General features: G+C 35.5%; 33 protein-coding genes and 1 pseudogene across 51 annotated transcripts in view; 15 read left to right on the top strand and 19 right to left on the bottom strand.

Annotated features, from left to right (window-relative positions):
- The window catches only part of LOC17895917 (alpha-dioxygenase 2), a 3,389-nt gene extending 3,084 nt beyond the window's left edge, over positions 1–305 (top strand). The window contains exon 9 of the mRNA XM_006300803.2: positions 1–305. This exon is cut by the window's left edge and continues 106 nt beyond it. Within this exon, the coding sequence (XP_006300865.1) occupies positions 1–120 (120 nt within the window). The 3' untranslated portion in view covers positions 121–305.
- Positions 306–420: 115 nt separating this feature from the next.
- On the bottom strand, positions 421–3,984 carry LOC17894695 (mitogen-activated protein kinase 15). Its single transcript, XM_006301176.2, has 11 exons — positions 3,543–3,984; positions 3,020–3,428; positions 2,810–2,937; positions 2,630–2,689; positions 2,278–2,427; positions 1,990–2,145; positions 1,688–1,825; positions 1,535–1,608; positions 1,144–1,245; positions 812–1,034; positions 421–714 (listed from the first exon to the last, which is right to left on the bottom strand). The coding sequence occupies exons 1-11, from the start codon at positions 3,795–3,797 to the stop codon at positions 640–642; spliced, it is 1,770 nt and encodes a 589-aa protein (XP_006301238.1). The 5' UTR covers positions 3,798–3,984; the 3' UTR covers positions 421–639.
- A 4,998-nt stretch (positions 3,985–8,982) lies between these two features.
- Positions 8,983–14,693, top strand: LOC17894776 (probable serine/threonine-protein kinase SIS8). 3 transcript variants are annotated; one of them, XM_023787904.1, is made up of 14 exons: positions 8,983–9,213; positions 9,554–10,133; positions 10,319–10,759; positions 10,862–10,965; positions 11,176–12,329; positions 12,421–12,461; positions 12,606–12,674; positions 12,775–12,875; positions 13,076–13,154; positions 13,244–13,342; positions 13,432–13,500; positions 13,607–13,656; positions 13,753–13,929; positions 14,161–14,693. In XM_023787904.1, exons 2-14 carry the CDS (start codon positions 9,654–9,656, stop codon positions 14,300–14,302), a joined length of 3,006 nt encoding a protein of 1,001 aa, XP_023643672.1. In that variant the 5' UTR covers positions 8,983–9,213; positions 9,554–9,653; the 3' UTR covers positions 14,303–14,693. The 3 variants fall into 3 exon arrangements, with proteins under 3 accessions (XP_023643672.1, XP_023643673.1, XP_006301309.1); XM_023787905.1 differs by lacking the exon at positions 8,983–9,213 and adding an exon at positions 9,241–9,399; XM_006301247.2 differs by lacking the exon at positions 8,983–9,213 and having other exon boundaries at positions 9,241–10,133.
- Positions 14,694–14,758: 65 nt separating this feature from the next.
- Positions 14,759–16,089, top strand: LOC17895748 (peptidyl-prolyl cis-trans isomerase FKBP17-3, chloroplastic). Its single transcript, XM_006301074.2, has 3 exons — positions 14,759–15,093; positions 15,234–15,278; positions 15,673–16,089. Exons 1-3 carry the CDS (start codon positions 14,795–14,797, stop codon positions 16,037–16,039), a joined length of 711 nt encoding a protein of 236 aa, XP_006301136.1. The 5' UTR covers positions 14,759–14,794; the 3' UTR covers positions 16,040–16,089.
- A 141-nt stretch (positions 16,090–16,230) lies between these two features.
- LOC17896117 lies at positions 16,231–18,310 on the top strand. 4 transcript variants are annotated; one of them, XM_023787908.1, is made up of 10 exons: positions 16,231–16,392; positions 16,567–16,636; positions 16,743–16,810; positions 16,914–16,975; positions 17,057–17,138; positions 17,233–17,466; positions 17,561–17,689; positions 17,765–17,826; positions 17,911–18,016; positions 18,117–18,310. In XM_023787908.1, exons 1-10 carry the CDS (start codon positions 16,342–16,344, stop codon positions 18,153–18,155), a joined length of 903 nt encoding a protein of 300 aa, XP_023643676.1. In that variant the 5' UTR covers positions 16,231–16,341; the 3' UTR covers positions 18,156–18,310. The 4 variants fall into 4 exon arrangements, with proteins under 4 accessions (XP_023643676.1, XP_023643675.1, XP_023643678.1 ...); XM_023787907.1 differs by having other exon boundaries at positions 18,113–18,310; XM_023787910.1 differs by having other exon boundaries at positions 16,232–16,392; positions 17,911–18,027; positions 18,113–18,310.
- A 63-nt stretch (positions 18,311–18,373) lies between these two features.
- Positions 18,374–19,825, bottom strand: LOC17896567 (ras-related protein RABA6a). Its single transcript, XM_006301861.2, has 3 exons — positions 19,766–19,825; positions 19,287–19,553; positions 18,374–18,964 (listed from the first exon to the last, which is right to left on the bottom strand). Exons 2-3 carry the CDS (start codon positions 19,505–19,507, stop codon positions 18,490–18,492), a joined length of 696 nt encoding a protein of 231 aa, XP_006301923.1. The 5' UTR covers positions 19,508–19,553; positions 19,766–19,825; the 3' UTR covers positions 18,374–18,489.
- A 1,587-nt stretch (positions 19,826–21,412) lies between these two features.
- Positions 21,413–22,163, bottom strand: LOC17896411 (probable calcium-binding protein CML26). Its single transcript, XM_006302866.2, has one exon. It carries the CDS (start codon positions 22,131–22,133, stop codon positions 21,645–21,647), a length of 489 nt encoding a protein of 162 aa, XP_006302928.1. The 5' UTR covers positions 22,134–22,163; the 3' UTR covers positions 21,413–21,644.
- A 1,607-nt stretch (positions 22,164–23,770) lies between these two features.
- LOC17895547 (thaumatin-like protein) lies at positions 23,771–25,291 on the bottom strand. Its single transcript, XM_006302624.2, has 3 exons — positions 25,154–25,291; positions 24,699–25,023; positions 23,771–24,283 (listed from the first exon to the last, which is right to left on the bottom strand). The coding sequence occupies exons 1-3, from the start codon at positions 25,287–25,289 to the stop codon at positions 23,935–23,937; spliced, it is 810 nt and encodes a 269-aa protein (XP_006302686.1). The 5' UTR covers positions 25,290–25,291; the 3' UTR covers positions 23,771–23,934.
- A 1,359-nt stretch (positions 25,292–26,650) lies between these two features.
- Positions 26,651–28,187, bottom strand: LOC17895369 (GDSL esterase/lipase At1g73610). The gene is made up of 5 exons (XM_006301524.1): positions 27,929–28,187; positions 27,615–27,745; positions 27,282–27,518; positions 26,910–27,165; positions 26,651–26,814 (listed from the first exon to the last, which is right to left on the bottom strand). The coding sequence occupies exons 1-5, from the start codon at positions 28,185–28,187 to the stop codon at positions 26,651–26,653; spliced, it is 1,047 nt and encodes a 348-aa protein (XP_006301586.1).
- Positions 28,188–29,416: 1,229 nt separating this feature from the next.
- On the bottom strand, positions 29,417–33,850 carry LOC17894561 (phosphoethanolamine N-methyltransferase 3). Of its 3 annotated transcripts, none has more exons than XM_006302102.2 (11): positions 33,732–33,850; positions 32,027–32,142; positions 31,779–31,916; positions 31,535–31,672; positions 31,077–31,220; positions 30,891–31,001; positions 30,666–30,807; positions 30,283–30,563; positions 30,022–30,183; positions 29,887–29,940; positions 29,417–29,785 (listed from the first exon to the last, which is right to left on the bottom strand). In XM_006302102.2, the coding sequence occupies exons 1-11, from the start codon at positions 33,781–33,783 to the stop codon at positions 29,612–29,614; spliced, it is 1,512 nt and encodes a 503-aa protein (XP_006302164.1). In that variant the 5' UTR covers positions 33,784–33,850; the 3' UTR covers positions 29,417–29,611. The 3 variants fall into 3 exon arrangements, with proteins under 3 accessions (XP_006302164.1, XP_023643907.1, XP_023643908.1); XM_023788139.1 differs by lacking the exon at positions 33,732–33,850 and adding an exon at positions 32,341–32,625; XM_023788140.1 differs by lacking the exon at positions 33,732–33,850 and adding an exon at positions 32,226–32,309.
- A 6,606-nt stretch (positions 33,851–40,456) lies between these two features.
- Positions 40,457–44,068, bottom strand: LOC17896321 (auxin efflux carrier component 1). Its single transcript, XM_006300818.2, has 6 exons — positions 42,737–44,068; positions 42,286–42,520; positions 42,022–42,107; positions 41,162–41,319; positions 40,984–41,060; positions 40,457–40,882 (listed from the first exon to the last, which is right to left on the bottom strand). The coding sequence occupies exons 1-6, from the start codon at positions 43,989–43,991 to the stop codon at positions 40,816–40,818; spliced, it is 1,878 nt and encodes a 625-aa protein (XP_006300880.1). The 5' UTR covers positions 43,992–44,068; the 3' UTR covers positions 40,457–40,815.
- A 5,058-nt stretch (positions 44,069–49,126) lies between these two features.
- On the bottom strand, positions 49,127–49,937 carry LOC17894828 (protein C2-DOMAIN ABA-RELATED 3). 2 transcript variants are annotated; one of them, XM_006301205.2, is made up of 3 exons: positions 49,798–49,937; positions 49,621–49,716; positions 49,127–49,536 (listed from the first exon to the last, which is right to left on the bottom strand). In XM_006301205.2, exons 1-3 carry the CDS (start codon positions 49,915–49,917, stop codon positions 49,246–49,248), a joined length of 507 nt encoding a protein of 168 aa, XP_006301267.1. In that variant the 5' UTR covers positions 49,918–49,937; the 3' UTR covers positions 49,127–49,245. The 2 variants fall into 2 exon arrangements, with proteins under 2 accessions (XP_006301267.1, XP_023643960.1); XM_023788192.1 differs by having other exon boundaries at positions 49,621–49,937.
- A 444-nt stretch (positions 49,938–50,381) lies between these two features.
- Positions 50,382–52,974, bottom strand: LOC17895802 (annotated as a pseudogene).
- A 599-nt stretch (positions 52,975–53,573) lies between these two features.
- LOC17894971 (protein YLS3) lies at positions 53,574–54,457 on the top strand. The gene is made up of 3 exons (XM_006300915.2): positions 53,574–53,980; positions 54,079–54,114; positions 54,262–54,457. Exons 1-3 carry the CDS (start codon positions 53,584–53,586, stop codon positions 54,336–54,338), a joined length of 510 nt encoding a protein of 169 aa, XP_006300977.2. The 5' UTR covers positions 53,574–53,583; the 3' UTR covers positions 54,339–54,457.
- A 1,218-nt stretch (positions 54,458–55,675) lies between these two features.
- LOC17895396 (lipid transfer-like protein VAS) lies at positions 55,676–56,931 on the top strand. Its single transcript, XM_006301345.2, has 3 exons — positions 55,676–56,139; positions 56,276–56,314; positions 56,582–56,931. Exons 1-3 carry the CDS (start codon positions 55,806–55,808, stop codon positions 56,668–56,670), a joined length of 462 nt encoding a protein of 153 aa, XP_006301407.2. The 5' UTR covers positions 55,676–55,805; the 3' UTR covers positions 56,671–56,931.
- Positions 56,932–57,678: 747 nt separating this feature from the next.
- LOC17896366 (nudix hydrolase 21, chloroplastic) lies at positions 57,679–58,688 on the top strand. The gene is made up of 2 exons (XM_006302644.2): positions 57,679–58,007; positions 58,119–58,688. The coding sequence occupies exons 1-2, from the start codon at positions 57,817–57,819 to the stop codon at positions 58,525–58,527; spliced, it is 600 nt and encodes a 199-aa protein (XP_006302706.2). The 5' UTR covers positions 57,679–57,816; the 3' UTR covers positions 58,528–58,688.
- Positions 58,689–59,951: 1,263 nt separating this feature from the next.
- LOC17894988 (organelle RRM domain-containing protein 6, chloroplastic) lies at positions 59,952–63,412 on the top strand. 3 transcript variants are annotated; one of them, XM_023787781.1, is made up of 8 exons: positions 59,952–60,234; positions 60,367–60,504; positions 60,849–60,886; positions 61,083–61,142; positions 61,631–61,938; positions 62,753–62,821; positions 62,912–63,018; positions 63,126–63,412. In XM_023787781.1, exons 5-8 carry the CDS (start codon positions 61,692–61,694, stop codon positions 63,246–63,248), a joined length of 546 nt encoding a protein of 181 aa, XP_023643549.1. In that variant the 5' UTR covers positions 59,952–60,234; positions 60,367–60,504; positions 60,849–60,886; positions 61,083–61,142; positions 61,631–61,691; the 3' UTR covers positions 63,249–63,412. The 3 variants fall into 3 exon arrangements, with proteins under 3 accessions (XP_023643549.1, XP_023643550.1, XP_006302888.1); XM_023787782.1 differs by having other exon boundaries at positions 60,806–60,886; positions 61,655–61,938; XM_006302826.2 differs by having other exon boundaries at positions 60,806–60,886.
- Positions 63,413–63,849: 437 nt separating this feature from the next.
- LOC17896197 lies at positions 63,850–64,676 on the top strand. The gene has a single exon (XM_006301044.2). The coding sequence runs from the start codon at positions 63,935–63,937 to the stop codon at positions 64,520–64,522; it is 588 nt and encodes a 195-aa protein (XP_006301106.1). The 5' UTR covers positions 63,850–63,934; the 3' UTR covers positions 64,523–64,676.
- Positions 64,677–65,995: 1,319 nt separating this feature from the next.
- On the bottom strand, positions 65,996–67,180 carry LOC17895555 (F-box protein At2g05970). The gene has a single exon (XM_006300278.1). The coding sequence runs from the start codon at positions 67,178–67,180 to the stop codon at positions 65,996–65,998; it is 1,185 nt and encodes a 394-aa protein (XP_006300340.1).
- Positions 67,181–67,923: 743 nt separating this feature from the next.
- On the top strand, positions 67,924–68,803 carry LOC17895661. The gene has a single exon (XM_023788258.1). The coding sequence runs from the start codon at positions 68,084–68,086 to the stop codon at positions 68,669–68,671; it is 588 nt and encodes a 195-aa protein (XP_023644026.1). The 5' UTR covers positions 67,924–68,083; the 3' UTR covers positions 68,672–68,803.
- A 1,942-nt stretch (positions 68,804–70,745) lies between these two features.
- LOC17894150 (mitogen-activated protein kinase kinase 9) lies at positions 70,746–72,169 on the top strand. Its single transcript, XM_006302517.2, has one exon. The coding sequence runs from the start codon at positions 70,995–70,997 to the stop codon at positions 71,931–71,933; it is 939 nt and encodes a 312-aa protein (XP_006302579.1). The 5' UTR covers positions 70,746–70,994; the 3' UTR covers positions 71,934–72,169.
- Positions 72,170–75,269: 3,100 nt separating this feature from the next.
- On the top strand, positions 75,270–76,956 carry LOC17894334. Its single transcript, XM_023788127.1, has 7 exons — positions 75,270–75,347; positions 75,443–75,469; positions 75,590–75,694; positions 75,800–75,969; positions 76,052–76,252; positions 76,561–76,648; positions 76,768–76,956. Exons 1-6 carry the CDS (start codon positions 75,291–75,293, stop codon positions 76,634–76,636), a joined length of 636 nt encoding a protein of 211 aa, XP_023643895.1. The 5' UTR covers positions 75,270–75,290; the 3' UTR covers positions 76,637–76,648; positions 76,768–76,956.
- A 520-nt stretch (positions 76,957–77,476) lies between these two features.
- Positions 77,477–81,153, bottom strand: LOC17894492 (monoacylglycerol lipase). The gene is made up of 7 exons (XM_006302156.2): positions 80,254–81,153; positions 79,562–79,600; positions 79,398–79,468; positions 78,734–78,798; positions 78,553–78,642; positions 78,363–78,455; positions 77,477–78,264 (listed from the first exon to the last, which is right to left on the bottom strand). Exons 1-7 carry the CDS (start codon positions 80,898–80,900, stop codon positions 77,863–77,865), a joined length of 1,407 nt encoding a protein of 468 aa, XP_006302218.1. The 5' UTR covers positions 80,901–81,153; the 3' UTR covers positions 77,477–77,862.
- Positions 81,154–82,065: 912 nt separating this feature from the next.
- LOC17896064 lies at positions 82,066–84,974 on the bottom strand. Its single transcript, XM_006302402.2, has 12 exons — positions 84,807–84,974; positions 84,638–84,716; positions 84,456–84,543; positions 84,190–84,339; positions 83,799–83,930; positions 83,552–83,702; positions 83,439–83,477; positions 83,274–83,348; positions 83,083–83,142; positions 82,897–82,961; positions 82,682–82,772; positions 82,066–82,565 (listed from the first exon to the last, which is right to left on the bottom strand). Exons 1-12 carry the CDS (start codon positions 84,894–84,896, stop codon positions 82,527–82,529), a joined length of 1,059 nt encoding a protein of 352 aa, XP_006302464.1. The 5' UTR covers positions 84,897–84,974; the 3' UTR covers positions 82,066–82,526.
- An 89-nt stretch (positions 84,975–85,063) lies between these two features.
- On the bottom strand, positions 85,064–91,442 carry LOC17894721. The gene is made up of 8 exons (XM_023787077.1): positions 91,078–91,442; positions 89,722–90,923; positions 87,911–89,270; positions 87,261–87,540; positions 86,514–86,621; positions 86,155–86,433; positions 85,676–85,819; positions 85,064–85,584 (listed from the first exon to the last, which is right to left on the bottom strand). The coding sequence occupies exons 2-8, from the start codon at positions 90,866–90,868 to the stop codon at positions 85,396–85,398; spliced, it is 3,507 nt and encodes a 1,168-aa protein (XP_023642845.1). The 5' UTR covers positions 90,869–90,923; positions 91,078–91,442; the 3' UTR covers positions 85,064–85,395.
- Positions 91,443–92,162: 720 nt separating this feature from the next.
- On the bottom strand, positions 92,163–98,121 carry LOC17895287. The gene is made up of 9 exons (XM_006300236.2): positions 98,009–98,121; positions 97,764–97,860; positions 96,425–97,627; positions 94,609–95,959; positions 94,262–94,541; positions 93,668–93,775; positions 93,309–93,587; positions 92,823–92,966; positions 92,163–92,695 (listed from the first exon to the last, which is right to left on the bottom strand). The coding sequence occupies exons 3-9, from the start codon at positions 97,569–97,571 to the stop codon at positions 92,507–92,509; spliced, it is 3,498 nt and encodes a 1,165-aa protein (XP_006300298.1). The 5' UTR covers positions 97,572–97,627; positions 97,764–97,860; positions 98,009–98,121; the 3' UTR covers positions 92,163–92,506.
- A 794-nt stretch (positions 98,122–98,915) lies between these two features.
- On the bottom strand, positions 98,916–106,209 carry LOC17895566 (conserved oligomeric Golgi complex subunit 3). Of its 2 annotated transcripts, none has more exons than XM_023788359.1 (25): positions 106,043–106,209; positions 105,798–105,881; positions 105,595–105,702; positions 105,359–105,403; positions 105,148–105,276; positions 104,999–105,058; positions 104,765–104,842; positions 104,452–104,537; positions 104,251–104,317; positions 104,033–104,095; positions 103,745–103,846; positions 103,452–103,556; positions 103,271–103,363; positions 102,875–102,963; positions 101,911–102,130; positions 101,558–101,647; positions 101,369–101,485; positions 101,233–101,265; positions 100,990–101,076; positions 100,847–100,909; positions 100,557–100,673; positions 100,145–100,237; positions 99,807–99,932; positions 99,396–99,496; positions 98,916–99,240 (listed from the first exon to the last, which is right to left on the bottom strand). In XM_023788359.1, the coding sequence occupies exons 1-25, from the start codon at positions 106,130–106,132 to the stop codon at positions 99,111–99,113; spliced, it is 2,376 nt and encodes a 791-aa protein (XP_023644127.1). In that variant the 5' UTR covers positions 106,133–106,209; the 3' UTR covers positions 98,916–99,110. The 2 variants fall into 2 exon arrangements, with proteins under 2 accessions (XP_023644127.1, XP_023644128.1); XM_023788360.1 differs by having other exon boundaries at positions 104,999–105,094; positions 105,202–105,276.
- Positions 106,210–107,522: 1,313 nt separating this feature from the next.
- On the bottom strand, positions 107,523–109,380 carry LOC17895486 (transcription factor MYB52). Its single transcript, XM_023787978.1, has 4 exons — positions 109,299–109,380; positions 108,802–109,183; positions 108,255–108,683; positions 107,523–107,932 (listed from the first exon to the last, which is right to left on the bottom strand). The coding sequence occupies exons 2-4, from the start codon at positions 108,914–108,916 to the stop codon at positions 107,742–107,744; spliced, it is 735 nt and encodes a 244-aa protein (XP_023643746.1). The 5' UTR covers positions 108,917–109,183; positions 109,299–109,380; the 3' UTR covers positions 107,523–107,741.
- Positions 109,381–110,525: 1,145 nt separating this feature from the next.
- On the bottom strand, positions 110,526–113,115 carry LOC17895991 (pentatricopeptide repeat-containing protein At1g73400, mitochondrial). Of its 2 annotated transcripts, none has more exons than XM_023787637.1 (2): positions 111,133–113,115; positions 110,526–110,888 (listed from the first exon to the last, which is right to left on the bottom strand). In XM_023787637.1, exon 1 carries the CDS (start codon positions 113,033–113,035, stop codon positions 111,326–111,328), a length of 1,710 nt encoding a protein of 569 aa, XP_023643405.1. In that variant the 5' UTR covers positions 113,036–113,115; the 3' UTR covers positions 110,526–110,888; positions 111,133–111,325. The 2 variants fall into 2 exon arrangements, with proteins under 2 accessions (XP_023643405.1, XP_023643404.1); XM_023787636.1 differs by having other exon boundaries at positions 110,526–110,883.
- Positions 113,116–113,805: 690 nt separating this feature from the next.
- LOC17896180 lies at positions 113,806–115,420 on the bottom strand. Its single transcript, XM_023788103.1, has 6 exons — positions 115,323–115,420; positions 115,116–115,232; positions 114,841–115,010; positions 114,558–114,758; positions 114,162–114,249; positions 113,806–114,051 (listed from the first exon to the last, which is right to left on the bottom strand). Exons 1-5 carry the CDS (start codon positions 115,362–115,364, stop codon positions 114,174–114,176), a joined length of 606 nt encoding a protein of 201 aa, XP_023643871.1. The 5' UTR covers positions 115,365–115,420; the 3' UTR covers positions 113,806–114,051; positions 114,162–114,173.
- Positions 115,421–117,565: 2,145 nt separating this feature from the next.
- Positions 117,566–121,750, top strand: LOC17896071. Of its 6 annotated transcripts, none has more exons than XM_023787927.1 (13): positions 117,566–117,637; positions 118,322–118,376; positions 118,789–119,053; positions 119,131–119,205; positions 119,285–119,343; positions 119,460–119,595; positions 119,713–119,809; positions 119,918–119,984; positions 120,189–120,287; positions 120,682–120,771; positions 120,906–121,060; positions 121,146–121,247; positions 121,343–121,750. In XM_023787927.1, exons 3-13 carry the CDS (start codon positions 118,807–118,809, stop codon positions 121,488–121,490), a joined length of 1,275 nt encoding a protein of 424 aa, XP_023643695.1. In that variant the 5' UTR covers positions 117,566–117,637; positions 118,322–118,376; positions 118,789–118,806; the 3' UTR covers positions 121,491–121,750. The 6 variants fall into 6 exon arrangements, with proteins under 6 accessions (XP_023643695.1, XP_023643694.1, XP_023643693.1 ...); XM_023787926.1 differs by having other exon boundaries at positions 118,322–118,380; XM_023787925.1 differs by lacking the exon at positions 117,566–117,637 and adding an exon at positions 117,674–117,837.
- Positions 121,737–123,476, bottom strand: LOC17896468 (UPF0415 protein C7orf25 homolog). The gene is made up of 4 exons (XM_006302217.2): positions 123,276–123,476; positions 122,457–123,195; positions 122,205–122,371; positions 121,737–122,097 (listed from the first exon to the last, which is right to left on the bottom strand). The coding sequence occupies exons 1-4, from the start codon at positions 123,455–123,457 to the stop codon at positions 121,890–121,892; spliced, it is 1,296 nt and encodes a 431-aa protein (XP_006302279.1). The 5' UTR covers positions 123,458–123,476; the 3' UTR covers positions 121,737–121,889.
- Positions 123,477–123,576: 100 nt separating this feature from the next.
- LOC17895033 (sucrose synthase 6) lies at positions 123,577–128,247 on the top strand. Of its 2 annotated transcripts, XM_023787923.1 has the most exons (14): positions 123,577–123,666; positions 123,927–124,032; positions 124,322–124,409; positions 124,505–124,637; positions 124,736–124,890; positions 124,966–125,158; positions 125,244–125,362; positions 125,464–125,680; positions 125,791–126,060; positions 126,153–126,436; positions 126,517–126,741; positions 126,835–127,401; positions 127,485–127,623; positions 127,702–128,247. In XM_023787923.1, the coding sequence occupies exons 3-14, from the start codon at positions 124,324–124,326 to the stop codon at positions 128,113–128,115; spliced, it is 2,802 nt and encodes a 933-aa protein (XP_023643691.1). In that variant the 5' UTR covers positions 123,577–123,666; positions 123,927–124,032; positions 124,322–124,323; the 3' UTR covers positions 128,116–128,247. The 2 variants fall into 2 exon arrangements, with proteins under 2 accessions (XP_023643691.1, XP_006300692.1); XM_006300630.2 differs by having other exon boundaries at positions 123,927–124,409.
- A 1,935-nt stretch (positions 128,248–130,182) lies between these two features.
- LOC17895460 (homeobox-leucine zipper protein HDG11) overlaps positions 130,183–130,359 on the top strand; it is a 4,179-nt gene continuing 4,002 nt past the window's right edge. The window contains exon 1 of the mRNA XM_006301035.2: positions 130,183–130,359. This exon is cut by the window's right edge and continues 950 nt beyond it. The gene's annotated coding sequence lies outside the window, so the exon portion shown is untranslated.

The raw sequence follows: 130,359 nt of genomic DNA, 5'->3' as shown, positions 1-130,359 counted from the left end.
GACCGACACTTCCCGAGCTTAACCAAGCAATGGATGCGATGTTCGAGCGCCTTCTCTGTCTGGGGCTCGGATCCTAACCCAGCTACTTGGGTTCCTTTGTACCTCCGAACCGCTCCATAGGCCAATGGCCATAGCCGTCGGATATCACGTTGCACATGTATATTAGTGTCACGTGGTTCCTTGGTATATTTTTGGGGTGCACTGGAATTGTGTACAATGGTACATATGGCATAATCATATTAGTGGAAGAGGTTTAGACGTTAGTGTCTTTGGTTCAATAAAACGATTACCCCAATTTCTCCTAATTTCTGAACTTTCTTTATTTTCATTTCCACACTCAGAAATTACGAATGTTCAATCTGAAAGCTTATGTGAATAGGATTAAGAAGTAACATAACGTTTTAGCCGGCGATTTATACATGATTGGGAGATTAGTTCGAATTTTGATCATAATCTATCCCTGTTCCAAAATAAATTACATCAGTAACCAAGTGTTATATCATCTTTTCATGTTCCCTCAAAGTATTAAATACAACAATCAAGCCTAAACCCCGAGTGAGAGTGAGAAACCACACGTGTGCTTCTACCACTCTGTAAAAAGGGGCAAAACATAAATTAAACAAGGGAAAAAAAAATATATTAAGAATTGTGTAGAGATGCAACTTTCACAGCCATCTCAGCAACAGAATCATCTTGTTCCTCTGCTATGGGATCCTGCAAGATAACACAACAGCACTTAAGTATCTCGCACAAAAACGTTAGGTTACAAACATTCATGCATCTAAAGAAATGGGGTTTTGTTTTTATTTACCTCAATGTTGGCTTTAGATTGAACACCTATGCATTTAGATCCACTGATGCTAGAGCTTTTCATCAGGTTACGCGCACTATAGCCTCCTCCATCGTCTGTACCTTCTGGCTGTTGTGAAGCTTTGGGACTATCTAAGGTTGAAGCTACAGCAGCTGATGTTCTTCTCTCGATATCATTGCTGCTTTCTTCAACTGTTTCATTTTTGGTTGTAGGAACTCGCTCTCTGAAATGCAATATAAGAACATCAATAAATACTGGCTGGAATTCTGAAAAGACCACCACTTGATGCAGAGACGATAAATTTGATATATATATTTTTTATATGTTTGTACCTTGGTAAGGAAGCATGCTGTCTCTGAAGTGCGTTACTTCTTCCTCCCTGACCTTGATTTTCTTCGAGATGAGCAAACTGCCTCCTAAATCGATCTACCCCACTGCATCAGAAAAGATACTTCTCTCAGCCAAGTTTCTTGAAACTAGAACAAGTAGTAACTTGTACACTAGCCTATTTCATTCCTCCAAAATCAACATTTTAATCTAAAAACCTAAGATGCAAGCATTTCACAGCAATCAACAAACGATGCTCTAAGATGAGTGATCACTAAGACTCCTGATTAAGCACCGATCACCTAAAATCCTAGAAAGTCATTGCAGAAAAATCAACATACTGGGTGGTTCCCTTTCATATTAGCTTGAGAATGTATATTAGATCAATTAGCCAACCTGGGGTACATGAAGCTGAGCTGATTGTCACCACGAAGGTATTCCTCCAGCATCTGAGGATGATATTCTAATATCTATGTTTTTTAAGTATCCATTAGAATCACGAAGAGAAAGAGAAGCAAAACCAAAGAAGAGGTGTAGAAGGCTCATCACCTCTCGGTAAATTAACTCTCTGATATCATCTGTTGTCAATTTCTTTCTCTCAAACTCAAATTCAAGCTTTGAAATCGGCTTTGTTGATGGTTCCCGCTCTGAACTTGACAGACCACTGAAGTATGGATCAGCTAATGCCTGTAGATACAAACATAAGATATTAAAACAGTAAACATAGAAATTTTGCATCATCCTCCAGGTTTTGCCTTGACCTTCCTATAGTACTGCCTCATGTACGAATGCACATACAGATTCTGGTTCCGCAAATATAGAGCAATAGAGAAAAAAGTACTTGAGCTTACTTCTTCAGCAGATGGACGATCTTTTGGATCAAAGGCAATCAGGCGTTCCAAAAGGCGGAGGGCCGAAGGATCTGCTTTAGGGAATTTTTTAGAGAATGGCACTGGCTGTTTTTTCCTCATGTTGCCAAGATATCTCCTCGCCTTATCATTCCTGATCTGTCAATTTGAGATAGCATATTCATTTATAATGCAACTCAAGATTACTTGCACAGAAGAAAGGAGAGCTATTTTTCAAACTTCTAATCAAATCAGAAGCACAAAACAAGCATCTCAAATAGTATAACTAACCTTTGATATTGCTTCTGGAGATGGAGTGCCAAGGAAATCAGTCATTATATCCAATTGGTGAACCACGTTTTTTCCAGGAAACAACGGCTTCCCTAAAAGCATTTCGGCAAATATGCAACCAACACTCCAAATATCAATCGCAGGGGTATACTGGATTTAGCAAAAGTAGAGTTAGCATGAGTTCTGTAATTAAGCCTGAAGCAGGCCATTACACAAAATTAAACTCAACATGCATACATCAGATCAAGAAAAAAAATATAGCCAACAAAAAAAAATAAAAAACAGTAACACATCATCCTGCATCAGCAACATGGAATCAACAGAGTTCTTTTGTTGAGAATTATCAGCTTACTTTGGAGAAAAAGGATCCACAGAGTTCAGGGGCACGATACCACCGAGTAGCAACATAATCCTATAGTTAAAAAAATTAGTAAGAGTGAGTACACAAGCACTAAAAGAGAATGGTTCCCTCTAATGCAACTTAAGCATAAGGAAAAGACTGCTCTCACAGTGTAGGTGATAAATGACTCACAGTCCAAAAGATAGCAGTAGGGGCATCATTAAAGGACACACGAGCTAGCCCAAAATCACAAATCTTCAATTTGCAATCAGCATTAGCAAGAATGTTCTTCGGTTTCAAATCCCGATGAAACACATTCGCTGCAAAACAGAGACATAGCTGTTTTCACTAACCTTATCCTAACACAAGTGAAAAAGAGAGAGTAAAAATGAGGAAACTAACCAGCATGAACATACTTCAAACCACGGAGAAGCTGATACAAGAAAAACTGATGATGCTCAGGAGTTAAATCATCATTAGCTTTAATAACCTGATGAAGATCAGATTCCATCAACTCAAAGACAACATAAACATCTCGAAACTCTCTTCGAGAAGGAGGAAGCATGATATGTTTGATCTCCACAACATCTGGATGAAGAAGCAGCCGCAACAACTTAATCTCCCTGAGAATCCTAGTCGCATCAGAGATATGATCAAAGACATCGTTGATCTTCTTGATGGCAACTCTTTCTCCAGTGTGAGTATCTATAGCAGAACCAACAACTCCATAGCTTCCTTTTCCAACAACTTCTTGAATCTGATACCTATTTGCTTCTCCATACTCGGTGAAGAATTCAGCACTAGGTATCATCTGAAACATAACCAGATTTTTATTTATCAATTCAATCGAATCAGATTCAAACAGCAGTCTCAACATTGCTTAAAGGAAATCAAAAAATCACAAAGCAAGCACGAATCAATCTACCTTCTTCTCCATAGGTAAGTGATTTCGTTTTGGAACCTTGATCTGCCTTAGCTTAGAGGGATCGAAATCTTCAATAACAGTAAGTTTCTTCAAATCTCCGTCGTTGTTGTTGTCCTCGTCCGGATTAGAAGAAACGGTGGGAGGATTTTGAATCTGATCGTGATGAGTACTGGAAGAAGAAGAAGAAGAAGAAGGACGACGTTGAAAAAAAAGCCAACGACGAACACCGTCGACGAGATTGCCACCACCACCCATCGAATTAGAGAGGCTAATAATAATAATAAACCACAGATCTTTGTTTGGGTGGGGATTTCAGATTTTACTCTCAACCAAGCGTTCTTCGTCAATGATTCCACATTATTCGCTGATTTTATATATATTTTTTTATTTTTTCCGACCGAGGAGGAGTTGAAAACATGTTCTTCTTCTTCTCTGCTGTTTTGTTTTTTTTGGTCAGTTTTATTTTCATTTTTAATTTTTTATGTATTTTACTATTTGTTCGAGAGTTGAAATCTGCGAGAGAGAGAGAGAGAGAAACGCGCGCAGGAGAAGTCAAATTAGTGACCAAATTTTGGTTTTGATTTATGGCTTAAATACTCGGTTATCTTAACCGGCCTACTGATTGTGACACCAACTTTTTTGGCGTTCGCATGTGCTAACTTAATGGGCCTTTTACTTTTAGCCTTTTCGATACGGACGCCAGCGAAAGATTCAAAACGTTGATATCTCTCTTTATCTTTTCTATACAGTTTGAGTACACTATTACATTTTAGTCGACACTGATTATACTCAAAACAATAATCGCATTAATTATCATTCTATCATCTATGCATGAATGTATATGATATCGATCTCATGCAAGACCCAAACTAGCTAGTGGATTAGTGGGAAGGCTTTAAGAGTACATAGACCCACGATTTACGATAGGTGTGAGACGACTGAGGTCAACGGGTCGAGGTCGGCGACTTGTTTGTGGTTCCGACCAAGACGTAAACTAGATTCTCACTACAAAAAAATGACTATATTGTATCACTTAAATTGTATCACAAATTTAAGTGATCTTATTTTAAATTACTTTTAAATAAATGAAGCAAATATAAATAATTTAACATCAATTACATTACTGATGCTAATATTAACTAATTTTCATCAATTATTTAAAACTGATTCAATTTCCAGTAGATTGTATCACTTTAAAAAAAATTGATGTAAAATACATATTTACATCATTTAGATAATTGATGTATGTATTTTTTTTGATAAAATCGATTTTTTAAATGATACAAAATTAACATCATAAAAATGTGATGCTAAAATAAATTATATTAATAGCATCAATAAATTATATATATTTTTAGAAAAACGAGGTAATTAGAAAAAAAAATTCATAAATTAAGATAATATAATTTTATTTAAAATATTACTTTTCGAAATATTTTTTTGTTTTCATAATATTTTAATTTACTATTGTGTTCTATATTTTAAATGTCAAAAATGATTTTTACTTTTTCTCTAAAGTCCTCATCTTTTATTTATTATTTTCTTCAATTATGTTTGATAAACTCTTTTATTAAAAATAAAATAAAAAATCAAAATATCACCAACTAACCCACGATCTCTAAATATCAGAGAACTCTTTTTATGTATAAATATTTTCTAAAACGTTTCTCTCCATTTCACAAAACACAAACAAAAAATATGAAAATCATCACACGACAAAAACTCTTCTCTGAGAATTTTCAAAGAAGTTTTTCTTTCCAACCATACAACTCCAGGTGAATCAAGTTATATACAGATTTACATTTCTAGAAAATCATATCGATAAGTTCATCTTCTAAACTCTTTCTTCTTCTTCTTTTTCTCATTGTGTGTTTATTGGTTTTCACACTTAAGAAATTCTTGCGGTGAAGAAGGACAAAGATACTCTAAAGCAAGAGTTTTTTTAGAGGAAGAAGATTTGAAGTTTTTTTTAGAGGAAGAACTGAAATTTCTTAGAAGAAAGAATAATTAACAAAGGAAGAAGCATGGAGCAAAGGAAGATTGATTATTCATGTGTTTAGACGTGAGAAACCAAAACCCAATTGTAATACTTTTTTTTAATAAAGATTTGATTATTCATGTGATATATTTGATTAGATTTTTAGTAGATATATTGTAACAAGATTTTGAGAGAAAATATCCACCATAATTTTGCTATATATTAGGAAAAATAACAAACGAAAAAATAATTAGTAAATGTATTAAAATAATTAATATTTTAATTTAATAATTATTATTTCGTAATTAAGTATATTATTTCGTAATTAATAATTATATTTTTAAATTAATTATATTAGTTTGTTTGAAATTGATATATAATATATATATATATATAATTAACATCGATTATGATAACCGACACAAATAATAACATCACTTTTACAAATTGATAGGAAATATAGTATCATTTTTGAAAATTGACTCATTATTAATATCAGTTATAAGAACTGATACAATTTTTCTTTTTTGCATCAGTTGATTAAAAACCGATGTGAATTATTTGCATCGGCAATATAAGTATCACTTTTATAAGTGATTTAAAATTTCATTGTATCACTTATAAGTAATGTAAAGTTACAAAATAAATGATTCAATCCACTCATTTTTTTGTAGTGTCTTAATACACGTGTCTCTGTTTCTTTCCTTGCATCGTCGTCTTTCTGACATAATTTTATCCAAAAATTGAATATTCAAAGGATAAGTTACATGTATGTATGCTATTGTTTGGTCACCATGTATTCTTTTATTTTATTTTATTAACTTATGTCACACGAAGCAATAGTCAAACCTTATAGAGTGTATCACACCCCCATAAAAGTTTCGATGCTCAAAACATAGTTAAAACTTAAGTCTTAAAACCATGCGACTGAAGAGGCAAATCAAATAATTAGATGAACATGTTAATAGAATAATATGTATAGGTGGTGGTTAATATTGTTTATGAGCTGGGAGACTCTATAATATATGAAGATCGGCGTATGAAAGATATGTATATGCACCTTGGCCTTAGTAATATGATAAGCTTCTCACAAATATAAAAGATATATGAAGAAATCAGACCATTAAATTTGTTTCCACGTATCAATCTCTGATAAAATTGATTTTGAAAGGAAAAATAAAAAAAAACTATCTTTGAGTTATATGTGTACTGAACTAGTGACGTCCTAATTAAACTCTTAAAGTACCATGCATAAATATATACATTATTAACTAATTATAACACATTAGCTAGATTGTTAATTAATGGTTTAACGTTTTCTTAACAAAGGGAAAAAAAGAAGAAGAAAAAAGTGATAGGTGGAGAAGTGGTCCCCAGCACCAAAAAATGTGTGGCTGTCACCCAATTAGAATGCACCAAATTCTTTAATTAAACTCAATAAAGAGACTATAAAATAATTGTATTTTTTCTGATTGGATAACAATGACGTAGCATGCGTCATCTAACTAGACTTTGCGCGTTTTTTTAAAAAATTAATTCCACGCAAACGAATGTTCTATTACGGGTTTGTGTTTTTTCTTTTTACCTTTTAATATTTTGGGTTATTGGCCTATTAAACTCTTCTTCCTACACACGCAACTACGCAAGCGTTTTAAAAACTTGTAACTTGTAAGGACAAATCTAAAGCCGCTGATCAAAAATTGAATTGTTGGCCAACTACCATTCAGCATTTACATTCTCCCAATCGCTTTCCTTTGTTTTCTACTATCAAATACATATATCCTTTCTTAAAATAATTGAAACTGTCATTGTCATTATTGCAAAAAGTAGATAACTTATTTAAGTATGTTCATACATTTGAAGCTGGGGGGATGTATATATATCATATACATCATGGTATTAATTACTAATCAGTGTTACATTTTTTATGGTATCTATCGTTCCAGTATATATATATATATATATATCGTTCCAGCAACAAAATTGAAAGTTATAAAATGAAAATTACAGCAAAATCAATTTCTCAGAACATAACCATCTATGTTGGAAAAAATTTGCACACGACTTAATAAGTTACTTATTATAGAGTGACGTCAAAAAAGTTACTATAAATGTATGGTTTCTGAACCTCACAACCGTGTGGACACTATAGAGTTCAATGGGAAAAATAGTAATAATATAATAAAAGTGGACGTTAGGTCGACTGACTATTGGAGGATTACAGGCTCACAGCTCACTCCGTCCAAACGGGGGATACAATGATTACCTATTTACATAAATCATACATGCATACGTGTGGCTGTCCATATTTTGGCATTTACGTTTCTATTTTATTTCAATTTTTTTTTTGTCGTGAGTTGCAACCACTTTAGATACTATTAATTAATCTTATATTTATATAGATCGATCATCGATAGGTTGAATGATCGAAGAGATAACGAACTGAGATCACCTGTATTTTGTTATTATGTAAAGTTCACCGGATCATTCAGTTAATCACGTACGTGCCTAGTAGCTAGAGTTATCTTTTCATGGGGAAATATTCAGTTTAATTCTTATTTGTCTTCCTTTTAGAATTGACAGCTTTAATTCATAAACAATCAGCTAAATCCTTGTCTTTCTCAAAATAGAAAGTTATTGGTCTTAATTGCTCTGACATTAAAACTTATTCTTTTATTCCCAAAAGAGATACTAAGATCCAAACGATAATACTATTTTTGTCTTTCAATGGAAAAATACAGTGACAAAATATGACCAAAGCACACTAAACAAAAAGAGATAAATAAATTTACACACAATATATGTCTCTAGTTTTCTAATTGATTCATACAATTGATAAACTTTGGTCACTAAAAAAACAAGAGTTTCGAAGATCTCGTATTCATGATAGAAACGAAACTTTATATGAATCTATACTATTAGTCTCGGATATCAGAAAATTTAGGTTTCGATATGAGTTCTACTTTCTAGTTTCGGACATCATAAAACTTTGGACTTCGATAAACATTCTATTTTAAGTTTCGGATATCGGGAAGTTTGGACTTCAATGTAAATTATATATTATAGTCTCGGATTTCAGAAAGGTTGGGCTTCGATATGAATTCTATTTCACAATCTCAAACATCGGAAAGTTTGGGCTTCGATATGACTTATACAGTATTTTATAGTTTTGAGCATCGGAAAATTTGGGCTTCGATTAGTTTCGGACATCGGAAAATTGAGATTTCGGCCCAAATTTTCCGTAGAAACAATTAAGTACTTGCAATATTCTCTCAAAGAATTATATATACAAAAATTAAAAGCACTTTTAATGAAAAATAAAGAGGTGTGGATTCTATGCAATATCAAGAAACAAAAGAAAAGGTAACCGTTTAAAACGCCTCAATTGACGTCAAGTCTGTCTTGATGCAAATGAATTATGTTGTGATAAAAATCTTTTTCGTCTCCATCTCTCCTTCTTAGTTCACGCACTAAGCTTAGTGAAAAAGATACGCCTTTATCCATTTTTTGCATGTCACAGTAACTCTCTCTCCTCTTTCAATTCTCTCGCAAACCCCAGAAAAACACACACAAAAAAACAAAACTTTGTTTTCTTCTAGAGAAGAGGAGCCACTCTCTCCACTTCTTTCTTTGTCCAACTTTACAGACAGAGAGAAAGTGGCGTAAGAGAGAGAGAAATACAAGTTGGTGAAGGTGAGAATTTGCGGTTCATATCAGTACGGAGAAATTTGTCAGTTATATTATGCTTTTTTTTTCCTTCTTTTATCTGCTTTAAGTTTTCTCATGTGAGTGGGTTTGTGCTTTTAACTATTTTCATGATTTATCAAAATCAGAAAGAGTGGATGCAAAAAATTCCCCCAAGTGTTTTTAGCATCTGAGGTTCACTACCTCTAGCTCTCTCCAAATTTTGCTGTTTGAATTCTTCAGTTTTGAAATCCAGACAAAGGGTTTTTGGTTGAATCCTTTGTTCTGGTGAAAGTTTCAAACTTTGCTCATAAAAAATATCTGATGAGTCGTTGATATCAAATTCCAGGGAGGATTTAGGGTTTATGAGAGTAAAGGAAGACACTTTTGGAATTGGGAGGTGGAGATGTTTTAAGAATCGTTGATCATTGCTGTATAACATTAGGAGTATGAAGATGAACATGAAGAGCTTTCTTAAGAAACTTCATATCATGCCGAATCAATCAGATGAAGCTGAAGGGTCAATTTCGTCAACAGCTAAGAGCAATCATAACAAGTCTAGCGATGTGTCATCGTCACCGAGGTCTCACCACAGCAATAGCCCTGAAGTCAAACCCTTTTCTAGTTTATCGAATTGGTTAAGCTCTGTTGGTCATAGAAAAAGCCCCAGTCCACCAAATTCTTTCAATGCCAAGAACAGAGCCGCCGTGGCTAATAACAAAGGTGATGCTCATGTTGTTGTTACTGGGTCGGAACGTGTAGACCTGCAGGATCCAGCGGTTGAAGAAGAGAATCAGATACAGCTGGCTTTAGAGCTAAGTGCCAGAGAGGATCCTGAAGCTGCTCAGATTGAAGCTATTAAGCAATTCAGTTTAGGCTCTTGTGCTCCTGAGAACTCTCCAGCCGAACTCATTGCTTATCGATACTGGGTAAGCATTCTATTCATTTGTAACTAATTACCTCTGCATTACATAAGCTCTTTAACTACTCCCAGGAACTCTCTAATTACTCCATCAGTCCTCTATAGATTAGAATTATAAATTAGAATCCACCTCATTTGCTCATTTTCTTTTTACAAGCTTATATTATAATTTGTTTTTGTTTGCATATACAGAATTACAACTGTCTTGGCTATGACGACACGATCTTGGATGGTTTTTATGATTTGTATGGGGTGTTGAATGCATCCTCATCAGAAAGAATACCTCCTTTACTCGATCTTCAAGGGACGCCTGTTTCAGATGGTGTGACATGGGAAGCTGTTCTTGTGAACAGAAGTGGGGATTCTAATCTGTTGAGACTTGAACATATGGCTCTTGACATTGCCGCAAAATCAAAATCAGTTTCTTCCTCTGGTTTTGTCAACAGTGAACTGGTAAGGAAACTAGCTGTTTTAGTTGGAGATTACATGGGTGGACCAGTCGTGCACCCTGATAGCATGTTGAGAGCTTGGAAGGGTCTTAGCTACAGTTTGAAAGCAACTCTTGGAAGCATGGTTTTGCCACTTGGTTCTCTAACTATTGGATTGGCTCGTCACCGTGCCTTGCTATTCAAAGTATGCACTTCGTAAGCTTATTGTTTTCCACTGAAATGCCCTTTTTTAACTTTTAGGTTTATTTCATTTCTTATGTCTCATTCTTTATATGAAATTTTGTAGGTTTTGTGTGATACTGTTGGCGTTCCTTGTCGGATAGTCAAGGGACAGCAATATACCGGTTCTGAAGATGTGGCAATGAACTTTATTAAGGCTGATGATGGCAGGTAATAATCACACTAATGTGTATTAACATTCTACTATCATTCATGTATAGGTTTATGTACTCAAATAAAATGTCAAGTAGATGTGCTATGTCTAAGTTGGAATATGTACCTATGTCTATATGGACTTGGTACGTTAGCTGCATTTCCTAAAGCTAAACTGAGGCTTGATGAAAGACTTTAAGTTATATGCAATACAATTGTGAATTTCAGGGAGTACATTGTTGATCTCATGGGAGATCCTGGCACGCTTATTCCAGCAGATGCAGCTGGACTACAAATAGACTACGATGAATCAACATATTCTGCTAGTCTTGGAGACAGTGATTCATTTCAAGTAGCTTCTTCCAGCAATGGGATTGAGAGCTCAACTGAAGAGAATGCAGAGCTTCCAGCTGGGGAACATCGTGCTAGTACCAAGAGTTACAGGGAGAGATATCAATCCGGAGGTAAAGGCGATCTCATTGTTCAACTAAATATATCTAGGGAAGATGTTAAAAATCAGAGGAATGTTGAAAAAGATCCAATTCAAAACCTCTCAAGCAGGCCTAATCATTCTTTTACCCATATGAGATCACCTTCATGGACTGAAGGTGTTAGCTCCCCAGCTGCACAGAGGATGAAAGTCAAAGATGTTTCACAATATATGATTGATGCTGCCAAAGAGAATCCACGGTTAGCTCAGAAGCTTCATGATGTATTACTTGAAAGCGGAGTTGTAGCTCCCCCCAATTTATTTTCCGAAGTCTATCCCCAGCAATTGGAGGCAACTGTTGAAAGAGAAACCTCAACTGAAGCCAAAAAAGAGAAAGGAAAAGATTTAGAGACAGCTCAGCAAGGAAGACAGCAAAATGATTATGGTCTGGTGCGGTTTTTGCCTCCATTACCAAGAGTGCAATCTAAAGCAAATACACACGATCAGCGTGATAATGGCAAAGTTGTAAGTCAGTCTGATTCTTCACATTCTGAAGCATCTTCGACAGAATATGTGAGGACCGTTCCTGCTGCTGTAGCTGCAGCGGCTGTTGTTGCATCTTCAATGGTTGCTGCTGCTGCTGCCAAGTCTGCAAACTCCACCGTAGAACTCCCTGCTGCAGCTGCTGCCACAGCAACTGCTGCTGCAGTTGTGGCAACAGCTGCAGCCGTGTCCAGGCAATTTGAATTAGGCTCGAATAGCGATGGGGATGCTGGTTCTGGTGGAAATGAGCCTCAGGGTAGTGGGGAATCTAATCATGGGACGAATTCAGGGGAGGAAAGAATATCTGACAGATCTATTGGCAATGAAAGTTCCAAGTCAGACTGTGATGATGTATCTGACTGTGAGATTTTGTGGGAAGATATTACTTTGGGAGAACGTATTGGACTTGGTACCTGACTTATCATCATCTGTTATTTGCTTTGGTGTAACTACATCTACAATGAGTGAATGAATTAAATAGTTTACCGCTTTTGATACAGGATCATATGGAGAAGTGTATCGGGGAGATTGGCACGGGACTGTGAGTATTATATTTGCTTTTCCAATTTGTACTGTTAATTATACTTCATGGAATTTTATAGCCATTAAGCTTAACTGGAAAAAGAAAGAGTTTAGCAATTACTTAGTTTGAGTTCCATGTTGTTGAAATTTTTGAACCTGCTAGGAAGTTGCTGTGAAGAAGTTCCTTGATCAAGATTTAACAGGAGAAGCATTGGAGGAATTCAGAAGTGAGGTACGAGCCTTTCTTCTAACCTTTCCCTTTTCCTGATTTTTCCATGTTGATAATTTTATATCAAAACCCATCTTATGTATTCTTGACATTGTGATGCAAGGTCCGAATCATGAAAAAGCTTAGACATCCTAACATTGTTCTCTTCATGGGAGCTGTAACTCGTCCACCGAATCTCTCAATTGTTACAGAGTTTCTTCCTAGGTAATACTATTCTCATGCCTCTGTAACTATCATTTTGAAATAAACTATTTTATGACCTCTAAATGCCAAAATCTCATCAATGAGTGTTGTTCAATTATTTGCTTGAAAGTTCTTAAATATGGATGGTTTGAACAGGTTCAATTCGGTTGTGCTTTGTTTTCGGATCTTTACAGTACAGTTTTATTTCCAAACTTGTGCAGAGGTAGCTTGTATAGGTTAATCCACCGGCCAAATAACCAATTAGACGAGAGGAGACGTCTGAGAATGGCCCTTGATGCTGTATACTCTTTTCTTCTTCTATCTCTATCACCTGTTTGTAACTTTTATTCTTTTAGTAGAGTTTTGAGTAATACTTGTTAAAAATTCAGGCTCGTGGAATGAACTATTTGCACAGCTGTAGTCCGATGGTTGTCCATCGCGATCTAAAGTCTCCAAACCTTCTAGTTGACAAAAACTGGGTCGTGAAGGTCAGCATTCTCTACATAGAATTTATGGTGTCTTACCAATTGGATAATGTTTGTTTGCATAACAAATCATGTATTTTCATATCTATCAGGTGTGTGATTTCGGGTTGTCCAGGATGAAACACAGTACATACCTCTCTTCAAAGTCAACAGCAGGCACGGTAAGCTGCTCGAAGGAAGTTACCATCTCCCCTATCTTAATCATCTCTCTTTACAGTTATCGTAATTGTGAGTTTGTAAATCTAATTATGTGTTGGTCTTACACAGGCTGAATGGATGGCTCCAGAAGTGCTTAGAAACGAACCTGCTGATGAGAAGTATGCTCTTTGCTCTTTTGTTAATGAATATTCTTTATGTTCCCTTTTTTAAGGAACATGCCTAATGTCAGGAACAAAAAACAATACGTGAAACAGGTGCGATGTGTACAGCTACGGTGTGATTTTATGGGAACTATTTACGTTACAGCAACCATGGGGAAAGATGAACGCGATGCAAGTCGTTGGGGCAGTTGGTTTTCAGCATCGACGTCTTGACATCCCGGACTTTGTGGATCCAGCAATTGCAGATATCATCAGTAAATGCTGGCAAACGTGAGTACCAATATACATATACATTAATTTTCACCGTTTCAGACTTTCAGCCAAATGTGAAATAGTAGTAGTAGACTAGTAGTGCTAGTAGTTGTGTTACACCACAGCAAAACAGAATCTTGAATATTTGATGGCGTATAGTTCATCAACCTTAAACAATGGGATTCACTAAGCTGTCTTGTTTTTATGATTTGACTGATACATCTAGTTATTTTTGTGTTTGAATATCAGGGATTCAAAGTTGAGGCCAAGTTTTGCAGAGATAATGGCTTCTCTAAAGCGGCTACAGAAACCTGTAACAGGTTCCAACATCCCAAGACCAGTCCCCACTTCTTCTTCTTCATTAGCTACTGAACAAGAAAAAAAAGATTGATGAAAGAAGAAAGAAGAAGACGACCATTTATAGAGGGAAACATTTTTCTGCTGTTTGAAAGAAGCCTGAAGGAAGAAAAAAGCTACAGATTTTGGCTCAGCTTCAGTGTGTGTCTCCACACATCTTGTGATTAGAGAAATCAAAAGCAAATTCATGGAAGATGAAGATTGAAGAAGGTGAGAAGGGTTATACTCGTGTGTTGTGTTGCCTTTCTTGCCATTGATGTTCATGTCCTCTGTTTTGTTTTTACAAAATTGTAACTGTACAGAGAGAGTGAGAGAGAAGGGGAAGAAAAAAAAATAATTATTTTTGCAATTATTAAAAACTCGTTGACTAAAATTATATTTTTATTTAAATATAAAGTTAGAACTCTGTCTTTATTCAAGTGCCATTCATCACACGAATAAGATAAGGTTGCTATCTTGTAATTGCTTCGATATATATGAAATCAAAATATACAGTATTTACATTTCTAAGAAAAATCTTGGAAACATGGCGACTCTCTTCACTGCGACGGTTCCTTCTCACCACCGTTTTGTCTCACCTTCTCAACACCCGAAACAGAGCCTTCCATCGCAGTCGCTAAGCGTTACTTTAATGCGGAATCCGGAACCCGCGGCGGCGTTCACATTGCAGGAACAGCAGTTGACGGATTGGATGGCTTCTCCGGTGACGCGACGGTTCGGAATCGGTGCCGGATTAACCTGGTCTGGGTTTCTAGCTTTTGGTGTTGTCTCTGAGCAGATGAAGAAGTCACCACTCGATGTGTTCCAGGAAGAAGATAGCACAAGGTTACTCATCTATAAGTCGAAATTATAGCGAAAGAATCAGGATTTGAGCTCATAGTTTGTTTTGTTATTGAATGCCATTAATTTCGTTATCATCTTCACAAACCTGAAATACTTTTTAATGTAAGTTTTGGATTTGGCAGAGGTTTAGAAAAGCAAGAAGAGATCATCTTACCAAACGGCATAAGGTACATTCCCCACTACACATGTTGATTTATGTTTCATCAAATAGAAAAGTTTTGTGAGCTTCCAGTGTAGTATTTTGTAGCATTATAGCATTTTGTATGGCTTTGACTTGACTTATCTTGATAACATTTTTGGGTGGTTCTGCTATATCTGCTCTGGAAAGTTCTCTGTATATCTTAACATTCAACACAAACTCTATCTCTTGAAACGTTCAATTTGGTTCTCATTTGATAATGGGACTTTTTCTTGTTATTGGGAAACCCCTTGTAACATTTTGAGGTGGAATGTAATGGTTCTGAATCTATAAATCTATTATACCTGCTCTTACTGAGCCTGAGACTTGATGTGTCTATTCATCATACACTCAAGCCCATGTCTTTGCAATGAACCGTGCAGGTACTATGATCTACAAGCCGGAAGTGGAGCTACTCCAAGCTCAGGATACTTGGTAGTGTTTGATGTAAAGGGACAAGTATATGGAACCGAACAAGTGTTTGTGGACACATTTGGAAGCAAAGACAAGAAGAAGTCACTAGCGATGGTAATGGACTCAAGACCATATAGCAAAGGAGTATGCGAAGGCATAGAGTACGTTCTGAGGTCAATGAAGGCTGGTGGAAAACGTAGAGTGATCATCCCACCATCCTTAGGATTTGGAAACAAGAATGTTGATTTTGGACCGGGTTTGCAGATTCCTCCATCTGCAACACTTGACTATATCATCGAGGTTGATACAGTTTATTGTTTCCAAACTATTGTATGAGATATTTTGAAGGCATATAAATGTATAAAGTTTCACACTTTTTCGTAGTTTATCCGTGTATATTCTTTGAATTAGACTTTTCTCGTGTACCAAATAAACGGCACGGTGTTTGGTTCACAGCCACAAAAATTCATCGTAGTCTCAGGCTCTCAGCCATATACACCAATGACAAGTTGTTAAAACAGACGACTTTTCCTTCTTTTTTTTATCCTCAATTTGTTTTAGTAGGAAACAATAAAAAGGATAAGGAATCGTTTCTCTTCGATCGAAAGGATTAATCTTTGGAAGTTTGCTCCGATAGAATGGGAACAGTTCTGGATTCGCATTTCCTGGCCCTCACTGCCATTGTCACTGTAAGTTCCCTGTTCGTTTTAATCTTCATTCGTCTGTTCATATTCTTGTTTCTGTGGTAGTTTGTCGGAAAATTACGAGTTGGGTTTGGTTCGTTTATGTCTGATTTGGTGTTTTTACAGATTGATGCTACACTCTGTTTTCGTAATTTTCTGTTTGCCATCATCATTTTATAGGTGGTTTACCAGTTCATATTCTTCGTAATCACAGCTCTTTTCAAATTTGATCAAGTCACTGACTTTGCTGGTACGACCATTTTCAGTCCTTTATTCCCATTTGCTCAAATATGTTGTTCCCCTTCATTCTCTGTTACGTAGGACTTCATTATACTAATTAAGCCTTGTATGTTCAGGAAGCACAAACTTCGTTATACTTGCTATCTTGACTCTTGTTCTTAAAGCCACTTGGCATTTTCGTCAGGCAAGTCTCAGGCTCTTCTTCTTTGCTCTCTCTTTTCTCATATCTTTTGTTTTGTTGTTTTGAGTTTCTTCTGTTTGCTGCTGAGCTTGTTTTCTCCTCACAGATAGTCTTGACTTTGCTAGTTGTGGTATGGGGTCTTCGCTTGGGGATATTCCTTCTCATGAGGTCTCTACCAATGATTGCATTATTCTTACTTTATTACTTTCCTGATCATAATACAGTAACATGTCTCTCTTGTTGTTTTAGGATCTTGCAATGGGGTGAAGATCGACGCTTTGATGAACAGCGTGGAAATTTAGTGAGACTAATAATTTTCTGGACTCTTCAGGTAAACTTCTTATTCTATGCATTCTCTTGTAGAGCCCCTTTGGAAGTCATGCTTGTGATCTCAAACTAGAGTTCTTGTTTCCCTTTCATGGTAGGCCGTGTGGGTTTGGTCGGTTAGCTTACCTCTAACAATTGTAAATGCAAGTGATGGTGGAGGATCTCTTAAACCCGCAGATGTTATCGGTTGGACAATGTGGGTTTTTGGTTTCTTGATTGAAGCTGCAGCTGATCAACAGAAGCTCTCTTTTAAAAACTCTCCAGAAAACAGAGGAAAATGGTGTGATGTTGGAGTGTGGAAGTACTCAAGACATCCAAACTACTTCGGAGAGGTTAGTACTTTGATATGTTTTAAGTTCTTCATCTTTGGCATACATGGTGATGATCGTTCATTATTGTGGCTTTGTGGCTTTATATGTTCATCAGATGTTATTGTGGTGGGGAATCTTTGTGGCTGCATCACCTGTCCTTGAAGGTGCAGAGTATCTTGTTATATTAGGACCAATATTTCTCACTTTGCTACTTCTATTCGTCAGCGGCATACCATTACTCGAGGTTCTCGCTCGTTCTCTCCCTCTCTATTTAGACAGTTTCTGAATTATATATGGCTGATATGTAAAAATTAAACAGGCCTCGGCTGACAAAAAACATGGAAACTCGGGAGCTTACAGATTCTACAAGAAGACAACAAGGTTTAACGATATGAACTTTCTAAAGATATCGTTTGATAAACCTTGAAATAAGCTAATTTGTTTCTATCTTCGATCAATCTTTAGCCCTCTGATACTGTTGCCGAGAGGAGTTTATGGGAACTTACCTGGATGGTGCAAGACGATCTTTCTCTTCGAGTTTCCGTTTTACAACCGAAATCTCCCTCAAGAGGTGGCTGTTTAGTAAGTGCTTACCCAATTTGAGTTTCCATCTCTTTTGCATCTTTCTCTAGTGTGTGATGAGTTCTCTTTATTGTATACGTGCAAGAAAGTTAGAGGAGACTCCAAGAACGGCAAAGAAAAAGAACTAAAAGATGGCTAACTTGTGGAAGCACTCTCTGGTGAATTTGTGTAAAATGTTAATTTTAAGAAACTGAATTTGTTTGAAGTATTGGACAAAACTTCAATTATGCAGTTATGTGTAATTGAAGCACCGAACAAAAGTAAATGAAACATATTGACAATACCGGATCTCAGTTGTGATTGGTTCATCTTATTCATGTGATTTTCATATTTAATTGATATGATTTAAAAAATTCATGTCTGTGACCAAGTCAAAATTTCAAGGACTACATGCAGCAAAGAAAAAACATCATCAAAACATTCCAAAAGCTCAATAGCGAAAAAAATACAGAAATTAATTATTTACTTGTAACAACAATTATAGGATGAAGAGCGTAACGGTTGAGTAGCAGTGACTTCGTGGATATTCACAATTTCTTTACCAACGGGAAGGACCGTACCATTACCGTTAACTTGAGCAGTCGCAACGCCGTTGGATTTATTTTCCGAAGCGATCCTCTGAGTCACAACCTCATGTATCCGTCCAATCATCACGAGAAACGCTTCTTCGACGTTAACGTTCTCTAAAGCCGAAGTCTCGAGGAAGTAAAGACCTTCTGATTCAGCTAGACTCTTACCATCATCTTCTTCAACTTCTCTAGAATGTCGGAGGTCGGATTTGTTGCCGACCAGGACAACAACGGTGTCGGGATTGGAAAAGTCTCTCAGCTCAAAAAGCCATTTCTTGATGTTTTCGAACGTTGTTCGTCTTGTGATGTCGTAAATCAGTAATGCCCCTAATGCTCCTCGGTAGTACGAACTTGTAATTGCTCTAAATCTTTACAAAGATGAGAGATTAGAATTCCATTAATTAATTCATCACTCAAACAAAAGGAAAAAATAGAAAAAAAACTCATTATCATTTATTTTAACTTCTTTTTACTAGTTTTTCTTTCCTTTATTTTGTAAACGAATATTTAAAAATTAGGTCAAAAATTAAAAGTTGAAACGAAAAGATACAAAATAAGGAACAGAGCAGAGTTACTAGAGTAGTCACGAGGTTGCAAAATAAGGTCCGTGAGTGAGTTTCCGATGATTGCTCATAAAGATTATAATTTACGTACGCAAAAAATGTATGGTATATAGCAAATTAAGAATACCTTTCTTGGCCGGCGGTGTCCCAAATCTGAGCCTTGATGATTTTGTCTCCAACGTGGACATTCCGGTAAGCGAACTCAACTCCGATGGTTGGTTTGGAGTCAAGCCGGAACTCGTCCTTGGAAAATCTTGACAAGAGGTTTGATTTCCCGACGGCTGAGTCTCCGATTAGCACCGCCTTGAACAAGTAGTCGCACTCTTCCTCGTACGAGTCTTCCGCCATATTTGTCTCAAGGATTAAATTCTCTCAAGTTCCTCAAGGCCAAACGCTATATGTTACGACAAAATAGGAGAAAGGTGAAGAAGTAAGAAGAAAGGAAAAAAGACAGTTTTCTTAAGCAAAAAAAAAAAAAAAAAAAAAGGAAAAAGACAGTTCCTCCACTGAATTTGGCTTTTGGTTGGAAATCCGGATTTAATAGTGTTTTATATAGTCAAATCATTTTATATATCTATTTTTTTTTAGAATAGTATATTTACTTACGTATTGCTCGTATTTACTTAGAAAGAAAAAGAATGAAAAGGAAACTTGAGTGAGATAAAGATGATGGCATCAAAGAAGATGTAATAATTCAATTGATCACTAAGATCGAGGATATTTAAAACGAGGATTTGGGGATTCAATATAGTATATGTTGATTAGGTTTTAAGATAAATAAGAGAGGAGGAGGATTCATAATCACAATCATAAGTGCAGCTGGTTGGCATGTGAAATCATGGATTACAACATAATGATAAACGTTAGTCTTCCTTTTATCATTGTTTTTTTTTTTGTTTGGGATTACAAAAAAGAGAGAAATAAAAGGTTAAAACAATATTTTACAAGGCCATGATATCGTCGTTCACAATTTCACATATATCTCGAAATATTATTACTGCATCTGTTTCATTTTTTGTTTCCCCTTAAATGTGTAATTTTGTTGTGAATTGATAAGAAAATAATCAAATACTGTCATGATGTTTCAATAATCAAATCATACCTACCTATTTCCTTTCATCTTTGACAAAATTTCACCTAAGTTCACACGCTTTTAAAGTTGTTCATTTTTACACCAATTGTTATTTGACACGACTTGTTGTTTTACTACTGAAATTTTTACATGATAACTACACTTATCAAGATGAAAATGAATCTCTAAGTTTTCATTTTATTTAACTTTCATACTAAATGAATATTTTGCGATTAATGGTAATTTTTAGTTCTAATTAAAAGAAATAAAAATGTAAAAATGTAGCATTGGTAGTAACTTGGGATATGAATCCCTGGCGGATACGTTGTGAACTAAATGACGTGAAGTAAAATAAAATGAAATATGAAGGAGCAAGGGTAATCTTAATATATAAGCAATTCAAATGGGTGAGGTATCAGGGTTGTACCATTAAAAGAAGTAAGAAAGAAGTGAGAAATGTGACAATTCACATGTTCCATTGTAGAAACATTATGTAACCATGTGTGTCTGTTATAGTGTACATATATATGCACGATGCTTCCACTGATTAACATTAGTACAATACTATCTCTCAGGTAATAGCTAAATAATACTACTACTATTATTTGCGATATAAATAATTGAGTCAGTTTTCCTTTTAAGTCATTGTGACTTTTCAAACATGTATGAAAAAAAGTGTTGTGGCTTGTAGAGATTGCTGCAATAATGAAAATTACTACAGTAGCTCTGAGGCCGTTTTTAGTGACTTTCCTTTAATCGACTGAAACAAAACAAAACAAAACAAAACAAAAACGTGAATATCGAATTCTCATTGGGCTGGCCCTTTAAAAAGCCTCTATATTAGTTAAAGGGAACCAGCTTGTGAAATTGTGGCTGCATATATATTTTCCAAACCAATTCGGTTTGGTTATTGTTTAAACTAATCAAATTATTGTGAAAATTACCTGATAAACCAAACCATATTGAAGCTCTCGAATGCAATTCCTTAAAATGCCGCCGATCGGTTTAGTTGAGGGAACCAAAAAAAACTAACCCCAAAATCATAAATCTTGGTTCGATTGGGTTGAGTTATTTATCCCAACTCTACTATGGTCTATGAACACATAAACGAATCTGATTCGTTCCAATGGAAAAAAAATTCATATACCGGAGTAATAAAAAAATAACCCAAATCAAATAACTTGATTAAAATCCATAATTGCAATACCGAGAAAACGCATAATCCATATATGTATGTATAGACGTATATATATAGTAACCATAAGTGTAGAACAAACTCATCATCATCATCCTTATTAGGAAGAGAATCGAATCAATTTTTTTTGTTAAACCTAAAAACAAATATAAAAAGTACATGATCGTATATCTTCTTCACCAAGAATACGAAAAAAGGTGGGAAAAACAATCGGAAACCTAATTGGCGGAGGATCCCTTAACGAGCTCAGGCGAAGACATCATTTTCTGGAACTCCTCAAAATTAACATTGCCATCGCCATCAGCATCAACATGCCCGATCATTCTCACACAGTCTTCAACAGAGCAAGACATACCAAGACGGTTGAGAACCTTATGGATCTCAGACGACGAGATCAAACCGTTCTTGTCCTGGTCGTATAGATCAAAAGCCTCGCGGATCTCTGCGGCGGAGGAGGATGATCGGCAGATGGTGGCGAACTCTTCCTGGTTGATGTAACCGTCGCGATCGATGTCGATATCGTCTAGAACGCGGTTAAGCTCTTCTTCCGTGTATGACGTTCCCATGGATTTGAAAACGTTGCCGAGCTCCGAAACGGAGATCTTCCCGTCGCCGTTGGCATCGAATTGGTCGAAGACCTTCTTGAGCTCCAAGTCCGTCGACGGTGTTGTGGATTTGTTGGTGGTTTCGGGAGTTGTGTTCGCCATTTTTGTGTGTTTGTTGATTTGTGGAGTTTGTGAGTTTGATGTTTTTTTATAGAGTTTTGTGAATTGTGATGATTGGCTTTTAGGTTGATGCTTTCTTTTTTGAACGATGCTTGATGCCTTTTGTATGGCTACCCTTCATGGCGTTCTTTATTTATTTTAAGTTTTCTAAATATATACATTTATTTATTTCTATTTTTATTTTTATTAGCTAAATAAAATGATGATGTTGATATATATCATCGTTTTGTCTAGCTAATGTACATGTGTCTTAGTTTTTCTCTCCTTGACTAAACTACTCTTGTCGCCAATTATTACGTAAGTGGTCGATTGATAAGATCAATGGTAGAGTTGGAAAACAATGAATCAACCACAAAAATTGGCAGAACGAAAACAATATAATGCTCATCAATATTCTATGTTGTTTCTTTTCTTTTTAGAACAATTCTGTAATTCTAAAATTACTTTGTATACTTGTATTAATGCAGCATGATAGTATTTGGTTGTAACATAGTGCGTATCAGAATAAGGAATATGTTCTCATATAGTTTATAGGTCAATCGCTGCCTATATGCGGGAATCTGAAACTACTAGTGCCTAGTGGGAGAGAATGACATTCTCCGTTTAAGATATTAGAAGAGATCAATATATATGAGTGTGACATCTTGAATAATATGTATACTGTAAACGAACGATTCCGAATATTAATAATCAGGTATTCACTGAACCATGATCACTATTAATTCATATGATATTCGTATGCACATTTCTTTAAATAATTTATATATGTTTGTTCAAACTGTTATATACAAAAAAAAACTAAATAAGAAATCATAAATATACGCTTCCTTCTTCCATGCAAACCTCTTTGTTTCTTGTAAAATATAGATAGTTAATGTAAAATAATTATAAGTGCCTAAATTAATAGTAATATCAATTAGTATATAAGGGTTACTAGCTAGAAACAGTAGTTTTTTAAAATAAAAAGTATATTAGGGGATAGAAGAAGGGTCGTGGGAGTGAGTAGAAAGACGTCGGAGACCCAAAAATGCTTGTTTGAAGCCATTGCAGGCAGAGATGAGGAGAAAAACGGCGGCACAAAAACAAAACAAGACAATAACAACATCCCCCATAAATCCAATTTTCGTATCCTTGATAATACCATATTGTAACAATCGCACGCACCCGTAAGCAGCAACGCCTATTAGGGACAGAAATGTTAATGACATAATTATATAACCAGCCGGTTTTACCAATTTTATTACATCTCCCCAAAATTTCGAGGCCATTTTCTTCTACCTTCCTTTTTTTCTTTTCTTTTTTTTTTTATTTTGGTGTGGTCGATGAAGAATAGGTTTTGTTTACATGTACTTATTTATATTAGTGGGTTTTTTTTTGTATTATTGTTTTGCTTCACGATGGTAATTAAGGCAAACTTGCATGGTGAAAATTAAATTTGATAATCGACCATGATGATTTTTGCTAGAGCGTGTCCAAATCTCGATTCATTTGGAGGATTTTAATAGGTTTGAGATTTTAGTCTAAATGGCTTAGAAGCATGCATGAAATGAAAAGATCTGATTAGTTTTTAATACAAATTAACCAAATAATATTCTTACTTTTAAGCGCGGTCGAACTAGTTGGATTGTTGAAACATCCACTGATTTATCAAACGCGTACGTAAACGCATGTTCTTAATATGTATTAAGCGGCAGAACAAAAGTCTTGATATAATGAACTCAAAAGAAGAGCCTCGATCGTACTAAATATATAATTTCATATATTAAAAACTGAGATTTTTCAATCAACGGCCGTGGTGAGGGCAAAACGTGACGACGTAGTTAGCTTTAGAACAGGTAGCAATACTAGTTGGGTCATCGTAGGCGTAGGAGTAGGCCTTTGGGCAAGCCACCTTGAAGATCTTAGAGTAAGCCGTGGGCTTGCATGACTGTGGGTTACCGAACAAGCCGGTACAACAGTAGCGTGGTGAGTTGAAGGCGGAGCACGCGCTTTTACAGGCTACTACCTGTTTCCCGTCACGTGAACGGACCTGTAGACCAACAGGACACATCCGGTTCAGGTCGCTCACGCAACCGGCGTAGGTACACTTTCCCGTACCCTTCACTGGCATTATAGACATCGCCAAGTTATATCTGTCATTATATCATTGATTAACATGAAAATTAGTCTACGAAAGAGTAAACACATACGCTTAGCTTTCTATTTAAATGAAATGTCTCTATATGGTTCGGTTTAGTGGGAGTACAACTAAAACTATATAATAAGTCATTGAATTGTTATTATATTCACAAATTAAACATGGTAGATTATATCTATTTTAAATCCACCCTAATGTTACAAATGAAAATTTATTCATTAACATTTCATATTATAGTTATTCAAATGTACATTATAAACATAGTTAGCAATTAAGTATATATTTTTTTTTTGTTACATCAAAAAAGATAATAGTAATGAACGTAATTATTTAGTTATGATTTTATAACTGAACCGACCAAAAAAAGTTATCGAACCGAATTAAAATTTGGTTTAAATGAGACGACGTACCCATCAACGAGGCTGACGTCATAAAAGTCCATGTCATGACCAAGGGTGATCTCGGCGAGTGTAGCCGGAGGTACACCGCCGGCTCCGTTACAGAGGAGAGAACCACCGCAGTCGCCAGTGGCGCAGTGACCACGACCAGATCTGTCGAAGGAACAACCGTGGCGTCCCCAGAAGCGACCGGACCAGAGCGGTGGAAGTTGGAGAGTGTAAGCTCTTTTGGGAGACAGTTTAAAGCCGCCGCCGGCGAGGAGAGGTTGACCGGAGCTAGCTTGAATCCCAGGCCAGACAGGGTAGGTGCACTTGTTGTAGAATATTACCGTTGATGCTTTTATATTCATCACAAATGTATAAGTAAAATTAATTAATCAACCACAAAGTAATGTCATTATACTGTAATTATGTTTCCTTTAAGAAGATGTGAGATTAAAATGAGAGTAAGAGAGGAAGAGTAGTACCTGAAGCGTGGGAGAGAAGAAGAAGGAGAGGGAGGAGGAAGAGAGACGACGTTGAAGAAGCCATTGTGATGGTTCTTCTTCTGATTTCAACTTGAGTGGGAAGACCAAGACTCTGAAGCAGCTTCACATTTCTCATTGTTTCTGGAGATTTTTCTCTTTGTAGATAGAAAAAAAGCCCATGTCCTTTATTTATTTTTATTTTAAACTTTGGGTTTATTAAAAAGTCCCTTATAAAAATGAAAACAAAAAGAAGATAGAGTCAAGTTGAAAGTAAATAATCAATAATGTACTATTTATCTTTCTATTTTATTGATTTTACATCAAGTAAATGTTTATCGACCATTAAACATTGCTAGCTGAACTAGGCTTACTGTATTGATAGTTTTAAAGAAAATTGGTATTTTACAATATTGTTACGGACAACCATGTTAAAATAAAGAATAATGTATGTGTGATTAATTTGGGGAATGTAGAAATGACAAAACTTATCACATCACTCGAGGCTGTCAGAAGACTAAGTCGAACCTTTTGTTCTGTGACTCGTAAAGTGAATGGTTTGCATAATTTTTACATTTTCCTTCTTCTTATTCCTTTTTTTTTTTTTTTTTTTTTTCTATAATCACAATTTTCTAGTAACACACTACACAGTTCAATAATTCCAAGTTTCCAACTATATTGATAAGCTCTGTTTTTGTTACTTAAGAGTTCATTCTCTCTTTTTTTTTTTTAAACGTTATAAAAGAAACAGCTGATGTATAAAGTTATATTTTCTTTGAATATTAGTTTAACATTTTATTCAAAATAATAATAATAATTTAATAAATCGAAGGGTGTGTCTTTTATAATTAACAAGATCGTTTAAACAATTTTGCCATTCGACTACACTAAAATAGTAAAATTTTCGTAATGGGGACTAAAGAAATTCACGTGAGGTTTTGGATTCACGTGACAGGCAAAGGAATCTAACTATATATGAAGCAGTGAGATTTAAATCTTGAGTTTTGGGTTCCACAAAAGAACAAAAACTGTAAGACAAAATTAATTTCTATAAAACAATACTTTTTATTTATTATATCAGTATTATCGCAAGCGACATAAAAAGATGCTCCACGAAAACGGTGTTTGAAGGCTCTCTGAATAAAGTAGGAATATCCAAAGATGGATTGAAATGAAGAGATCTATGAAGTTTTCAATTTGTTGATAGTGATGTTCTCTGGATAATTCCAACGTTTGATATTAAGCTAGTAAGCTCAAATATTATGACTAACTAATTGGATCACAAAAGAGGAGAGGGTTCTTCAAGCCAACACTTTAGTACCACAATGTAAATTTGATAAGAATAACAAATATTTGGGTTTGAAGTACAAAAGAGCAACGTTGTGGTTAGGTAACAAACAACCGATAACTTCTTATTTCTTTAAACATGATATATCAAAAACTAATGATCCGTAGCGTACATAATTTTAACAATTCAAAAAAGCTTGATAGAAAATTTGATCATGCGAGCTTTGCTTTAATATCTTCAATAATCTGTGGTGTGATAGTTTTATATGACTTCTCAGTCGGATGGGCAATATCCCAAAACACGAATTGAGACGCGTCCAAGCACGGCATTATGGTCGTCGGCGTACAACAACATCCGTCAGCTACATCAATGAACCCTGCATTGTTGTTTTCCCAACGAATGTTATTACATGTTTTGATAAAAATACACATAGTATATGAGTTAGTCTTGTTGAATCATGTGACTGTTAACCTGAAGCTTGAGGGTTGTTGATTAGACCAAGAAGAGAACTGTACATATCGATGTACATGAATTTGGCACCAGGAAATGTCCCACCAAGATTTTCAAGTTCGGCTGATAATTTTTTGTTGAACATATCAGCTGCTTGGTTTGAAAACACTTCACATATTTTGAATACATTTCCAGCCATGTTTCTTGCTCCTGGTAAGCAGCCTAGTGGTAATGTTCCCATAACCGCAAATTTTCTTGCACCCATATCATATAAACTCTTCAAATAACCAAAAAAAAAGAAAAAAAAAAGAGAATAATTTAAATACAATATTTGATGAAAGAAATTAATCGTACTTGACTATGTTTTATATTTTGAAATATTGATTTTTGTACCTTTATGAGATCATGAGTCCAAGTGACCAAGAGATCAGTGTAGCCTGAAACAGTGTATTGTAACCTTCTAGTCATGGTAGTAAAATAGGTGATGGCAATATCATTATTTCCAGCTGAGATTAGATAAACAGCATTTGATATAATCGTGTTTGCTTGTTCTTGATTTCCTACTACACCATTTAGTCTGGTGATGTAGTTTTGGAAGTCTCTAACCTGGTCTGACACCCATATAACTCCCTAATCACATCAAAATATACAATCTATCAAAATTCTGATATATAACTAAGAAAAACTTGTTTTAATTATTTTGGATCAGGATAACAAAAATGTTACCTGTATTCTAGCAGTGATTGCATCAAGTCCCGAACCACCGGATGCGAAACAAACACCAGTTGATAGATCATTGTTCGAGAGTAATGGATCACGGTATGCTGGTAATATATTCTTCAATCCCAAACCTTCGGCTGCACACAAAAGACATTTTTGTTTGGTTATGTCACGCTCACACACAAAACAAAGACATCACCAAAACTAATGCTAGCTATCGGGTAATATTTGTGTCATAACTAGTATTAAAAACTGATGTAACGGTTACAAACATATCAATAGTAAATCGTTCTAGAGGTCAAGATATCAATGACACGTACCAATCATATCCGAAAACACTCTCCCATTGCCAAATCTTCCGGTAGGTCTTCCACCTATAAAATCTCTACCGTATGGGAAGAAATTGACTTTAGTAAGAGTAAGAAGAAGATTGTTGTTGCCCGTATCAAGTATTGAGTCTCCAAAAGCGAAAAGTGCCGAAACCGTTGAGTTCCCATATGATTTTTGAGCTGCAACAACACAAAATAGGCTAATGGAAGAGACTGCTAATAGCATTTTCGAGAGCATAACGAAATTCATATTTTTCGAACTTGCCTTTGGATTAGAAGTTTTGGTGAATATCAGAATATGAAGAGTATAATAAACAAGATAATATCTGATCTTAGAGATAAAAGAAAATATTTATACACAATGACGGTTAATGAAATCAAATAATCGTATAAATGTATATAAACAATTGACTTTTAAAGAAATCAAATAATCAAATTCAACAAATGTGTCAATAAATATTATCGTTGTATACATATTTTTGGGAAAAAAACGGAAAATTCAACGAAATTTATATAGTAGTTAGCACAAAACATAGAAGTATGAATGTAGTAAATGAGAAAGTTTAATATCTCTAGTCAAGCAATGCATGGAATCTGTATTTGGTCTTTTTTTGCTAATATTTTCCAACTTCAGTACATTGTCCCTTTGACTCAGATACAAATCTTCCCTTTTAACGTAACTTATCATCCCCATTAATTGGAGGAGAGTCTCTACATTAACATAATATTTATATTTGAAATTTAATCTAATTAGATAATTAAATATTAAGTTATTGAATCTTATAAGGAATGTAAAAATGACATTTGGCACTAAAATTAAGTGTCTTAAGTGTCTCTAAAAAGACACTCTTTATCTCTTGCTCTTATCATTTTATATTTTTACTACTATTTTAACAAAAAAAATAAAAAAAATGTTTAAAGGCCCCTCCCAATTGTGCGCAATTTGGGGATGTTTTAGAACCAAAATAAAATACATGTTCAATTATTTAGTTGAATGAATACTGAGTCGGCGGCGATCTAATTCTCCTCAATGAACCATCCCTGTTTTATTCATTTTCCTATCTAATAGAATTACATTAAATATTTTAATATGTTTTGACCAAAAAAAATATATATTTTAATATGAATAATTGTGTGAAAGAATAACTTTTGAACTTAAATATTTATATTACTACATGATCTGGAATCATTATTTGTTATGTACTGAAAAAAAAAAAATCTTGTAATGATAAGGTTGGACAATTGCAACAATCTTATTGGTTATATACCTCTAGTAGATATCAAAGACACATCCAAAGGTTTCATCGTCAACGACACACTCAGAGTTGAAGTCGAGATCTTGTCCTTCTGACTCCTTCTCTAACTAGGGTTCAAGATGATCCTAAAGCTATCACTCTCTTCCCTGTTTTTTTTTTTTTCTTTCTCTGGATTAATATAGGGAAAGTTCGAGGTTTTCAATGTCAAACTTGATCAATCCGATTTCAAAATATCACATTATATTAAAATACCAAACTGGATAGGCTTTAAAATAGAGACATATAAAGGAAGCTCACAGCTACATACAGTATAGCTTGAAGAGATAACAGCAGGGAACTCGGTCTTTGATGATCTACATACATACCCGAATTTATTTTCAACTTAAAAGTATTTTTAATTATAACACTGCCGCCAGAATCAGTTTCTCTTGGCGATGAAAAGACCCCACTTCTGCTCACCACTTGAGCTCCTGAGCAGCTTTGAGCTCCACCCGCCTACAATATCCTCGTAATCCTCTTTCGAGAAGTCGCTGATGAATTCATCCTTCTCCTTCTCCACTGCGTCCAGTTCCCGTTTCAGCACTTTCATGAACTGATGAAAAAGGCAGACCGCATATTGGTTTTCTTTTAAAGCATATATGGATCATTTTGAAAGATCATATATAGAGTTTGTTGTAGAGAAACGTTTCTTACCTGATCGGTTCTATCCTCTGCGATTACCTCCTCGAATCCTGCATCTTTCAGCATCTACCAAAACCAAGCAAGTTTAGGCGGCTAAATTCCGTGATTTTTCAAGTAGAAGAGGAGACAAGATTTGTATTTGTATACCTGACCGTATGCTTGTACATCATGAAGATCATAACCTCGTTGCTTGATGTAGTTTGCAAAGTCTGAAGATGGGGTTTTGGGGCTTCTGCAGTAATCAGTAATAAGGATTTTTCCTCCTGGCTTCAACCATTTGTAGAATGTTCTGAACAATGCTGGTTTGTCCTAAAAGTAAGACCAGCGATTACAAATTGAATACCAAATGAGAAAGAGATCTTCGTGAATGAAGTCATAAAGGAAGAAGAAAAAAGCGAAAATTTATACTTGGATATGCAGAATGGTGTCTCTGCTGTAAATAACATCAAATGTATTATCAGGATACTCCTTCTTGGTGCAATCAGCTACTTCGAATTCTACAGAGCATTTGAGTCCTATTGCGTGTTCGAGCGCAAAAGAGATCATGTTTACAGATAGATCAATGCCCACAACATCCACGTCAAAGTTCTCAGCCATGTAGAAGTCCCCTCCTCCGATTCCGCATCCGACATCAAGAACTTTCTGACCGGGTTTAAGATCCAGCATATCCACAAATTCCATTGTTGTCTCTATACAGTTGAAACGGAAAACTAGATGAGTAACATTGAACTTCATATACAAAACCATAAATACAGCAAAATTGATACAAACTCGGTGACTAAAGTGCATACCAAGTCCCCCTGTGCTCACAAAACCTTGTCCAAAGACACGCTCATAGCGTAAGATACCACTAGACTTGTACTGGACATTGTCCAAGAAGCGTTGGAAGCCCCTATCATTATCCGAACTGATTTTCTGCCAAAGCCAGCATATCTGAAATTTTGTGAAAGTATAATATGAATCCGATCATATGAGAGATACCCTCAAACTGTGGCTAAAACATGAAGGCCTATTACCTGGTTCTGGTTCTTTTTGCTTCTCACATAAGCTCCAACACATTTACAACTAACCAAAGAAAGCTCGTATGAATTCCCAGCATCGTCATTCATATGGCATTCTTTGAAAAGCTGAAAGGAATCATGCACCACGATTCAGAATAATTGTCAAGACCAGAAGAATGGAGGAAAATATAGGTAGCACACCTTTGTGTAAAATTTGGGTTCACGGTAGTGTGTTGGGTTGTACTTGCGCTTGTTATCACCAGACTGATGGAAGCAAGACTCCCGAAAGAAAATATACCCACCAACCTTTGTCCATTGTAACATCTTTTTCGCTAAATCTTCAACCTGCAATTTGATGGAAAGACAATAGCTTTGTCAAGGGATATGAATGACCTACTATTTGAAGATTAAAACCACTCTTAGAAGTTAAATATGGACAGGTGACTAATATCTCTAGTACATGGCGCGCTACTAAGTGAAACGTAAGATACTTTATGGTTCAGTTTTGTCATTCGCAATGAGTACTGGACTCCGGACTTTGTTTGACATAAAACTATTATAGAAGTCCCAACATGCATTTCTATTCACTACTACAGGCGGTTACTCTAAAGTGTGTCCTGTTCTAAACTGGTTTATTCACTAACAAGGTAAATGGTTACCTCTTTATCAGAAAGATACATCAGTAGCCAGTTGGAGAATATCAGATCCACAGAGTCATTAGGAAATTTCATATCCGGGGATGTGACATCAGCGCACATAAATTTGACGTTCTTGTAGTGGCCGTTAATTTTTTTATTCTGCAGATAAGACTCTCATGAGCCAAAAAATCGAACAGAACTCGAAAATGAAAAGAAAATAGAAAAAAAAAAAGAGCCTAAAGAAGAGGTACCGGCGTGATCTAACCTTTTTAATAACACTTTCAATGAAGTCAACCGCAATGAGCTGGCCAGCCTTCTGAGCTAATTCAGTAGTGAAACGGCCAATGCCAGCACCAAACTCTAGCACTGTCTTCCCTTCAATGGGTGGAAGAAGCGCAAGTATCTGACACAAGCACACACAGTTTAAGCCTTAGAAGCTTTCGTTCATAAGTCCATCCCAAGGTAATCTGTATAGCAAAGATAATAAGTTTAGGTAAGTGAGACGAAATAGACCTCAGGTCGTTCTTCTTTGTCAAGGTCAGCAGCTTTGGAATCAAGCATCATGGCCTCAACACTCAATCCTACAGAGTGCTCTTTCCAGTAATTCTTTTGGATTTCACGCTCCTCACCTGCAAACACGTAAAGGAAACGAACCTAATCAATCCAGACACTTTATACAAAAATAAAAGTCCCAATTTTTACTCTGCATTACATCTCGATGAAAAAATCCTCCAAAATAGAGATGGGTTCGGTTCAAAAATTCGGAAAAACTCAATAGAGCTTCAAATCCAGCACAGTTTCATCGTGATTTACGCCAGATAACTCACCATACGCAGACATTTTCTGAGAGAAAACACAAGGGAACAAGAAAGAGACGATTTTTCCCCAAGGATGGCGCAATCTATAAACTGAGAAAAAAAAATCGAGAGCTAGGAAACTATGGCTATGATCCTTCGATGGCGAGTCTGGATCTTGAAAAGCTCCTCGATCTGCGGTTGTGAAGCCTACCCTTCGACTGCATCAGCACTCTCAGGTTCCAAATTCGCTGTCTCGCTTCCTCCGGAGTCTGGACTGAGCTCTCTCCTCTCTTTGCCGATCAGAGTTGAGAAGACGAGGAAGTTAAATTTCGGTTTACATATGTTTTCAATTTTCCGGTTATTAAATCGGTTTATTTTCAAAACGATATACCCGATTCTATCTTATCGTATTGGATCCGAAATTCAAACATTAATCAAAGGAGAATCTAAGTTTGTCGTTACGTCCAGACACGTGTTAACTTCTATACCGCCAGATTGCTTCTACACCGTCAGATTGGGTCTGACTCACGTGTTAATGGAGTGTGTCCCACGGTAACGAAGACAGGTTTCGTATTTTCTTTCCTTAATTTGAATTAGAAAATTGCTTCTTCTAGTATGTATATAGTTTTTCGACGTTACAAGAATTATTATTACCTATTCTCGTGAAAGGGTTTTTTTTAAAAAATGAATTTGTATATAAGAAGAAGAATTTGAGACGTTAGTTAAACTAGAATATATATGTATTTCCACGGAATCTAGTGATCAAAATGTCTCTATCTCAGTAATTTCACATCCTCTAAGTTAAGTTCCATTTCGGTTTTTTTTTCTTTTGGATCCTTCCCTAAAAATGTGTATATGTTGTTGGGTGGAATAAGTTGTGTAAAAATTATAGAATCTTCACATATAAACCAAAGAAAACAAAAAGCTACATATCACGTTGTGAATTTCAAAGAGAAACGAAAACTGATGAGAAAATATAGTGAAGATGGAGAGAAAGATGATATAGGTAAAACTTCCCTTTCAGATGAAATAATAAGAAAACCCTTTTAAAATAAAAAGAACTAACTTATTATTTAAGTTTACATTTGGGATAATAGTACAGTAGTTACAAATATAATTCAATTCTCTGTACTTTTCCAGAAATTATGTTATATCTTTGGAAGCTCATATATAAGTAGAATTGATCAAGACAATTGAAAAATAAGAGATCTCTATATATAGAACATGAGTTGAGGATTCTATTCTTGTCCTTGTTGAGAGGTAGAAAACAATATTATCATGTGAATGTTAAACTTGTAACTAAAATGAGCATTAATCAGTTGTGTTGGATTAGAGAACACTAATTTTGAGAACATTGCGGGATCTCTTATGCAAATTATAAAGGAGAGAAAAGAAGAGCAGAACTGAAGAGAAAGGCTTACATAAATCTTTTGAAAAAGGAGAGATGGCTCCATTTTTGTGACTGTGAGCCATTGTCTATTGACAACAAGAACTAACAAAAATCAGAGGTCTAGGGCTTTTTTTGTGTGTGTGTTGTGATTCTCTGTGTTGTTCCTTCTCATCTTCTTGATCTCCTTATATAGAGAAAAATATGAGAATTTTTCATTTTCTTTTAATTTCATTTTCTTTGGTTGGAAAAAAAAAAAAACTTCACTTGCTATATTTCTCACAGCAATAATTACAATGATATAATATGTTTCCTGTTTATTATTTTTTTGGCACCATTAAAGTTATATAATTAATGTGAAGGGTAATACAGTAAAATCTCTATAAATTAATAATATTAGGACCATAATATTTTATTATTTTATAATGAAATTAATTTATAAATTAATACGTATTATATTGTAGTGGTACTCTTAATTGTTGAAAGTTTTTGAAAATATGTTAGATATTATAAATTTTATAGTTTGGAAATGAATCTTATGTTGAGAAAGAAGATAAAAATAGATGATAAATTACAAATATTATATATAAATTCACTTATGATATACATAGATTCAAATTTGTGATTAATAATCTCAATTGTTATATTTTAACATCCTATAAAACTAAAACAAATGAATATGATGCATATTTAGAAATTGAACAATTAAAGAAAAAATTGGTTATTTTATGACATGAGAACAACTTATATCATTAAGATATAGCTTCTTTCTTAATACATAAAAAAAATAAAAGTAAAAGTAAAATCTTAGTTACTTGCTCTGCATGCTGTCACTTCTTTTTGATTAAGAATAGTTTTGTTTAAACTACCGTACAACCAAAGGTTCATACATTGTAATTAGTTAAAGTTGGATTTTTAAGCAAAATAAAATGAAATAGTATTTTACCTAATGGTCAAAAACGTTGATCCAAGATTCAGCTAGGGTTTTTGGTTTTGAAGAAGAATTATAATATATCCCAATGTTTTAAGTTTTTGTATACACATATATGTGTACAATTTACTTTGCTTTAGATTAACCTTCCTAAAAAAATCCCAGCATTCACTATTAACTATAATTGTGGGGATTAAGCTGCGAAACATATCATTTTGATTGGTAGAAAGAGATCCTACTAGCTAGTTTGATAGATTCTAAACTGTTTGGATTCACAGATTCTTTTTATTTTCTTCAAGTTGGGATTCAATGATTAAGATGGGGCATGGCCAACTTTAAACATTTCTAGTGAGTGATAGATAGATGTGAGGGGGACATAAATGTAAATAAGTATGAAACAAAGCACTGTTAGCGTAAGTAAGTAAACAGTTAAGAGTCTTTGAGAAGTAGCGAACAGACAGTGATCCCAAGATGCTCCGAATGGCCAACTTTATGAATCTTTTAAATCCAATGGCTCACAGCCACATCCCTTTGTTTTAATTTTCTCTCCCTGTGTCCTCTTGTTTTCTCAAAAACGTTTTTCTAATTTCTATGATTATGATTCGTAATACCACCAAACGTTATAATCAATTCAACATTCTTTTCCACTAAACTAAAATTACGAAATTGTAATACATATATATATATATATAACAGAATAGTTAAATAGGTTAATTAGAAACCACACTCACACAAAGTATATGTAGGCAAAACTTAGAAACGTTGGATTTATCATATATGTATACCTACTTATCGAGTCGTTCTACTAGTTTTGCCATAAATATCTCGGCAAATTTTGTTGAATAGTTATATCAAAATTTCAAGATCAGCTACTAACTCATTTTAAACAAAGAGAGTAACTAGTTGATTAAGTTGAAGATGTTTACACATATGACATCTAATTTTAATTGTATGTAGTAGTTTTATAATTGGCTATATATATGTATATGTAAGAGCCCTAGAATGAAAAAAAAAACATATTTCAAAGCAAATGTTTATTTTTCGTGGCCAACATTTTTATCAAACATAATTTCAATAATAAAATATCACCCTTCCACCATAAATGAATATTCATGATTCCGACCTACATGTCTTTTATTTGCATCGCTTTCGAAGATTCTTGATTAATATTGTCCATTAGGTTTAGAGAGGTCAGAGATCCGTCGATTTTGATGGAGGAAAAAATAAAATACAAAATGTCAAGGTGCGTGTTGTTGATTCGAAAGAAAAATGTGGGAGAAGAAAAGGAAATTAGGCAAACCACTTGACACTACTGAAGATCCACATAATGGGAATTAGTGGGTCTACTCCTATCTTTCCTTGGACCACAACTTTGTTGATATTTTTTTTCCTTGCCAAAATTTAAATAATCGGACTGACCTCATAATGAAACGAACAAATATGATTGCCGCTACATTTTTGTTTTTCTCGAATAGAAGGTGATCATCTGCAATTGTTGTCACTCTTGTGAGTGTACATGGTAGAAGTGATCCTCTGCAATTGTTGTCACTCTTATGAATGTACATGTACCTCTCCAACCACATTAATTGATCGATCGTTCATCATTCATATTTTTATATTAGTAGTTGTTTCTTGAGTTTTATGAAAGAATGTTTTTTCTTTGGATCTTTTTCTAGCCTAGTCTTTCTTTATTTTGTTTATAGTAGTAAAAAAGACTTGATTCCATATTACTTGTAAGTCTTCGGTGATAATAAAACGAATATAACTGAACAACCGGAAAAAAAAAAATCTTCGGTGACAGCGACCATAAAAGAAAACCACTATACACAAATATTAGACTAGATAGTAGCTCTAATGAATAATGATAATAATGAGCCTACACTCTCAGATTATAAATCAAACTTGTTCTTTCAATTTGCCTACTTGCCCTAGTAATATTTATATGATATACATAAGGTCGTATGCAATTATGTTATAATTAGTATAGGCAAAGGACTCTAAATACTAATTAAGAATTCTGAATATGGGGTATGCATATAATTATGTAAAGTTAATAATTGAACCTTGTTATTTTATCACCCGATGATTTAGGGTTAACAAATTATTATTATTCCCAATTGGGAGCCTATCTTGGTCCCCCACCTATCATTCCTATTTTTCTTCTTATTATTACTGAATATTATTCATTTGTATATTTCCTTATTTCGTGGCCATATATGAAGAAGATTCTCATTTTACAAGGTCCATATAAGTAGATTAACACTTATATAAACAAAAGATGCGAAAGCAAATATAACATTATAATGTATATAGTGGGTTTTTTACTCAGACAGAACAAAGTCTTACGTCTTCAAGTCGTCAATACCTTAACAACCTTTGTCATTTCTTCACAAATTTTGCAGTCCAACCTTTTTTTTTTTTTTGATAAACCCTATCGGCTGATTCGGTCAGCCCCGGTAGAACAAACCGAAGTGTTTCAGAGTGGCAGTCCAACTTTTAATGTTTCTATATCTAATGACCTTTTATATTTCAATGTTTCTTAAGTTTTTGAGATCTTTTCGTTATGGGATATTATCTTACGTAGTTTTTGGCAATAAAACCGATGAACAAACTTTTTGGTTGAGGAAATACTGTATATGGGACTAGAAGAGTTCGTTCACGCAGCATGACCGGATGAACCAAAAAAGGAGAAAACGTCGAACATTTCTTGAAATCGTAACATATTTGTGTGATGTTGGTCTTAAGGAGTCCCCCAAGTAGTGTGTCTCCCATCAAGGTCTATTAGCATATGAAACAAAACTCCTGCTAGGCCTACATTTAAGGAGGAGGAAGCAGCCCAAGTGAAGGCTTCAGTTTCTGTCGTGATGGATCTTTGCTCCCCAATATCTCTCACCTTTCCATCTTAATATCTAAGGATCCATCCCATCGGCCCATTAGTTTAGGCAACTTCTTTTCTTTTAGAATTTCTCAGAAAGTAAAAACTCAGCAACAGCAACAGCCTCCTGATGGATTAATGTAAATGGGCTCTCTAGACCTTCAATAATTACAAAGCAGGCTCATATCTTTTCCTTCAAAAACTAACTATAGCAACAGCAACAGCATAAACTCATCGATTAGAGTATATTTTCTAATCTATATAGTTAACAGTTTTTAAAACAAGGAGCAATATAGGAATATGTGTAGTGTATGTGAGTAGGCGTGCACCTGGGAACAGGTGAATGTTCCTCGAATTCAAAGCCGCATTTGTCTTTATTTGTAGGTTTTGTAGAAAGATAAATTTTAATTACTTTAGTTTTTTACTTTTTTGAGGCAAAACTATAGGATAACTCTATTTAAGTAAATCCTTTTAGGAGGGGGGTTTTTAGTAAGTCGAAGTAATATAAGTTTTCACGTGCAACAAACAAAGGTTTTATAAACGCGACAAATGGAATGAGAGTCATTCAAACATATGATATAAAACTCAAATTATTTAAAGATTTTGGTGATATGTTTACGTGAGCATTTTGGCATATCGCATAGTACATATCAACTTTGTAACGGGGTCCCTAAAAACTCGATGGGTCATAAAGCCCATTAATTTATAAGTATAAAATAAAGTTAGATCCTTTATTTTTTTAAATTTTTTATGGATGAAACCATTAATAAATAACGTACCTTTTATTTTTATTGTATGTAAAAACCTAAAATCGATCTATCAAATTTTATTCAAAATAGAGGAAAGTATCGGCCATACTTGTAGAACTTTGATCAAATTCGAAAGAGTGTTGTAAGGACAAATCAAGTGTTGACATTTCCCAATACCTTACTTATTACATATATGGACGTATAGTGGAAGATAAAGCCCTAAATAAATGTTAAATTTTCAATAATATTTTTTTTGCTTAAAAAGCTAAAGAAGTCATGTCTTTTATCTTTACTAGGTCGTCATATCGTATCTAATCTTTCATGTACGATAGAAATAAAGTATCTTCTTCTTATTTTTTTTTAAATATAGTATCTTCCTTTTTCTTTCTCAAGCACTCGACTGATTTTTCCTATATATTTTTCTTCTTTTCAACCCGAAAAAAATAATAATTAAAAACTAAATGTGAGAAAGTAGCAAATGAGAAGAAAAGACCAATTTTTTGTCCAAAAGAAACAAAATCAATACTACAAGTAAAATAAAATAAATTTAAAAAATCCGAAAAAAATAAAATAAAAAAAGAAAATGAAAAAGACAAATGACAAAAAGCTCTCAAAGCTCTGTCTGGGGGACGGCCGACCCAACACCGTCTAGTGGCAGGCAGAGACACTAACATCTGCAACTATGTCATGTCGAAATGACGATTCTACCCTTCTACGTCATCATTTTCTTGTAATAATTAAAACGACTGAAAAATATCAAATAAATACGAAATCTTTTCCGTGACGATATTAACTTGTTTATGACCCGAAAAAAAAAACCTCGGTCCTTTCAAATCTCTCATGTAATATCAATATATCTCATCTGTCGAAAAGTAATAGACGATTTAATGGCTTTAGACGTCTCAAAATAGCCATTCATGGTTAGTAATTTCCAATCTATCTATCTATTTATCTATCATACTTCTGTAGTTTTTGATTTTCGCCTGGATTTGATATATATAAAACAAAATAAAACATTGAGAGAGAGAGAGAGAGCAGAGAATGAATACAGAATTGGAAGCTTCTGAAAAATGTTCGTGGGTTGTTGAGTGGCAATAAGAAAGCGAAGTGACACAGCCTCGTCTTCTTCTCTTTTGTCTCATTCCTCTTCTTCTTTACTTTTTGTTGTTTGTTCTTAGACATTTCTCTTTTGCTCTTATGGATTTTTTAAAATAGTGTGAAAATGTAGTTAAAATTCACAAAGTTAATTAGTATTAAGAAGTAAGAATACACTAAATATTGGAAAACATTTAGAAATTAGAAGATTTGAAGAATGCAACGGCGGCTGTAGCCGTCTTCATGCAGAGTAAAATGATGAGATTTTTATTGTTTACGTAAGGCGTGCCCATAAATCTAGCGTCGCTTTCTTTCTTTTAACTAGTATTTTCTTCCTTCTAATTATTACACCTTCCCATTTTTTATATTACTACTTTCATTTGGTTTTCATAATCCTTTTACACCCAACTTATATTGCATATATATAGTATAGAAAAGTCGTTAGTAATTTCAAATATTTTTCAAATTTAGCAAATATCCAGTTTTTTTTTTATAGTTTAAAATCAAAATTAATCAAGCTCTTTTGTATAAAATAAAAATAACTATGACTGATTTACTAGTATTCACTCTTCACATATAAACCCCTGGAAAGCATCAGCATCAGCATGTAAGTGGTATGTAATGATTCTGAGAATTAAACGATTGACAACACTAAACGAATCTTTTAAGATTCCACAAACGCAGTGAGGAGGAATCTTGACCAAGTCGAATAACGTACGCATGCACCAAAGTCCCCTCTTTCTATATCTTTCTAGTGCTTCTTCATCCATCTTTCTACATTTAATCGAGTGTTCTGTTGAATCTAACTCGAAGACGAACTGTATGTTGTTTTAGTCATCACATGCTATTATTTTTTACTAGCTCTCGCACCTAAACGACATGTAACATTCTAAAACTAAAGATTCATTGTTATATTTGGAAGCAAATTCTAATCAACCGGACAAGTAACTCCCTTTCGCCAAACATTTGTCTGAAGAGTACTTGTACCAATCTCTATACTATATCTTAGATATGCTACGTAAAGTTAAATTTGTTTTGATTCATTTTTGTAATGGCCAGTTATTTTTGTGAGAAATAGATACATTTACATACCTATAATTACTTTCGCATGCACACAGAAAAATTACTTGAAATTTGAGTTTTTTTCCTTGACGTTTTAATTCACTAAAAGTAGCAACGCTTTTACAAATTCCTAATACCTACCAAAAAGAAACACGAATGTTCATTAAAAAATAAAATAAAAAAGGTAAACTTGCCAAGCTCCTCCTAGTTAAGACTTCTTCTTCTTCTTCTTCCCTTCTTCAAGAGCTTCTTTCTCCAAATTATCTTTGAAGATTCTCTAAAAGCTTCTTTTGATAAAATTTGTGGGTATTCAAAAAAAGGGCGTTGTTCTTTTCACATTTCATAATTATCCCTCAAAAGATTAAAAAAGAAGAAGGTCACTGTGTTATTAGGTAGTAATATCTCATCATAGCCCTAAGAGAATGTAGTAGAGAAGAGTTATGGGCAACGCGATCAGCATGCCAAAGATCACACTGCAACAAAAATCACAATTCACGTTAACCATATTATTATTCCTAATCAAATTTTAAAGATTACTCCGAAATGTATAACGCAAAAAAAAAACTAAACTTACGCAGTGCTAAGAATGTCAGGATGCACATTATACTCTTTGGCGAACACAAACGGTACTATTCCTTGAGGCAATGCTGCCTGTTTTTGTTTTCATTTAAAAAAACAATTATTATATAAAGGACAATTGATATTACGACAGTGGACACAACATATCATAAAAAATAATTATAAAGATATACCTGAATAATGGCGACATGGAGGAGGACGCCACGGAGGCCAACGGCATAAGAAGCTACGAGCATGACGGCAGGTCCGACGACAAATCTCATAGCCGCCGCAAAAGCTGCTCTTCTGTTTCCACAAGCTATTATTCTTGGGTTTAACGCCATGAACAACCCTTTTTAACACACATTCAAAACAAAAGAGCCACAAAGTTAATTAAAATTAAACAATTGTTTTGCCTTTTTGGTTTAATTTAAATTTACTACTCTTTTTAAGCAGATAAGCTGCAAAAGAGTGATTTAAAAAAAATAATCATCACAGCCACTGATCCCACCACCATTAACATCATCACTATCATCATATCCTACATCGATTTAACATAAAGTTATTGATTAAACAAATTTTATATTCAGTTGATGGAATTCTACTGAAACATTAACAAGGTAAAAACTTTTATCGATACGAGAGACATTAAATATATATACATTTTTAATAAAATTGTTACTTTAAGTTTGAAAACAAAAAAAAAAATGGTTCCGATAAAAAAGAGAGAGACATGTTATGATGAAATGCAGAGAACTGTGGAGCATGCTTTCTGCTATGAAGCCAGTTTTGTTTGCTTTTTTGATACAAACATGTTTTCTAGTTTCCAAAATAAACTAAACTTCAAAAGCAAAGAAAAAAAAAAGGCCAGAGAGAGAAGAATCATGCATCCACATGATTTGGTTTTTTTGTTTGTTAATCTTAAAAACATTTTTTCATAATTTTAAAACACTGTAAAGAATGAAGGTCAGAATAAAGAGAATAATTGACTGTTTTATGGTATTAATTATGTAATAAATGAAAAGAGGAAAAAAAAAAAGAAAAAGGAACTGACCAAGACTGAACATAGCCATGCCTAGACCTGCATCTGAGAGTATGGAGATAGACTTTGCTATAAGAGCTGGCATTTCAATGTTCCACCTGCACAGACCACATCAATTTAATTCCGTAAAATCTTTCTCAAATCTTTTTCTTGTTACTACAATCTAACTACAAGGCTTTCAAAACATATAGACGCATTCAAGACTGAACCCTTTTCTTATCAAGAAAGTAGTGGAAATAAAATAAAAAGTAAAATCAGAGTGGTTAGAAACTATACTTGAATGAGACGAGGGACCAGGCGATGCCGAATAAACTGGAGTAAGAGTTGGGATTACGGATTAGTTTCCTCCAAACCATAATGAGGATAAGTCTTGTCATCACACTTGTTGGTGGCATCACTTTAGGCTGCGGCGTTTTGTTGCTTATGTTGTTTCCTCCGTCCGTTGCCAAAACTTTGCTATCATCATCTTTATTACCGAAACTGAACTCTTCCCTCTCCACAAACTGGTTGTCTGGAACACGAAGACAGCAACAACACATTTCATCAACTACAGAAACTATTTGTCTTGATTGAGTCAACAGTAAACAAGTACGTTCAATAAAAGTCGTACGACTGAAAAAATTAATCATAACATAAAAGATATAAGAGAACTTAATAGGGATGTTTTCGTAAAGAAAATAAGTTAAGGGTGCAAAGACAAAACAATAGAGTAATTGAAGGATCATACCGTTACCATTCCCCTGAGGTACAGAGATCTTAACGTCCTTTTGATGATCGTTCGTAGCGGTGGCGTAATCAGCGTGGTGGTTTCCTCCGCCGAACACATCTGATACCGGCGATGCACTTGAGCTCCATACGAACATGTGAAGATCTCTTCCATTTCCGTCTTGCCTCTTTCCACCACTAACCGGAGCGTTACCTTTCGCCGCCGTAACTCCACCGCTACCAGGCTGAGGCGAGAACATCCCTGGATTCGGCGCCGGATAATGAGCTCCACCACCAGCACCGCCGCTCCCTCCAGATTGATAATGGAACCTCCCAGCTCCCGTCGCAGTCCCAGCAGCCGTCGGTTTAGCAGCACCACCGTCGTCTTCGTAGTTAGAAGGTCTCGGAGTAGGGCCTTTGGAACCAAACACAGCTTCTCCAGGACCAAAGTTAGAGTTCCGAACACCCGGACCACCACCACCAGAAGCCATCATGGAGTAAAAATCAGTATGATTAAAGCTAGAGCCACGAGGCGTTGGGTTTCTTGAACTCTGGAGCGAGTAAATCTCAGCGTTGGTTAGATTCGAAGGCCTAGGAGTCGCGGACAAGCCTTGAGACCTTCTGGAGTATATATCAGACCTGGAAGCATTAGAACGACGAACAGTGACATGAAGCTTCCCATCTTCTTTAATCTCAGCTTCAGTCTCCAAAGGTTGTCTTCCATCTAACGACATAATGTCTGAATCAACATGAATCGAGACAATAGATCCAGCTGTGTCCGGAAACTGTTCGGAGATCAAAAGCTTCGCTCCACGGTACTCAAAGAGAAAGAGCATAAGCGTGTACCAAATGATACACTGGAGGACAACGATTTGAACCATGAGGTCGCCGGAGAAGTTACCGTACATGCCTTTGAGTAAAGGTATTCCCATGACTAGAGTGTTTGGGAGAGTCGAGAGTGAGAAGAGCGTAATGGTCCAGTCTAAGGAGCCGTTGCGGCTGAGTTTGCACCAGAGGAAGAGGAGAGAGAGGACTATCACCTTTTGGAGTGAATCCGCGGCGAGGAAACGGAGGTTCATGGCGTAAGGGTTGTTAGCGGCGATAAAGTGGAAAGAGAGGAGAGGAACGGCGAAGAGAGCGACGAAACGGTTTATGCCGGAGCATTGGTCTGGTGTGAAGATTTTCCACCATTTGACGGAGCCGTAAGCGAGGATCATAGCTACGTATAACGGAACCATCGCCGTCATGACATGGTAGAAGTCAGCCGCCGTAATCATCTTTGTTTCGCCGGAGAAGAGAGAGAATAGTGTTTCCTCTTTAGTTTGGGAGAGAAGTGGTGAGAAGAGGGAAAGAAGAGTAAAGTGAGTGTTGAGAAGAGATCACATTTTTATATTCTTTTGTTTTTTTTTTCCGTTGATGTCACATTTTTCTTTATTCTTTTAAAATGCTATATTTGTTTTTATTTGTTAACGAAACTAAAATAGTTTTTTTTGGTGTTTTTTCGTAGCCATATTTTCAGAACTAGTTTCGTGTAGGAGTAGAAAACATTAAATGTAAATAAAGGTTATATACAGTATTTTTTTTTGTTTTTTTTTCGTTAGGAAATAAAACGGTTCCAACATAATAATGTGTGTGACTGTGAAGTTTGTAAGTAATTTTGATTTGTAGTAATACGACAAAAAGGGCATTTTGAAAGTAGTAAAAAGATGAAACGAAATAAAAATGGTGCGTGGTGGAGGAGCTTTGGGGATGGTGAAAGAGGCGGCCTTGTGCGCTTTGCGTAGTCCAAAGCAGAGTTTCTACCTGTTTTTTGTTCTTACTTCTGATGTATTTTTTTTTTTGTCTTTTTAAGTATAAATTAATCAATTTATATTTCTTTATTAATATATAAAAATAAAAAATACACTAATTATTAATAAAATATTGATTGCAAATAGTTTCATCAAACAAATATTATTTATACCGTTTATTTTACAGCAACCGTAATTGTTCCAAAAATACATTTTTCTAAATATGTATCGCAGTTCAACAATATCATACTAACAAATTATTTATTACCGTTCGGATCCTCACTATGTTAAGAATTATAGTGGTTAGATTTTAGATAGTAAGATGAGATTATTTTTCCTTATTTTAATGATAAACCATAAATTACAATAGAAAATATACTCAATTGGGTGTTTATATGAACTTAGAAAATTAGTTTTAAAGATGAAAAGCAGTTTCTTAAGAAGGGTTGAATGTATTTGGAAAATAGTTGTGAGTAGACGAAGTAGATCCTAATTGGATACTTAGTTGGTAGGGATGAAAGAAAAAGATGTGATATCATAAACATAAAATCAAAATCACTTTTAAAAATACTAGATGTGTGTTGAGTTATCATTGCATGGGCCATGGATTTATCACTTGAAGGCTTGAAGCTGTAATTGTGCATAAGATTTAGGACTTATGGATGATTCGATCTTTAGTTTGTTTATCTTCTCTACCTTTGGACTTATTTACATCTATTTGGTTAAAATTTGCCAAAAAAACGTATTTATAGGAATTGATTGGGTTTAGGGAGCAATGAAAATGTCTGAATTGTAAAATCTTAGATGACATATTGCAAAGAAATATTATGCAAATCGTAAATGTCCGAGTATAATCAATGCTTATCTAGCTATTGTGTATAACATTATGCAAATTGTAAAAACTTCTGTGAAATCAAGTGCGAAGGGAAGCAAACCAATAACACAATTTTTATACTCTTTTTCTTTATGTGGATTGTTAGAGTGTGAAACTTATGTTAATAATATAAAACCGAGTAATTCATCGGTGGGTAATTTCGCCGGTTGACGATTTTAGTAAACAAATATTATTCTTAGATTTCAATATTTTTAGTTTTAAAAAGTTTTTGTAAAAAACCATTAAAAAGAAGATATTGAAAAGAGGGATGGTTCGGGTTAGTGTACATAGGCATGTCAATCGGGCTAGCCCGGCCCGGCCCGGCCCGAAACCCGTAAAGCCCTCATATATGTGAGTCCGGTCCGGCCCGACCCGAAAAATTTCCGAGCCTATATTTCAAAGCCCGGCCCGGCCCTAACAGGGCTATAGGGCTTTTCGGGCTTTTTTGGGCTTTATTTACCGATAAAAAATCAATTTCTAAGTTCATAATAGTTTTCTAAAAACTATATTTAAAAGTCTACTATAAAAATAATGCATAAATAACTTATCAATATTCAATAAAACTAACTTAATTTAAGAGAAAAAATAAAAGCCAAATAAATTATTTACACTTTAACCCAATAAAACATGGAACTAAAATACTTTAAAGTATAAGATAGAGTCAAAATTTAATAGATATTTTGATGATTTCAAAATCATGATACTTATATATATTTAGTTTTAGCTTTGTATAAAGATTTTAAAAGTAATAAGTAAGACTAGTAAGTAAATATGAAAACTATAACATTAATCAAATCTTTTAATCAAACTAAAATATTCAAAAAATTCAAAATATATTTGTATAACGGCTTTTCGGGCCGGTCCGAGCCCGACCGGGCTAAGCCCAAAAAACCCTTTATTCCGAATGGGCTTAGCCCAAAAAACCCGATTTTTTCTGGACATATATATTTAAGCCCGAGCCCGATGTTTTTCAGGACCGGGCCAAACTAACCCGCGGGCTTTAACCCTAATTGACATACCTAAGTGTACATATTAGAGATGATCAGTCTAATGTGCGTCTTTGATCTATAAAAAAAATGAAGTCCGTACGAAAGCAATCGGGTTGGTCGATGATAGATATGATGAGGAGAGTGCTGCAAGCTGCTCATATTTGAGGAAACACAATATTCCATCAACCCCAGTCGTCACTGCTTCTGCTCTTTCATTTTATTTTCTTTTAGCTCATCATCTTCTTTCTCTTTTCTTTCTTTCCAGCTTTTTATTTTTCCAATGTTTTTTCAACTTTTTTTTTCTTTCTACAAGCACACAATATAAATATTGTTTAGGTGTTGTTCTACATATTAAAATAGAACAAATTAAGAGTTTCCTTTGCCATGTTTTGTTTTTGTTTTTTACCTTTAAGCAAAAACACTTGAAACATGAAATTTATAAATTGACCTTTTACCAAACACTATAAACGGGAAAATGGAAAAGAGGGTAAAAGAATTTTTAGGTTTTCGTAAAGCAAATTTTGACTAATTAAAACCTTTTTTTAACATTTGTTTTACAAATTAACACTCTCTAGGATCTATAGATTGACTTGCTTTAATATTCAATATATAATTAAAGTGTGTCTTATTATGTGCTAACTATTTATAAGTACGTGATACATGTTTCTATGCTTTCCTTTTCATTTCTCAAAAACTCATTCATAACAAAAGGTTTCTGGAGACTGGAAACAGAGTCTTCGCAATTATTTGACGTTGTCGTCAATGGTTTAAATGTGAATCTGAAACCAGCTACATAGATGACCATTGGATTTGAAGCTTCCCGTTGTTTCTTTTTAACTTTCTTGATTCATCTCATCGGTTCGGTTTATAAGATGCATGTGAAAACCCAAAAAAAGAGCATGCATGATAGATAGAACACTACTTGATTATTTTTCCACAACCTAAAAACAATTCTCATGAAAATAAAGTACTCAGTTCTTTTCTTTCAAAACCAATTAAAAAAAACTTCTAAGATGTGGAGCTAGCCGTTGTATTTGAAAAGTAGATCATTCACTTTTTATACATCGTTCTCATGCGGTTTAAAGATTACAAAAGCGCTGTTTCCATGGGTTTTTGCCATAACTAAACATGAGTCTCATTGGTGACTATAGAAACAAATAGAAATAGATCGAATGGATGATAATGAATCACAAAAGGGAAAACAATAGAACTCACAATTTGATTACTAATCAGAACAGAACTCATTATCGTCTACATGACTACATGTAATGAAGTATATATATATGATTTAAAAATTTCATTAAAAGTTACTATTATGTATGCATATGCATCTCACGCAACCCGAAAAAATAATGTGTTTTCGATTTCAAGGTCCATGCGTTTGTGCTTTAACACGCTTCGCTAAAAGCATGCCTTCTAATTTGTGGCCTAATCAAATACTTCTCCACTAATGAACGGATGATGACTACACTTAAGATTCCTATTTGATTTGAAATATTTTTTTCTTTTAGCTTTTTATGAAGAAAATATCAAAGACACACATACAAAATTTGACCACATACAATTTTGATTTTGAAAATATCCGCAAAAGTGAGCTATTCTCATACAATTATCATCATACCGAGTTATTTAAAACATATTACATACGAGTTATTTAAAACATATCACATAAGTGATAAAATTTGTTTCGGTAAATAGTTTTGACTGATCTAAGATATTATTGTGCAAATAAATGACTTGTCATATATCTAAATTTACAAAAGAATTTGATTGGATTTATGAGATTGATTTGGCTTATTCCGTATACTCAACCTTAGTGAGTATATATATTCATCTTTATTTATTCCTTGATTATTAGTATTTATACTTTATATAGTTGTATTTTGTTACTATGTTAAAGTGAAAGTAATTAACAAATAGGTATAAACGTGAATTGAACAACAAAAATATATAAAAGTAAAAAAGAGTAGAGAGTGAGGATCAGGATTCAGGAGGGCATGCGTAGGAGAGGTTAATGATGATGAGCCTGAGGGTAACAAAATAAACATTCCAAGTAGAGGCGTGGCACTCTAGTCAGCCTTCACTGGATTATTTTTTCCTCATTAGTCTTCTTGGGCAAATCAAGATCGTACAACAAAACTATCGGGGTTTTTATGATATAAATCAAGAATAAAGGGGTCTGCTTTACAATATATAAAGTTTTACCCGACCAAAAGAAAAACATCAGACCAAATACCGATCTACGGCTATGAATCACTGAATAAAAAAAGCACAAATAGAGATGCTTTCACAAAACCTTTTTATTTTTTCTTATATGAATTAATCTTCTTTCTTTTGCACGGTTTTGGGTTCTCTAAAAGGCTGAACCTATAAAAGAATATATAAGAAAATAGAACAGAGAATATCATAAAGTATCCTGAAAAATTACCAACTTTTTTCTTACTCAGTTTCAAAAAAAAAAAAAATGTGTTCCTCAAAAGCTGGCTATTGCTGCAAAAAAAGTTATCTTTATTAAACTTCTTTTCTCTTCACTTCGCTAAAAGGAAAAAAACAAAAGAAAATTCAAAAGAGAGAATATACGAACGTAAAAATATCAAAATCTTGTCCTTTCGATAACTTGATGATTCCTTTGAACTAAACATCAATCACTAAAATTCGTGCCGTCTTGTGCAGAGACGCAAGCCCCAATGGTTTCACAGTTCACACACATATGTTTGTTTATTTTGTGAATAAAATAAAATCATCAGACTTCAGACCGAACCAAACCGGACTCTCGTGTTGATCGGCTTTATAATATATATAATGGGCTTAGCCCCATTTAGGAGTAATAAGCCCAATAAGGTAACATCAAATACAGTTGTATATAATTTTTTTTGGTTTACAAGCCTTTAGAACCGGGGAGATCAATCCATTGGAGTTCGATCTCGACTTCACCACGCTCGACGTTACGTAGTCGGAGACAAATGTTCTGAACGATTCTATTGTTGATCCAACGGATGTAGCTTTCTTCAGCTAAGCAGTTTCCGCGGTTCGGACCGATCGTTGTTATGATGGTTCCTTCTGGTAAACCGGACAGCTCCATTCGTAAGGCTTCTATGTACGGTTTCAAATCGATCGCTGCGTCTCCCATTTTGTCGTCTTTGCTGAATAGGTCGTGGTCGTACACAATCTGTTTTCAAACCAAAGACGATATTATAATTCTAGGACCGGACCGGTTTCGAAACTGAAGAGTTATATACTTAAATTTCTATACCAGAGTGAGCGGGTGATTAGGGTCGGTGACTGTGAATGTTAAATCTTCTTCCCATTGTGGGTTTATGTTTTTCTTTACCACTCTAGTTTTGAGTTTCTGCACACAAAAAGGTTTTTTTTTTTTGCATTCTGAGTTCGTGAAAAATCGAGAGAGACAGAGAGATAGAGAGATCAGAACCTGGCGACCTAGCTTGAGGACGACGTAAGGATCGCTACTAGAGACATCACGTACAGCGAGGTTGACACCGCGTTTTACTCGAACGCGGAGGATACCTAATAGATTATCCATCAACGACATCTTTCTCCGACGAGACGACGATTAATTGATTCTAACAAAATGAAATTGAAATGTAGCTACTAACTTCGAATAATGCTATTGATTATTATAAGGAGCGAAATTTTCATTGGAGTTTAAAATATGCATATTTATTTTGTTGTTATTAACTTATTATCACATTATTAGTTTTTTTTTTTTTGGTGGGGATCACATTATTAGTTTTTGGCTGAACGTGAGTACCGCTTAAAAGGAAGTTGGTGGAATTCGTATTATTATTCTTTGATTCAGTTTAATAAAGAAGAAATTAAAATACATGCAAGTCATAAACATAGGGACCATTTCCTGCAAACCACGTTTTTTTGTTTGACATCAAAGTCTACTAGTAACGGCTTGGACCATTGTTGTCTATAGAAATATATGTACACCGCACGTAACTACTTCGATTCTCATATGGGAAATTTCATTTTGAGTAAAGATAATATATATATCAAAATCAAACGTGAGTTAGAGAGAAAGTACAAACCAATTTATACATATAAAACAAGTAGAAACCAACCTGTGTCACAAATAAAGAACTTAAGTATTAATCGACCTGTACATATAAACAAATCTAGATCAGTTGGGGAAAGCATCAGAGATAATGAGAGGCTGTGCAACGTCAGGATCCACGAAGAGCTCGCCCACAAGCTGAGCAGCATAGTCGTTTCCTTGTTTAGAGGCACGCAACCACAAAGCATGAGCCCGCTCCTGCCTCTCCTTATCCGTACAAAATCCAGAAACTCCCATGCACATGCTCTTTTCACCGTATCTATCGAGGATCCATGCAGCGTTGCTCTGTGCTACTTCGTAACCGAGCTCTGACATTCTTGAGTACAATATAAAAGCCTTTCCCACATCACCTTTAACGTAAGCTCCAAGAGCCCATCTAGACATAGAACTCCATGGTCCACTTTCCGCTACTGTCTTGTAAAGAGCCGCAGCCTGCAATCAAAATGCTAGTAAAGTGAATAAACGATCAAAGTAAATAATTCCTCAAAAAAATGCTTATTTACATATTTAAGCAAGACAAGAGTGAAAATCAAATAGCAGAGACACTGCTATCTATTAGTACAGACAAGTGTATTACGTACACCCCTAAACCCTTTTAACTACTACCTCAAATTAAGAAAATGGGAGAACTTGCAACAGTGAGCCAGAGATTGAAGTATTGCTATTTTTTTAAGAATTTCATAAACACTTAAAGCATATGGATATAACGTTTATTGCATTTAGCATTCATGTCACGAATATTAATTACCAATTTCAGCATCTTCAGGTTCTTGTTGATCCTGGCGGCAACATGTAACATCTTGGCCATTTGATAAATAGCCTTTGGTAGTCCACCATTTGCAGCCACGAGGAAGTATCTGGTCGCCTGCTTTACATCTCTTTTGACTCCAATGCCTCTAAGATACATCATTCCAAGGTAATAAATCCCACTTAGGTCTTCAGTATCAGCAACCTTCTCAAAAAATTCTCTTGCCTACAATTGAAGATATATTATTGTTGAAGGAACGAAAATGAAAGAAACACCTCTGCTTTATTATATTACTGACCTTAGTATAGTTTTTGTCTACTCCATAGCCTTTGAGATACAAGTAGCCGAGGCCATTAAATGCTGAATAGAGAGACCTTGTTCTGCAGCAAGTGTGAGACATTGAAACGCCTTGGCATAATTTCTCTCAACACCAGCTCCTCGGGAGTATATATCACCCATGATTACCATTGAATTCAGCTCTCCGTTCTCTAATGCCTTCGAAAACCAGAGTATACCCTTGGCATGATCACGTCTTAATCCTCTCAGACCAAAGTAGTAGAATAAACCAGTTTTGTTCATTGCTGAAGGGTAACCAATCTGTGCATAGGATTCTATTATCTTGAAATCTTCACTATCTTCCCCGTGGAATTTCCTTAGCATACCGGTATCTTGAACTGGTCCTCTATGAATTCTAATTGGTACAAACGTGGTGTAATCCTTACAGAACAGAAAGCTATTGAATGCTGTCTCTGCTAGTTCACTATATAACTGTGCAGCTTTATCATGCATCTGTCAAAAGAATCCAAAAAAACACACACTTATTAGCCAGAAAGAACATTTTATCAACAAACAAATTTTGACGAGTCCCAGTGACCCAGTTAAGCTTGCTTTACATCTAGCCTTATATATCTGTATGCAAGTGCCATCTTCGATTGCATATTCCCTCCCTCTGCCGCTAACTGATGTTGCAGAAACGACTTGGCTTCACTCTTCTCCCGTATCATCCCAATCCCATACACAAACCCCATCACAGATTTTGCGTGCAGATCTCCCGCTGATGCAAACACTTCTAGCTCGGTAACTCCCTCCTCCATAAACCTAGTGTTTCCTTCGCTAGCCGCCGAGATAATCTTTTGGAGGCCAGAGTAGTATCGCGTCAACGTGAGGTCAACGGTAGAAGAGTCGTCCAGCTCAAAGATTGGGCGCCAAGAGCCAGGATCATGTTCATGGTCGGATGTTGATTCCGATTGCCCGAACCCGTCACCGTCAGAGTCAGAGTATGCGTTGGTGCTGTTATTATCGAAGCCACTCAGAAAGATGTCATCGGAGAAATTGAGGACCAAGTATTGCGCCAACGAGAAATTGAGCAGAGACAACAAGACTACGATCCTGTAACATGATACTCTCATTCTACCTAGTACCTTCCTCTAGTTTCTTTGTTGCTCTGCTTTTCCAGTTTCATTGATTTGATCGATTTGACAAGAATGAAAGAAACAATCAATTAGTCAAACCGATGGATAGGAAACAGGGTGAATATGTTTCGACAGATTTCGTGAGACTCAATATTATACATATAACGACTTAATATTATACATATAACGACTTTGAGCTCGGCACTTACCAAGTTAATAACGCCACATTTGACCAAAGTCGAGATAATCCTTAAACTATCATTTTGTATTTTCTACTCCATATATGCAACCATTATAGTGTTATCTAAATTTCATATGGGGTAAATACTGAATGGAGCTGCTCTTATTATGCCACGCCAGATTATTATCGTTTATCCAATATTCATCCTCCACGTAATCATGACCATTAGTATCAGTGACATGGTTGCAGGTTTTTAAATAGTTTTTGGTTTTTAGTTTTTTTTTTTTTTATATAGATTATAGTTTTCAGAAATTTTATATTGAATGTTGATTTTAACTTTTGTTTGTCTTTTTAATTACAAAACAGAGAAATAGATGACAAGTGTTAATGTGTTACCTTTAATTTAAATAAGAAAAAACTAAAAAATATTTTCCTAATTTTTAGATAATCTATTTATTCTGAAAACTTATATTGGAGAAATTGAAAAAAACAATATCTAAAATTAATATAAAATCTACTTTTTTTTTGGTTCAAACATATTATAAAATCTACTATCATTCAATTGGTCTTATACAATTTGTTATTTCATCGGCATCAGCATGGATTGTTTTGTTTAAATAGTATATAGTCTATGCACTTTGTTTTATATAAAATCAAATCAGACAAATCAGGTAATAATATCCATTAAATTCATAAACAAATCTCACCTTCATAATTAACTACGAAACACAAAACATTTAAAGACAAATCACAAACCGAACAATGTAATTCTCTACTTATAAGAACAAGACGCATATATGTACTCATCGAAGGCGAAAGAAAAAGAAAAAAAGAACACTCAAAGACAAATCACAAAACGAACAATGGAGATTAGCAAAATTCTAGCTGTGGTCGTAGCCGCCGTCGTCCTTTACTCCGTCCAGGCAAAGGCACAAGGAGGAAACCCTCAGGCGATGGCTTGCGTGCAGAAACTGTTGCCGTGTCAGCCTTACATACACACGGTGAATCCGAATCCTCCACTGTCGTGTTGTGGGCCGATGAAAGAGATGGTAGAAACAGACGCACCATGTTTATGCACTGTTTTTAACAACCCGGAGATGCTCAAAGCCCTAAACCTCACCAAAGAGAACGCTCTCGATCTGCCCAAGGCCTGTGGAACCAATCCTGACGTTTCACTCTGCGCCAAAATCGCTTGTGAGTAGTGTGATTGTTTGATCAATATAACTTATTGTGTTAATTATATTTTAACATCTTTGGAACGTAAATGATATGTTTCTTTCTTGTTTATGAAGCTTCTCCGCCTAATGCGTCGCCGGGATCAACCAACGGTATGTACTATGTACTAATTCATATTTTTAATTTTTAATTTGATTTTACATTTTATTTTGAAGAAATTTTTTTAAAAAATTTCATAAAAATACACGAACTCTAATGATTTTGTATCAAGCTAATTGATGTGGCCTTATCATTGACAGGAACCTCCGCCGCTTCTTCTATCAGCTTCAATAGATTTAGCTTTCTCTCTGCTTTTGTGGCGATGATCTTCTTTTAATTATGCCATGTATTTTATTTGTAATTTACAATGTATGTTTATTTATATTTCTGTCATCACTATTTGTTTAAGCACTCTTGGTTTGATCTTTTATATACTTTTCATATTTTATATTGTCAGTCTTGATATGATTTTTCGTTTAGAAAGAACATAAGTTTCAGCCAATCCTAAATGAAATCACCAACATTGATATTTCAAAGACGATATCGCGCTAAAGTGGTCAAGAGTCCACCACATGACCATCATCAACCACTGGTGTTTGAGACATTCGATTGCAAAAAGTGAAGTAACAAATAATCAACTAGTGTAATTTTTCTTTTAGATAGTAATTTCATTTTATGTATTTCAAACATTTTGTAAAGTTTTATATCATAAAAACATTAAAAAGGTTAAATTAATTCTGATAAAGCTAATCATACGAAATAATAGTAAAAATATAAGCAAACAATTTACTTCTCATTTTTGATCAGTAAGTAAATTGATATTCTCTCAGTTTTCAGTCAAGTGCCTTTTAAGGTTTTACCACACATATTTTTTTAAACAAATCAATTTTAAATCTGCATTAAAATGTAAATAAACACTTATTCTAAAAGAATAAATATATTATAAAACGACACTTTTTATTTAAAATGAAGGAAATAAATGTGTTAATCATGGTTTCTCAAAATGATGGCTTATCGTTACAACTAGAATTAAGGGGGTGTATTCAAAGTGGAATTTCAAGTGATCTGTAAAAAGTTTACAAATCCTTTGTTATTCAATCATGAATTTTAAAAAGTTTCATGAAATCCAGTGTTATTGAACTAATCAATTTAAAATCCACTGTTATTGAAAACAGTTCGTGGATTTGATTTTAAATGATTTGAGAAAACAGTTTGTGGATTTGATTTTAAATGATTTGAGAGGATTTCAGATAACTTTCTTAGTTAAAAATACAAGAATCAAAATCTCATAGTTTTAGGTGGGATTTAAAAAGATTTTACAATAAATCATATAAATTTCCCTAAAATCATCAAAATCTCAATAAAACTCAAATATCTTAAAATGCTACTTTTGAATACATATATTTACCACAAATTGTATATACTACTAAATGCTGGTATATTTAAAAACCTGATATTTTGTTTCTTCTCCATTGGATACTAAATAACAAGAATATAAGGAATGAAATACTTGTTTTCATGCACAAGACGATATTATGTCAATTTGCAGATATCCATATTCATAAATTTTTATTTAGTAGTCTACGCCAGTTATTATTACCATAACAAATCAGGTAATTTTAAAATTATACTAACTTGGGATACAAAACTCACCGTCATGTTTGACCCCCTTGGAAAAAAATATCACCATTTCTCTCTGTATATAAGATAGTAGTATTACTCAGCAAATTAAAACAATTTTTTTTATTGTTATCTGAAAAGAAGTTCTCAAAACAGAACTTCATATATATAACAAAAAAAGAAAATGGGTATTACAAGAATCTTCGGCGTAGTAGTCACCATCGTCATCACACTCTTCTCCGTTCAAGTAACAGCGCAAATCATCGAAGAAGCTCAAGAGGCAATGCGATGCGTGACAAAACTGTTGCCGTGTGGACCGTACATCCACTTGTCGATTCCTCCGCCGCCGTGGTGTTGCACTCCGATGAAAGAGATAGCCGAGAACAACTCGACGTGTCTATGCGCCGCTTTCAACCATCCGGAAATGCTCAGATTCATTGCTCTCACCAAAGAGTCCGCTCTTAATCTCCTTAGTTCATGTGGTGTTCCTTATGATTTGTCACTCTGCACCACCAATCGTGAGTTATTATTATTATTATTTTTTTTTAATATAAAAAACCCCTAGCTAGCTTTGTGTATTATGAATATGTGATTGTTGTATTAACTGCGCTCGCTCTTCTGATATTTTATGTTTTGTTTTCTTAACGTACGTAGCTTCTTCGCCATCTGCGTTGCCGGAAGCTGCGAGCAACGGTATGCATGCATTTACTTTCTCTTTTTTTTTTTTTGGTTTAATGTTGCTTTCTAATCAAAAATTATATTTTGGATTATGTGCTATTTTTTAACATTTCATAATTAAATTTTGGATACATATAATGACGAAAATAATGTAAATTATACAATTTGGAGTTGGTACTACTTCAGTTTGAAATTAAAAGATATGAATTGAGTGGATTATGTATATATATTTGTTTGAGTTTGATAAAGTGATGAAGTGATGTGAACCTCTTGTTGAAACAGGAAGCACCAAGAGAAATGCAGCAGCACTTGGCATCAGTGTTTTGGGAAATAGCTTTGTATCTGCTGTTCTTGGGATGATCTTCTTTTGATTTATTTTTTTCTCTTTTGTAATTCTCAGAAATGTGTTTTTAGTTATGTTTCTTTTGAATGACCTGGTGGCCTAAGGAAATGAGAAGCACACGGCAGTTTCTCAGTGATGGAAATGCTTTTAATCTGGTTTTCTAGGGTTTAGAAAATGAAATTTCCGGTTAGACTTTGATAAATAGTTTGGAATATGTTTTAGGATATCCGGTTATAAAAGATATGAATAACACATACTATAAATCTTAAATCGGATACCCATTGAAAACTATAACTTTCTTAAACCTTTTGTTTCATTAAAAAAATTGTTGATTGTTGAGAAATTTTTCAAAATGTTTTGATAAGCACTGAAAAGAAAATTCTTAAGTTTTCAGATCTATGTATAGATTCAAATAAAGTCAAAAAATTGTTTATTCGAGAATATATATATTGGTACTAAATAAAATATTATTTACACCTAAATAATTTTGATAGACCAGTTTATGATATTATAAGCTCAAGTTCCTTTTAAAAGTCATAGCTAAAAAAATATAAACTCCGTAAATACCGTGTTGGAACCACCACGTGTCCATGTTGTGTGGGAAAATGGGAATATAGAAGAATCAGACAAACGAGTCACTTCCCACTTGCTTTGCTTCTCCACGCGCGTCTGCTCCCAACTCTCTTCTTCTTATCCCGCGTTCTTTGGAATTTGGACTTTCGTTTCTTTTTTATATTTAATTTTATTTGCTCAAAATAATGAATCAGTTTAGTGTACAATTGGAGATTAGTATGATGAGGTTATAACCCTCTTCGTTCTAATCTGAATTTTGTTAGTAAAGAGTTTTGAAGAGTTGTCACGTGAACTCATCATCTCAAAAACGATATTAACCGAAAACAAGAGTTAATAACCGAATCAAATGAAAAAAATCCGAATCTCAAATTCATTTAACCCGAACTAATTAAAGCGCGTTAAAATATCTGAAGCGCGTGGAACATTTACTATATATATAAAGAAGCTTTCCCAGAAACCCAATCCTCTTCATAAACATCTCTTATCATCTTCCTCCTCCTTTTTTATCCATACACTCCAATCAAATCGATCTTTGCTTCGAATCGGAAAAATTGCGGCGGAGCAAGAAGAAAACAACATCATCAACAAATTTTTTTTAAAAATGACAGGATTCTATGTGTCTTTATTCATATCAAACTTTTCAAACGTTACATCGCACTTATCTCCGACGTTTGATAACATCCCTTCCAAGAAGATCGTACCGACACCGATTGAGAAAGTTGTATCTCTAGTCTCTCGGACCGGACGAGATCTGCAACGTTACAATAGCTCTGGTCATCGTCAAGTCGTCGGGTATGTTCAATTTCTCAAACCCTAATTTTTTTTTCCTAATTTGGGGGAAAATGATTTTTTTTTTTAATTGGAATCTTAAATAATTTATTCGAAAATTTATCTTTTGAGCAGATGTGTACCTTACAGATACAAGAATCATGGGTGTGGTGGTGGAGAGATTGAAGTGCTTTTGATAAGCGCACAGAAGAAAGGGAAAGGGATGTTATTACCTAAAGGAGGTTGGGAGGTTGATGAATCAATCGAAGAAGCTGCTTTGAGAGAGACCATTGAAGAAGCTGGTGTTACGGGTCAGCTTGAAGAATCACTTGGGAAATGGCAATACAAAAGCAAAAGACATAGCATGGTTCACGACGGTTACATGTTCCCACTGCTCGTTAGCCAGCAGTTTGAGCAATGGCCTGAAGCTGAAATCAGACAGCGCAGATGGGTTTCTTTGTCTGAAGCGGTCGAGTTGTGTGAGAACTCGTGGATGAGGGAAGCTTTGGAAGCATTCATTGACCGGAAATGTCAGACTCACTAAGGATAATGTAGAACAAAGATAATGTAGAAACATTCAACTGATGCATATATAATTGAAGTAGAGCAAACTCAAGTTTAGTCTTCTGATTTGATTCATTCATTTGTTGTTGATATACATATTAGGTATAGACTAATTCAATAAAATCACTAATTGTTCGAATCTTTGGCTTTAATTTGTACATATATAATTATATATATAATGGATCAGTCTTCTAGTTGTTAAATCGACTCTGACTCAGTTTTAAGTTTTTGTTTCTTTTGTTGTTTTAAGACTTGAGAAAAAAGGATATCAAACTTATATGTGAAGTACCAAAATTACCCTCAATTAGAGTCGGACTCGCGCTACAGCGCGGAGGAAAAATGTGAACCTTATTTTGTGTAAAACGCAAACATTTTTATGATGGCGGGTATTGCCGGTTGTATTGATAATTTTCATGATAAATAAGCATTATTGGTTCAAGAGTTTCAGTTGGGAATGGAGCTTAATATTTTGTTTTCGTTGATAAATATAGTTTAAATTTTGACCTTTACTCCTAGAGGTCTCTATTCCTATTTCCTAGAGATCTGCCTTTTGTAATTTTCATGATAGAGAAGCATTACTAGTTTAATAGTCTCAATTGGGAGTGGGGCTTAAATATTTTATGGTCATTAGTAATATAATTTAAATTTTGATTGGTTTTTTTACTATATTTTATAATAATTATTAAATATTAGTATACATGAAACCAAATTGTAATATTACATTGAGAAATTCTCTTGGATAGCATTTTTAAGTTTTTGTTCCCAAAATACCACAATTTTTTTCTTCCAAACATACCACAAAAATTTAATTTTCTAAAAGTACCATAAACATAAAAATTGAATTTTGTAGATGTAGAATTTTTTTTTTTTAATGTTTGGGTTGACTACATTTAGGGTATAGTTTTTAGGGGTAGATTTTAGTGTTTAGGATTTAGAATTAATTTTGAAAAATTTAAGTTTAACTTAAAAATTTAAGTTTTAATTTTGTGGTATGTTTGGAAAAATTGTAATTTAGTGGTATTTTTGGAAAATAAACTTCATAATGGTATATTTGAAAAAATTCCCATTTTAATGGTATTTAATAGAATTCCCACATTACATTTTTATGTTTGGCTATCTTTCCTTCTTTTTTTTTGTGTGGAGAAATGTTAAAATTGATAATGTTTTTCTTTGATTGTGTAGTAGTAACTGTGGTTATTAATTTTTGTAGGTTAGTAAATAAATGTTTTTACTATTTTTATGAATTTATACATAGTTAATGGGCCTCGTGGTATTGTTTACTTGAAGTCCACCATTTTACAAAAACTAATATAAACGGGCCTCCAACTAAAGAGCCCATTTTTTATTTCATTATTTACAACACATGTGCAAAATTAAAATCTAATCAAAGAGACATACAAATGGACATTTACAGAAAACGTATGGTTCATCACTTTCGTTTCCTTTATCTTTATGCAGAACCGATTTTCTTCAAAACACTTACTTTTGTGATTTCGTTATCTCCAAATTCGTTTACATGATTATTCGAATCAATCGTTTTGTATACAAAAATCTATTCGGAGGGTTAAATAAGTTGAGTTCGTGAGGTGGTCTCCGTAGATTCATTTTCGTGGTGTTGATTTAAATTCAGAAAATGAGAATTGGGCTGTAGCTCATTCTTCATCCAATTTAAGAGCCAATTGAAAGGGTAAGTTTTTCTAATATCCAATTTATGATATGCTATTCCACTTTAACATTTGTCGTTATAGGGCTTAAATATTTTTACCAAGTATTTAGATTCCTACTTGATTCCATCGTCTGTATTTTCGTAATTGTGTAGATTTTTTTTTGGGACCAACTATCAATTTATAGACCGAAGAAAGAAAAACAGAGGGTTGGTACCAGAGAGGACAGCAGCCTTTGCTAAGGCATCTGCTAGAACATTCTCAGAACGGGGAATAAAAGTTAAAGGAAACATGTAATTTTGTAGATTCAAAAAAAGTATTGTTTTGTATATAGTAATTGTTTGTTATCTTTGTTAACGACAATAGATTTAAGGAAAACCGGTTTGATTTTATACAACGGCTAACCTCAAAGGTTTATTGAATTTGGTTTTATTCCAGGATCTTGATGCCCAGAATAGAGTAACCAATGTCTATATGATTTATATTGAAATTTAGTTCTAATTTCGTTAGTTTTTAAAGATTCATTATACAATATGAAATTTGATTTTTGGATGAGTTTAATTATTAATTATGTGAAGTTGACTTCCAACCTAGGTGATTTCATGGATATGTTAACTAACATCAAAACAAATTACAGCTTCACAACTTGACTTTGCACCCGGAAACATGAAAGAGGTCAGTTTCCTATGCTTCTAGATGATCGGGTCTTTAGACGAAGAATATTACACTGTTTTTACAGTTGGGTCAGCTAAAATCATTTCTAAAGTCTCTCCAGCATATTGATTGTATTGTTTCCAAGAATGAATGATCTTCACTTGGGGTCTCCAGCTGGTTTTGAATGGTTTGCTAGATGATAAATCTATGAATGCAGGAATGATTGCAATTTGGAATTAAAAGCAATCGCTATCGGAGTAAGAAGAACTGTTTGAAGGTATGTTTATACTACGATTCGTTTGTCTCTTATATACACATCATTTAGCTTAAAAACCTAGAGAATAATAAGGCATATTCGATAAGATCTTTGTCTACCAAGTTTTCTCTTGGAAGTTATTTAATTTGTTGCTATATGTGGAAGTAGATAATATGGCAAACGAACTAATCACGATATTCGTGGGTTATTTGGTATTGTATAACTTCCAAAATAGTAAAAATTTGAATGGAGTAATCGTTAGTTTCCTTGCAATATCGAAATGGATATCCAATTGGATCGGCATTTATTAGCCGGAAAAATAGCATGACATTGGAAATATCCAATTGGCAATTTTGGGTTACAATTGCAAAATTGACCCGATCCGAATTGATTTATTTACATGTTTATCCTTAATGACAATGAAGGTTGAAGGTTAGGAGTTTGGTTGTTTTGTAATTTTACTCTACTTTTTTTTTGAAAGAAAAGTGTACTACTCTTTTACTATATAGGGGATAAATCAAAGTTTTGTGTAGTAAGTTGAGGGGATAGGGTCCGGCGAATAAGGAGAAGATGACAATGGCAGTGAGCTTAGGGATAGTTGTCGTTCCGTCGTGTTCCGGAGATCGCCTCTTCAGATCTAACTTTCCGGCCGTCTGTAGCGCCTCTTGCGGACGAATCAATGTCGAATCCGGCGTAATTTCGGCTCGCCGACGCCGTGATATGGGCGGGTTAATGATTTCTAGCTGTATCTCTTCGGATTCTTCTTCTTCTTCGCCATCGTCTTCCTCTGTGCCAAAGACGAAACTCTTTGTTAGTGGTAAGTAAGTTTATGTTTTCAGTTTCTTCATCTGCTCATCACCCCAATTCGTGAAAGATGTTTATGTTATGGAATTTTTCTTGTTATATACTCTGTGATTCTTTTAGTGTTTCTTTTAAGTAGTATGCAATTAAATCCTGCAGCTGTTCACTGAGGATACAGACATTGAGAGCAACCCTGTCATTTTCTTTGATAAACTTAGAAGTTAGAATATCTCCAAAACCTTAAGAGCGATGACATTTGTGGCGCTTGCTTGTCACCAATTATATAGTTAACAATGTTACATGTTAAAATCCTTTGTTGGGTGTTTAAAAATGAAGAGTGAAAGGAATGACAAACTTTTGCAGGGTGTAGAACCTTTCAGTTTGTTGTGATATAGCCTGACTCCTTGAGGAAATGTCTCTGTTTGGTTCCTTCTGAAATTGGAGACTATTAGAGTTACTTGTTATATGTTTACAGTGTTTCAACCTAAGACATTGTCAGATTTGTTGTAAAGACAGGGAATGATTTTGGTTGGTGTGGAAGTAGAATAAATGGGTGTGAAGTTTTGAACTTCTGATCATCTGGGGAGATTGATATCTTTACTGTGTTAATTGTGTTTGTTTTCATTCGTTTGTGGACCCTTGTGGTATCACTCAGTATTATAGCTGAATCGTGGTTAATTAGAGCTTTAGACAGTGTTAATGCTTTTTTATGGTTTCATCCACTTTTCACCTCTCTTTTATGGTTTTATCCACTTTCCACCTCTCTGCTTTCACCACATGAGACTTGAACTCGAAACAATACGAACTTGATTTTGATGTTTTTTGCACAGGGCTTTCATTCCGCACAACTGAAGATACCTTACGGGATACATTTGAACAGTTTGGCAAGCTTGTACACAGTAAGCGGCATAAAAGCTCACTTTTGTTCTACTTCTGTCCAAATTCTACAAGTGTGTAACTCATGTTCTTGCTTGTGTCCCCTCGTGTAGTGAACTTGGTGATGGATAAGGTAGCTAATAGACCAAAAGGTTTTGCCTTCCTACGGTATGACACAGAGGAGGAGGCTATGAAAGCTATTGAAGGGATGCACGGAAAGGTATGCAGCTCAACATCACAGCCTTGTCTTCATACTTCAAATCGTTTTACTGGTGATTGATAACAAGATATTGGTTAGTAGCAAATTCTGATTTGGTGTTTATACAGTTTTTGGATGGAAAGGTTATATTCGTAGAAGAAGCTAAAAGCAGATCAGATATCTCCAGAGGTAAACCAAGACCAGACTACCCCAAAGCTCAACCAAAACCTCGCACCTTTCGTACGTGGTAGCTGTTTTGATTCTGTCTTCATACTGTGTACTGAATTGTAAAATTTTGATCTACTTTTTTAGATTATACAATGGAGTCACTTGTCAACTCCTACCAAGTTTTTACTAGTCTAAACTAAAATTAACATTTTAAAAAATAACATATGCCATGTCAAAAAATGCATAATATAGCCTTTAAAATACATTTTCCTTACGATTAATAATTTTACTTATGAATCACAGTTTGTGTTTGATCAAAAAAAAAAAAAAAAAAAAATCACAGTTTGTGATACAAAATAATTTCAAATCAAAAATTAGGCTTTACGTATTGATGACGAATCAATGATAATGTAGGAGATGACAAAGAAAAAAAAAAAAAATTACTTATTCTTTTCAGAATCTACCTACATTATTTGTGTTAATTATATTGGTCCAAACAGATGTGGTTATGAAAGATTTAGGGTTTAGGCTATAGTTTTGTCTCAAGATTATTGAAGAACTTTCCTTTTTTTTTTTTCCTTATCTGAGAAAACAATGCCCACTTTTTTTTTAGGTTTTCCTTTTCCTTTTGCGAGAGACGTGTCGCTTTGGTCTCTCTCTATATAAACTAAATTAAGAGAGATAAACTTCACAATCTCTCGACTCTCAATCAGATATTGTCTCTCCTAAATTCATATTTGGTTCTTTGATAATCGATACGAAACGACACATGGCGATAGAGAGACAAGAGACTAACGAGTTCCCTAACGGAGTCGCCTTGTTCTCGAAGCAACGTCGTAATAACACCAGCAACGATAAACTCGGCTTCTTCGATTCTCTGACATACAACTCCTCGGGATCACAACCTTCTACTGATGCAATCATCATCATCGATGAAGATGAGATGGTAACCCTAGAGCCGATGAAGAAAAAGCCGAGATTCGGGTCTCGGAGGGACAACGTCGACCCATTCGACGAACTAAGTTGCGTTGTCAAGGGGTTACCGCAGGCCAAGGGCGACGATGGTGTTGCATCAATAGCGGATTACTTTTCTTTTGATCTCCACGAGGCGAACAATAAGAACGAGGATGAGAGATCATTACCGATGAAGGAGAACAAGCACGAGAGTACTGTCGGTGAGAGTAGTAGTACAAGGAATAAGGGTTATGAACACGTGACCCTCGAGGATCTAGGGGTTTCGATGGAAGAACTCAAGAATATCCAATGGGAATCGTATGATCCAACATGGGAGATTAGGTCGGATCCATGGCTTGGTGGCTACATGGAAGACGTCGACATTGATTTCTCTTTACTTTGATTGTCCAAACTTAATTGCTTCTTCTTAGCCTGCATGTGTTTTTTGAACAGTTCGTGTGTTTATTTCCTTGTTCGGATATGGTACTTTCTTCATTCGGCGCTTTTTTTAATCTTTCTCGACAATTATTTTATGTAAAGCAAATATCTACTATAGATTGATATCATTAAGTTTCAACTTGCGATCAATTCTAAATTGCCACTACATGCGTCATGGATTTGCAGAAGAGAATATGCTCAGTTCTAGTATTTGGATTCGTTCATCAAACTTTTTTCTTCTAAGATTGTATACAACTCAATCGTAATTGGAAAGATATCTATATGTTCATCATTAATTAAAGCAATGTAACAATAGTAAAATGAAGATTATTGTTAAAGCCCAGTCTACTAAATTACTAATATGGTTGAACAAAAAAAAAAAACGAAATTGAAAGAGGAAAAGCCCATCAGGCTCAAGCAGCAACGACGTGATGATATCTTTACATACATATCCCGGTTGGTACAAACTACAGAGTATTGCTATCGATTTGGTTTATTATCTTATGAAAGTTGTACACATAAGTAAAAGTTGAACAAACAAAAATGAAAAAAAAAAAAAAAAAAAAAAAAAAAAAAAAAAACTAAGATTGGACGTACCCTGATGCTATAATCTTGTCGACACTGCATGGAGTATATGTCTGATTAATAATATTATAAAGGAATTTAAAAAGTAATCAATTTTGAAGCTAAAAACCATCACATGTGCTCAATAAAATAGACACATGCACACATGCTAAATGCTCTACTACATATATATGGGAAGGAATCAAAACATAAACCTAAATATATATATTCAAAGTGTCAAGTTCCAACCTCTTTAACAAATTGATTAATTTCGACTAGATGAATTTTCTTGAACAGGCCAAAAAGAACCCGAGCAGATCAATTGACGTTGAATCCAATTCACCCACAGAGATTGTTTTGCTGAAACAATACGCCAAATTAGTTTGAAACAGCAAACTTTATTAACTTCCATTATCGAAGCCTCCTTCCTGTTTTGGCTTACAAACATCATTCCACATGCGGTTGTTGTCTGTTTTTTACTATGTTTGAAACAGAAAATAAGCCTAAAGGTGACCCGAAGATGAATAAATGCGGCTGTGCAGTCATGTAAGAGAGTAGCAAAATCTCAAGAGAGTGTGTCCTTGAGTTAGGTCCCTGATGTGGTTGGTATAGATTGTTTACTAATAATACAGTTACAAAATTAAAAGAGTGTGGAACCATTTTTATTAGAAAAGTAAAAAACAAAGCTCTTCAATAGCTTGTTGCAAAAGTAAATCATGGTGTAATGATTCAGAAAAACACAAGAAGACTCTGTTTCAGCTATATTGTTTATATAAGTCAGAAATATTCTTCTCCCTCATGAGCAAGTTACACTAACAATTGTAAAACCAAAATGGAAGCAAAAAAAAAAGAAGAAACTAACTCTAAAGACTTATCAATCACTTAAACCCGGGAAGAACCATCGAGCATCAGAGAAGGGAATGGATGAGAAAACACATGGAGGCAAAGGTTCGACCTTGTTGGTTGTGAGATTGAAGACAAATATATGATCTGGATTCTTTCTGCCATAACCCACCCCACTGAAGTAGATTGAGTTTCTCATGACCCCTGGGATGTCTTTGGCCACAACAGTGATACCCATGTCAAAGATTAGTGCCTCATCGCCCAAGGAATTCGTTCTACCCCACCGGTTGGTACGACCTTGCGGCTTGGAAATGCTAAAGAGCCATCTTTTGGATCGCTGCATTACGCTAGATACCTTGATAACTTGTCCCGATACCGTGGTTGCAATGTTGACCCAGCCGTCGTCAACAAACTCTCGTAAATAGGCATCCTCTTCTTCTCTCCACTTTAACATGTTCTCTTGCGTCCAAAGAGGGAGGAAATCACTATAATTGATGCCAATTCCGTAATAATACTTGGCTTCAAAAACTCTTTGTGGATGATCTTCACGGAAAGACCAGATACGAACAGCTTCAGCGTTACGATAGACGTAGAGCTTTTGAGCTCTGTGGTTGTAGACCATGTGTTTATCCGATTTAGACCATTCCATGTTAGTGATCATCCGTCGCCACGTGTTATTTCCTTTCTTTGTATAGACCATAAACGTCTGACTCATCGACCACACCACTAGGTAATCTTTGCTTTTCTCATCTACCCAAAGACATGCAAGGCTGCTTGCTGTTTTCAAGCTTGGTCTAGCAATTTCAGGCACCACAGGCTCTGAAAGTGGTAGATCAATCCTCTCACCAGTCAAGGGATTTAGAATGTTGAGGTTCCACATAGGGTCCATCATCAAGAGCCAGCTGCCATAAGTGGCCAGACAACAACTCCGCACAAAGTCAACACCGAGATCTCTCGTTCTGTAAACTCTTTCTCTATCGTCTGGAATGAACAACACGCAACTACCATTGTTGTTGTTGTTGTTGTTGTCGCAAGGGAAGAGAATCAGCCATGGAATCTGGTTTCGTTTAGGGACGCAGCCTCTCGAAGCAGAGTGCCAAGACGAACAAACTGATTTAGCTCTATTAAGATCTGTGAAACTCAGACGTTCCAAGACACATCGCAGCAGATCCGGACAAAGCTCCGACCAGTTAACTTGCTTCTTTCTTTCCCTCATTGTTTCCAAAAAAAATTCGAAATTTTTGTTCCAATTCCAAAAAAAAAAGAATTCACAGGGGAAGTTTCACCTTTATAGGATTTTTATTTTATTTTTTTTGAACAAACCTTTTTATGATTTATAAAGCCAATCTCATGGGAAACAAATTTATCCTATACTATATAAAATTAGTATAAACTATAAATTTATGAAGCTATCATTTAAACGAACAATTACGATTAGCCATCTCATTATTTTTAACAATTTTAAATACTAATTATTTATATATTTAAAATTAGGTATATAGGAAAACAAAACATGATATATGAAAATAAAAATATATATATATATATATATTTAAAAATATAGAAACTACTTTAATATAATTATTTTTTTTATCAAAATACATGATTAATTAATTTTTCCTTACTTGTATATTTAAAAATATAGAAACCACTTTAATACAATTAATGTTAATTATGAATCTTAGTTTTTGATAAGAAATAAATTTAAATCAAAATTAGGATTTAGCTATGATGAATTTGTAGTTAGATGACAAACAGTGTACTTATTATTTTCAGAATCTACCTATTTGTGTTAATTATATTGGTACAAATAGAAGTAGTTATTCAAGATTCTTAATAATGTAGGGTTTAGTTTGGTCTTAAGATTATATATTTGCTATACGTTTGAACAGAAGTGATGTAGAAGAACTTTCCTCTTTTTTTTTCCTTATCTGAGAAAACAATTCCCAGTTTTTTTTTAGGTTTTCCTTTTCCTTTTGCGAGAGACGTGTCGCTTTGGTCTCTCTATATATAAACTAAATCAAGAGAGTTAAACTTCACAATCTCTCGACTCTCAATCTGATATATTGTCTCTCTTAAATTCATATTTGGTTCTTTGATAATCGATACGAAACGACACATGGCGATAGAGAGACAAGAGACTAACGAGTTCCCTAACGGAGTCGCCTTGTTCTCGAAGCAACGTCGTAATAACACCAGTAACGATAAACTCGGCTTCTTCGATTCTCTGACATACAACTCCTCGGGATCACAACCTTCTACTGATGCAATCATCATCATCGATGACGATGAGATGGTAACCCTAAAGCCGAAGAAGAAGAAGCCGAGATTCGGGTCTCGGAGGGACAACGTCGACCCATTCGACGAACTAAGTTGCGTTGTCAAGGGGTTACCGCAGGCCAAGGGCGACGATGGTGTTGCATCAATAGCGGATTACTTTTCTTTTGATCTCCACGAGGCGAACAATAAGAACGAGGATGAGAGATCATTACCGATGAAGGAGAACAAGCACGAGAGTACTGTCGGTGAGAGTAGTACTACAAGGAATAAGGGTTATGAACACGTGACCCTTGAGGATCTAGGGGTTTCGATGGAAGAACTCAAGAGTATCCAATGGGAATCGTTTGATCCAACATGGGAGATTAGGTCGGATCCATGGCTTGGTGGCTACATGGAAGACGTCGACATTGATTTCTCTTTACTTTGATTGTCCAAACTTAATTGCTTCATCTGAGTCTGCATGCGTTTTTTGAACAATTCGTGTGTTTATGTCTTTCGTTGTTTGGATATGTTGCTTTCTTTTCGTTCTGCGCTTTAGTTTGGTAAATTGAAATTGTTGACAGAAAATAAAATTTTTCTTTATGTAAAGCAAATCTACTAGATTGATAGTATTAACCATAATCCATATGGAGACCCAAAAAAAAGAAAAAAAGAAAAACAGAGTCCATATATATATATATGTTAATCTACAGTGTATGAGAAAAAATTAAGTTCCAACTTGCGAGCAATTGCCACTACATCAAGGAAATTCAAAAAGTGAATATACTCAATTATAATATTTGGATTCGTTCATCATACTCTTTTCTTCTAAAACTCAATGGACGTAATTGGAAAAATATCCATGGTCATCATGAACTAACCCAAAGTATCAATAGTAATATCAAGAATATTGTAAGAGCCCAGTCTACTTAACTACTAATATGGTTGGACCAAAAAAGAAACTAAATTGGAAGAGTAAGAGCCCGTCAGGCCCAAGCAGAATCGACGTGAAAAATTTCTTTAGATACAAATCCCGGTTCGTACAGACTACAGAGCATTGCTAGAAAAAAAAAAAAATGGGCTGGGCATTAGGCCTTACAAAATGAAACAGTCTAAATTGAAAAAGAGGTCGAAAACCTAATCAGAAACTCTGAACTTGTTGATTACCAATATCAGAAAGTCCGAACATTATTACCATCAGATTCAAGGTCGACGACTTTGTCACGATAGCGACTGAGATAATCCAATATCAAAAGAATCCGGTTTTCAACATGGCCTTAACTCTAACGAACCACCTAACCCACTACAAATCTCCCAAAATGCTCAATTCTCCGACAAACCGGTTTCACGTTGATAGATTCCGAAAATTTTAATCTAACCTTTCTAATATATATCTCGCCATTTTCCGAATGCTCGAATAAGATTCTTTCAATCTTGTCTGATTGAAACCAACCATGCTGGTACCAAAAAGTCGTTGGCTCAAACGACCACTCCAAATCCGAGCTCCGCGTCAGCTATCTAAGACCAAGTTTATTATCTTGTCAAAGTTGAACACATAAATCAAAATTTCATTAACTAATTAAAAAAACAATAATACTACTAAGAGTGCACACGTACCCTGATGATATAATTTTGTCGACACTGCATGGAAGATATGTCTGGTTAAGAAATTTTTAAAAGGAATTAAAAAAAGTAATTAATTTTGTAACTAAAAACCATCACAATGTGCTCAATAAAATAGACACATGCACACATGCTAAATGCTCTACTACATATATATGGGAAGGAATCAAAACATAAACTTAAATATATATTCGAAGTTTCAGGTTCCAACCTCATTAAGAAATTGATTAATTTCGCTTATATACTAAAATAAATACATCGTTTAAACTTACTTACTTTTTTATTCGTTCCAAATATTTTATGTGTGGAGGTGTTATAATTAGGCATGTGCATGAATGAGTTACACACACCTGGCACATCACACATGCATTAAGGCTAAATAACTATAACTAAACTTTATGTGTCCGTCCTCTCTCATAGATCTTATCTGAATCTAAAAACATATCCAAAATAGTATAATGAAAAAGTTGCCAAACAAATTTGAATGCGATGGCCGCAGAAATCAGACAGATGGCTGTTAGAAGCTTATCCACGTTAGAAGCTGTTTGGTCGTTCTCATTACCTCACACTAGTCGTTAGGTTTCTCGGTCCTTTTAGCCTCCTTCGGTTCATCGAATCTTCTCAGAGTCTTCATTTCTAAAGTTAAGTTTAGTTTCATTGTTGGCCAAAAACAAACTATCATTTATTATTAATTAGTGTTACCACTACTACCGTTAATTTCTTGCACTTTTTAATAATCCAAAAGCCGGACAAAATCTTCCATTAACCTTATCGTCATTATAGAATAAATGATTACGATTAGGATTAGTCATTTTCCATGGACATAAAATATAATAATGTGAACATGAATTACAGTATGATGCAATTAACCACGTGCGTAAATCCAAAACACTCACACAAGTTGCATTTTTAACGACATATAGTGCCAAGAAAAAAAAATTAAATTCCATTTTAAGATAAGAAGAAATTATATAAGGAAAAAAAAAAAAGAGAGAGAGGATAATTAGGTAATCTTCATCTTCACCTTCCTCGTAGTCTCCTTCACACTCCAAAGTCTAAACTTTGATAAAATCATATATAATCTGAAGCTTCTCTCTATTTCTTCTTTCAGAATCACAACAATCAACTCTTTCTTCTTCTTTATTCTCATGGCTTTGGTTCGTGAACGTCGTCAGCTCAATCTCCGTCTTCCTCTGCCTCCTATCTCCGACCGCCGCTTCTCCGTCTCCTCCTCCTCCTCCGTCGCTGCTACCTCCTCAGTCTGTAACAACAACAACATCTCAGCCGGCGATCTCGAGAAACTGAACGTTCTCGGATGCGGAAACGGAGGGATCGTTTACAGAGTCCGTCACAAGAACACGTCTGAGATCTACGCTTTGAAAACAGTCAACGGCGACATGGATCCCGTTTTCACGAGGCAGTTGATGCGGGAGATGGAGATCCTCCGCCGCACGGATTCACCATACGTCGTTAAATGCCACGGGATCTTCGAGAAACCTGTCGTCGGCGAAGTGTCGATCCTGATGGAGTACATGGACGGAGGAACGCTGGAATCACTCCGCGGCGCCGTGACGGAGCGGAAACTCGCCGGATTCGCTAAACAGATCTTGAAAGGACTGAGCTATCTACACGCTCTCAAGATCGTTCACCGTGATATCAAACCGGCGAATCTGCTTCTCAATTCGAGAGACGAAGTTAAAATCGCAGATTTCGGAGTGAGCAAGATCTTAGTCAGATCGTTAGATTCGTGCAACTCGTACGTTGGGACTTGCGCTTACATGAGCCCGGAGAGATTCGATTCGGAATCTTCCGGTGGAAGCTCCGATATATACGCCGGAGATATATGGAGTTTCGGATTGATGATGCTTGAGCTTCTCGTAGGGCACTTCCCGTTGCTTCCGCAGGGGCAGAGACCTGACTGGGCGACGCTGATGTGCGCGGTGTGTTTCGGAGAACCGCCGAGAGCGCCGGAGGGAAGCTCGGAAGAGTTTAAGAGCTTTGTAGAGTGTTGTCTACGTAAAGATTCGAGTAAGAGATGGACGGCGTCGCAGCTTCTTGCTCATCCTTTCCTCCGGGAAGATCTTTGATTCGATTCTTTAAAAAAGAATCTGTAATCTTAAAAAAATTCGAATGTTCATTAGATTTAATTTTTGTAGAGTTTAGTGGAGATCTGTCTATATATATTATGATGGTAATTTTTTTTGTACATGTATATGATATATACAACTCCACCATTCCAGATTCTAGCTAAGGGAATTAATCCTTCTTGTAACTTGTAAGTAACATCATTCAGTAATCCAAATATATATGAATTTCTTCAGTATCGATGCATTAAGTCGAATCATTGATCTACATAATAAGTTTTGGCAAATCTCTTTACTCCAAGATAAACATATACTACTATAGATAGACCCCAAGAGAAATCATATAAAACCAAAAAAGTAATAGTCACTCTTGACAAGTGTTATCATATTTTATTTGATGATATATTAGTATATTAATCGTGTAGTATTATTGTAGAATCAAGAATGTTGTGTCATGCATGGCGGCAAAATCACATAATAATCATCAGTCCTTTAGTTTATTATGTGTATAACTATATATATAGTTTACGTTTAATTTCTCCTTATATTACTAAACGTATTGACAAAATCAAATCCATTACAAGTCAATATTTAATGTTCATAAGTAGTTTTGTTTTGTATATAGTCAGTTTTTAAATAAGAAGTGATTTTGAATATTCTCTCTCTGCTCACAGGAAATATTAAGTCAATGGAAATGCTCTAGGAAAATATTACAATGGTCAGTCAACACATATAGGTGAAGAGATAACCAAGACAATTGACGAGAATCTCTAAATGAATGTTGCAACGGTAAACTTACCCAAACTATGTTAGTCTTAATTATAAGTTATCTTTGTATCAACGATTTAGTTATTTTCGTTTTTGTTTTGGGTGGACTGATAAAAAGCACGTTCCTAAAAAACAAAATAAAACAAGAAAAGGTAAGAGGGAGGGCGGCCGAAGTTGCTACTTTAATTAAATTAAATTAATATGATATGGATGGATGGATGGGTCTGTTCTGTCTGGTCTCGTCTGGTCCACTTGCTTGAGCAACAAGCTCTCCATGTTCGGAGAAAATTCGAAATATTTTGTTTGTTTTTAGCTAATTGGGCAAGTGGAAGAGTTGATATCTTGATTATGATGATTATGATAACAACACAACACCTTTATTATTACTATTATTCTTATTTCCTCCTACTACAACTTCTCTATATAAATCACTATCACTCTTCAGAAATAAAAAGTAATGGATTTGTTATGTAACTGCTGACGTAGTGGCTTACGTTACCATTGATGAATCATGCAAGAGAGAAAAGCCTTTTTAGGTGTCACTCTCTTGAGTTGAATCGTGTGTGTGTGTCTGTGTGTGACAAAGGAAATTAACAAGGAGGTCACGCCTTGACTTGTTGTTGTTGTTGTGACTTCTTGATGATAAATTTTGTTATATATGTCCTATTTTCCAATTTTGTTTTCTTTTAAAATACTTAATTGGGTTTCATTTCTATGTACTTAGTCCATTCATATTATTTTCTATTTCTTTCGGTATATCAATATTTACAATCATTTTTATGCATAAATTAGCCGTTGCTTTTTCTTACCAACCGCTCTAATTTTGTAATAATTAGTATCTAGAAAAATATCTTAATATTTAACAAAGTAATAATAATATTTAAGAAAAAACCAACTATCATAATTTCTCCAATAATTTTAGTCGGACAGTAGTAGTTCATCAGGCTATGTTTTGTTCATCACGTATACATGTTTTGGAGATTGAGATTATAAATAGAAAAAACAACGCAAATCATGCTAAAAGATATAGACCACACCAGGATAGAACTCGTGGATTTGGTAGACTCTTGTAATGGTTCTAGACCAACCACCTGAAATATGACAAATCAAAATAAAAAATCTAAAACGTTTAGCACCCAAACACATATTCCAAACAAATACATTCATCAGTGAACTCTCTTAATACATGTAATCAATCAAACTAGTGGGTTTAGTTTTCACAGAAACTAACAATTTATTTCATATTTATAGATATTTTATCTTTAACTCAACTATTATTATAATAAGCCCTTTACGACGTGACTGACGACTAAACTACATTCTCTCCCGTTATTTCCTCTAGTAATCCAGAGTTTCCCAAAACTCTACCCACTTTCCATCTTGCAGCTGATATCGCACCTAGTAAGCAAGACAATATGTCTGTCAAAGTGTTCGTAGTCCCTTGCATTACAATCTAGGTATGTCGAAATGAATACACTTTGAAAATTGTATTAAATCATTTCTAAATGTAAAATTGGTTTGATAAAGTTGGAAAAGAAAATCTCTAATAAATTTGGTAGACAATAATAATTTAAAATATATTATATTTTAATGTTTTCAAGAATTTGTACGAAATTTTTTCCAAATAATAATTTAAAAATAAATATCTTTGAGACTGACGATTCAAAACATGTAATTGTGTTTTTTGCATATTAACGACATCTACCTTAGAGAACTTGCAACCTAAGGCGGCTCACATTATGGTATGATATTATCATCATGCTTTTCAAGTTTTTGATTGCAAGTTAATAGATTTAGATCCTTGCATGAATATCAAATATCTATTATCCAGCCTTGAATTGTTGTTGTTGTGATTTCTTGATCATAGATTTGTTGTATAAGTCCAAATTTTCCAAACTGGTTTTCTTTTAAAATACTATTATTTCTTTAATCCATTTGTATTATTTTCTTTCACTTATTTCAGTATAAAAATATTATTTTATACATAAGTGGGCATACATAATTTCTTTTATTGTGAGAAGCATATCATACGCTATATACCTGATGGTATTATTACGAAAACATACTATAAATGAAAATCATCAAACATGTAAGATCCTGAAACGATCCAACTTAAAATTAATACTTAAAAACAAAAACAAAAATGAATTGTCAACCAACTTCCAAACCAAACATAAGAAAATTTCTTGAAGTGATGATGGTCACAAAAATCAGCACAAAAGTCAAGGCCCACAAGTCAAGGCCCAGACAAAAACATCAGGCTTGATGGTATTACCAAAACATACTAGAAATGAAACTCTTCAAACATGTAAGATCGTGAAACGATGCATCTTAAAACTATTACTTTAAAAAATAAAAATATTAATAAATTGTGAACAAAAACCAAACATAGAAAATTTCTTGAAGATGATTGATGATGGTCAAAAACATAAGACACTAAAAGTTAAGGCCCACGAGGCCCAAACAACAACAGCGAAGCCCAGCTCAAAACTGAATAAAAGGGTTTTTTTTTTTGGTTTTCTGTTTGTGTGTTGTCTATCTCCTCATCTTGCTATCGAAAACTTAGCAGTCTTTTCTCTACACAAATTTTCCATGAACTGGAGGCTCAAGACATGCTCGCTCAAGACATGCTCGACTTCTTCTACCGATGTTATTTTCTTCTTCTTCTTATTATTATTATCTTCTTGCGGCTTTCTTCTTCTAACTTACTATCTATTAACTTTGTTGTTATTTCGGATGTTTAGGTTAAATCACTTCATGATGTGAATAAGGTCACGAATCCTTTAGCTTTATATTAGTTTTGTTTTTTTTTTTTGCCACTTGAACTCGATCGAGAGAACTAAAATAGCTAGTTTTTTTTGTTTGTGTGTGCGTTTTTCCTAATTGAGCAGGAAATAAAAAAATTGAGGAAATCTTGCGAAAAGTTGACTGAAACTTTTGAGAAACTACAAGAGATTATTCTAAACGGGCGCAATCTACCGGTAGTTTCATTCAAGGTATATGTTTGTTTTACTAGATGGTTTTTATATATATGTTTTAAAGAAATTTGAAACTTTTCTTTGTGTATTGAATCCAAAGAAATATTGTTTTGTGGTCGAAAGGAGAAAGAAGCCCCCGAAATAAAGGTGCAACCGACCCTTCTCGTTAAAGGATTTGATGAATCCCTTCCTAGGGATGAAATCAAGACCGCATTGTGGAAACATTTCAGTACGTGTGGAAAGGTCACAGATGTTCATGTTCCCATAAACTTTAAAACCGGTGCTCCCTTGAGGTTTGTTTTTGTTTGCATCCACCAACAAACAAAGAAGAATATATGTTTTAATTTTGAGTTTTGATATCTTTTCGTTTTACAGATATGCTTGCATTCTTCTGGAAGATCATACAAAGGGGTTTGCACTCAGAGGAAGTCTTTTGAGGGGGCGAGAGCTCCAAGTTTACATGATCAATAATTCAGATCAATTTGGTTGGTTTCGTAACCTTACTATTTACCGTCCATATAAGCCATCGTTCGCTGTAAGAGACGATTTGATATGTGACATTAGAAGAAAAATCAGGTAAACAAATATAGCAAAATTAAAATTTTATTTCTTTTTATTTGATAGCAAATATTGACATTAGAAGAAAAGTATGATATGTGTTATTAAACGGAAAGACGAATGATTGGTGAGTCCTTGTATCCGTGTTTGTGAAATTTACATTGCTCTGCAACTACATATATGTATTGTTTTGGTATGTATCTAATGTAGAGTCCTTTCGAACCAATCACACAAAGCATTATTATGATATCTGTGATGATTATGGTGTGGGTTGGTTCATGATCATATGGTTTTAGATTGATCTCTGTTTATTTTTGTAATGACAGGTTGAGGGAGGCTCAGAAAAAACTGCGAAAGGCTGGAAAGTTGAGTTCGAAGCAACTTCGAATCAGTCCTCTTTAGAAGAAAACTCAGGTAAACAAATATAGAGCAAAATTAAAATTTCATTTCTTGATCACAAACAAAGTGTATTTGCGCCATATATATATATATATATATATATTGTTAATTCGGGGATGATTTTGGTAATGTAGGCAGAGGAAGCGGATCGTTGGCACTCGCTTTAGCAAGGTTGGTCGTTTTACTGCTTTGACCGTCCTTGTTAAAGGCTTGTAATTGCCGTTTTACCGTTGCTGCTAAACATTCAGTTTAGCTCTTCATCAAAATATTTAATATCATGATGTGTTATGTTTTTAGAAGAAAACTGGTTGTACATCAGTTTTGGTTTTAAATTATTAAGTGATATATTTATACTCTCTTTTCTCTAAATTACAATGGATAGATATAGTAGAATGTTGTATCATAGCGAATCTAAGATCTTATATATATATATATATATATATATATATATATATATATATATATATCATTTTTTAACCATTAAGGATTCTCAATCCGGTATATCAAATCTGAAATCTTACACGTCAATGGTGAGATTTGAGAGTGACTTATGCAAGGAAGAAGAAATAATGACTAAAGGAAGGGTGTTGGTTAGCATATACGGTAGTGTACTTTATTAAGATAAATGATAATGATTAGTATTAGCCATTTTCCCTGGCATAAAATAACGTGAACACATGTGCTAGGAATAATTATGTTAGGTCGCATCATCCTCTCTTCAGTAATCATAATTGTTCCTACAATATTTCTTCAGGTTCATATTCTTTTCTCCAAAATACAACATAGATTAGTCCCCAAGTCGCCAACAAAATCATATATAGCGACGAAATGTTAAACCAAAAATACAGGTACAAAAATGTAGATATATAAGATATTAAAATCCAAGGTTACAAAATTATTGTTTTTATATGACAATACATATTAGCAACATCAAGAAGCATAGCAAGAGAGTCCAGATTTGGGAGGTCTCTTCTTCTCTCTATCTTCTTTCTTACTTCTGGGTTGAAAAAAATCAGCCCAGAAGTTGCTGAATCGACCAAGAACTATACTTTTTGTTTTCCCTCACGTTTCTCTCAAGTCATATAAATAACTCAGAAAAATGCCAGAGAAACTAAATTTTTCAATGTTCTGAATCTTAGAAATTCTTGATTCCGCGCCGAATTGAGAAATGCTGCACACTCTTATGATTCTTGATTCGACGTTGTGACAGTACTTTTGGTTTGAACGAGCTAAACCCGCTGGTTCAGCCAATCTAAAATCTCCCCAGCTATGATTTCTCGCTCGGGTTCAAAGAGAAGATCGTGCAACAACCCATCGTAGAGCTTGATCGATTTGTCTGACGACGAAGCTTCCTCGTAGAGTTTCTTTGTGGCGTTGGGATCGGTCACTGTATCGTCTGTTCCGTGCATCACAAGAAAAGGAACTTTCACTTTGTTCAGGTTCTGTTGCAAGTGAGCAGTGATTCTAAGGATCTCGTAGCCGGTTTTAACTCGGATGGATCCGGTGAAGACTAATGGGTCAGAATACTTGGCAACGAGAGCTGCTGGGTCACGAGAAACTGGCATTCCTTTCTTGTTTGCTGCACTTATTTGGTACCTGGGCAGGAGGAACGCCATGATTGGGGCAAGAACCTGTTGAGAAAAAAATACAAGAGAGAGAACCGATTAGATTGTTAAGAATTGTCTGAAAAAGCATAAATTATGACTATGTCTTTTACGGATGAACTTACTGTGAAGATTGGATGGGATGGTTGGACTCCAACAGCTGGTGAAGTCAATGCAATGCCTGAAACTCGAGATTCAATCTTTGGATCCAGCATAGCCTGCACTTATAAATTGTTCTTAACATTGTTTAGGATTTTGTATTTTCGGTTGATTGATACAATAATAATTTAGTGGATTATAAAGATGTTTCGTTACCTTGAGGATGATCGCTCCTCCTGTTGAGTGTCCAATGCAGAAACAGGGGAGCCCTGGATTCTCTGTTAATACCTTATCCAGAAATGATTTCTGAAAAGATGATGGTGGGGGAAGTTTGTTCAGCAACAAGAAATCGATACAGAAGCCAGAATTATATATATAGATAGAAAAAGAGCTATACCAAATCTGTGACAGCGTAATCAAGGGAAGGAACGTAAGCATGAAGTCCATCGCTTCCACCATGACCTGTTCAATTGATACCAAAAATGGAGCATCACAGTCAACTTTAAAGACTTGGATGTTTATTATTCAGGGAAATGTCAGAAACAGCCTATATAGGAAGATTTCAAAGATGTTCACAGTGTCTGCAAACATTACAAATCACAGTTCCTAAGTTGCGAATAAAGCTAAAGATGGGTTCATGTGTCACCTTTCCACACGAATTAGGCACCACCCCAACAAAAATCACAATTCCCTGCGACATCCAAACACAGAGAGGTATGGTTGAAGAGTTTTGTATCTAGCCTACGAAAGTATGAAACAGCTGCATCGTAATCACACACTCGTGTTTTTGCATTTATTAAGGTACGAAGGTCCATTTCTATGCATCAAGAACATGTTTCAACTATCCCACCAAATGTTCAAGACCAAGACTACTACCATGTCAAAAACTTTACTGTAACATAACCTACGATATCATCAATGTTTAGGTTTGTACTTCGTTATACATGCAAGGAAAAGAGTTCTTATTTAACCTAGCTGACAAATGAGAGACGAGGACAAAACGTCAACGCTTACAGTCTAGCGAAGCATGCTAACAAAAGGTGAAAGAGAATTTGGCTTACCAATCCAGTCAATTCCATAGACCTTGAACCCATTAGCATTTAGCTGCTTTGCAAAGTCATTATACCTACCACTGTCAAAATTTTGAATATAAACTAATGTCAAGCTTCTTAGTGCCAAGAAAAATCAAAGCAAATGGTGCATAACTTGAGAAATAAGTTCAAACCTGTGCTCGTTTAGTCCATGTAGCAGAACAACAAGTCCCCTGCAAGAAGCCAAGAACATATAGATAGATAGATAAGAAACCAGACCAATAACAAAAAATGATTGAAAGTTATATAAGAACAACAGTCAGATAAGCTTACAAAACAATATAAAAAGAAATGAAAGTGATAGTGTGCAAGAAACATTAGACCAGATAGCCTCTATTGACAAAGTCTCTAGAATCTAAATTACTAAATCTATTCTTAATAGTTAAAAGATTAGCATCACTATTGATGGTTAGCTCAACAAAAATATATGACGCTATGGTTAAGCAAACGCATCGAATATAGATAGGTGCAAGGAAACATAATAATATCTAGGAGGGGATCCACCACTTCAATATTAAACAACTCAAGTTGAAAAAACAAAACAGGACCACACGACAAAAGAAACAATTTGATAAGAAACGTACATGAAATCTAAAACACAACAAATATCTTCTTTGCGCACTGAGCAGAGACGACTAACTAAGGTCCCTGAACGACCACCACCAAATATCAGAGTTTTGAGTTCTTTCGTTATCGTAATTAGTTTTCTAAATAACAAACAAACACTAATTGCTTGTACTAATTAGCATCTAAACAGATTTCGTAAATGATATGAATTGACACATGAAAATATAAAAGAAATGGAAAGAGTGTTAACGAGAATGACCTGTGATTTGGGGAAAGAGGTGACCATGACTGAGTGAACAACGTATCACCTCTCTTGGTCGTGAAAAGTGAATAATCTCTGACGGAGCTTCCATCGCCGCCTTCATCCTCCAAAACTCGCCTAATCGCCAGCTCCCGTCTAACCGCAACCTCCTCATCCACCACCGCCGCTGGAACAGAAGGAGGCGAAACGCTTACACCGGATTCGCCGCCGCCGCTGCTCCTCTTCCTCACGACGATCTGAGGCGGAGACCAGACCTTCCTCTCCTGCTTATCGTCTCTGATGACGACCGTGGAACCGGTCCTCCGCCGCCAAACGACGACGCGAAAAGGAAGGAGAAGGAAGAGAATAAGAGATTGGATGATGGTAACGAGACGCTTGAGCTCTCGCATCGAGAAGAGTACCCTAACGCGACCGCTTGCTCCTGAGGTAAGAATCAAAGTTGAAGAATCTGATCCCATCGACATTGTTTCCACCGCCATTGACGGTGACGATGATCGCCGGAAAGTTTTGACGCTGATTGGATTGTTTCGAGTTGGAATCCGATTCGCGTAATCTGTGGATGAAACTGTTAGGCCTAATCTGGGGGTTGAATTCGAATTTTCACCTCTAGCGATTAAGATTGTTCCTTTGCTTGAACAGATCATAAACCAAGCAAATGTATCAGAAAAATATGAAAAATAAAAAATCGTTTGTTTCTTCTCCAAAATTAGCGAAATGAGAAAACTTGGAATGGGGGAGAAGCCAAATTTAGGGGGTTCCTCTGTTTTATATATAAACAAGGTACCAAAAAATAAACAGAGCTTTATAATAGCTGATGAAGAGGAGGAAGAAAGAAGAAGGGAAGATGATGAATGATAGTTAAACAAGGATTTGAGAGAATAATCTTTTTAAAGGAAAATGAACAATTTTAAAGATTGAAAAAAATACCAAATTTTAAATGTAAATATTACTTTAAAATTTTTTTTTTTTGGTAATATTTGTTTTAGGAACTTGGTAGAGTTGTCTTCGTAGCTTTGGGATGAGATATATCGGAAGAGACGAGTAGATTCTTCCAGAATTAACACGTGTAAGGTCACTGATTATTTTTATTATTAAATTTGCCAATATTTTTTTTACCCTAAAAGACCGTCCTATCATATGATCCTATCTATAAAAAGTATTTTCTAACAATTATGAATTTTCTCAAATCTCAATTTCAAACATTTTATTGCAAGTTAAGAAAATAAATCATGGCATACCATAAAAGAAAACTTTCAACAGTAATTAAAACACAAGTAATTTATAAACATCACATGTGTTTAAAAAAGTATACTTAAAAAATGTCTAATAAACATATTAACGCCACAAGTCTTGGAGAATATTGGATCAGAGAAAAGAGTATTGGATATGATCCAACTATATGTTAGTTATCTTTTAACCATTGGCTCCTACGTCACGTCATGCTTTGGACGATTTCTTGATATATCAAATTCAATTTGAATTTTACTCATCTTTCTGAGGAAAAAACCCGACAAGTTTCGTCTTCAACAAGGGCCACAAATAAAATCACACACATGCTTTAAAATAAGAACCACAAAAACAAAACTGTCCTAATCACTACTCCAGGATTTTGCTAAACCCAAATACCCATGTTCACTCTACTATAAACTGCGAGAGTTATTTTAAGGTATAAATTAATGGGGTTTACATCAAGTCGGCTGCCTAGGGAGAAAAAAGATCTAAACAAAGCCTTAATTATTTATTATTTGTCGCAACTCGCGACTATTAAAGTATTAACAGCTTAACGCAGTTATATATTTAACTAATGAATTGTTTGCAATATTAAAAAGATAATAATAATGGGAATAGTCTGGAATTTTGACAAAACGCCACGTGGAGAGACGCGGCGGGTCATCGTTGAGAAAGAAACAAGAGCCGTTGCTTTCGAGGGGTTACACAGACCAGACACGTGTTAAGCGTTCAAAGGACTATATATCTTTTACCTTGTGTCAGGACCAGACATGTGTCACAAAGAACTCCTCACGTCGCTTATCCGCTCGTTGCCACTAACTAGGGAGTATATTTTCTTTAAAAAAAAAAAATCTGTTATACATGTTTCCTAAACGCTCACAATTTTTTAAGGTGGACCACTCTCTCATCTATTCTATTCGAGTAGCGTCTAATTTCGTTTCAACCACAAGCGAGTATGATACAGCGTGATAATCATTATTTACCGACATAACTCGTGAGGACACTGAGATTGAGAATCTTGAGAAAAGCATACTGTTACTTCATTTACAAGGTAGCCTGTATGTCCTCGTGATCCGAATCTGGAAAACAAAACAATCCTTTTTTAACCCCTCTTTGTGTTTGTGCAACAACCATATAGAAATCATGTATATTGTGCCAAAACAAAAAATGCAGACTTCGGTGTAAAGAGAAGTACCTGTGCAAATGCGTAAATTGCTCGTAAGATTCTAGCATAGTCTGTCTCGAGCATCTGAATAACCAAGTCAGCTAGTAGTGTCCCCCACATCCTGCAGATTCCACAATTATTTTTTTCCGAATAAAAAAACAAGTTAAAGAAGAAAATTACGCGTATCCATGTGCTTATGTAATTTGAATGCTATTGTTCTCGAGAAATATGGCAGTGTATATTACATAGGGCCGAGTAAATGCATTGCTGTTTTTAAGCCTATGTATCTGGATGCAGCTCCTGCAAATCCCTGTGATCAATTAAAGGGTAATGTAATCACACTATATATCAAAACATAGTTCATGGAGTGAAGATAACTCAACATGCTATAAGGAAGGGAAAGAAAAAAAGATACATGGAAATACGCTTACATGCTTTGCTGCAAGCAGACCTGCTCGAGATTCCAGGTTAATGGCTGCTAACTGTCCACCCTGTAGAAAGAGGTTGATGTATCAGCATATTGTTATATCATTGACATGTAACGCTTTATTGTCAACTGAGTGGTGATGTGATGCAAAGATTCTTTTGCAGTATGATGAAATAAATACAACTGCAAGCAAACCTTTTTTAGCATCTCTTTCCTCATCTGGTAGTTGGCAGCTTCAAGGAATACTTTTCCAGATAGTTTCCTAGCCAACTATATAGGGCCAGAACACACAGTTATTGTATCTCCTCAGGGAAGAAGACAAAGAAGTTAAAACTTTTAACGCACAAATCGATTTCATACCAACTGATAAACTTTGGCAAATGTGATCATGCCACCACCCTGCAAGAAAATACCTGTAAGCCTGAGAACAAACATGCCATTCTCAAGATGAAAGACCTTAACAACAAGAATACCTTCAGAATCATAGATTGGACCTCTGTAGCACCCACTTGTAGTGCAGCAAGTAGTTCAACTTTCCATTTACTGAGTCCAAGTTCTAAGCTTCCCTTTGCCTCTGTGACTTCAGAATTTTCCCACAAGCCTGGAAAGACACCTGATGCTTCACTACATGGATAAGTTAGAAGTTGCAGCGAAAAAAGGTTCAAAAACCCCACTCAATTGAAAAAGCTTACAGCAAAACTAATGAGTAACTCCGAATACCTAGAGAAATTGTCGACAAGATAAAGAAAAATCTCTGCTTCTAGGTCTTCGGTTGGTAATTGGCTGGAGCAGGGAATATTCAAATTATTTCTCACTGCAAGTAAAACGTTTCTGTATGAAGGCCTCCAACCCCTATAAAAATGAAAGACTAAAGCATTATAAAAATTCTTTGGTTCAGACTCTCCCAGGAACAAATATAGCAAGAGATGATGCAACAGTTTCACCTAGATTAATACTGAAGTTGGCAACAGAGTCAATGGAACAGGTTGCTCCCGAAAAATCCAGTTCAGTATCTACTTCATTGAAAACTTAATACCCTAGCTCTCGCATCCTAGTGGAGCCCAAAATAAGAAGCTATCGATTGACTAAGGACAGAAGAAGCAAAGCCTACCTCAGTGTAGAGCGAGCATCTGCAGCAAGAAACAAGAATCTGGATTCAAGAGCTTCGATAAAACCATCTCGCACCTCAATATCTTGGCCAATCATTAGGCGGTCACCTCCTCCTTTGTTTGGGATTGATTTCAGCAAAGGGCTGAAGTAGCTGATCATCAATAAAAAAAAGCAACCCCAAAAACACAACTCAGAGCACAAAAACCACCATTTATAATTTGAAGGGTTTAATCAAGACTCTGAATCTCTATATCACAAAAATATTACCTGGGACCAAAAAGAATTTTCTCAAGCTCATACAACTCTGAATCGGTGGCGAGCTCGAAAACTAAACGGAGCTCTGGATCAAAAGTAGCTGGCAAATCCAACATTCACACTAACAGGGTTAACAAAAACGCTATTGCAATGTACGGAGGAATATGAGCGAAACAAAGAGCTTCCTCTCGGACCTTCCGATGGCGTTTCTGAAGCCGTCGCAGAAGCTAAAGCAAATCCTAGCTGTTTCCTCCGCAAGCCGGTTCTAGAAATCTTCACCAATCACAATCACAATCAACGAAAAAAGATAGCTCGGAAGATGAAACCTAAATTGACACACCCACTGAGAGAGGAAGAGAGTACTTGAATAGAGAGCTTGGTCAGACTCAGATGACGAGAGGATGGGGAATGAAGCGGAGGAGCTATGCCGGCGACGGAGACAGTGGTCATCATCTGAATCACTCACTGACTGAACTACGACAAGAGAGACTGACTGACTATTCACATTTTCCTTTTCCATTTTTATTTCCTTTTTTTTGTTTTTTTTTTTAATTATTTTCTTAGAGTTTGATTTGCTTGCGAAGTTATTAATCTTGAAACACACACAATATATAACAACATTAGTTGAAACAGTAAAACAATAACATTCATAATCAAAAGGGCTAAGGATCAGCAGATGATACACAATAGGTTTTTTACTACTAATCTGTTCTAAGAGAATAATCAATAATCACAAATTTGACAACACAAATGTTACATTCTAATCAAAAATTATCACAAAAGTTCTTCACTTCATCTCACATTTGACTGAACAAGACACCCACAAACTTGCATTAAGGTGACGGTCTCACCCACCATAGGGGTTCGAACCCTTTCTCAGAAAAGGTTTCCACTAATCTGCCTGCGGTTTTTGCAGCTTTTTTTTTAGTAGCTTAAGTAAGACACCAATGGTTTAAGCTGAGATTGGCTCGTATGGGTATGAAAGCCAAGGGTGCTTCAGAGCCTCTGCTGCAGAAGGCCGCTTCTTTGGGTTTATCTCAAGAAGATGAGCCACAAAGTCTGTGAATCCTTGGTCTCCCATTGGAAGCCGATGTCTCAACGATGTTCTTTTCGGTATCAGGTACTCCAATCTGTTGCTTTCCTGTAATAGAATGTTATTTCTTAGCATATATATATGCCTAGAGTTTTGGGATTCAGGGCTTGCTTTTTTAAGGTCTCTGGACAACACTAACCTGGTTCCGCTCGTAGAGCATTCGGTTTTTAGTGAAGTATTTGTGGGAATCACGTCCCTTGGTAAGCATCTCATTATCAATAGATCCTACGATTCCCATTACCCTTGCAAGCAAACTGGCCGGAGAATCATTCTGGAAAAGAACCTGCAAAAGTAACTCAATAATAAACACGAATTCACTTCTTGTTCACAAAAATAAACCAAGCCAGACACTATTCAACTATTTTAATCTCCTGAGAACGATGATGCATCTACAGTTTAAGTTCAGTAATTTTGCACAAGTTCCTGACAAATTAAGGGGTTTTGTTTTATAATCCGATAATCAAGTCCCTATGTAATAAAACACTTGATGCATAAGAACTATTACTATGCGGACTTTGATGTAGAAATGTGGTATTTCTTTCAAATGTTTTCGCATGAGAAAAAAAATATATGAGATCGCAATGACATGGACCAAGTCAATGGAAATGCAAAACTTACGTTGCCTGTACATAGTTCAGCCAAGATGCACCCAAGAGACCACACATCTATCTTCTTGTCGTAAGGAAGTCCCAAAATGACTTCTGGTGCTCGATATGACCTTGACTGGACATAGGAGCATAGGTGATCTGTCTCGAAACAGCTACTTCCAAGGTCAATGACTTTTATTTCACATCTGCTGTAGCTTTTCACCAGTATGTTCTCAGGCTTTAAATCACAGTGTATAAGTCCAAGGCCATGTAAAAACTGAAGTGATTCGAGACACTGGATAGTGATTGACTGTACAAAACGGTCCAAATGAGATTAGAAATCGGCCATATATGTACCTATGCTGAATGGTAATGATGAAGCGGACAAACCTGTAATCTTGGCATTGTGAAGTAAACTTCACCACCTGACTCTCTGTTAAATTTGTGGAATTCGTATAGATTGGCCTTAAGAAGTTCACAGACAATTAGCAAATGCTCCTGTAGAAAACAGACAGGAAATCCATTACTCCAAACAATCCACAAAGAGAAATATTGCACAGTATTAATATTAGGTAGTTTAAATTTGTGCTTAAATTGTTAAAGAGAAATAGACTAATCCAGAGATGAATGTACAACTTGTAAAGCTACACTTTAAAATGATGTATAGATACGCATAAATTATAAAGGTCATGCTGAACAAATCTGGATAATCCCAATGACTCCATGAAAATGAACCATTACCATGACATAAGGAATCTATTAAATCAGTGGGAAAGTTGATCACTGCTATTTGCTACCATAATTTTCCTAGTAAATGTAGACTTCATGAAGATGGACAGTGTCGACCAGTAATTAACTTCTTTCTCCAGAACCAAGTACTTTTCATATTAGAACTTTGGTATAGTACTTTTGTTTATAGGAAACGACCACTTTTTCCTTTCAAAAAACCTACTTGATATTCCATGATCCCATTTATATTTCTATAAATTGGCGTATGTGAAAAATTTTAGATGTAATGCCACAGCTTCTTAGCCTTATTACCTGATTAATTGGTTTCGACCTCCCCTAGAGTACAATTAGTCCTTTTTGATATACTGTAGCAGAATAAAATTTTGCAAAAAGGATGTGATCACTTACCCGGTAGTAAAAGTAATCATACAACCGTAGAAGATGGTATTTGTCAGCAGGATCATGCTTGTTGACATATTTCAAAAGTTTTATCTCGTCAAGACTCTGGTCAAAGAAATCTTTGTTGTTCTTAATAATCTTTATACAGACATCCATTCCCGTTTGCAAGTCATGCGCTTGTATGGCTTTACTGAAGGCTGCTGATCCAAGGTACTCAGTGACATGGTACCGCCCAGCAATGACCGAATTTAAAACCACGTGAAAGTTCTTTTCCTCTTCGAAACCAGTTCTGATAAATATCAACAAGTAATAAGAGAGCAGAACTCAGCAGCATATATGAAACTATGACAATGTTAAAATTTGTTTACTAGTTCAATCTTGGGTGTAACTTTTCAAAAGAAAATAGTTATCCAAGGTAATTACGGTGAACGTAATCAACTTCAAATAAGCAATGTAGTTAATTCACTTAAATATGCTATATTCACAGATTTACATAACATCACGTTTCTGGGTTGAATGCAGGAACCAGAGACTCAGAAACACAAGCTCTCCTAAACAGGAAAAAAGCGAGAAAAGGTAACTTTCTACTTTCTTTCAATAAGAAAAGAAAGGGACTTACTGTTATAGTCCAAACCATAAAAGTTGGGGAGATATCTTACCTGTTTTTTCTATGCACAATTTTGAGGTCAAAGGTTTCAAACTCCTCCTCTTGGGCCTTAATTTGTCTAACTTGCTCTTGGACAGCCACTGCCTCTTCATCATCAAGTGCTGTCGTCTGGTCCTCCTCTTTTTCACTGCTATCATTTCGATCATCTTCTTTCATAGCATGCTTTCTTTCTTCGCAAGCATAATTTGATAACGAAGAGGGAGATGAGTTTAAAGATTTCATGGACATTGCATTATTTTCTTTCACAGAACTTCGAGAACTTGATGAATCACTACTTTTTCGTCTCCAAGTTGCAACCATATCATCCGTAGCTGTTGAAGCATTCAAACGTTCCGCGTTCCTATCTCTGGTTACCGTTTCGCGATTGCCTGACCGTAATGATTTACTAGATTCTGCATGCATTAACTGCCCATCTTTTTGTGACGAGCCAAACGAAAAACCTTCATCAGTTTGTATCTTCACATGAAAACTTGCGCCTGAATCATTATCTACAATGTAATCTTGACCATCAATTTTATTTGCTTTCTGTTTATTCGTGTTTGTCCCATCAACATGTTTCTTATCTGACTCAGAGTAAAGCTGTTTAAACCTAGATGCTACAGCATCATGATCACGAGAATATTCAAAATCACCCTCACTGCTACCTCCAGCCAAACTTTCACGTACTTCACTGCCAAAATCAGCTGCATCACTATAAATACCCACACCAATCGACCTGACTGAATCATGCTGATCATCTTCGAGGCAAACATCATCAAGATGAGATTTTCGATGGACATTTATGCCTTTCTTATCACCTAACATGACAAGTTCATTTGACTGAGCTACAAACCCCTGCCACAGAGGCTCATCACGCATCGAATTGAGCAACTCCTCATCCATTAATTGCCCATCATATTGGGCTATTAAATCATTTTTCTTGCTAGCTGGATAAATTTCTGAGACCGTAAGCCTTCGGTCATTTGCTGAAGAAATAGGTTCAGCATCTTTTGCTTGGAGATACTGTTCACCTGATATATAAGAAGCCTCTTCTGCATAAGAGTGATCATCATCCTCTTTGTTTGCATCTCTTTCATGGTTATCAGGACTTCCGCGGGTCGTTCCTTTCTCATGATCACTTGGATAATCAATTTCATGGGCAAGAAACCATGTTTCATCTTCAATAGGTTGCCTGACATAACCAATGTCGTCATCATCCTCATACTCGTCAGAATCCCAGTATTCATTATGGTAGTCAACAGATTCACTTAAACCATCACCAATAGTAGCAAAACCAGAAACAAGATCTGATGCGTCCACTGCTATTCCCTGACTTACTGAAAGCCAGTTTCCTCCAGCAGATTTTTTCCCACCTAAATGCAATCATTAGGAATTTAAAACCCAAAAAAATATAAAGATCATAGTCCTTACAGAACTCAAAACAAAGAGCAGAGTAGGAAAGGAAGACAGTGAGAGCAAACACTTTCAGACACTCTACCATGAATAAAGCCAAATCATTACTTGCTTTCTTTCGAACTGATATCAGTAATTTGTCAATGCATTGTTCTAATGCGAGTTCATATTTTTTTATTTTTTTAAAGTTCTGCAGATTCGCAGAGAAAAATATCACACATAGAAATGTGATAACTACAGTAGTTCCTATAAGAATGAAGGATATGAGCAAAATGCATGTCTTTAGAAGTCTCGCTGGTAGTTCAAAATCATTAATACGATACCGCATGCACCATCTCTTAAAACAACCATCATCTAGCAGTAAGAATGGAAACTTTATATTTGTACGGCTACAGTGTCATGTAAGCTAACCTGATGAGCTAATTTCTTGTCCAATGGGAACATCAAGGTATGAGCCTATGAGAAGGGCCTCCTCATCATTCATTAGCCTTGTACCTGAACCATTACGTTCAAATTTTTCTTCACAGTAAAGACTCAAAGGATTGTCTTCAGACTTGAGCTTAACAGGAGGCAGCCTAGGAAACTCTTCCTTGCGGGTATCATAGGCAAGTGGAAAACCTAAGCTGCTGATGTTTTTGTCATCAAAAGTGGACTGAGATTTACCAAAGAATAAAGCTCTTGCTACTTCGCTCTCCTGCTCCTTGATTGCCTCCCTCACATCACTAATGTCTGCCTTTTTCTTTCCCTCTCTTTTGTCCGAGCTGCTAACCAGATTGTAACTGGTTGACGCATCCCCTCGCGAAGATTGAAAAAGAGTACTAACAGAACAATCTTTCCAGTTCTCTGAGGTATCTACAATATCTTCAGTTCTTAAAAGAATGCTACCCTTATAACTGTCATGCTTTCCAAACTTTTCAGATAATCGAGCACTCTCATTTTTTTCCTTTATTTTCGACCCGGAGTTCTCTTTACTAGTATTTCCAGACCATGAAGTACTCTTATTGCCGAAGAAAACAATATCTTCACCAGTTTCCACTATCTTCTTATCAATATCAGCCAAATCCCCAAGCCTCGGTTGTTCGAAGATATATGGATCCACCAAGCTGCTACTACTATTATCATCAATGTTTCGATAAGGCTCCAAGGTACCATTTGCGGAAGTAAACTTATAGGAATGCTCATCAGGAGCAGCAGCATCACCGGAATTTTTGGAGAATGTAAAGCTCATCTCACTTGCAACAACCGGTTCCTTCTTGCTCAGATTCTCAGCAGCCGCACCATTTTCCCATTTGATTACAGACCCATTGGTGCTAGTGCCACAGTCTACCTCTTTCACAACCAGCTCCTTGGAGACTTCACTATCTCGAGAACCTGACCTCCGAAGTTCATTGCCAGCAGCCTTATCATTGGAATCTTTTTCCTCCAGCTTAAGTTTCTGAAGAAAGCCATTAATGTCAGAGCGGTTATTGAGCTCATTACGCAAAGCTTTCTCTGCCTTAGAGAAACGATTATGCCTAAGAAACTCTAAAATCCAATCAACAGAGCTTTGGTCCGTCATTTAATGACCTTTTACAGTTTACAGAATAAGCACTGGCAAGAGAACTCCACCAGTCCTGTATACCACCAACAGAAAAAGATTAAAACTTTGTAAAGTTCAGATACGCAATGCCCTCTACGAAAAGCCTAAACATAGAGAATCAAAATCTGCCCAAAACCAATGCTTTCAGAAACAAGCCAAGAGAAGATTATCCGGTGAACAAGACTCACGCTTGCTCATAAGGGTAGATGCGAACTTCAATAACCCCTAAAAATCTTGAGAAATCATGCTCCAAACGCGCCAATCGAAGAGTCTGCGATATAGCTGAAGATCCGGAGAAGAGAGAAGCAAAAACCAAAATTAATGGAGAGAAAGACGTGGAAGTGGATCCAAGGAGAAATGCAACTTCAGGTATGGCGAAGGAGAAAATGCGCTGCTTACAGATCAATCGAAGAAAGAAGAAGCAAAGGGAGAAGACAGGTTCAGGTTTCAATGGATGTAATGTAATGATTTCGGACATTCACTGGTAATTTAAAAATCCTAAATTTAAATTAGGGTTCTTTCTTTTCCAATATATATTGCAAACATTGTGTTCTACTGAACATTTTTTCGAATTACAGTCATAAAAAATGTAATTTTTTGAGAACTAATAAAATCCTATCCAGTAGTAAGAAACGATTAACACTCGAATTCAATAAAAAATTGAAACTTTAAAATCTTAGACTAAAAGCATAAATAAATTGGCTTAAACTCGAACCAAAGATAACAAATCTTCCAAAGGAACCTACAAATGAGATTTACCAAAAACTCGGATTCCAATTGCTTCCTTAAAATTTTAACCTTATTTATTAGAAGAAATTTTCATTTCAATTTAAAGGTAATCTTTTATTCATATCAAAAGTTATGTTTTTTTTTTTCACTAGTTGAGCTAAAAGATATACATATTTTTAGTCTATATTGTAAAAAGACTCCTGTAAGTATCATCAATTAGATCATTCAATAGACAGCTAGCAGTTAAAAATAGCCAGTTGGAACATATATATATATATATATATATATATATATTAAATTTTGAAAATAATTCTTCAAAGCCAAAAGGAACCTTTTTTGGTAGAATTTTTGTTGTAGTTATGATTGATTTGGTTTTCTTAAAAGTTTTGGTATTGTATTTAGTATTCACTAAAAATAGTTTTATTACTCGTTCAACCAATCAGAATCATTACTCAACACATCATTTTATACGGGATAAAATTAATCATGAAAAGCGGTTTAAGCGATTGAATAATTAAAATTGCAACCAAAAAAAGTAATATAATACATTGCAAAATTAATCTTGAATCATAAATTCATAATCAAGGGACTGAGGATCAGTAGATGATACAAAAAAAAGTTTTTTTTTACTACTAATCTGTTCTAACTTCTTAGAGAATAACTAATAATCACAACTTTGACAACACATGTGTTACATTCTAATCAAAAATATCACAGAAGTTTTTCACTTCATCTCACATTTGACTGAGCAAGACAGCCACAAACTTGTATTACAGGTGACAGTCACCCACCTAAAGGGGTTTGAACCCTTGCACAGATAAGGTTTCCAATAATCTGCCTGCAGTTTTTGCACCCTTTTTTTAGTAGCGCAAGTAAGAGACCAATGGTCTAAGCTGAGATTGGCTCGTATGGGTACGAAAGCCAAGGGTGCTTCAGAGCGTCTGCTGCAGAAGGACGCTTCTTTGGGTTTATCTCAAGAAGGTGAGCCACAAAGTCTGTGAATCCTTGGTCTCCCATTGGCAGCCGATGTCTCAATGATGTTCTTTTAGGTATCAGGTACTCCAATCTGTTGCTTTCCTGTAATAAACCAATTTTTGAGAGAGAATGTTCTTTCTTAGCATTTGCTTATCCCATTCAACATTACGCGTTCCATAGTTTTTGGGATTTATGGAATGTTCTTTTAAGGTCTCTGGAAAAAACTAACCTGATTTCGCTCGTAGAGCATTCGGTTTTTTGTGAAGTATTTGTAGGAATCACGTCCCTTGGTAAGCATTTCATTATCGATAGATCCTACGATTCCCATTACCCTTGCAAGCAAACTGGCTGGAGAATCATTCTGGAAAAGAACCTGCAAAGGTAACTCGATAATAAACACAATTTCACTTTCTTGTTCACGAAAATCAACAACCAACCCAGACAATCTATTTATTCTAAACTCCAGAGAGATCAATGAAGCATCTACCTATTAACTCCAGTCAAAGTTGGTAATTATTCACAAGTTTCTGAAATTTTTATTTGTTTTATAGCTGGAGAATCAATTCCCTATGTAATAAACCACACTTGATGCTATGCACTATTTAATATGCTATTAAAGATGTGGTAATGTGGTTTCTCTTTCAAATGTTTTTTGCGAGAAATACATTGATATGAGGAAGCAATGACATCAGATTAGTAGAAGTGAAGAACTTACGTTGCCTGTACATAGTTCAGCCAAAATGCACCCAAGAGACCACACATCTATCTTTTTATCATAAGGAAGTCCCAAAATGACTTCTGGTGCTCGATATGACCTAGACTGGACATAGGAGCATAAGTGATCCGTCTCGAAACAGCTACTTCCAAGGTCAATGACTTTTATTTCACATCTGCTATAGCTTTTCACCAATATGTTCTCAGGTTTTAAATCACAGTGTATAAGTCCAAGGCCATGTAAAAACTGAAGTGATTCGAGACACTGGATTGTGATTGACTGTAAAAAAGGGTCCAAATGAGATTAGAAATCGGCTGTTTATGTATCTTTGCCGAATTGTAATGATGAAGCGGACAAACCTGCAATCTTGGCATTGTGAAATAAACTTCACCACCTGATTCTCTGTTAAATTTGTGGAATTCGTATAGATTGGCCTTAAGAAGTTCACATACAATTAGCAAATGCTCCTGCGAAGAAAAGCCAGGGAATCCATTACTCCAAACAATCCACAAAGAGAAATATTGCACAGTATTACATATAGGGTACCAAGGGCATATGGTTCATACGTGTGGTAAACTTGTTGAAGAGAAAGATACTAATCCAGAGATGAATAAACAGATTGCAGAGCTCATAATTTCCACTAACAACTGATTTTAAAACGAATCACATGAGCTATACGCATAATTATAAAGGCCATGCTGAACAAATCTAAAATAAGCTCCAACGACAAGTTGTTCAATCGGTGGAAAACTTAACCATTGCTAGCATAAAATTCCCAAGGATAATATAGAAGAACTTCATAAAGATGGAACGTGTTTTCTACAGACCCTAGTACATTTCATATAAGAACTTTGGTACGCTACTTTTGTTTATAAGGAAACGACCCCTTTACACAATTCTCTTTCGATATATTGTAGCAATATAAAATATACAAACAGGATGTGATCACTTACCCGGTAGTAAAAGTAATCATATAACCGTAGAAGATGGTACTTGTCAGCAGGATCATGCTTGTTGACATACTTCAAAAGTTTTATCTCGTCAAGACTCTGGTCAAAGAAATCTTTGTTGTTCTTAATAATCTTTATACAGACATCCATTCCCGTCTGCAAGTCATGCGCTTGTATGGCTTTACTGAAGGCTGCTGAACCAAGATACTCAGTGACATGATACCGCCCAGCAATGACCGAATTTAAAACCACGTGAAAGTTCTTTTCCTCTTCGAAACCAGTTCTGATCAATATAAAACAAGTAATAAGAGAGCAGCTATATATGAAACTATGATGAGTCAAAATCTTACCTGTTTTTTCTGTGCACAATTTTGAGGTCAAAGGTTTCAAACTCCTCCTCTTGGGCCTTAATTTGTCTAACTTGCTCTTGGACAGCCACTGCCTCTTCATCATCAAGTGCTGTCGTCTGGTCCTCCTCTTTTTCATTGCTATCATTTCTATCATCTTCTTTCACAGCATGCTTTCTTTCTTCGCAAGCATAATTTGATAAAGAAGAGGGAGATGAGTTTACAGAGTTTATGGACATTGCATTATTTTCTTTCACAGAACTTTGAGAACTTGATGAATCACTACTTTTTCGTCTCCAAGTTGTAACCATATCATCCGTAGCTGTTGAAGCATTCAAACGTTCCGCGTTCCTATCTCTGGTTACCATTTCGCGATTGCCTGACCATAATGATTTACTAGATTCTGCATGCATTAACTTCCCATCTTTCTGTGACGAGCCAAATGAAAAACCTCCATCAGTTTGAATCTTCACATCAAAACTTGCACCTGGATCATTATCTACAATGTAACCTGTACCATCATTTTTATTTGCTTTCTTGTTTGGTCCATCAATATGTTTCTTATCTGACTCAGAGTAAAGCTGTTTAAACCTAGATGCTACAGCATCATGATCACGGGAGTACTCAAAATCTCCCTCACTGCTACCTCCAGCCAAACTTTCACGTACTTCACTACCAAAATCAGCTGCATCACTATTAATACCCACACCAATTGACCTGACTGAATCATGCTGATCATCTTCGAGGCAAACATCATCAAGATGAGATTTTCGATGGACATTTATGCCTTTCTTATCACCTAACATAACAAGTTCATTTGACTGAGCTATAAACCCCTGCCACACAGGCTCATCACGCATTGAATTGAGCAACTCCTCATCCATCAATTGTCCATCATATTGAGCTATCAAATCATTTTTCTTGCTAGCTGGATAAATTTCTGAGACCGTAAGCCTTCGGTCATTTTCTGAAGAAATAGGTTCGGCATCTTTTGCTTGGAGATACTGTTCACCGGATAAATAAGAAGCCTCCTCCGCATAAGACTGATCATCCTCGTCTTTGTTTGCATCTCTTCCATGGTCATCAGGACTTCCACGGGTCGTTCCTTTCTCATGATCACTTGGATAATCAATTTCATGGGCAAGAAACCATGTTTCATCTTCAATAGGTTGCCTGACATAACCAATGTCGTCATCATCCTCATACTCGTCAGAATCCCAGTATTCATTATGGTAGTCAACAGATTCACTTAAACCATCACCAATAGTAGCAAAACCAGAAACAAGATCTGATGCGTCTTCTGCTATTCCCTGACTTACTGAAAGCCAGTTTCCCCCAGCAGATTTTTTCCCACCTAAATGCAATCATTAGGATATTAAAACTTACTTCACATCTCAAGTAAAATTGATAAGTTTAAACCCAAAAAGTAGAAAGTATAGGGACATGGTCCTTATAGAACTCAAAACAAAAAGCAGAGGTGTAAAGGAAGACGGTGAGAGCAAACAATTTCAGATACTCTAGCATTAAAAAAAAAGCCTAATCATTACTTGCTTTCTTTGGAACTGATGCCAATACCTCACTACCTCGTCAATGCATGAGTTCATTCAACTTAAAACAGGTTACTTCTGCAGATTCGCAGAAAAAAATGTAGATCCTAAAAGAATGAAGGATATGAGAAAAATGCATGTCTTTAGAAGTCTATCTAGAAGTTCAAAATCATTAATACGATATCACATGCACTATCTCTTAAAACAACCATCATCTAGCAGACAGAATAGAAACTTTATATTTGTACGGCTACAGTGTCATGCAAGCTAACCTGATGAGCTAATTTCTTGTCCAATGGGAACATCAAGGTATGAGCCTATGAGAAGGGCCTCCTCATCGTTCATTAGCCTCAGACCTGAACCATTACGTTCAAATTTTTCTTCACAGTAAAGACTCAAAGGATTGTCTTCAGACTTGAGCTTAACAGGAGGCAGCCTAGGAAACTCTTCCTTGCGGGTATCATAGACAAGTGGAAAACCTAAGCTGCTGATGTTTTTGTCATCAAAAATGGATTGAGATTTACCAAAGAATAAAGCTCTTGCCACTTCGCTCTCCTGCTCCTTGATTGCCGCCCTCACATCATTAATGTCTGCCTTTTTCTTTCCCTCTGTTTTGTCCGAGCTGCTAACCAGATTGTAACTGGTTGATGCATCCCCTCTTGAAGATTGAAAAAGAGTCTTAACAGAACACTCTTTCCAGTTCTCGGAGGTATCTACGACATCTTCAGTTCTTAGAAGAATGCTTCCCTTATAACTGTTATGCTTTCCAATATTTTCAACTAGCCGATCAATCTCATTTGTTTCCTTTATTTTGGACCCAGAGTTACCATGACTGGTATTTCCAGACCATGAAGTACTCTTATTGCCGAAGAAAACGATATCTTCGCCAGTTTCCACTATCTTCTTATCGATATCAGTAAAATTCCCATGCCTCGACTGTTCGAAGACATATGAATCCACCAAGCTGCTACTACTACTATCATCAATGTTTCGATAAGGCTCCAAGGTACCATTTGCGGAAGTAAATTTATAGGAATGCGTATCAGGAGCAGCAGCATCACCAGAATTTTTGGAGAGTGTAAAGCTCATCTCACTTGATACAGGCGTTTCCTTCTTGCTCGGTTTCTCAGCAGCGGCACCATTTTCCCACTTGATTACAGACCCATTGGTGCTAGTGCCACAGTCTACCTCTTTCACAACCAGCTCCTTGGAGACTTCACTATCTCGAGAACCTGACCTCCGAAGTTCATTGCCAGCAGCCTTATCATTGGAATCTTTTTCCTCCAGCTTAAGTTTCTGAAGAAAGCCATTAATGTCAGAGCGGTTGTTAAGCTCATTACGCAAAGCTTCCTCAGCCTTAGAGAAACGATTCTTCCTAAGAAACTCTAAAATATCATCAACAGAGCCTTGGTCCGTCATTTATTGACCTTTTCCAATGTACAGGAGAAGCACTTAGAGGAATACTTCCACCTATCCTGTAACCAACAGAAAAGATTAAAACTTTTTTCTCCCAAAACATAAAATGAGAATCAAAATCTGCCCAAAACCAATATTACAATCACATTCCAGAAACAAGCCAAGAGAAGATTTTTACAGGAAACAAAGACTCACGTTTGCTCATACAGGCAGATGTGAACTTCAACAAGCACGTTTAAACCCTAAAAAGCCTTAGAAATTATGCTCCAAAGGCGCCATCGTAGACAAGAGTCTGCAATACAGCTGAAGATCAGGAAAACAATAGAATGAAAGAAAAAAAAAACCCAAATTTAAGAAGACAAGGAGGAATAAGAGTGGATCCAATGAGAGATTAAAAAAAAAAAAACTTCAGGTGTGACAGGGGAAGGAAATGCGCTTACAGATCAAAACGAAGAAGATGAACAAAGCAAAGGTGAGAAGAGGTTCCAATGGATGTAATGATTTCGGACATTCACTTGCTTTAATTTTAAAAAAACCAAATAAAATTCCTAAATTTAAATTAGGGTTCTTTCATTCTTTTCCAATATTTATTCTTTTTGTGTGCTCTTTACATATATATATTTAAGCATAAAATTATGATGTTCTACTAAATTTTTTAATGATATTGCCTAAAAATTCCATAAGATTCGGATTCGCATAGCTTTCTTTAAAATCTCACGTTATTTATTAGACGATATTTTGTTTTTCCATCTAAATGTATTTTTTTTTGGTAATATCTTAAATTATGTATTTACATACAAAACAATCCAGAACTAGTCAACACATTAGACGTTTCCGGATGAGTAAGTTTTTTGACTGGATTCGAGTTTTTGCGCTTGCAAGATCAATCTGCTGGAGATCACTAAATGTGAATCACATAGTCTTAACTTGTTAATAGCCCAAATCAGTTTACTTTTGTATGGTAAGTATCTTGCGGCGCTCAAGCTCATAGACCGAATCAGAACCAGTTATCAACGAATCATTTCTACTAAGCTCAAATTATCAATGATTAGCGATTTAAATCATATTCAAAAATACATATCTTAAACCTTTAAAAAGTGGTCTCCTAAAGTCGGGTCCAAATCTCTTTTAGCATGTTTTAAAGTGTGGATTATTCATGGGAAAACAGCCCCATTCCATTATTTAAGAAAATCACTTCTTTTATATGGCACCTGAGTTTATTATCTTACCAAGTTGATATATAATCCCAAATTACATTACATTGACATTGAGATTGACATATATATAATTGTTTCTTTCTTACATAGTACCATGGTTTTTTGTTTGTCCGTATTTATACCATCCATGAAGCAAGCAAAGAAGAGCTTGACAGCTAGCTCATATAAGCATAAGAACAAAATAGACTGAATGTTCGAGGTCAAAAGTGTGTGAAGAGTTCTTTGTTACATAATAATAATGCTATATGTTATCCTCTAAAGCCAACTCTTGTAAAGTAGTCAAAAATAATTAAATCGGATATTGGGTATTGATTGAGCCATGACCTTAAAGGAAATTATCGAGTTGGGTTTGCAAATCCTGAATAGAGATCATATTGATATTGGCTTGTTCTTCTGCTGAGTACTCAGCTTTAAGTAAGGACTCCACCTGGGTATGAGCTTCCACTATATTTGTCCTGAATGCAAAAACATATACATATGATCATCCATTTGTCGTATTCAAACTAGCAAGATATTTGGGTGCTGACGCGAGGGATTAGGACAAACACAGATATGTAAACCAGCCAAAGATAGTTTAGATGGTTGATCAAATTTCGAGAAATGGACTTACTTGATTGGCTTGAAAAGTATGGTCCTTGTTGATGGGTTTTGCAAATAGAGTTTCATTTTTGCTAAAATCGGAAGCAACTCTTGCTGTATTGCTGCATATACCTGGTTAAAGTCATGTAATACAAATCAGCCTTTCCCTTTTTGCTGAGGGATTTGGTTTTCCATTGCGTGTTATATATTTATCACAGTAAGATAACTACCTAAGGAACCACAACCGCATGTTCAACGTATCACTGGCATCTATATTTGTTAGTACTTAGAGGCTAAAACTGCCTATGAACAGAGTTTTCAGTATCATGGCTCAGAGCTTAGTAAAAGGGAACCAGAAATAGCTGCCATCTCTATTTCTCAGATATATACCTTGAAGAAAAAGAAAAAGAAATAACTAAAGAGTAAATTATCTATCTCATACCTTTTGAACAAGTTCAGCCACCTTATCCGGTGTAGCGAAAGCTTGTTCCTTCAGCGGCTTAGCCATGACAGAATCAACCTTTTGATTCTGAGTTCCGGTGGAAAGAGCAACTTTTATGGCTGTGACCTGCATATACAAGTATACAATGTATATATATAGCAAAACTATTACAGTATTCCATTAGGAGAGGAAAAACAGATCATCTTCTTAATATCGGTGCATTGTATTTAATATCAAACAGTGCAAAGGATGCTGAGTTTAACTTTTCCGATGACGTCTAGAGTCTTAACAAAACTTTGAAAAACATTTTCCCAGAATAACGGAAAGGAGAAACCAACCTTGGTCACAAATGAAAGCATAGGATCCACAACTAGCTTTGTGACTGACATGATGAACTCCTCACACGTCGTCTTAAGACATTTTTCTAGTTCCTGCGAAAATAAAGGTCTATGCATCATTCCCGTACACATATCAAGCAATGCAATGACCCAGGCATAGAATAAGACATCCAGGTAAGCAAGATACAACCAAAAAAATTGCCATATCTCTTGAGCCTAACGTCTTAGCAGAAATATAACCCAGACTATGAAATTAAATTCTCAATCTTTCACTAATATTGTACATCAGTCTCGCAGGAAGATGCTCAAGATTTAAATTTTACAATGTGATTAACACATCTGAGTGGCAAACTTATGTAAACATGAAGAACAGTTGCAATTGATTGTTGATGGAAGAGAAAAAATTACCAACCTTCTTGGCATCTATTTGACTCTCCAAAACTCGAGGTGACAGGGTCCTTGCTAGGGAGCTTGACCTAGACCAGTCAAAAAGTGACGCTTGACCTCTAAGTATCCTTCTCAAGTGTTCCTAACCACATTTTTGACATGGATAATCAGAGGATAGCGAAGTCATCAGCAAAGAAAGAAACTGAAGGGGAAAAAGATCAGAAATGTGCACCAAAAAGAAGCTTCTCTCGAAGGCTAGAAAGAAAGATCTATCACACAAAGTAGATTTAGTCATTTGAATGTTGAGGAACTAACCAGTAAATGAGAGAAATCAAGCTCTTTGTGGGTGACTGAAAATTCTATGTCAAAAGGCGCAATCTGGAAACAAACAATAATTTTTAATGTCATTGACTTACTTAATAGCAAAAGAAGCAAACAAAAGATAAATTAGCCTTAACCTGTTCTCTCAAGATAAGAAGATACTTCATAAGGAAAAGCTGGCCATCCATTGTAGCTGATCGCTTAACGATAAGCTTGCTGGCTTTCTGTTGCATATTTGACAAAATATTGGACATCTCAACTATGTATACGTGAAGCAGATGTAAAAACTTGGTAATTAAAAGAAAACAAAAACACTAAATAAGGACAACTGAAAGAACAAAAATCAAGGCGAGAAAAATCTGGGTTTCTAGCTTGCTTACTTGAATTGACAGAGAGCAAACTTCAACAGCTTCCTGTAGAACAGAAGAGAAGGTTTGTTAGACAAGTTTTCCTAAATGTGAATTGGTGTATTTTCTTTGACAGAAGGAGAAGCAATAAAGTTACTGATAGTCTTGCCTGTGCTAATCCAGTGAAGACTGCAGGCTCCAAGCATCGATATAATTTAGATAGACAAGAGAGAGTCTTTTCCAAAGGTGGATACCAAGTCTTAAATACATCAGCGTTTTCATCATCCTGCATCTTAGAAATAAGTATATAGCTAAAGATTAACAAACCCAAAGGAATAATTTGAGAATTTCGTTCTACCCCGAGATTAGTTTCAGATGTTGTATTAGGAGACCCCTCCAGCTTTGCAGGATAATCCAGATCTTCATCAGTAGGAATATAATTTGCTATCTGCACAAGTAAGAAGGGGATTCGAACAGAGCAGCTCAAGAAAAGTAAAGTCTTCTAAGACGAAACAGGATAACACAGCCAAAACTCTAGCAAATTTCTCTATTTAAAGGTTGATCAGTGCCACAGTTATAACAGTTCATCTTATCAGTAGTAGAGTGATTCATCTTAGGGGTGACAGCATACAAAGTTTCCTGTTTCTATATAATCGCAAATGAGAAGACGACACATATGGAAGTAAAGGTCATGGTAAACCGATACTGCACCTCATCTCGAATATATGTTCTGGCACGGAAAGTCAATCTCTCATTGACATCGGCCAAAATTCTTTGTAATGTAGGCCGCAGTCCAGCGAGGGGTTCACTCTGTCTAGCTGACAGCTCCCCCAGGACTTCAACTTTAAGGATATGAACGAGCTCACATAGAAGATCAATATTTGCTTCGTGAATCAGTTTTGGGCGTAAAATATCATACAAGTACGTAGACCTGTTTGGGAACAAACAAATATGATAAATTGATGCACTAAAATAAGATATAACAAACGAAAACAATCTGGATTCCTTACGCTTAATCATTGTTTCTGAATCCTAGACAATTAATAAGCCAAAATCAGATTCTAAGAAAGTTGATTACAGTGTAGTGCATCCACTGACTACAACTACATTGTAATTGGAAGTATTGCACAAGATATAACAAACCAAATCAATCTGGAAGATACTAGCCAGAAAAATTCATACTTGTTCCATACTCTTTTTTTTTTTTTTTTCCTACACTTGTTCCATACTCAAACATGAACACTTATGTAAACACACTTCTCTGAATCTAGACTTTTGAGAAGTTACTATCAGGTTCAAAGAACACTGACTACAGTATAGTGGATCAAACGACTATATAAATTTTCCATCTCTAAAAAGGATTAGCATTAAAAAACAAATCAAGATAATATTATCGAGACAAAGACAGCAAAAGTAGGTTCTTAATTCACAAATGAAATAATGATGGGATATTGGGATGAATTTTCGGCTCCAAATGCCTAACGGTGTGAAGAGAATGAGAAGCAGACTAAACGTAACTTCTCAATTTTTAAGAAAAATATTCAAGTAGAAATATTAGATGCTTATGGCTCTAAATAATTCAGTCTGTATCTCAGTATAAAAAGCACCAAAAAATTATTTAGGGATAAATTGTACAGAATTAGAGATGGTGAAAGCACGGAAAATATAAACTTACAAAGGATCCACTAAAGGTGCCAGACTTGAAACTTCTTCTGATGATGCTGGAAAGAAATGAGTAAACAGTTGATGCTCCATATGACAAACCTGAAAATCACAATTGAGGTTAAAGACATGTAGTGCAGTAATTTCATGTTTACAAAACCAATTCCATCAAGCATCTCTAAAATCCTCAGTTGCTAAAGCTGATCATCCAGCCGTTCTCTCTCTCAAACAGACCTTTGCCTGACCTTTGAAATCGCAGTACAGATTAATAGCTATACTAACATTCTCAATTTTCTTTTATGTTTCTATTCCTCATGATGAAAGGACCTTTTTCTACTAAACTGGTACAGCTCCTAGTATCCCTCATGAATAAAGTGGGGTATTTTTCCCTTTACTTTCCTTCATATACCTGCATAAGATATGCACAACCCGATCTAGTCAAAGATGGCAGTGCTTCTTTCTTGGCGAAATCAGAGACTCGTTGGTGAACTATGCCTTTTACCTGATAATGTGAAATGAGAGTAAACAGGCAATTCAAGTTTTTTGCAGACAGAAACTAAACCATATTGTATTCCAGAAGATGAACTCACAAGTGAGAGCCGTTGTTCACAATATAGTCTGTGGCATTCTGCAAGAATTTGAACATATTCCTTTCTTGCTGACCTACTTTCGATTTCCTCCAATACAGGTTTAAGCTGGAAAATAATTTTTTCGATGTTCAATGTCAAAAGAAAGAAAATACAACCATATCATAATGCTAAGACTAAAGTAGCAAAATTGACAATGAATGATGCTACCAAAGCTATTTCTCATTGTTTTCTTATCTAATATTGTGACCCTAGCACTTCTGCACTAACATTGAAAGAAAGCCAAATATTATCACCTCACTTGCAGCAGCCTTGAAGCGTACATATATAATAGATGCCTCAACACCCTCTGAGACAGATGTTTTGTTTCCACCTGTCCCACGAAATGCTGCTTGAACCTGCCAATGCATTTAACATGTATGTCTTAAGGAAACTAGGCATAACTACAAAATTCACTCTACCTGCATAGATTACATGCATATAGATATGCAATATATATGAATATACATAATTAGTCACTAGAACTATATACATGCTTTGTGTAAGCTGTGCAGGAATAGAGGCAGGTTACAAAAAAAAAATACCTGGGAAGCAGCAGTTTTGAGCACTGAAAGAATGTAAGTTCGAATCATGCCCAAGGCCCGTGAATGTAAAAATTGTAAATGTTAGTCTTCTCGAGAACTAATTACAAGTTACTGATCTCTCGTATGATTCTGGAAACAGTTTCTGTGTTTGTGCATACTAAGAACTGTAAAACCACATGTATCTCTGTGAGGGAGAAAGGGGGAAGCTCTTCTAGTACCTGGAGCTGACGAAATTTGAGCAAATAAACACTAGACTCCGCATATTGAGTATTATCTTCGATGTACCTACAGAGTTCATATAAATACAACCAGCTCAAGGGAGAAGGAAGAAGGAAGAACTTAGGTGCGGCATTCTTCTAGAAAATTGCTAAGTAGTGACTGTAAATTTCATAATATTGAATGCAACATCATTTACTCACGATATGCACTCATCAAGCCGTTTCAGTAGTGGGAGAAAGTTTGAATTTGAAACATTCATATTTGGAGAATAAAAATTGGAGGAGATCTGCGAAAAACAAGAAAGAAGAAGATATTAGAGCAATTTTACCTTGTTGGTATTTCCTCTTAAATTTACAGTCAGTATTCAGTAAGAAACATACATAATGAACTTCAGTACCCCAGGTGAAATTCAAATAGATCAATAATGAGCAAGACAAGGAGACACCTCAAGCAACTACACACTTTTGATATGTGGCAAAAATATATTCAGGTAGACCAGAATTTAAATCTTACATTCTCCAGTTCATCAAAATAGTTGAGCTTACTCCTTAGAGCTTCTGCAAATTCCATCAATTTCTGTTTCTCCATTAACTAGAAAAGGTAGATGAAAGCGAAAATTAGCTCATGCAACCAAACTACAACAATCAATAGCTAGTCATCTTTTGTTTGTCATTTTGATATTAAACGTGCAAGAGTTAGGAGAAACAATAAATCATCTTGTTGCATAAAAGACAGAGAAAAAAATACCAGCCGGTCACATGCATCATGAAGAGTTTTAGTCTTTGTTGTAACTCCTTGATGTTGAAGCTGCAGTTCATTAAATAGGTCAAGTGTCTCATCAACCTGCACAGGAGAAATCTTAAGGTCAATAATGAAGGAAATGCCTAATAACTTACCGGCAAGGTAAGACCACAGTCCACAGTGATGTGCAAAACTTGGTGGAAACCTGCCTGGTGAAGTATATCATCACACGTTTGGATGCGCTCAGTTAAAGTATTGACATAGTGCCGATATTTTTCCTCTGTCTATGTCAGAACAAATAATTTAGAAACATTTCAACTAATGTTTTCCAACATTTAACCTCGGAACAACAAGAATATCACTAACCTCAGACTTCATTGCAGATTCAAGATCAGTAAACCATTTGTAGAACTGTCATAAAAACAACATAAGTCGAATGGGAAGAAGCATTAGTACACATATAAAGATGCGAGATAAGGATGCCCACGAATACAAACGCAACTCCTATAGTACTTGCAACAACAAAATTTCAACTAAGCATGAATTTTTCTCCACAGATGTCACAAATCTTTGGAATATCAAGTTGCAGGAGAAGAAATTACCTGATTTGTATTAACCAAAACAGCTTCAATTGCTCCAGAATCTCCCAAAGTAGTGTCCTCTGCTGAGACAGACAAGCCATTCTCGGGACGGGGAACATGCTCATGCACCTATAACCATGAACTAACACTGACATCAAAACCAAAAAGAAAAAAAGGAAAACATTTCTCAAACAACATCCAAAACTAAAAAACCGCAGACTCACAAGATTGGCAGGAAATGGGCGCTCAGCGACTGCGTGGGATAATGAAACTATAGCTGCTTGTTGCTGCTCTGTCAAAGGAGCGCTCTGCAACGGGAATTAACCACATTACAAATCAGTATATTCTCAACAAACAGAGCTATCATTTTAAGATCCAACCATTGTATCTGAACAAAGGATCAAGATACAGGCACACCGGACACTAGACTCATCAATGGATGGATCTCGAGCTCAGATTGTGCGGTTACCTGTTCCCAGTTTGAAGCGAAATTGTAGCCTTTGGAGATGGCTCCAGACTTGGGGAGGCTGGAAGACGAAGCCGCCTTTGCCGCCATCATCTATGGGACTATGGTGGTTCCTTCGAAAATTATGAATCTCTCGGCTTTGATTTGATCAGAGCGTAATCGATACTTGCTCTTTTGAACTTGAAAATGTGTTCATTTGTTTGCGATTCAGACAAGAGTTACAGTGACAAGAACCAAAACAAAACGCTTTTCAGCGTTTGCGTTTGGTGTAAACGCGAAACGTGAGTTTCCAATACAAGACCATTTTTTACACGTGCGACGAGATCAGCAGAATGTATCAAATATGTCAATTGCAAGTTTAATCCTTAAGTTCTTTCAAATTTCACTTTAGATATTTTAATGTAGTTATACAATTTTAATGAATAAAAATTGAATTTTGAAAAACAAACTACAAAGTGTGGTTATAAGTGGTGTCAACTGTCAAGATTTGTGCTTTTTTTTTTTTCTTTTCCAACTACATTCCATTAAGATTTGTGCTTTGTTATTTTTTTATTTACTTTTACTTTGGTGTATTGTTATGATATATATTTCTTGGTGGCTGATAACTACGCCCAAGTTTACGTCTCTACTCCAACATCCATTTCGTCTTTCCCATTATCATACTTCACCATTAAAAGGTTTAACCCGAAGTTATCAAAACTTCTATATATATAGTTTGTACGTTTACAATCACATTGCATTCAAATTTCTTTTCCCTTTAAAGACTTCGGAACTCTTTTTTTTTCCCTTAAGCTAATCAGATTTCAATTAATCTTGTAATATCCTAAAACAAATAATTCAATTAATCTTGTAATATCTAGTAATATCCTTAAAAAAATCAATCTTGTAATATCCTGAATATATATAGTGCTAACTTGTAACTAAATATTGTATAAAACGTTTACTTTATCAATTATATATAATTCGAAACTTGATGTTATGAAATTAACAAACTATCATTACAAAAGAGATTTCTAAAAGACAAATTAGACTTAAAAGATTAAAAAGTTGATTAATATATAATGAGTTATAAGTTGATAGTGTTACATGATTTAGATCTCTCTTTCTACATACAGAGAGTTATATATCATCCAATGTCTATATATATATATATATGTGTGTGTGTCAGTGTGTGATCACATCAGTTATATATGGATATGTAGTTGCAAGGAACCTATATGATCATTTAAGGGTTTCATTCGTGCATTATCTTGACCGTAAGCGATATACATTATACATATATTTGATTAGTCCGCAGATGCGAATGCATCTATTTCTTTTTGCTACACGACATCTTTTGTTCTCTTCTCTAGTTTACCACAAAACCGTTTTTTCCTAAAATAACAACGCCGTCATACAAGATTTTGTATGATTAATGTTTCATTTGGTCACCAATTATTATATGATTACGTACGTATTATCGAACTTCATATACGAGAGAGAATAAACAAATTGTATCGAACATACTGATAATTAAGTTTGATGGGTACATGTACATATATTAACATAGTAGGTCTCTTTTCTCGCATATTTATCAGACAAGTGCTCACTAATTTTACACATCAAACATACATGTTAACGATCTAGCTAGAGTCTCGTACTTGTACGGACTAAATAGTCAAGCTAGAAATGTACGTACGGTGTTCTGCGAAAGATGCTAATCCTAAGAGGCAGAGTTTCCAACAGACAAAAAGTCGAAGAAGGGAACACGACTTTCGTTATTGTTGTCCGAGTCATTGGGGTTGCTTTGATCTGAATCTTGATCAATTATCTCGCTCTTGTTTGATGAATCCGTGTTTACTTGTAAAAAATTATAAAACTCCATTGGTTTACTCTGGTTTGCTGCGATCCCATCTGATAGAAATCAAAATTAGTCAAGCTAACTAATGACGAAACTGTAAATTTATGAAAGAAATATACATAGAGATTATTCAAGGTAATGACGAAGCTGATATATGACTACGACTACAACAACAAAAAATGAACTTTTGTCACAAAATTTTGATATTATGCAATGAAAAAAATCTGTCAAACTCCATTAATTAATGAAAATTTTTGGAACATAATAATTTTGCATCATTATATTAATTCGTGCAACAATCATACGAACATGCACACACTTTTATCGGAAATGGATAATTGGATAATTCTTCATCATCTTGAGTACTTTACTTACCTTTGGCATTTAAAGCGATCTTGCCAGTGAAAAACTCCTTAAGGAACTGAAGATGATTGATATGAGAGAATTGGTAAGGGAATTTGATAACGTCTCCGAGTACACTCTTGGGATCACGGGAGTTATTATTAATATGATAACCACCAGAACTCATCATGATTTGTTCACTCGCCATCAGAGAGGAAGAAGAAGTCGTGGAGGGTAGAAGACGAGGCTTGGAGGTTTGGCGTGTGCGACGAGCCATGATGACGTGCCAATGGTTCTTGACGGCGTTGTCGGTTCTTCCGGGGAAGAGCCTTGCAATGATCGACCATCTGTTCCCATGGATCCGGTGAGCCGCTAAAAGTCTTTCTTCTTCTTCTTCCGTGAAAGGGTTTCGGTTTATCCTCGGATCCAATTGATTAAACCATCTCAATCTACAACTCTTACCTGAACATACACCAACGCAACTTAATTAATATGTATATATATTATATATCAAACCCTAGCTAGTCTTTTGTATATATGGACCAACCCTAGCTATAAGATATTATTAATAACTTATTACCAGATCGACCAGGGAGCTTGAGGGCTATGGCGTTCCAATTATGAGGACCGTATTGTTCGACCAGATCCTTCAGCTTCTCGTCTTCCGCTGGTCTCCAATGGCCTCGACTGCACATGATCGATCCTTTTCTTCTTTACGCCGATCTAGCTAATTACTTCTTCTTTTTTTTTAACTAACTTTACCGATCCAAACCGATACAAGAACAAGGAGATAATAGTACCCACAAAAAACACACAGATGCTATATCAATAACGTACGCGAATATTTTTGGTGCGTTTGCATACTATATAAATATCGAAATTTAAAACCCTAAAGATTGTTTTTCTTGGCCAAAGGTTGGGGAAGATGGGTATGTGGGAACAAGAAGAAAGCTGAAGAGCACCTGCACGTATACATTTATATATATATATATTATAGAAAGTATAAAATAAATACAATATATGAAGAAAAATAAAATAGATAAAATCCGTTAGAGAGTCGGGAGGGTTTGGACGGACCTCTCTACCGGCGACTGATGCCAACGTCTTCCCTAACCAACACAACACCTCCTTTTAAGTAATCTACCTTTTTCTTAATTCGTTTCTTTATTTCTATAACTTTAGATTTTAATTACTTCATGGAATGTAATAAGGGTAGAGAGATTGCTTCGTGTGGGCTGAGCATTTCGTTAACCTCTCAACGTCTCTTTGTATAGTATTTAATTAATCTAAGGTTTGTTTCTAAGTTCTAACCTACACCCGCTACTTCAAGCCACCAATACTCATCTACGTTTTGTGTAATCTTGATTCTTGGACAATCTACGTACGTATTTACATAATATTATAATACCAAATATTATTTGTTAACTCGTTGATAATTAAATAAAAGATATATTCCGATATATACGTATGTTTGTTTATAGTCATGTTATGTCTTGAAACATTACAAGCATTCGATATGGATCATAAGACATTTGACATTCCAGTATATATCGCCTTTGTTAGTTTAGTCAATAGGGGATTCTGATTTAATTGCTTAAGACAAATTTGAAATATCAATTATGGAAACAAAATCCCAAAAAAGAAAAAAAAAAAAAAAAAAAAAAGAGCAAAAGGAGAGAGTTTGGTAACAATGTTGTGGACTTCTGGTTAAATGGCAGGTGGTATATAAATATTGATGGATAGGTTTTTGATAACCTTTCAGACCTAATCAGTGTTTTCTCAAACCTTAATTCGGAATATATCGGCCAACGTGGAGACAATACAACTAACCTTTTTCAGATATGTTAATTTAGTTTTTTAACCCCCCAAGGCTTAACAAACTAACTTGGTTTTAAGTTTTTAACTTACTAGATGAGGCATCACGGGACAAATATGTATTCTGTTTTTTTTTTTTTTAATTACTAGTAGTAAAACAAGTGAAGAATAATATATTACAATTTATAAATTTCTTTTTCATAACCTGCAAATAAAATAGTATATTAGCTAAAAATATTTGTTTAATTGTGATGTGGTCAAACATTTTAGTCGTAAAAAAATACATAGGTGGTCAAAATATTTGGTCTCCAAGCACCTTTGTATTTTTTTTCTCTCTTGTCCAAAACGGAACTTTATAGGTTTCGTACTTTGAGGACTAAAACAGAATCGGTTATTACATTGTATGTTCCGTGGGAATTAATTCGAACATTTCTTTGATTTTTTTTTTAATTATTATTTTCTTTATGCAAAAACCAAAAATAATTGCTGGTAAAGTTTAGTAGGAAAAAAAATATAAAAACAGAGAGAGTTAGTTGGGAAAGAAGCCATAACCAACTTCAATTTGTTCTATTGGTAGTTAGGAGAGAAGCCTTGTTCAGTTTCGAACCTATCATAACTAAACTAAACCTATTTTCTTCAACATACATAACTCATTCAACTAAACCGTATCCTGATTCCAATAAACCGGTCCAGTTCGGTTTGCATTTTACTAATGTACGGTTACTTCCACCAATTGCTGACAGACGAACTGTCATGTCTTCAGTCTTCACCAAGAGTTCTTCAGACTTGAACCCGTTACCAGAACTGGTGAAACCTCGTTTGTCTTAGTTGAACGATGAAGCCAACACTGTTCTAGCATCAGAATATTTCAAGAATCTCACATCAAACTCGAGAATAAGGAGAGCAAAAAACAGAAGGCAAACCAGAATAGTCATGAGCCATAAAGAAAACTGGCCTCTCACATTGCTAAGGATCATACAAAGTTCCGCTCTATGCACGGAATGGTCAATACAATGACTTTAAACGAACATCTTAAACATATTGTGTGTGGTGAGAGCTTTTCCATGAAAACCAATATTACCATTAGACAACAGACCTGGATAGGTTTCTTTGCTTTTGAGACCATGATTCTTGGTCCAGATTTGGGGACTGTGAGGGGTGAAATTTCATATCAGAATCACGAAGAGCTCCTCTCGAGACAACAGAATCATCACATCATTGTCATCGCACTGCTGAGAATGGTTCTTTGTTTTAGTATGATGATATGGTCCACGGGTTTTCAGTTCCCATTACTTCCCTCTGAGATTCGTACTTTTCCTCTTCTCACTGAGTGCAAAACGCCTAGCCATACTATGATTGTAGAACTTTTTCATATGTTCAGAAAGCTTATGGATTGCTTTGAGATTACCAACAGTAGATAGACGCATCAAAAAAGCGTCAAACGCTCGATATGGCAGTTTGAGTCCTTTGTTCACAACCTCTTCCAGCAGAAAACACGCCTCCTTATCTCTGTGACAGTCGAAAAGCCCATTGATCATAACACAATAGGTCTCAATGTCCTGAACACAATCTCTTTCATCCATTTCTTTCCATGTATTGAATGCCCCATCAGGATCATCCATTTCGAAAAACATAGATATCAGTATGTTGTATGTTTGGACGCTAGGAGCACAACATGACTCTACCATTCTCCCATAAAGTTTAAGTGCTTCATCGCTCTTTCTATTCTCACACAATACCCTAAGAAAGCAATTATAAGTGACAATATCAGGCGGGTAACCTTTATTGCTCATCTCATCCAAGAACTTGTACGCTTCCTCAACCTTTCCAGCCATACACATACCTTCAATTACGTCCTTGTATGTTGACACATCAGGAAGGCAACCAGTGCTTATCATACGCCCAATTAGCTCAAAGCATTCTTCCACTTTGTCATTCTTCGCCAGCGCCACAATCATTAAAGCAAAAGTTCTTGCGGTTGGAGCAGAAACTGCAGAGCCTTTGGTTATCATGAAATCGAACAAAGCAGCTGCATCATCCACCATCCCAGCTTGGCAGAAAGTATCAATAGCAGCACAATAAGTGAAATTCTCCGGTTTATGACCAGCTTGGATCATCTCTTCAAGCAGCTTCATCGCCTTTTTAGGGTCTCTCACTCTACACCACCCAAAGAACAAGACATTGAATGTATTCGCATCAGGTTTAACCTTGTGCCTCATCCTTTTAAGTAAAGCTTCACCCTCCTTTACCAAACCACACTTACACAGAGCATCAAGAAGCATATTAAAAGCATTAATCTCGGGCTGCGTCTTCACTCTAATCCTTTTCCTCTTGGCGAATTTCTGAACATGAGTCAAATACCTCTCACAATACTTCCTGAGAATCTCTAACAGAACATCCGTAGGAACAGCGGTTTTGTTGTTTCTCTTCATGTAATCAAGCATATCAATGACAATCCTAAACTGCTTGTTTTTGTACTTGGTGCTTGATAATATATCAATCATCTCATTATAAGCAGTAGGCTCATGTGAGTAATGTACCTGATGTCCAGCCCAAGTGAAGAACCGAAAAGCCGTCTTTTCCTCGTATTGAAGCCTTTGTAAGATCTTGCAGACCACAGGAGTTGTCAACTCCACACCAGATTCATCAAGGGCTTTTTCCATATCATCATACGCATTCAAATTCGCCATTATAGCTTCGTGTAAGATTCCAGCCGCATGAGTAGAACCCGTTGTTCTAATATCATTTTCCTTGAAATAAACCAGTGATTGATCTTGAGAAACCTGTTCTCCATGGGAAATTTCAAATTCTGGGTCTAACAAAGTCGTAGAACAGTATCGATGCCTCGAGAAAGAAGAGATTTTGTCGATTTGAATAGAAGATAGACGAGGAGAACTCAACAGATGAGATAAAAGTGCGGACGTTTGTTTTGGTGGTGGTGTCGCAAGATATAAGGGTAATCTAGAACGGACAAAATATGAGAACAGCCTTCGCATCATTCAGAAATCACTCGGAAAATATATATCTTTTGCGACGTTACTAGCCAAAGAGACTGAGAGCAAACCAGAGGAAGGAGACGGTAATGGGGAGAGAGAGAGAGAGAGCTGGAAGTTTTTTTTAATGGGCTTTCTTCTATTGAGGCCTTTTCATTGTTAATGGGCCATCTTCTCTTTGACAAACAAACACTGTTTTGATTTGGTGTGAATTGCACACTAGTGCTAGTTTACCAAAACGGGTGCAAAATTAACAATATTTTTAGGGAAAAAAACACAATTGCGAAATTTTTGGAGAAAAAAACACAATTTAACTTTTTACAAACCCAAAGTTAGAAAAATATCAAACATTTGATGTATATATTTTTTTAATAAAATTGAACCATACAATTTTTTTTCTTGTGGAGTATTAATATAATTTCAATTTCAGATGACAAAAAAATGCAACCAGCGGCAGAGAGGACAGCCTTTTTCTTTTTCCCAACTCTACATTAAGAAAACAAGTTGTATTATTATTATTATTTTCCACACCGTTGAATTGCTTTGAGTTATGATTAAATCAAAGTCAAGGTTGCTCAAATGTGTCGGGAGAATAGAGGAAGATATGTTGGGACTGATATTAGTAAAGGTTGGTGGAAGATAATTAGAGTATGTAGAGCTGCACTCGACTATCAATTGGGGAGAATGACCAGAGAATATTGTACTTGTTCAAGTCGCACTTCTGTTATGATGGTCACTGTTCCCTAGAACTGTTTCTTCTTGCTACGCTCTAGCGCTTTTGAGATTTGAATCTTTGTTACAAGAACTTTCCGACTAATAACTGTCTTTCCAATATATGTTCCGTTTTTTCGTAGGCAAATTAGGTATGATATTAAATATTTTGATGGAGAGCGCGCTGTGGTCGAGAAAGAAGTAGCTAGCAGAAACGGTAAAGCGACAATTACAAGTCTTTAACAAGGACGGTCAAAGCAGTGAAACGACCAACCTTACTAAAACGAGTTCCAACGATCTGCTTCCTCTGCCTACATTACCAAAATCATCCCCGAATTAACAATATATATATATATATATATACACACACTTTGTTTGTGATCAAGAAATGAAATTTTAATTTTGCTCTATATTTGTTTACCTGAGTTTTCTTCTAAAGAGGACTGATTCGAAGTTGCTTCGAACTCAACTTTCCAGCCTTTCGCAGTTTTTTCTGAGCCTCCCTCAACCTGTCATTACAAAAATAAACAGAGATCAATCTAAAACCATATGATCATGAACCAACCCACACCATAATCATCACAGATATCATAATAATGCTTTGTGTGATTGGTTCGAAAGGACTCTACATTAGATACATACCAAAACAATACATATATGTAGTTGCAGAGCAATGTAAATTTCACAAACACGGATACAAGGACTCACCAATCATTCGTCTTTCCGTTTAATAACACATATCATACTTTTCTTCTAATGTCAATATTTGCTATCAAATAAAAAGAAATAAAATTTTAATTTTGCTATATTTGTTTACCTGATTTTTCTTCTAATGTCACATATCAAATCGTCTCTTACAGCGAACGATGGCTTATATGGACGGTAAATAGTAAGGTTACGAAACCAACCAAATTGATCTGAATTATTGATCATGTAAACTTGGAGCTCTCGCCCCCTCAAAAGACTTCCTCTGAGTGCAAACCCCTTTGTATGATCTTCCAGAAGAATGCAAGCATATCTGTAAAACGAAAAGATATCAAAACTCAAAATTAAAACATATATTCTTCTTTGTTTGTTGGTGGATGCAAACAAAAACAAACCTCAAGGGAGCACCGGTTTTAAAGTTTATGGGAACATGAACATCTGTGACCTTTCCACACGTACTGAAATGTTTCCACAATGCGGTCTTGATTTCATCCCTAGGAAGGGATTCATCAAATCCTTTAACGAGAAGGGTCGGTTGCACCTTTATTTCGGGGGCTTCTTTCTCCTTTCGACCACAAAACAATATTTCTTTGGTTTCAATATACAAAGAAAAGTTTCAAATTTCTTTAAAACATATATATAAAAACCATCTAGTAAAACAAACATATACCTTGAATGAAACTACCGGTAGATTGCGCCCGTTTAGAATAATCTCTTGTAGTTTCTCAAAAGTTTCAGTCAACTTTTCGCAAGATTTCCTCAATTTTTTTATTTCCTGCTCAATTAGCTAGGAAAAACACATACACAAACAAAAGCTATTTAGTTCCTCGACTGCAAAACTATCTAAGAAGAAGAAGAAGAAGAAGAAGAAAATAACATCGTTAGAAGATGTCGAGCATGTCTTGAGCCTCCAGTCCATGGAAAATTTGTGTAGAGAAAACACTGCTAGGTTTTTCGATAACAAGAGGAGGAGAGATACCAACACACAAACAGAAAAAAAAAAAAAAAAAAAAACCCTTTATTCAGTTTTTAGTGGGCTTTCTTCTATCGAGGCCTTTTTATTTTTGATGGGCCATCTTCTCTAAACTAACAAAAGGGGTGTAAATTGCGCACTGATTTAACAAAAGGGGTGCACAATTAACAATATCAGTTCACTAATGACCAATATCAACGACAACAAGTTATCAGTTATGTTTCTTCGCTTCAGATTATTGGTCAAGTGGGCTATTAGCGTAGTATTGACTTGTGAGATTCTTGTTGTGATCATTGCAAAACAGTTTTATTTGTTTATCAAATTAAAAGGAAGAATACAATTGAGGATTGATCTAACTTAAATACGCACTCCATGATCGTCATCCGCTGAGGCATTTTTGCAAGATTTTATGCACATTCATTAAACACACAAAACATACAATTGGAGATTGGTTTATGCCTGGTTCCATATATAATTTAAAGCAGTACCATGCACCGTTCTTTTTGTCACATATATATTTTGATAAATTCTAGGATCGATGTATGGGTCATGGGACAAATGTATAAATGTACATTTAGTGTAACAACCAGTAGTCAACAGAAAAAGAAAAAACAATATGACCATGGTTAAGTTTGAATTTTACAGTTAATTAACATGGAAGGTTTATTGGATTTAAACTTCTTAACAACTCCAAAACTAACTAACATGATAGTGGTATGGTATCATACTACTTTATGCTAAATACGGTTTTATTTTGATTAGTACCTTTTATAAACCAAAAATTTGATCTCAATATCTCGATTTACTTGTGAATAAATTACTTTTAAGGTTATTCGTTTGTTGCTTGTATCAATATGAAAAAAGAGAAAACATGAAAAGAAAAGTTAGTTTCTAAAAGAGGAAACCAACACAAGTCGTAGACGAAACGAACACCAAAAACAAAAGTAGCTTTAGGGCATGAGCCGTAGCTTTAGGTGTGTAACATCGAACCAACAGTACGTAACGGAATGATTGAAGTCTGAAGACGCGTGTCGTCACCAACCGCATCTGCCAAAAACCGTTGGGACGGTGATCTCCTAACCGATACATGAACCTCAACACGTGTCCGCTTTCCACTGGTTTCTACAAATATCTTTCTTCTTGCGTACGTCGTCGCTAGTAATAACCACGACCCCGCCCATAAACATAGCAGCAACAACGTCACTTTTGATTGACACTGCCGCCACGTGGCCTGCATGTTACGTCACTGGTAATATTACCCAAAAAAGGAATTATTGTTGTTTTCTTGCATTGTGTGTGACAAAACTTTGATTTGAGCTAAAATAAATAGTGGACGTACGTACGTGGGATGCTTATGCATAGGCCGGTGGATCTTTTTTTGTTTTGTTGTGACTTATAACATTTTTTGTGTGATTGTAAATCAAAAAGATCTAAAAGATTCAATGATATTTTAGAAAGGGACGGTCGTTTTGATGTCATGAAAACACATATTTATTCTGGTCTAAGGCGAATTGTACTTTGTATATATACTCCAACTTGATATTTTCTTTTTCTTGTAACATGTACAAACAATATATATACATATACTATACGTACTCATCCTCATATTCATCATAAAAAACAAAGCTTAACGTACGAGGCAATTTACTATATATTACAAGAATGGTTACATATTTTAGTATTAGTGATTTAGAATTAGGGGAACCAACCATATCAATGCGTATGCATGTCATAATTAATGGTGGACAATACATCATTGACATCCTCCTCCCATACACATTTATTTATATAGTTACCTTTGATATGTATTCTTTTAGGTAGTTCGTGCATGCTATTGCTCTTAAACTGAAAAAAAATAAAAAAAATCATGACCTTCTTTTTGTAATTAATAAGTTTTTTTTTTTGTTAACATAACATTTTGATGGGAGATTTTCTTATGGCAAATTGCCAATCTTAACTTAACATAATTAAACATTGGAAACAAAACGATTATAGCATCTTGAATGAATAAAAAAACATATGGTCATTTTAACATAAAATTCCTATAATTTTAAATTAATTTGTATTGGTTAAAATAATAGTTAAGTCTTTATATTTTATGACTTTATAAAGAAGAACGTTTATTCAACAAATTTTAATAAGTTTTGGTGAGAGGGCCGTACTGGGTAGGAAGGGAGGCAACTACGAAAGAGCATTGATTTTGCTTTCATAATAAAAAGGTTGAAATTTGTGCCCTTCTCTCTTCATTCTTATTTTCCATCCTCTCTGTTCTCCTCCTCTCTCAGCAGCCCCATCCTCTTTTATTACCATTTCCCTTTCGCTACTTAACCAACGATTTATACCATTTCGATTTTGGAATCAAACACCATCTCTTTCTCTCTCGTTTCCATTTCGCAAAGTATAAGTTTTGTTTTTTCAGGTATAGTTTCGATTTTTCAAATTCAAATAATTCTTGGATTCATACACTATTCCCCCCTCAATTTAGGGTTTTTGAGGTTTCTCATTTGGTTCTCTGGAGTCAATTCGAGTCTGGGAAAGCTCAATTTGATAGACTCTCGTTTTACAATGTTGCTTAAGGGTTTTGTTTTTTCATTGATTCAAGTTTTTGTTTGAATCAGTTAACGAGGTTTCTTGTCTTCAATTGACCAATCCCTTTCTATACGCAGTCTCACATCTTTCTATACAATTTTTAGCATTATCTTTGATGACCCTTCACTCAAAATCTTCATCTTTCCATGTCAAGTTGTAAAATCCTCGTTTTCCAATACATGCCTTTGGCCCTATTTCCCCGGAGTTCGTTTATAGTGGAGGAATCGTGAATAGAACATTTAAAGTTTCATGCTTTCTCTCTGAGTCACATGTTCTTTAACCTGACTAAGTCTCTCATTTTTTCCTTCTTGCAGCAATCACTCGAGTTATATTGTCTTTTAGCCAATAATTCTGATAAACGTCAATAAGGTAGGTGAGAAAATCAAAACTCTTGCTTGTTTTCGGTTTTGGAAAACCACGTCTATCTAATGGTGTCATTTGTTTGTTTCTGCTTGGACATTGGTCTAAAAGTAGATTTGTGTTCAAAATCTTGGAGAGTTCTGGTCACGTAGAATTATGAAGATTGTAGTACGGCAGATGGCTCGTGAGCTAGTTTAACTTTATCTTATGAATTTAGTGGACGAGATAGGAGTTGGGTTGTTTTTGGTTGAACATTAATTAATTTCGTCTCTTTGTGCCATGCTCCATGTATAATTCATTCTATCATCTCTAGCTTGAATCATCTCATTTACACATCAAATTTGATCAGTGCTAAGAAGGGATGTTTAAAATTCGAGTCAAGGTTAATCTCTGTTTCCATTTCCATTTGTTGGGATTGTAGTTTCGTTAAGCTCTAGAAATGGGATGCTTTGCATCTAGGCCGAAGGACACTGGTGGAAACAGAAGAAAGCCAACGAGCATCGGGGACGTTTCAGTATATGTACCTGGTTTAAGGATACCCAAGCCTGTGGAATTTTCTCAATCACTAGGTGATCAATTGCCGAAGACTCTAGTGGAACGCTTGACAGCTTTAAGAACGCGAATAGTTGTGATGGCAAATCAAGAAGGACCAACAATCACACGAACTAGGAGGAAGACACAACATGGTATTAATTTACTGTCTGTTTTTATTTTTCTCTGCCCTGCTTTCCCCTTTCTAATATAATGGAATGGTTACTTTCAGGAGGTTCAACGCTCGCAGATCTCCATCAAGCTTTGGAAGATTATCTACCTGTTCTCTTAGGATTAACTAAAGATGGTAATATGCTATTTATGTGCTACAAAATGGAGATGGGTTTGGTTGTAGATATCCTGACATGTATTCGTTTTACGTTCAGGTAGCCATCTACAATTCAAAGTACAGTTTAATTGGGTTAATCAGGAGGATGAGGAAGAGGTGCGGTAATCAAGCAGTTTATCTCTAACTGTGCTGTTTTTTGTTCCTTCACTTTAAATTTAGACTTTTACATTGAAGCTTGTTGACTATATGACAATATTATTTACATCTACCAGGAAACCGCTATGTCAAACGTTTGGTATGAAATATTGTCGGTTTTGCATCTAATGGCAATGCTACAAATGTCACAAGCCAATTTACTGCTTCTTCCCAGAGGTTCCAGTGATGGTTATCATCCAAAAGTATCAGAAGGTAAGACCTGCAATTTGCTTGTGATAAGCTTGTTTCTTATTGTTAAATACTTAAAATATAATGGTAACTGGTAAGGTCCCTCAGGCTTAATGATATGCTTTCTTCAATGTTTTATAGAAAACAGGCGAGCTTCAATTGATATCTTCTTAAAGGCAGCTGGATACCTTGACTGTGCTGTTAAGCATGTTTTCCCTCAGTTTTCAGCTGAGCTAAGGTTCATATTTAACTTAGTTTCTACTGTCAACCAGTTGTAATTTTCAAATATTAATGATTCAGATCGATCTGCTGACACAGCGGTTGTTTTACTTTGCCTTTTCTACAGGAGAAGTTTACCAGTTGACCTGGCAGAAGGAGTTTTACGGGCTCTTTGCTTGCAAGCACTAGGCCAGGTAGAACCACTTTTTGTTGGGATATATTATCTAGTTATGAGTTGCTACATGTGTTTCCTAGTTTATTTGTTTGTGAGTATCGACATCATGTTCAACTAATTAGAAACTCAGCCTAGGTTAGATGTAGCTATATAGGTAGATACTTTTGAGTATTAAAATAGACATTAGCAGTCCTTTGTTTAAGGTTTAATTTTTCTGATTTAGGGTGTTGATATCCAACTCGGGATGGCAATCGATAGTGCAAAAGCCACTCTTGCAGTGAAACGAAGACTTTCATGTGAAATGGTGAAATATTGGCAGCAGGTGATCCTCCTTTACTTTATTAATTTTTTTTTCTTGTATAACTTTTTTGGTCATCGCTTTAGTATTATAATGAATTGAAATGCTAGAAAGATGAGTTGTCATAATGGAAGTAGTGTGTACTATCCACTTAAGATCAATGGGACAAAAAAGCATAAACAAAACGAAAGAGCAAAAAGAAGAAAGTGGTTATTTCACCATATAAAAGTGTCACTAACTTGTGCCTGCTGATCACTCGTGTTTGAGGAGGAAAATGGGACTGAAATCGCTTAATAAGTTGTAACATAAATAATGAAATATGTTTTAAAGTGAATACTATACTCCACTTTCTGAGTTGTCATGGAAGAAATGACTCTCTTTTGTAACTGATAAAAGTTCTTTAACACTTATTGATTAGGCACAAGATAACTTGATGAATCTTCAATTAGCAAATGGATGGGGCGAAAAGCATAGGCTCTTTGTTAAGTGGAAATATGTTGAAGCTAAGGTACTATTTGGACGTCTTTCCCTCTCTCTGTCACATCACTGGATCTTTAGTATTCACACTGATGATTGAGACCCTCTGTTATCTGTACACGGCTTAAATTTGTCCTCTGTAACTTTGTGTATTTGTTATATCAGGCTGCAGCTTACTACTACCACGGTTTGATTCTTGATGAAGGAAACACAGAGAAATCACATGGCATGGCCGTTGCTGCTTTACAGGCTGCAGATGAGTGTTTCAAAGAAAGTAAGAAAGCAAGTGAGGCGTTTAACACCTCTTCACCCACGTCAAGGTAAATGCGTCTTCTGTGCCTTTGTCGATGGATCGCCTTTATCTCTCTATCTATCAGTCATTAAGATCCATCCACATTTCTTCAGGACTCCTCCACTTTTTGGGACAATGAAATATCTCTCAGAGAAAATACCGAAAGAAACTTCAAGTAAAGTCAGGATAAACCGTGATCTATACTCTTATGAAAAGTGAGTTTCTGTTTAAAAGCTCTGTCCAGTTCTCTCTCTTCTTTTTCTATGATATTTTGCTCATCCTTTTGTTATCTATTTATGCTAAATTATAGGATCATGGAGACAGCGCCAACGCTTCCTGATTTTGCCTTGGCACTGAAACCCGATGAGTACCAACTACCTTCTGTCGATGCGTCATGGTCTGAAGACAATCTACAGACTAAAAACACATCAAATCACATAAAAGGCAATCAAAGGTAGATCAGTGAATAGAATGCATATCACCTTATAGAGTCACAAAGCCAATGGCCGCCATAGAAACACAAATGGTATAGCTCTATAACTACACTAGTGATTCTCCAAATGTCAATAATATATAAGCTCTCTGGCTGTGAAAGAACTACCAAATCGGATTTGGCTTAGTTTCCAGATAAAAATATGGGAAGTTGTTGTCTGTATTCTCTGTATTTTGTTGTAATTTTGTTTGTTTAGTGCAATAAAATTCGATTCTTTCTGCTTCACATTCATTGTTATTAACTTGAACACAATCTACACCAGACAAAGCTAACTGGTAGGTTCAGCTTTTTGTTTTGTTTTACCTAGTACATGGTTTGGTCTTTAGAACTTACAAAACTACAGAATAGGTAGAAGTTTAACTAACTAATCACCAGTGAGAGCTCGAGGGCTATGGTCGATAGTTGAGAGAGACATGCCTGACTGAGCCACTGCTCTGACAAACGCCATGTTGGCAGTCAATGTCGGAGCTCCCCATCTATCACCTGTCCCAAACACAGTCTTGTTCTTCATTGCTAATTTTCTCGTCGTTGGGAGGCTCTTCACACGATCTGTGGGACTGTCATTCACCACCCTGTAACCACTCACAATCCATCATCAGTCGCAATCATAATGAGTAAAAGAAGTATATAGAACTTTCTGAGATCCTCTGTTGATACAGGGCATGATGATGTGCATTACATTAGGCTCTTCAACAACTGTTCAGCTCTGCGTTTCTCATTGGGTCCAGCGTACATGGACACTAGCTCCTTGAACTCTGAAAGAACACTCTCGCATACAATCCCTCGCTTCCCTGATACTACAGTTCTCATTTTGACTAGAACAGGGTTCTCAATTTCAGATCTCGCCTGCATATAAATTGTCAATTTCACAAAAGTTTATGTTTTGAATCTTTTGATAGACAATGGTGACTCTATCTCTCAATGGGGGTACCTGAGCAATCACAAAAACAGTGTTTCCCTTAAACTTTTCCTCTAACTCGGTCTCAGGCATATCAACGATTCGCTCAGCACACCCGTTGCTGATTCCAGAAACAAGAGCAACAAGAGCTGTTGTGTCGAAATTAATAAAGCAATCTTCGCCGAGCAATCTCATGGAGGAGATTACAGAAGAGAAAGCAACTTCTTTTTGGCTTAGCTCTGGGACCTCTGCTTGAACTACAACTTCAGGTTCAGTAGAGGGTGAATCACATTGATGATCTATGAGCTTGATCTCAACAGAAACTGCTTCTTTATACGATCTGGTTCGCACGACGTGAACCCATTCTCCTTCCACCGTTTCGTCGCACTCGAAATCCGAACCGACATCGAAATTGAAATACACAGCCCCAAATTCGTCTCTCAGTTTCTCGTAAATTAAAGAAGGCAGACCATTTGCGAAGAAGAGAATCACCGAAGAAGGTTTAAGCGTGGTTGAGGAGTGAGCAGCGGCGAGAATCTGTTCGATTCTCAAACTTAAACCTTTGCTTCCATGGCGATCTCCACTCCAGGAGATATACCTAGGGTTTCTATCGGAGACTATGATCCATACAGGAACCTTCCCGAGAGTACATACGAGATCAACATGAACGCCACCAATCGGAAGAGGAATCGGTTTACAAACGCGCGAAACGCCGGTGATTGACGGAAGCTGCAAAATGCGTACAACTGATTCAATATGGCCAATGTTGACACTGCAGAGAAACAAAAATCAAAGTCAGAATTAGAGCGAATTGGAGAGTGATAAAGAAAGAGATGATTGAAATCAGAGAACCTGAGAGGCTGTGGAGAAGGATCGGAAGAGAGAGTCGAGAGGAAGGAGAGCTCAGAGGAAGCGAGCTTAAGGAGAGTGCGACGGCACGAAGCAGTGATGGCTGTTGATATCGGAAGCTTCTCTATCGTCCTTATAACCGATTTGCATCGCTTCTTCGCTGTCTCTATCTCTTCGATCTCCATGGCTATTCCACCGTCGTCTTCTTCGGCGCTTTCTTCTGGCTTCTGCTTACCGGAGACACGTCGTTGAGTCCCTCACAGTGAGCAGCTCCGAGGAACTAAAAAAACCGAAAGTGGCTTAACCGACTTTTGATTCGGTACCGGTTTGGTTCGCTACTTAACTGATACTCGGTCCGGTATGTTTCTCGTCCCGTTCGTTGTTGTATCCCGCGGTACGTATATAAATCTCAAAATCCCAACAAATGCTTCATTAGTAGACTACTAGTATATACTTTATCAGTGCAAATCAAAGTTGAACTAGTTATGATCACCATCTCTTGTTAAGCTAGTTCGAAAAAGTTGGCCTTAACTTAAGAGTGGTTATGATAATCAAAATTAAACTACACTTATCAGGATGGTTCATTTAATTAATATATGAATACTACATATTAAAGAATATGCACAAAATGGTGATATAGATCTTTGTCAACAGGGACCACAGCTTAAGCAAAGCATCCATGGGAAACAGAGTATTCTTTTTGCCCCCCTCATACCTACCTTATATGTTAATTTCACATGAACCCAAAGAAGAGCTAAAGGTACAAAATCTGATTTTTGCGTATAATATTCTTTTTTTGTTCACTTGGCTTTTCCTACTTTTATTTCTAACGAATCATCTTCTCCCCCATCCTTCTCCTTCTTTTTACTCCTGTCCCCCTTCACAGCATATTCTTTATTTTATTTACCTTAAGGTATCTATATATACACATTCTGATTAAACTCTGTTTCATCAAACTACTTCATATCTCAATCATTCAATAATATTGAGGAGAGCTTGAATCTTTTGGTTGTTTCTGTAAAAGAAAAATATGTCGTCTTTATCTCCAGCGATGCTTCAAAGATCGGATTCAATCGCTGACAAAATGCCTGATGCATTGAAACAAAGCCGGTACCATATGAAGAGATGTTTTGCCAGGTTTCTTTAAACTTTCAAGATCACACTCTTTTCCTACATTTTCATGCCATTTGGATTCTTTAGTTATATGTTTATGTGTGTTAAATATGTTGTAGCTTTGTTGGTGGAGGAAAGAAGCTAATGAAGCGTGAGCATCTGATGAATGAGATAGAGAAATGTATAGAAGATAGCCGTGAACGCAGTAAGATCCTGGAGGGGCTGTTTGGTTACATTCTCACTTGTACTCAGGTAATCAAATATCTTCATTGCCATTTTGCTATTAAACATGGTTTAGTTGCGTGTTTATGAGAAATCTCGGTTCAATTTTCTCTGTTTTAACTACTCAGGAGGCGGCAGTGGTTCCACCGTTTGTTGCACTAGCCGCAAGGCCAAATCCTGGTTTCTGGGAATATGTTAAGGTCAACTCTGAGGATTTAACAGTGGATGAAATCACTGCTACTGATTACTTAAAGCTCAAGGAATCAGTTTTCGATGAGTCATGGTTCGTAAACAATCTACATACGGCGTTTTGGCAATATTGATCATTTGGTGTAATCTTCAATGAAACGTTTTGTAGGTCTAAAGATGAAAATGCATTGGAGATAGACTTTGGAGCCATTGATTTCACCACTCCTGGGCTTAGTCTTTCTTCTTCGATTGGAAAGGGAGCTGATTACATCTCTAAGTTTATATCTTCTAAGCTTGGAGGCAAATCAGATCGATTAGACCCTTTGTTGACCTACTTGCTTCACCTTAACCATCATGGAGAGGTAATGACCGAATTATTTTCTTGTTTCTATTTACATTTATCTTCTTGAAATTCCTATCTCAGTGAACAATGCTTCCTCTCCGCAGAATCTCATGATAAATGATGATCTCAACACGGTTGCAAAGCTCCAGAAATCTTTGATGCTTGCTGTCATTGTAGTCTCGACATACCCAAAACACACGCTTTATGAAACTTTTGCACAAAGGTAAAAAAAACTGCTCAAAACTAGAGACATATATACGGGGTTTCTATATCTTCCTTATGAGGAACTGGAACAAGAATCTAACTGAAAAATTACTTTCGTAGGTTGAAGGAGATGGGATTCGAGAAAGGTTGGGGAGAGACAGCAGAGAGAGTGAAAGAAACAATGGTTATGCTCTCAGAAGTTCTTGAAGCACCAGACAATGTGAAGCTAGATTTGCTCTTTAGCAGACTTCCCACAGTGTTCAACGTTGTGATATTCTCTGTCCACGGCTATTTTGGCCAGCAAGACGTGCTCGGATTACCAGATACCGGAGGCCAGGTCATTGCAAAAACAATCTTCAGTTTTATATTACCTAGAAAAATTGATAACTACTTCACAAACAGAAACTTCCTTGTTATATAAACCCTTGGTGTATTATGATCATACAGGTTGTTTACATTTTGGATCAAGTAAGAGCTTTGGAGGAAGAGCTTCTCATTCGAATTAACCAGCAAGGTCTCGGATTCAAGCCTCAGATTCTTGTTGTGACACGGTTAATACCTGAAGCAAGAGGAACAAAGTGTGATCAAGAACTAGAAGCCATTGAAGGAACCAAGCATTCTCATATTCTCAGGGTTCCTTTTGTCACAGATAAAGGAATCCTCCGTCAATGGGTTTCCCGATTCGATATCTACCCTTACCTAGAGAGATTCACTCAGGTAAAAATTAATCATCATTCTTTAGAAGATTTTCATAGTTTCTCAAAGACAAAAGCAAACCAAACCTCCTGACAAATTGTTGTTATTTACAGGATGCAACAAGCAAGATTCTTCAACGCCTTGACTGCAAGCCTGACCTCATCATCGGAAACTACACAGATGGGAACTTGGTTGCATCTCTAATGGCCACCAAACTCGGTGTCACTCAGGGAACAATTGCTCATGCGTTGGAGAAGACAAAGTATGAAGATTCAGATGCAAAGTGGAAGGAACTAGATCCTAAATACCATTTCTCATGCCAATTCACAGCTGATTTAATCGCAATGAATGCCACTGACTTCATCATTACCAGCACATATCAAGAAATCGCTGGAAGGTTCGTCTTTTTTTGCATTAACATATACATATATGATTCAAACTCATAAAACTTAAGTAAGTGCACCTTTTGATTTGCAGCAAGGACAGGCCAGGACAGTACGAGAGTCATACTGCGTTCACAATGCCTGGTTTATGTAGAGTTGTCTCTGGCATTGATGTGTTTGATCCAAAGTTTAACATTTCTGCTCCTGGGGCGGATCAATCTGTATACTTCCCTTACACAGAGAAGCAAAAACGATTTACCAAGTTTCATCCTTCTATACAAGAATTGCTTTACAATGAGAAAGACAATTCCGAACACATGTAAGTAGTCTAGCTAGCTCATTGCAATCGAATTAGTCAACACTCAACAGTCGGACACCATATGACTAAATAATTCTGCCTATGTGAAAACAGGGGATATCTTGCGGAAAGAGAGAAACCGATCATCTTCTCAATGGCGAGACTCGACACGGTGAAAAACATAACTGGTTTGGTTGAGTGGTATGGCAAAGACAAGAGACTTAGAGAGATGGCTAACCTTGTAGTCGTTGCTGGATTCTTTGACATGTCGAAATCTAATGACAGAGAAGAAAAAGCTGAGATCAAGAAAATGCATGATCTAATTGAAAAGTACAAGCTCAAGGGGAAGTTCAGATGGATCGCTGCTCAAACCGATAGATACAGAAACAGTGAGCTTTACAGATGCATTGCGGATACAAAAGGAGTCTTTGTTCAACCTGCTTTGTATGAAGCTTTTGGCTTAACTGTTATTGAAGCGATGAACTGTGGACTCCCAACATTCGCCACGAACCAAGGTGGACCAGCGGAGATAATTGTTGATGGTGTCTCTGGTTTCCACATTGATCCCAACAATGGTGATGACTCTGTTACGAAAATTGGAGATTTCTTCAACAAATGCCGTACAGATGCTTTGTATTGGGATAGTATCTCTATGGGTGGTCTCAAACGCATCTATGAGTGGTACGTAAAGATAATATTGAAACATAATACTTCTCAGTTATCACATTCATTGCTTATTTGTGGATTTTGTATCCTCGGTGCAGTTACACATGGAAGATCTATGCAGAGAAGTTGCTTAAAATGGGAAGCATATATGGATTTTGGAGACAGGTGAACGAAGATCAAAAGAAAGCGAAGCAGAGATACATTGAAATGCTTTACAATCTCCAGTTCAAACAATTGGTGAGTTTTTGATATAAAGATTACTTTTGATGATATAGCTAACAAAACTAAACTTTACATTGCTATGTTTTCTTGTAGACCAAGAAAGTTGCAATCCCGGAAGATAAACCTCTGCCTCTGAGACTGGCTTCACTCCGTAACCTCCTTCCAAAAAAACCGTCATCTCTTGGAGTAGGAAGCAAGCAGAAGGAAATCTCAGGAACCGAAAAGACGAAACAAAAAAGTAAAGATGGTCAAGAGCCACATGATGTAAAGGTCGGGGAAAGAGAGGTAAGAGAGGGTTTGCTTGCAGCTGAAGCATCAGAGAGGATGAAGAAAGTTTTAGAAACTTCGGGAGAGAAGCAGAAGCTGGAGAAGATGAAGATTGCGTACGGACAACAACAGAACCAAGGAGCTTCGTCGGTTCGGAACTTGTTTTGGTCAGTCGTCGTTTGTCTCTACATCTGCTACATTTTGAAGCAGAGGTTCTTTGGTGGTACTCAAGAAGATTAAAGAGGTCTTCCTTGGATGATTGAAGTAAAGTGAAAAATAAATTAAGAAAAAAACTGTAAAATCTGAAATTCATGAAACTACCATCGATGTAAAATCATCAAGTAATAAAACTCATACATTTGGCTGAGCAAATTATTAATACTTATAGTCATATCTTGGTTAACCAAATTGACCAAAACTGTACACGATCACACACACGTGTATGTAGTAATAATTATGAAAATTTGTTGAAGATACATTTGAATTAATTTTCTAAAGACAATAAATAAAGTAATGAATCGGTCCATATGATAATTAAAGTTTTGGGATAGCTATATGGAGCAAGCAAACGAAGGCAGCAGAGAAGACTGTATGTGAACACTGTCAAGGGATCACTTTATTCAAGGTCCCAAACTTAAATGTGGTAAGAGGGGAAATTTATATCATTGCTTTAATACTCACTCTATATTTAATTGCTTCCTAGCATTTTTCAGACTAATGTTAAAAATAATTTAGGAATAACATATATAGGCACACACACACATGAATGGGTAAATTAAAGACCAAAGTGATAATAATATGAACAATTTAAATAACTAGTATTGCTATCCTAAATGATTATCTCAATCAATAACAAAGAATTGGTGAATGATATATGATACAAATTCATTACTATCTTTAAGTTCATCAATAGATTTCATATTTACTTCAAGTTATATATATAGCATTTATAATCTCTAATAAAAATCCATGAATACGTTTCTATATCATCCAATAATGAAAACATGAATAATAATGTACCAAAACAGAAATTATGCTAAATCAGTTTAATTATGAGATTATTATCATGTACTATTCATATATAATCTTTGTTGAGGGAAACACAATTAGTAATTAAGTAATCGCATGCAAAGTTCTAGAATTATTATATATTCCTTTTGTCAACGAAAATTTTGAAATATTAAATTTCACATTGTTGTCAAGTTTACAAGTTTCAACAATATTTCTTTCTTTCCACAGGTTTCTAATTTCAAAAGAGTTTGACTTTTAAGATATGAACTTCGTATAGTGAAAAAAGAGTTTTAAAGGCCGCGTGAGTAGGACACACACAGCCAAAGATATCGAGACGACCCAAAAAAGGCAAAAAGACAATAACAACAACAACAAACAACCTAAAACACATTAATAAAACTTATTTAAACGTAATCTAAAAATAGCTAAAGTTATTACATATAAAAAGCTATAAAAGTTGGTATGAAATTTTTTATAAAGTTTATGCTAATTAAACAGTCGCAAAATATAGTATTGGATAAACGTGTGATGTTTGCTAAATAGAGATATGATTAAATCTGGTAATGGATAATAAACTTTTATAGAAAACTATAAATTAGTGGAACCGTTCAAGCATTCATTGTATTCAGTAAACAAATCTTTATTATTCGTAATTTTGTATAAAATATGACCCGGTTTAATTACAATGGAGATAAGTTGTTTTTGTCAATGTGTAAACTATGATGCACCATTTTTACTTCCCAGTTAATAATATATTTCATCCGTGGGTAAGAAATTTATCACGAGTTAGAACAATAGTTACTAACTAGATATCCTTAGAATCTTTATTATTTTGAGAAAAAGTAAAAAAATAAATAAATATATATATATATATATATGTATAAAATAATTATACAAAAATTCAATATTTTTAATAGAAAAGTGGCGTTTTGAGAAAAGAAAGAAAGAATCTATTACTGTAGTGGTATAATTTTATTTATTAATGAATATACACAAAGTAATTAAAAATACAGCCTTACTCATATATGTTTATCCTTATTAAAAGAAGATTATTTACTACTAAAGTATAAATACTAATAAATCTTTATTTGTTTAATAAATTAGGGAAAGTAAGTAAACTTGGGAAATGAGAAAGGGAAAATATAAATAAAATAATCCAAATAAGAAGAGAAGAAGAAGAAAATGAGATCAGCAAAATCCCCCAATAAAAAGTTAAAATTTGTCATTATACTACAAAGGTGAGAAATTGGCCGGAGAAAGTGGATAAAGTCTTCTCCTTTTTATCCAACCCCCGTAGATAGATTAACCCTTACCGGAGACATAAAAATCAACCGGAACTCCAAAAGAGAGAGAGAGAGTTAGTTGTATAGACAACAAAAAAAAAAAGAGAAGAAGAAGAAGGTTGGTTCGGTCCTCTCTCTCTCTCTCTCCCCGAGTATGGTGAGAGTACTACTAAGCAGTAATGGGGAGAGC

The sequence above is a fragment of the Capsella rubella genome, unplaced genomic scaffold, assembly GCF_000375325.1.
Source record: "Capsella rubella cultivar Monte Gargano unplaced genomic scaffold, Caprub1_0 scaffold_2, whole genome shotgun sequence".
Classification (NCBI taxonomy): domain Eukaryota; kingdom Viridiplantae; phylum Streptophyta; class Magnoliopsida; order Brassicales; family Brassicaceae; genus Capsella; species Capsella rubella.
This window is presented reverse-complemented; position numbering and strand designations above follow the sequence as displayed.

Bases quoted from the DNA above. Each gene is read 5' to 3' on its own strand.
- LOC17894695 (XM_006301176.2), bottom strand. From the start codon at position 3,797: ATGGGTGGTGGTGGCAATCTCGTCGACGGTGTTCGTCGTTGGCTTTTT. The intron at 3,429-3,542 runs GTAGATTGATTC...GTTATGTTTCAG, and splicing joins ACTTACCTATGGAGAAGAAG to ATGATACCTAGTGCTGAATT. The intron at 2,146-2,277 runs GTTAGTTATACT...TCAAATTGACAG, and splicing joins CTCCAGAAGCAATATCAAAG to ATCAGGAATGATAAGGCGAG.
- LOC17894776 (XM_023787904.1), top strand. From the start codon at position 9,654: ATGAAGATGAACATGAAGAGCTTTCTTAAGAAACTTCATATCATGCCG. The intron at 12,330-12,420 runs GTACCTGACTTA...CTTTTGATACAG, and splicing joins GGGAGAACGTATTGGACTTG to GATCATATGGAGAAGTGTAT. The intron at 13,930-14,160 runs GTGAGTACCAAT...TTTGAATATCAG, and splicing joins ATCAGTAAATGCTGGCAAAC to GGATTCAAAGTTGAGGCCAA.
- LOC17895748 (XM_006301074.2), top strand. From the start codon at position 14,795: ATGGCGACTCTCTTCACTGCGACGGTTCCTTCTCACCACCGTTTTGTC. The intron at 15,094-15,233 runs GTTACTCATCTA...TGGATTTGGCAG, and splicing joins CAGGAAGAAGATAGCACAAG to AGGTTTAGAAAAGCAAGAAG. The intron at 15,279-15,672 runs GTACATTCCCCA...TGAACCGTGCAG, and splicing joins ATCTTACCAAACGGCATAAG to GTACTATGATCTACAAGCCG.
- LOC17896117 (XM_023787907.1), top strand. From the start codon at position 16,342: ATGGGAACAGTTCTGGATTCGCATTTCCTGGCCCTCACTGCCATTGTC. The intron at 16,393-16,566 runs GTAAGTTCCCTG...ATCATTTTATAG, and splicing joins CCCTCACTGCCATTGTCACT to GTGGTTTACCAGTTCATATT. The intron at 16,976-17,056 runs GTCTCTACCAAT...TTGTTGTTTTAG, and splicing joins GGGATATTCCTTCTCATGAG to GATCTTGCAATGGGGTGAAG.
- LOC17896567 (XM_006301861.2), bottom strand. From the start codon at position 19,507: ATGGCGGAAGACTCGTACGAGGAAGAGTGCGACTACTTGTTCAAGGCG. The intron at 18,965-19,286 runs GTATTCTTAATT...ATCTTTGTAAAG, and splicing joins GACACCGCCGGCCAAGAAAG to ATTTAGAGCAATTACAAGTT.
- LOC17896411 (XM_006302866.2), bottom strand. From the start codon at position 22,133: ATGGCGAACACAACTCCCGAAACCACCAACAAATCCACAACACCGTCG.
- LOC17895547 (XM_006302624.2), bottom strand. From the start codon at position 25,289: ATGAGAAATGTGAAGCTGCTTCAGAGTCTTGGTCTTCCCACTCAAGTT. The intron at 25,024-25,153 runs GTACTACTCTTC...TGAATATAAAAG, and splicing joins TCTTCTCTCCCACGCTTCAG to CATCAACGGTAATATTCTAC. The intron at 24,284-24,698 runs GTACGTCGTCTC...ATATAATGACAG, and splicing joins GACGTCAGCCTCGTTGATGG to ATATAACTTGGCGATGTCTA.
- LOC17895369 (XM_006301524.1), bottom strand. From the start codon at position 28,187: ATGAATTTCGTTATGCTCTCGAAAATGCTATTAGCAGTCTCTTCCATT. The intron at 27,746-27,928 runs GTACGTGTCATT...TTTTGTGTGCAG, and splicing joins AGTGTTTTCGGATATGATTG to CCGAAGGTTTGGGATTGAAG. The intron at 27,166-27,281 runs GTACAAAAATCA...GGTTATTTGAAG, and splicing joins GGACTCATGATCTCATAAAG to AGTTTATATGATATGGGTGC.
- LOC17894561 (XM_006302102.2), bottom strand. From the start codon at position 33,783: ATGGCTCACAGTCACAAAAATGGAGCCATCTCTCCTTTTTCAAAAGAT. The intron at 31,221-31,534 runs GTAACCATTTAC...ATCAAATTGCAG, and splicing joins TGTATCTTTCTGATAAAGAG to GTTGAAGATTTAGCGAAAAA. The intron at 29,941-30,021 runs GTATACAAATAC...TGGTTTTGGTAG, and splicing joins ATGTACAAGCATACGGTCAG to ATGCTGAAAGATGCAGGATT.
- LOC17896321 (XM_006300818.2), bottom strand. From the start codon at position 43,991: ATGATTACGGCGGCTGACTTCTACCATGTCATGACGGCGATGGTTCCG. The intron at 42,108-42,285 runs GTATAGTTTCTA...TGGTCTGTGCAG, and splicing joins TGGTCCCTCGTCTCATTCAA to GTGGAACATTGAAATGCCAG. The intron at 41,061-41,161 runs GTATATCTTTAT...AAACAAAAACAG, and splicing joins TCCATGTCGCCATTATTCAG to GCAGCATTGCCTCAAGGAAT.
- LOC17894828 (XM_023788192.1), bottom strand. From the start codon at position 49,917: ATGTCGTTGATGGATAATCTATTAGGTATCCTCCGCGTTCGAGTAAAA. The intron at 49,537-49,620 runs GTATAGAAATTT...GTTTGAAAACAG, and splicing joins CTAATCACCCGCTCACTCTG to ATTGTGTACGACCACGACCT.
- LOC17894971 (XM_006300915.2), top strand. From the start codon at position 53,584: ATGTACTCATCGAAGGCGAAAGAAAAAGAAAAAAAGAACACTCAAAGA. The intron at 53,981-54,078 runs GTGAGTAGTGTG...TTGTTTATGAAG, and splicing joins ACTCTGCGCCAAAATCGCTT to CTTCTCCGCCTAATGCGTCG. The intron at 54,115-54,261 runs GTATGTACTATG...TATCATTGACAG, and splicing joins GTCGCCGGGATCAACCAACG to GAACCTCCGCCGCTTCTTCT.
- LOC17895396 (XM_006301345.2), top strand. From the start codon at position 55,806: ATGGGTATTACAAGAATCTTCGGCGTAGTAGTCACCATCGTCATCACA. The intron at 56,140-56,275 runs GTGAGTTATTAT...TAACGTACGTAG, and splicing joins GTCACTCTGCACCACCAATC to CTTCTTCGCCATCTGCGTTG. The intron at 56,315-56,581 runs GTATGCATGCAT...TTGTTGAAACAG, and splicing joins GCCGGAAGCTGCGAGCAACG to GAAGCACCAAGAGAAATGCA.
- LOC17896366 (XM_006302644.2), top strand. From the start codon at position 57,817: ATGACAGGATTCTATGTGTCTTTATTCATATCAAACTTTTCAAACGTT. The intron at 58,008-58,118 runs GTATGTTCAATT...TCTTTTGAGCAG, and splicing joins GGTCATCGTCAAGTCGTCGG to ATGTGTACCTTACAGATACA.
- LOC17894988 (XM_023787781.1), top strand. From the start codon at position 61,692: ATGACAATGGCAGTGAGCTTAGGGATAGTTGTCGTTCCGTCGTGTTCC. The intron at 61,939-62,752 runs GTAAGTAAGTTT...TTTTTTGCACAG, and splicing joins GACGAAACTCTTTGTTAGTG to GGCTTTCATTCCGCACAACT. The intron at 62,822-62,911 runs GTAAGCGGCATA...CCCCTCGTGTAG, and splicing joins GTTTGGCAAGCTTGTACACA to TGAACTTGGTGATGGATAAG.
- LOC17896197 (XM_006301044.2), top strand. From the start codon at position 63,935: ATGGCGATAGAGAGACAAGAGACTAACGAGTTCCCTAACGGAGTCGCC.
- LOC17895555 (XM_006300278.1), bottom strand. From the start codon at position 67,180: ATGAGGGAAAGAAAGAAGCAAGTTAACTGGTCGGAGCTTTGTCCGGAT.
- LOC17895661 (XM_023788258.1), top strand. From the start codon at position 68,084: ATGGCGATAGAGAGACAAGAGACTAACGAGTTCCCTAACGGAGTCGCC.
- LOC17894150 (XM_006302517.2), top strand. From the start codon at position 70,995: ATGGCTTTGGTTCGTGAACGTCGTCAGCTCAATCTCCGTCTTCCTCTG.
- LOC17894334 (XM_023788127.1), top strand. From the start codon at position 75,291: ATGAACTGGAGGCTCAAGACATGCTCGCTCAAGACATGCTCGACTTCT. The intron at 75,470-75,589 runs GTCACGAATCCT...CTAATTGAGCAG, and splicing joins CACTTCATGATGTGAATAAG to GAAATAAAAAAATTGAGGAA. The intron at 75,695-75,799 runs GTATATGTTTGT...TGTGGTCGAAAG, and splicing joins TACCGGTAGTTTCATTCAAG to GAGAAAGAAGCCCCCGAAAT.
- LOC17894492 (XM_006302156.2), bottom strand. From the start codon at position 80,900: ATGATCTGTTCAAGCAAAGGAACAATCTTAATCGCTAGAGGTGAAAAT. The intron at 79,601-80,253 runs GTCATTCTCGTT...GGCTTCTTGCAG, and splicing joins CCTCTTTCCCCAAATCACAG to GGGACTTGTTGTTCTGCTAC. The intron at 78,265-78,362 runs GTAAGTTCATCC...TTTTCTCAACAG, and splicing joins CATCCCATCCAATCTTCACA to GTTCTTGCCCCAATCATGGC.
- LOC17896064 (XM_006302402.2), bottom strand. From the start codon at position 84,896: ATGATGACCACTGTCTCCGTCGCCGGCATAGCTCCTCCGCTTCATTCC. The intron at 83,703-83,798 runs GTATTCGGAGTT...TTATCCATGTAG, and splicing joins CTTGTCGACAATTTCTCTAG to TGAAGCATCAGGTGTCTTTC. The intron at 83,143-83,273 runs GTTTGCTTGCAG...CTCTTTCTACAG, and splicing joins GGAAAGAGATGCTAAAAAAG to GGTGGACAGTTAGCAGCCAT.
- LOC17894721 (XM_023787077.1), bottom strand. From the start codon at position 90,868: ATGACGGACCAAAGCTCTGTTGATTGGATTTTAGAGTTTCTTAGGCAT. The intron at 89,271-89,721 runs GTTAGCTTACAT...GATTGCATTTAG, and splicing joins ACAAGAAATTAGCTCATCAG to GTGGGAAAAAATCTGCTGGA. The intron at 86,622-87,260 runs GTAAGTGATCAC...TGTTTTCTACAG, and splicing joins ATGATTACTTTTACTACCGG to GAGCATTTGCTAATTGTCTG.
- LOC17895287 (XM_006300236.2), bottom strand. From the start codon at position 97,571: ATGACGGACCAAGGCTCTGTTGATGATATTTTAGAGTTTCTTAGGAAG. The intron at 93,776-94,261 runs GTAAGTGATCAC...TTTTCTTCGCAG, and splicing joins ATGATTACTTTTACTACCGG to GAGCATTTGCTAATTGTATG. The intron at 93,588-93,667 runs GTTTGTCCGCTT...CCTTTTTTACAG, and splicing joins TCACAATGCCAAGATTGCAG to TCAATCACAATCCAGTGTCT.
- LOC17895566 (XM_023788359.1), bottom strand. From the start codon at position 106,132: ATGATGGCGGCAAAGGCGGCTTCGTCTTCCAGCCTCCCCAAGTCTGGA. The intron at 104,538-104,764 runs GTAAGATTTAAA...TGTTTTTCGCAG, and splicing joins ATTTTGATGAACTGGAGAAT to ATCTCCTCCAATTTTTATTC. The intron at 104,096-104,250 runs GTACTAGAAGAG...CAATTTTTACAT, and splicing joins TCAAATTTCGTCAGCTCCAG to TCACGGGCCTTGGGCATGAT.
- LOC17895486 (XM_023787978.1), bottom strand. From the start codon at position 108,916: ATGTGCAGTCGAGGCCATTGGAGACCAGCGGAAGACGAGAAGCTGAAG. The intron at 108,684-108,801 runs GTAATAAGTTAT...GTGTATGTTCAG, and splicing joins CAAGCTCCCTGGTCGATCTG to GTAAGAGTTGTAGATTGAGA. The intron at 107,933-108,254 runs GTAAGTAAAGTA...GATTTCTATCAG, and splicing joins GATCGCTTTAAATGCCAAAG to ATGGGATCGCAGCAAACCAG.
- LOC17895991 (XM_023787637.1), bottom strand. From the start codon at position 113,035: ATGATGCGAAGGCTGTTCTCATATTTTGTCCGTTCTAGATTACCCTTA.
- LOC17896180 (XM_023788103.1), bottom strand. From the start codon at position 115,364: ATGGACTGGAGGCTCAAGACATGCTCGACATCTTCTAACGAT. The intron at 115,233-115,322 runs GTTATTTTCTTC...TGTTTTTCCTAG, and splicing joins GCTCGACATCTTCTAACGAT to CTAATTGAGCAGGAAATAAA. The intron at 114,250-114,557 runs GTAAACAAATAT...TTGTAATGACAG, and splicing joins GACATTAGAAGAAAAATCAG to GTTGAGGGAGGCTCAGAAAA.
- LOC17896071 (XM_023787927.1), top strand. From the start codon at position 118,807: ATGGGATGCTTTGCATCTAGGCCGAAGGACACTGGTGGAAACAGAAGA. The intron at 119,054-119,130 runs GTATTAATTTAC...GGTTACTTTCAG, and splicing joins TAGGAGGAAGACACAACATG to GAGGTTCAACGCTCGCAGAT. The intron at 120,772-120,905 runs GTACTATTTGGA...TTGTTATATCAG, and splicing joins GGAAATATGTTGAAGCTAAG to GCTGCAGCTTACTACTACCA.
- LOC17896468 (XM_006302217.2), bottom strand. From the start codon at position 123,457: ATGGAGATCGAAGAGATAGAGACAGCGAAGAAGCGATGCAAATCGGTT. The intron at 123,196-123,275 runs GTTCTCTGATTT...GTTTCTCTGCAG, and splicing joins CCTTCTCCACAGCCTCTCAG to TGTCAACATTGGCCATATTG. The intron at 122,372-122,456 runs GTACCCCCATTG...ATTTATATGCAG, and splicing joins CTGTTTTTGTGATTGCTCAG to GCGAGATCTGAAATTGAGAA.
- LOC17895033 (XM_006300630.2), top strand. From the start codon at position 124,303: ATGTCGTCTTTATCTCCAGCGATGCTTCAAAGATCGGATTCAATCGCT. The intron at 124,891-124,965 runs GTTCGTAAACAA...AACGTTTTGTAG, and splicing joins TCAGTTTTCGATGAGTCATG to GTCTAAAGATGAAAATGCAT. The intron at 125,681-125,790 runs GTCATTGCAAAA...ATGATCATACAG, and splicing joins TACCAGATACCGGAGGCCAG to GTTGTTTACATTTTGGATCA.